At 54.2% G+C, this 121,896-nt stretch overlaps 5 protein-coding genes across 6 annotated transcripts; 4 read left to right on the top strand and 1 right to left on the bottom strand.

Moving 5' to 3' along the window:
• The first annotated feature begins 753 nt into the window (after window positions 1-753).
• Window positions 754-40,551, top strand: GRIN2D (glutamate ionotropic receptor NMDA type subunit 2D). The gene is made up of 14 exons (XM_059151961.1): window positions 754-891; window positions 1,723-2,011; window positions 5,198-5,688; window positions 9,063-9,682; window positions 13,891-14,005; window positions 14,335-14,546; window positions 14,802-14,970; window positions 15,434-15,587; window positions 18,059-18,184; window positions 18,380-18,609; window positions 20,580-20,740; window positions 37,389-37,576; window positions 37,793-38,025; window positions 38,204-40,551. The coding sequence occupies exons 3-14, from the start codon at window positions 5,224-5,226 to the stop codon at window positions 39,533-39,535; spliced, it is 4,005 nt and encodes a 1,334-aa protein (XP_059007944.1). The 5' UTR covers window positions 754-891; window positions 1,723-2,011; window positions 5,198-5,223; the 3' UTR covers window positions 39,536-40,551.
• Window positions 40,552-41,593: 1,042 nt separating this feature from the next.
• On the top strand, window positions 41,594-47,555 carry GRWD1 (glutamate rich WD repeat containing 1). 2 transcript variants are annotated; one of them, XM_059151963.1, is made up of 8 exons: window positions 41,594-41,826; window positions 42,026-42,143; window positions 42,232-42,388; window positions 44,316-44,529; window positions 44,668-44,810; window positions 44,981-45,178; window positions 45,955-46,003; window positions 46,523-46,743. In XM_059151963.1, exons 1-8 carry the CDS (start codon window positions 41,640-41,642, stop codon window positions 46,594-46,596), a joined length of 1,140 nt encoding a protein of 379 aa, XP_059007946.1. In that variant the 5' UTR covers window positions 41,594-41,639; the 3' UTR covers window positions 46,597-46,743. The 2 variants fall into 2 exon arrangements, with proteins under 2 accessions (XP_059007946.1, XP_059007945.1); XM_059151962.1 differs by lacking the exon at window positions 45,955-46,003 and having other exon boundaries at window positions 41,597-41,826; window positions 46,523-47,555.
• Window positions 47,556-47,694: 139 nt separating this feature from the next.
• Window positions 47,695-57,821, top strand: KCNJ14 (potassium inwardly rectifying channel subfamily J member 14). The gene is made up of 3 exons (XM_059151964.1): window positions 47,695-48,184; window positions 53,398-54,154; window positions 55,843-57,821. Exons 2-3 carry the CDS (start codon window positions 53,450-53,452, stop codon window positions 56,437-56,439), a joined length of 1,302 nt encoding a protein of 433 aa, XP_059007947.1. The 5' UTR covers window positions 47,695-48,184; window positions 53,398-53,449; the 3' UTR covers window positions 56,440-57,821.
• A 2,147-nt stretch (window positions 57,822-59,968) lies between these two features.
• On the top strand, window positions 59,969-67,807 carry CYTH2 (cytohesin 2). Its single transcript, XM_059152131.1, has 12 exons — window positions 59,969-60,181; window positions 61,008-61,155; window positions 61,244-61,310; window positions 62,267-62,385; window positions 63,430-63,510; window positions 64,029-64,141; window positions 64,227-64,375; window positions 64,830-64,941; window positions 66,763-66,839; window positions 67,126-67,197; window positions 67,296-67,450; window positions 67,531-67,807. Exons 1-12 carry the CDS (start codon window positions 60,163-60,165, stop codon window positions 67,616-67,618), a joined length of 1,200 nt encoding a protein of 399 aa, XP_059008114.1. The 5' UTR covers window positions 59,969-60,162; the 3' UTR covers window positions 67,619-67,807.
• A 3,839-nt stretch (window positions 67,808-71,646) lies between these two features.
• On the bottom strand, window positions 71,647-89,866 carry LMTK3 (lemur tyrosine kinase 3). The gene is made up of 15 exons (XM_059152130.1): window positions 89,522-89,866; window positions 88,479-88,612; window positions 88,074-88,224; window positions 87,488-87,564; window positions 86,896-87,014; window positions 83,377-83,464; window positions 82,888-83,036; window positions 82,398-82,482; window positions 82,196-82,317; window positions 81,885-82,034; window positions 78,936-81,460; window positions 75,990-76,405; window positions 74,648-74,783; window positions 74,274-74,411; window positions 71,647-72,159 (listed from the first exon to the last, which is right to left on the bottom strand). The coding sequence occupies exons 1-15, from the start codon at window positions 89,595-89,597 to the stop codon at window positions 72,143-72,145; spliced, it is 4,383 nt and encodes a 1,460-aa protein (XP_059008113.1). The 5' UTR covers window positions 89,598-89,866; the 3' UTR covers window positions 71,647-72,142.
• Between the last annotated feature and the right edge of the window lie 32,030 nt (window positions 89,867-121,896).

The raw sequence follows: 121,896 nt of genomic DNA, 5'->3' as shown, positions 1-121,896 counted from the left end.
AGCAGAAGTGGCATTGGTTTCCTCAGAGGCCTGGATGGATGGGCTGCCTGACGGTGACATCCATCAATCTCGGACTCGTGGGCCCCTGAAGTCGGCTTGTGCTGGGGGGTCGGGTTGTCTGAGTGCCCAATGGGGACCCGGCCTGGAGGAAGGGATCTGAGGGAGGAGGCACTGGGGGACTTTAGGGTTGGAGGGAGGAGGGGGCTGGGGACTTGAATAGCCAAATCTGAGAGAGGAGGGGGGCTGGGAGCCCAGACTCCTAGCTTCATGATGGAGACCTAGTTTGCAAGCCTGGCTTCTGGGGCAATAGAAGCCAAAAGATGGGTCCTAGCATGGCGGAGACGGAAGTCTGGGAATGGCCTCCTGCTTCTCAAGCCTCAAACTGGGGAGGGGGCAGAGGGCAGTAGCCCCTAGGCCCTGGAGTCCAGGACCAAAGCCACTGTGTCAATGCTGGGTTCTGAGTCCCTGCCTCCCTCCCCTCAACCGCCCCCCCACCCCGCCCCACTCAACACACACTTCCTCCCTTTTTATTTGCGACCCCTCATTCTCTTGTCCCAGGAGGAAGGCAGAAGCTGGGAGTTGGGGTTGGGGGCAGCCCCCTCCCCCAGCCCCGGCAGAAGGAGGGGTCCCCAGGGAGGCCAAGAGGGGGGCTGTGGGTCTCCCGGCAGGGGCGGACGGGGACTGAATGTTAATCGCATCCCGAGTGAGTGTGTGTGTGCGAGAACAGAGCGAGTGTGCGAGTCCCTCCCGCTCCAGCTCCTCCGAGCAGCGGCTGCTGCCGCCACCCTCCGCCCGCAGCCGCCCTCGGCCACCAGTGCCCAGCTGGGGGGTGTCGACCTGGGTGGGTCCGCCTGGCCCCCAGGGGTCTCTCGTGCGTCTGCCATCTGCCCGGTGAGGATCTGTGTGTCAGGGTGTCTGGGGCTGGGCTGGTGAAGGGGGGGTGTGTCTGTAAGGGCTGCGGCGGCTGACGGAGGGAGGGAGGGAGGGAAAAAGGGAGGGAGGGGTCTGTCTGTCTGTACCAATTCTGAGCCTCCTGCCTAGGTGTCGTGGGGCCCCCAGTTTCCTCCCCCCAGCCCCCCAAACCCGAATGGATGGTGTGTACCTGGACTCTGTGCCTCCTGCCTGCGTCCGGCTGGGCGTCTGGCGTCCCCAGCTGCCTGTGTCCTCCTGTCTGTCCGAACAGCCCCGGACGGCAGTGGCAGCCTGGCCCCCATTGGACCCCCTGTGTGTGTGTGTGTGTGTGTGTGTGTGTGTGTGTGTGTGTCTGTGTGTGTGTGTATGTCTCCCTCCTCAAGCTCCGGGGGTGTTGAGGGGGAATCCCAGGGAAGTGAGGCCGTGCGTGTATGCGTGTGTGTATGTGTGTGTTTCTGCCTGGGTTTGAGTGTGGGGGTGCTGAGGGGGGTCTGGAGGTGGCCAAGAGAGGAAGGGACAAGCACCCTCCCACCCCTCACACAAACGCACACACACCAGCTGCGGGCTTCAGAGGTGACCCAGACAGACAGACAGACACAGACGCTGGAAGGGGGGGCGCTGAGGGCACAAAGGGTGGGGGTGCGAATGAGCCAGGGAGAGGCGGGACCGGACACATGGACAGGGGGGAGGAGCCGGGGCTGAAGCGGCAGAGGGGGGCACCCCAGGTGGGCGGAGGGGGGATCCCCACGGGGTCGGGGCGGTGAGAGGACACCCCGACAGCCTCCGCAATGTCCGGGGCCCAACTTCCAGCGCAACATGTGTAGCCGCGTCCTCGCCTAGTTGGGGTGGCCGCAACCTTGGGGGACAGACAGGGCAGGACGGGACCGAAGACCAGGAGGGAGAGCCGGAGGAGCCGGGGACAGGCAGGAGGTCCCCACCGCCGCTGCTGCTGCTGCCGCCACCACTGCCGCTGCCGCCGCCCCGGGGCCTGGCCCCCCCAGCGGTTCCCTGAGCCCTCCGCCGAATCTTTGGGTCGCTGGACTCTGGGTTCCGGTCCTGCCCCCCCGCAATACCCCCCACAGAACAGGGTCATGAAAAGGTAAGACCGGGGTAGGGGATGCAGGGGTGGGTGGGAATGTGGACCCCCAGATCTAGGACAGGGAAAGTTGGCCAGGTCCTGGGGGGGGGGGGATGGCACGGAGCAGGGGTCTCTGGCCCTCCCCAGCTCCCTGGTCTCCTGGAGGCTCTCCTCCGCCTCCTCTCTTTCTCCCTCTCTGAGCCCCTTTTTCCTGGGTCTCTACTCCTCAGACCTCCTAACCCCCCATTTCTCGGACACTTTGCACCCTCTCCCTAGCACTGCATACCTGACACCCCATATCTGTCTCTGTCCCCTATCTCTCCATCCCATCTTCCCTCTGCATCCCCCTGCCCGCATCGGTCTCCCCCCTCGCTGGCCGGCCCTCTCCCTCTCTCCTCTCGCTCTCCCCTCCCTTCTCAGAGCTATGAGTCTGCTATTAATACCCCCGCCAAGGTCCTTGAGGGCATCCAGGCCCCAAGCACCCCTCACCCCAAGCTACCACCCTTTCCTCAAGGTTCTGGAATACCCTTCCAGCCTGGTCTGAGCACCAGGATTAGGGTGGGGAGAGAATGGTGTTGGAAGGTGGGGGGGACGGAATGCCGTCTGCAGCACGCTGGGAGGGGGGGGCGGGCTGTTGATCAAAGTGGCCTCTTGCCTCTTCTGTGATGGATTGAGGGGGTAGTGATGGAGACAGGGACACCCCAGGAATCTCTGGCACCCTCCTCCTTCTTAGCTGGGGGACAGCCTGTGCTGTGTACAGGACCTGAGTGGGATGACAGGAAGCTGGAGCTGGCGGGGAATGGGGGGGGGCTCCCAGGATGGTGGGACTGACGGAGTTTGAGGCAAAAACGGGGTTCTTAAGAGAGGAGAGGGCTATGGACCTGAACTTCTGGTTTCTGGGCATAGAGGAATCTGGGCACCCAGTTTAGGGGCTGTAGGGGGCCAAGAATTCTGGGTCCTGGGAAAAGACAGAGCAGAGCACCCAGACTCCCGGGTCCTGGGGGAGAAGGGTGCTGAGACTCATCTTGAGTCTTTATGGGAGAAGTTAAGAGAGAGCTTCTGTGTCTGAGGGAAGAGGAGGTTGGGGGCCCAGTCTCCTGAGTCTCCGACAGGCAGAGGATGAGGGGGTTCGGCTCTTGGGCCCCATGGGAATGGACCTGGGGACTGAGACAAGGTGGAGGTTGAGGACCTGGGCAATGTGATCCCTGAGGGCATAGGTTCTGGGAACTGGGCCTCCAGAATCCCCCAGTGGCTAGAGATGCCACTACTCAGACCCTAGAGGAGTGGGAGACTGCCCTCACCACGAGAGGACTCGGAACCAGCTTCCTAAGAAGGGTGGGGCTGGAGTTGCCTCCTGGGCCTCAGCGGGGAACAGGACCCTGGGGTCCCCAAGGACAGAGGCCAAGCAGGGGTGGGTCTGAGAGAGGCAGAGGAGGGTCTGAGGGATGAGAAGCAACGGGGAAGGGAGGAGAGAGTGAGTGTTAACCCCGCGGGGGCCAGGCCACAGCTGTGGGTTATTTTGGGGTGGGGGGGGGTCTATTCTGAGCACTGATTGAGCCAGCTGCTTGGGGAAGGGCAGAGGAGAGGAGGGGCCAGGGGAGCCAGGATTTGGGAGGGACGGGCACACTAGGAGTCCCCACCCCCATCCCTGGGGAGACCATGGCCCAGGATCCCTAGGAAGGCAGGTGTGTGGGGGAGGCAGGCAGTGAGCCCTGTAAGCAGGGGAAGGGGTGTGGGCCTTTCCCCCACCCTGTGGGGTAGAGGAGGCCTGCGCTACCATGGCAACCGGACAGGAGCCTGATTGACAGCCAAGAGAGAACTCTTCCCCCTCTGGACACTCACCCCCTCAGGAAGCCCCTAGTGCAGGCTCTAATGTCTCTCTGGGAACCAGGAGTCCAGGCCCCCAGTGCCCTCCTCCTTCAGACCCAGGAGCCAGGCATCTGGGCCCCCAGCCCGACCACCCCAGGCAGCTAGTATTCAACAGGGGACACAGGAAGAGATGCTGTATTTCCTCTAATTTACTAAATTGCTCTGGGCTGGGAGCCAGGGACCCCTGCCCCCCCCCCAGTTCTCCACAGCTGTGCCCCCCAACCCTGCAACCTCGTCTGGGCCGTGACTCTCTTTCCAGCTCTCATTGAGACTTGGGGGGGGGATAGGGACAGCATAGGGGGACAAAAAGAGGTTGGGGGTTGTGGTTGAGGTGGGGGGTAAGGTCCTGGGGGTGTTTTCTCTCCTTGGGATGCCCCGCTCATTTCTTTTTCTCTCTTCTTTCTCTCCCCCCACACACCTGACCCCTTTTCCCTTTCTCATTTTTTTCCCCTCACTTTTCTTCCTTTTATTTTTGATCCCTCCTGCCACCCGCCTTCCCGGCCTTCCTTTCATGTCTGTGCTGGGCACCTCCCTGGTGGGGGTCTTGATCTTTGCCTTGGTTCGCTATTTCTGTCTTCCTGTGTTTTCTGTCTGCTCTGCCTGCCTCCTCCCTCAATCTGTTCTGCCTGTTTCTCCATCTCTTGTGTGTCCGTGTCTCTCGGTGGCCGTGGGGTCCATCTCCGTCTTTCTGGGCTTCTTTCCATCTTCCTGTCTCTGTCCAACTTTCTCGCCTCTCTTATCTCTCCCACCTTTCTTGTCTATCTCTGCATCTCTCCTTGCCTCCCTATCATTCCCTCCCTATTTCTGTCACTCTGTCTTATCTCTCTCTGCCTCCACTTCTCCCTGTCTCTGTCACTCTGACCCTCTCTCTCCTTATTCCTGTCCATGTCTCTCTCTGACCATCTCTCTCTGGCTGTGTTCATCTCTCTTCGCATCTCCCTCGGTCTCTCTCTGCTCCGATTCTGATCCCATTTCTGTGGGTCTGTTACCCATCTGTCCTGTCTCATTATCCTCCCCATTCCTGCCTTGTCTATCTTCTTTCCCTATCTCTGTATCTTCTTTGTCCCCATTACCCACCTCCACTTTCCCTGTCTCGTATCTCTGGCTCTCCCTTTGCCTGTGTGTGTGTGTGTGTTTCTCTCTGTCTCTCCCTGTCTCTATTATCCCCACCTTTCCCTCTCCTCCCTATCTCTGCGTCTCTCCCTCTCTGTCTCTTCTTCTCCGTGTCTCTGTCTTGTCTCCTCTCTCTGTCTCCCCTTCTCTGTGTCTTCCTCCCATCTGTGTCCTTTTCCGCTACCGGGGTCTCCCCGGCTCGGCGCGCCCGCTCTCCCGTGTCAGAGGCCGCCCGGAGGGGCCCGCAGGCGATGCGCGGCGCCGGTGGCCCCCGCGGCCCTCGGGGCCCCACTAAGATGCTGCTGCTGCTGGCGCTGGCGTGCGCCAGCCCGTTCCCGGAGGAGGCGCCGGGACCGGGCGGGGCCGGCGGGCCTGGCGGGGGCCCCGGCGGGGCGCGGCCGCTTAACGTGGCGCTCGTGTTCTCGGGGCCCGCGTACGCGACCGAGGCGGCGCGCCTGGGCCCGGCAGTGGCGGCAGCCGTGCGCAGCCCTGGCCTGGACGTGCGACCGGTGGCGCTGGTGCTCAACGGCTCGGACCCGCGCAGCCTCGTGCTGCAGCTCTGCGACCTGCTGTCGGGGCTGCGCGTGCACGGCGTCGTGTTCGAGGACGACTCGCGCGCGCCCGCCGTCGCGCCCATCCTCGACTTCCTGTCGGCGCAGACCTCGCTGCCCATCGTGGCCGTGCACGGCGGCGCCGCGCTCGTGCTCACGCCCAAGGTGCGCGCGACCTGCGGGGGGGCGGGGCCAGCCGCGTGTTGGGGAGGCGGGGCCGACACGGAGGGGCCGCATCTGCGACGGAGTGGGGTCCGAGGGTAGAGTCCGGTCTAGGGGAGGGGCGGGGCTGACTGGGGGGCGTGGCCTATAGGGTGAGTGGACCCCGCAGGGGCACTGACCCAGGAGCAGGGTGAGAGACAGGCCTGTCCTGGGCAGAATATACGGAGAACTGAGGGTCTCCGGGAGGACCGAGTCAGGGGAGGGAATGGAATCTGGGGAAGAGGCGGGGTTAGGGCAGCGAGGGGTGGGGACTGGGAACAAAACGGGTTTGCCAGAGGGGGCCCGCTCTGAGGGAGGAGTGGGATCTGGGGATGAGCAAGGAAGGGGTCAGCTGGAAAGGAACGGGGTTCAGGAAGGGGTGGGGTCTACTGAGGAGGCAGGAGACAGGAAGGCAGGGAGAGGGCCAGGAAAGGGTACGCGGAGGTCAGGGTACTGAAGGACTTGGTCAACTGATTCGGCCAGCTGAGCAAGCAAGGGCTCTCGAAGTCTAGGTGGGAGGACGGAGCCATCCTGTGAAAGGAGGAGCGGGAGGAGAGGGGTCGCAGATGAGCTGGGGAAGGGCAGAACCATGCAGCCAGGAAGGGGGGGACGGCAGTCGGGCAAGGGGAGAGCTAGCTGGTGAGGCGGCACAGAGGGAGGCCAGGAAGATGGCAGGGCCTACGCTCAGGACGAAAGGGGCGAGATCTAGAGTGGGAAACAGTCCCAGGAGTGGGGTGGGCAGAAGCACAACCCCAGTCGTAAGGTGTGGAAAGCGAGAATCCAGAAGCTGGGCCTGGGAGGCTGAAGGCCCACCAGAAAGGCAGGCCCAGCCAATTAGAAGGCCAACCCAGGAGCCTGCAGGAGAGAGGGGCAGAGGCCGAAGCGGGTTGTGGCCTGGAAAGAGGCCTGCCACCCGAGGGCACGAGGAGTGTGTGTGGGGGGGACCAGCTGGAGCAGACTTCTGGTAGGAAAGGACCAAGCCTGGTTGCAGGTACTGAGAAGTAGAAGGGATAGGCTAGGAGAAGGGGCGGGGCCTGTTTGGGGGTGGAGCCAGTGTAACCGAATTGGTGCTAGGGTGAATGGGGCCATCTGAGTGGGTGGAGCCTAAGTCCCCACCAGTTCCCACGTGGAGGGCCAGTAGCTTCGTGACTAGGTCCCACTTACATCCTGGGACTTGCAGTTCTCTCCTGTCCAGGGCATTCTGGGAAGGGCCTCTGGCCAACTTTCTTCTTTAGACAGTTGCCCAGAGATTTGCAGGCAGATCACCTTCCACATGAACTGCTACTCCCTGATGCTGCCTTTATGGCCTACCCAGAGATGTGGTTCTCCTCCTCCACTGATGCTGAGAAGCGTGGAGCACTCTGTTCTGTCACCTGGGTACTGTGGCCCGCTCGGGTACGCGCGTTGTCTTTTGGGAAATGTAGTCCCTTCAGTATCTCAGGATGGGAGAAAGAGGGGTCCTCATAGGGCCATCGTGCTTCCATTGAATGCTGGAAATGTGGCATATCTCCGCTTGCCAAGGATGAGGTCCTCTCAGGATTCTCACTGCAGGCTGGGAGGCCTCATCCGCTCAGGACAACTGTCTCCTGTACGTAAAACCACAGGTACATGCCTAAGGAAAAAAGTTCACTATTTCTCACTGAGGGCTGACTCTGTGCAGGGGCTGTTTTAGCTCCACAGAAATATAGTTGTGAAAAGGTGGAGAAAAGATAGGATTCCTGGGCGCCTGGGTGGCTCAGTGGGTTAAGCCGCTGCCTTCGGCTCAGGTCATGATCTCAGGGTCCTGGGATCGAGTCCCGCATCGGGCTCTCTGCTCGGCAGGGAGCCTGCTTCCTCCTCTCCTCTCTCTGCCTGCCTCTCTGCCTACTTGTGATCTCTCTCTGTCAAATAAATAAATAAATAATCTTTAAAAAAAAAAAAAAAGATAGGATTCCTGCTCTCTTTGGAGCTTGCATTCTAATGGGGAGACAGAAAGCAAATAAGAGATTGTGAAATCCGTCCTGGCAGAAGGGTAGGATGGCAGTCAGGGATGGCCTCCCTGAGGAGGTGGCAAATGATCTCGACCTGAGGAATGAGAAGTGGCAGGTCCAGCATGAAGGAGCTGAGGGAGAGTGTCCCCGCGAGAAGCAACAGCTAAGGGCCAAGCCCTTGAAGCTGGAAGGAACTTGATGTGTTTGAGGAAGAACAGAGAGGTGGGGGTGGTGGTAGATGAGGTCAGAGAGGCAGCAAGGGCCAGTCCATGCAGGGCCTGTGGGCCAAAGTGAGGGCTTTGGCTTTGACTCTAAGGTAGGAGTATTGGAAGGTTTTCAACGAAGAAGAGATGGGATCCAACTAATATTTTGGAAAAGATGACTCTGGCTGCTGATGGAGAATGGACTGGAAGATGCAAAAAATGTTAGCAGTGGTCACGAAGCTGTTGCAGTTCTCTAAGCAAGATAGCAGTCAACGAGGGTTGTGATGGAGCAGTAGCGAAGAATGGGGTTGTGGTTTTTTGCTTTTGTTTTTTTAAGATTTTACTTATTTGTCAGAGAAAGAGAGACCACACAAGCAGGGGGAGCAGCAGAGGGAGACGCAGGCTTCCAGATAAGCAAAGAGCCTGGTGTGGGGCCCCCATCCCAGGATCCTGGGATCATGACCCAAGCCAAAGGCAATCGCTTAATCAACTGAGCCACCTAGGCATCCTGTGAATGGGGTTGTTTTGAACTGAGAGCTGAGAAGACTGGAAGATGGCCTGGATTAGGTGTGAGGGAAATGTAGTCTCTCTCAGTAGATGCTGGGGACTGTAGTTCCCTCCTTGGATGCTCCGTGTGTTCTAGGGTAATGTTCACTGCTGTGACAGATAAACCCCCACGTCTCCACCCAATGGAAGGTTGTTTCTCACGCATCTAAAATCCAAACAGGTGTTCCTGATTAGAGGTGGCTCTCTGCCAAAGAATGACCGAGGGGCTCATTCTCCTCCCTCTCATGGCTTTGTAATCCACATAGGACTTCAGAGTTCTCTCCTGGAGCCTCTGCATGTGTTCTCAGGGAAGAGAGTAAGGTGCACGGGGGGAGAGCTTTTCTGGATGAGTCTAGAACTCAGTCCCATAGCTAAACCTAACCCAGGTCTAGCTCTGTGCATCAGCAAGGAAAAGGGGAGGGGTTTGGTGAAGAGCTATGCAGTTGCCTTATTGAGACCTGTGACATACCCGTGGCCACTGGGAGCTAGGATGCCCTCATCAGTTGCTGGGAGATGAGGTCCATTTGAGAACTGGGAACTGAAGGCCCGCTCCTGGTTGTTGGGAGCTGGGGTCCCCCCCCCCCCAGGAAGCTTGACATCCTCCTCCTCCTCCCCGCAGGAGAAGGGCTCCACCTTCCTGCAGCTGGGCTCGTCCACAGAGCAGCAGCTCCAGGTCATCTTTGAGGTGCTGGAGGAGTACGACTGGACATCCTTTGTGGCGGTGACCACACGTGCCCCCGGCCACCGGGCCTTCCTGTCCTACATCGAGGTGCTGACTGATGGCAGCATGGTGGGCTGGGAGCACCGCGGGGCACTGACACTGGACCCGGGAGCAGGCGAGGCGGTGCTGGGTGCCCAACTCCGCAGCGTCAGCGCGCAGATCCGCCTCCTCTTCTGTGCCCGGGAGGAAGCCGAACCCGTGTTCCGGGCAGCGGAGGAGGCTGGCCTCACGGGGCCTGGCTACGTCTGGTTCATGGTGGGGCCCCAGCTGGCCGGAGGCGGAGGCTCAGGCGCCCCTGGAGAGCCCCCTCTTTTGCCAGGAGGAGCCCCACTGCCTGCCGGGCTGTTCGCCGTGCGCTCGGCTGGCTGGCGAGATGACCTGGCCCGGCGGGTGGCCGCTGGTGTGGCCGTAGTGGCCAGAGGTGCCCAGGCTCTGCTACGTGACTATGGGTTCCTGCCCGAGCTCGGCCATGACTGCCGTGCCCAGAACCGCACCCACCGAGGGGAGAGTCTGCATAGGTGAGTGGGGTTGGTGTGGGAGGGCTGTGGGAAGGTTCCAGAGCCTGACTACTCACTGGCTGAGCAGCCTCAAATGGGTCACATCCCCTCTCAGAGCCTCAGTTTACTTTTCTGTAAAACAGATACAGTTCGCTCTCCTGCTTGGGGTTAAATCAGGTAATTTGGAAAAAGCACCCAAGACACAGTGAGTGTATTGCCGTATTTCCTGATTTTAAGATGAATTTTTTTTCCAGTTTCATGTCTTTGAAATCAAGATATACTTTACAGTTGATGGCTTATAGCACCTTTTTCTTCCCTTGTGGTACAAAAAACTAGAGATGCACCCTATAGTTGATGACATCACGGGTATGATGATATTCCCTAGAGTATAAGCTGAATTCCAGCAACAAAATGACCAACAATCCATAGACCCAAAAGAGATAGAAGTTGTTCTTCCTCACTTAACAAACCGGAAATGAGGGGCCCCTGGCTGACTCAGTTGGTGGAGCGTGCAACTCTCCAACTCGGGGTTGTGAGTTCGTGTCCCATGGGGACACGGGGTATAGAGATCATTTTAAAAATATATATTTTATTTATTAGAGAGGGAGAAAGAGTACAAGGAGGGGGAGTGACAGAGGGAGAGGGAGAAGCAGACTCCCCGCTGAGCAGGACCCTGGGATCATGACCAGAACCCAAGGCAGAACGCTTAACCAACTGAGCCACCCAGGGCACCCCCTAAATCACTTAAAAATAAAATCTTCAAAAAAAAAAATTCCAGAAATGAGTGTTCCAGGTTATCAGGTGGCTCTGTTGCTCCATGTGATAGGTCAGGATCCGCCACCTTCTTGGTGCAGTCGAAGCAGGGTCAGCCGCACGTGTGAATTCTAGATAGTGAGAAAGGGGAAAAGAGAAAAAGTGGGGAGCAAGCAATTTCCTTCCGGGCAAGCGAGACAGTGGGGATGTCCTGGGGCGACCGGGGCTGCCTTATTGGTTGTTTACAGGCTCGTCACATGCAAATTATTTAGAAGTCGATTCTGATTGGCTAGCTGTGATTGCGGTGGAGGCGGAGGAGGTGCAATTGTCCTAGGGTTTTACTTGCATGGGGTCTGGACTAGAGGACCCGAGGTGTGGACTCTAGCTGGACAGGTGTGTGCCTGGCTTACACACTGTTGTTTTATTTTTTTTTTTAATATTTTATTTATTTATTTGACAGAGATCACAAGTAGGCAGAGAAGCAGGCAAAGAGAGAGGCAGAAGCAGGCTCCCCGCTGAGCAGAGAGCCCGATGCGGGGCTCGATTCCAGGATCCTGGGATCATGACCTGAGCCGAAAGCAGAGGCTTTAACCCACTGAGCCACCCAGGCGCCCCAACACACTATTGTTTTAGAATAGAACAGGGTTTGGTGCATCTTGGAAGGAGGTGGTGATGGGTGGAGAAGAAAGCCGGAGGGACGAGAATTGAGAATTGGTGACTTGGGGGACAGGATCCGGAGACAAGAGGGTGAGAAAAGCATCCCTCGTTCATAAATACTTACTGAGCACCCGCTAGGAACTAGGGATCATGCTGGGCTCTGGGAACACGAAGATGTATAAGACCATGGACTTCTCTTCAAAGAACACAGGGTCCTGTAGGGGTGGTAGACAGGGACGGGATAATGACAACACAGTGTGATGCTTGCTATCACAGAGGTGGCCCGGGCATTGTGGGAAAACCAGCGGGAATACTGTCTGCGCCAGGACATTTCGGGTTGCTGGAGGCAGATTCTCATTCAAGTTTCCTAAGGGAAAAGGGGGTTTATTGGGAAGATAAACATGCACAGAAACCCAGATGCCAGGAATTGAGGCCAAGCCTGGGGACCAGCTACCCTTTCATCTCTTTCTGATTGTCTCCCTCATACTCTCTCCACCTCCACCCCTCTCTGTCTGACCTGCCACTCCCAGAGGCTGTCCAGTTCTTCTCTTACCACTCACCGTTTACCCAGAATTTCTGCTCTCTCTGCTGATACTCATAATTTCAACCTATCCTGTCCACCACCCATTCCCCCCAGCACCCCAAATCTCACAGCCAATGTCTTCCCAAAAGACAGATTTCATCGGCCCCAATCAGCCTTCCAAACTAGGCTACTCTGTCACGGGTCAGCATATGGGGTCAGGGAGGTCCCCAAGAGGAGGAGACATCTAAGCAGACAGCTAAGAGACGAATGGCTCATTCATTCATTTATTGAATGAGTCCTTATCAGAGTCTGCTATGTGCCAAGCACTGCTTTGGGCACAAGGGTACATTGTGTTGAACAAAGTCCCTGTTCTGAGCCAACAATCTCACAGGGGAGACAAACAGTGAACAAACAGGATAAAGAAGAAATACCAGCAAGTGATGAAACAGGTAGAATGTGGTAAGAAATGCCCAGGGTGGGGTGCCTGGGTGGCTCAGTGGGTTAAAACCTCTGCCTTTGGTCCAGGTCATGGTTCCAGGGTCCTGGGATGGAGCCCCGCATCAGGCTCTCTGCTCAGCAGGGAGCCTGCTTCCCCCTCTCTTTCTGCCTGCCTCTCTGCCTACTTATGATTTCTGTCAAATAAATGAATAAAAATATAAAAAGAAAGAAAGAAAGAAAGAAAGAAAGAAAGAAAGAAAGAAATGCCCAGGGTGCAGGTCACCTGGGTGGTTCAGTGGGTTAAAGCCTCTGCCTTCAGCTAGGGTCATGATCCCAGGGTCCTGGGATCGAGCCCCACATTGGCTGTCTGCTTAGCAGGGAGCCTGCTTCCTCCTCAATCTCTCTCTGCCTACTTGTGATCTCTGTCTGTCAAATAAATAAATAAAATCTTTTAAAAAAAGAAAAAAAATGCCCAGGGTGCTAGGTTAGGTGAGGCTGTCTGGAAAGGTCTTTCTAAGCAGATGAAATTTGGAGGTAAGAAAAAAGAAACGGGCAAAGAAAAAGAGCCAGCCGTTGGAAGATCTGAATGACGAGACTGGAGGGGGGACAGCAGGTGCAGGGGTGCTCACTCGGGCTGGAACTGCCCATTTGGGAGCCTGAAACAAAGCCACTGTGCCTGGAGCTTAGCAAGTAAGGCGGGGATAGGGTCTGGAGAAACAAGTGAGGTCCATGTAGACCCAAGCTCATACAGGGCATTTTGGCCACAGTAAGGGGGTTGGATGTGATTCTAATTTGTGGTTAGAATGTGGTTAAAATTTCAGGCAGGAGGAACAGCATTGCACAAAGACCCAGCAGGGAGAAAAATTCAGGCATGTTGGTGGGACCGCAACAGCTCAGGGTGGATAAAGGGAAGAGAATTGGGGTTGAGGGTGATGAGGCTGGGGGTGGGGGCAGACAGGGCCAGGCCACAAGGGCCTCGAATGCCAGGTTGAGAGGCTGGACTCTGTTCAAGAGCACTGAGGATCCATGGTGGGTTATGAGCAGGAAAGGAGAGATGTCAGTTTCACATACATAAAGACCCCTGGGATCGGGGTGGTAGAGTGTGGAATCGACTGGAGGAGAGAGAATGGAGGTTGGGGGCTGGGCAGGAGGCTGGGGCAAGGGTCCAGGGGGTCTGTGGTAATGGAGAGGCGGGATGACATGGAGAGATCTTGGGGGCAGGAAGGTGGCACTTGGGGACTGAGTGTGGAGGCGAGCGAGGAAGTGAGGATGGCAGTTGAAGGTCCCATGCAGTGACTGGGGCGTAGGGACAAGCATTCACGGTACAAGTGCCATGCATTGTGAAGATCATCTGCAAGTCCAGAGGCCTCCTGGGGCTTCTCCCAGAGGAAGGGACACTTGAGCTGAATCTTGGAAGGCATCAGAATTAATCAGGGTGAAAAGGGACAGAAAAGCATTTTTCAGGCAGACAGCATAGCCCCTACAATGCTCAAGGGATAGGAAACCACTCGATATGTTTGGGGGGTAACTTTGCATTCAGAAAGGGCTTGGGGTGGAAGGAGTTTGAGGGGAGGCAGGGATCAGAGATGGGCCAGCACAGCCAGATGGGGCCAGAACACACAGGGTCTCTAAGAGGACCTCAAACTCAGGCTGAGGGTCTGCAACCCTGTTCAGGGAGTGCTGGGTATCAGGCAGAGACTCCTGAACAAAGAAGGGGGATGTTTGGGTGTTCAGAGTCTTGGGGGATAAATTCCAGCTAAGGGCCAGGGCTGGTCCAGAGAAAGGGGATTTTTCTCTGCCTTCAGCCCCTTAGGTCCAGTCCAGGTACCCACATGTCGCCTCCCTTCCTCCTGGGCAGGTATTTCATGAATATTACCTGGGATAACCGGGATTATTCCTTCAATGAGGATGGCTTCTTGGTGAACCCCTCTCTGGTGGTCATCTCCCTCACCAGAGATAGGACTTGGGAGGTGGTGAGTCCTTGCCCCAACCCCAGGCACGGGAGAGGCCTGGAGTCCCAGGCACTGATGGGGGGGATGTGGGGACACAGACCCCTTGGTCCGGACGGAGAGGAGGACTCTGGCCTCTGAGGGAGGAAGGAGGCCGGACTTCTAGGTCCTGGCAGAAGTAAGTGGGAGCCCGGACCTGTGGGTTTGAAGGGGAAGAGGGAGATGGGGCCTAGACTCCCAGATCTAAGGCAGAAGGAGCTGGGGCCTGGGGTTCTGAGGAAGGAGGGCCCCGATGGCCAGGACATGCTGCAAAGTCGCCGCCCTGGAGCCTGAACCCCCTTCTCTTGGCCAAGGTGGGCAGTTGGGAGCAGCAGACTCTCCGCCTCAAGTACCCGCTGTGGTCCCGCTATGGCCGCTTCCTGCAGCCGGTGGATGACACACAACACCTCACCGTGGCCACGCTGGAGGAGAGGCCCTTTGTCATTGTGGAGCCCGCCGACCCCATCAGTGGCACTTGCATCCGGGACTCTGTGCCTTGCAGGAGCCAGCTCAACCGCACCCACAGGTGACAGCCCGGGCTCCAGGGCTTGCAGCCCCGCAGTCCTGGCCCCCGCCCCCTCCTCCCTTGGAATTCAGAACCCACAGAGCCCTCTCATCCTGGGCAAGTCACGAAACTCCTTTGAGTCTCAGTTTCCCCAGAAAGCGCTAACCATAGTTTTAGCTGCTGTGTGTCTCTCCCGCCATACCCTCATCTCCTGGGAGAGTCTGAAGTGGGGCGGGGGGAATCCCCAGCATCCCCAAGCCTGCTCACTCCCCGCAGCCCTCCTCCGGACGCTCCCCGCCCGGAAAAGCGGTGCTGCAAGGGCTTTTGCATCGACATTCTGAAGCGGCTGGCGCAGACCATTGGCTTCAGCTACGACCTCTACCTGGTCACCAACGGCAAGCACGGAAAGAAGATCGACGGCGTCTGGAACGGAATGATCGGCGAGGTGGGGCGCCTGATGGGAGTGGGGGTGGGAAGGAGGCGAGCTGGGGGGGGCCACGGTGCCGGAGCTCTGTGGCTGGAGGGGCGTGGCCAGAGGGAGCAAAGCCGGGGCCTTGAGGAGCGGGGCCTCGGCTGGGGGCGGGGCAAGAAACTGTCGGCGGGTGGGGCGGGACTCGGAGGGTGGCCCTCTCAAACGAAGGGGGCGGGGCCGAGAGGACTGAGCCCAAATCCAAAGAGCGTGTTCTGGGAGCGGGACTGGGCTTGGGGCTACCTCTTCCCACCCCTGCTCTCCGCCTCTCACCTCCTCCTCTCCTGCCCCACTCTGCGCCCCCTTAGGCCACCCCGCCACCCTCCTAGCCCTCTCTGTCACCCTGTCACTGGTCACCTGGGGCTCGTCTTGCCCACCATCCGCCTCTATGCTCTTGACCCAGCCAGGTTCCTTCACCCCCTCCTCGCCCTCACCCCAGGTCTTCTACCAGCGTGCGGACATGGCCATCGGCTCCCTCACCATCAACGAGGAGCGGTCCGAGATCGTGGATTTTTCTGTGCCCTTCGTGGAGACGGGCATCAGCGTCATGGTGGCCCGCAGCAACGGCACTGTGTCCCCCTCCGCCTTCCTCGGTGAGCCCGGGGCCCTGGGACGGCAACACTGGGACACCTGTGTGCTCAGTTCCCATCCTGGTATTGCCTGTCCCCGTACCGTGACTGGTGAGGTGGTGTCGCTTCTGACCTTGGGTTTCCCAATCTGTAAAATGGGAGAAGCCATTTTACCACGATGCCAAGGGAACTGGAGCTTCAGGAACCTTCTCTCGCACATTCTCTTCAAGGCCCTGTACCTTGTATTCTTGTATTCATAATTTCGTGTTCTTTTCTTCTTCTTCTTCCCCTTCTTCTTCTTCTTCTTCCCCTTCTTCTTCTTCTTCTTCTTCTTCTTCTTCTTCTTCTTCTTCTTCTTCTTCTTCTTCTTCTTCTTCTTCTTTTTTCTTAAAGACAACCCTCCACATTGTACAAGCCTCAGGCCCCCACAACCCTCAAGTCTTCCCCTGTATATGAGATGAGGAAAAGGGATTAGCATGAGAGTGGCACATGGTAAATGCTCCAGTCACTTCTCAGCGTTTACTGAGCATCTATCATGGGCCAGGCTCTGAGCTGCCCCCACACACCCCTCTCCTCTAAGAGCTCTTGGCCTCGTGGGGAAGACAGAAAATAATCTCTTAAGGCGATACATGGACAAGATCACTTCAAGTGGTGATGACTATAATGAGAAATTAAGCCAGGGTGAGGAAGTGGAGAGGAATGGGGCTGGTGCTGCCTGGAGAGGGCCGGAAGGCCCCTTTGGAGATGGGATCTGAGAAACCGTTCCAGGCAGAGGGGCAAAGAACCCAATGCGGGACTGTGTGTGGAATATTTGGGAAATAGCCGGAAGTCTGTGTGACCAGAGGGGGCAGTGAGTGATTGTGAGGGGGTAGGAGGCAAGGGCTAAGAGGGAATTGGGGGACATGGGGGGAAAGTTCAGGGCCTTGGTGGCTCTGGTAGGAAAGTTGAGTTTTATTCTTAGGGCAATGGCCAAGGTTTTAACTGTAGATGGTGGGGGAGGGGGTTTATGGTCACATCTAGGCTTTTAAAATATCCCACTGCAGGCAGCAGGGGCAGGAGGCCCATGAGAAGGCAGAGGTCTGCGCAGAGAGGAGGTGGATGTGGGATAGGAAGATGATAGTGAGCGTGGGCGAGTAACCAGGCTTGGAGTGTGGGTAGGAAGCTGGCCCCTGATGGGTTGGTGGCTATGAGGTGGATGGGGCAGGGATCTCGCTGAACTTGGAGACAAGAGAAGGAAAAGTGCACATCAGGCCAAGGGCAGCTGTTCACGTCAGTTCCCTCTTGCTCTCTGAAGTCTGGGCAAAGCTCCTGGGAGTGACAACGCTGAGAGAAGGGACATCTCTTGCTTTACGTTTGGTTTCTGTCTGTTTCGCCAAGAGCATCTCTGTGGCCGTCCCTTGGCCAAGGTCTCTGCAGGGCACCCTGAGATGCACCACATGGGGCCCCTGCCTTCACCAGGGAAGTGACAAGGTCATTTTATGCCCCACCACGTTGCCCAGTAGAGGCAACAGGAGTGTCCCCAGATGCCTCAGTGACAGTCTGGGGTGGTGACCCTGCTGTGACGGGGGCAGTCCTGGCCACTTGCGTTTGGCCCAGGGAGGGCAGATCACCTGGTATGAATCTCAAGAAGTGGTGATTTGGGTTCATTGCCAGTGTGAGGAGGAGACACATGGGTGCAAGTGTGTCTGGTCGATGGGTCAGCGTGGCGGGGGTGGCAGGGACGGCGGAGACAAGGCAGAGAGGGTGAGGCTCATTCTGGAACCATGAGTTCTGGCCAGTTAAAGCACTGGGCTCTTGAGAGAGCAATCAGGCCAGAGAGGAGCTTGCTTTAGAGGGAGCTTGCAGAGAGGGGCTTGCTTGCCCCTGGAAGCAAGGCTGAGGGGCAGTGACTTTCATGGAGGCGCTGAGGTGCCACAGGAGGCTGTGAGCAGGGGAGAGGCCAGGTCACCTCTGGGTGCCGAAGGAGCACCCACGGCAGGAGCCCCTAGGGCTGCAGGGTGGGGTGGAGATGGGCCAGGAGAGAGGATGAGGCCTGAGCCTGTTGCCTGAAAGAATGGGGAGGAAAGGCCAAGGTAGGGGGCAAGGGTGGGGGGTATAGACTGTGGCTGCGGAGGGGTAAGGCGGGAGGGAGGGAGCGAGGCTGGCAAATGGGGGGTCGGACTGTGATGGGATGGAAGGATGGGGAGCCTGGGCATGGATGCTGGCCTCAGTGTGGGACATGGTGAGTGGCTGGGGAGGTGGGGGAGACTCAGGTCTGGGACTCAGGAAACATTTAGGATCTATCTACTGACCAAAACTACAGAAATGATTGAGTTGGCTTTCTTGAGAGAGACTGTCTCCCAGGCATTTGGATGTCCCTGAGGTGGGGAGACTGGGAAGGGGACAGAGAAGGACAAGATCCTGTCTGCGATGCACCTTGTTCATATGTCTTTGGTCCCCCCCACCTCCAGTCCTTTGCTTGGCCAAGCCATGACCCCATACCTCCTTGCCCCCAGAGCCCTACAGCCCTGCCGTGTGGGTAATGATGTTCGTCATGTGCCTCACTGTGGTCGCCGTCACCGTTTTCATCTTCGAGTACCTCAGTCCCGTCGGCTACAACCGCAGCTTGGCCACCGGCAAGCGTGAGTCCCCTTCCTCCATCACCTCCAAGTGCCCGGACCACAGATAGAACTACATTTCCCAACAGCCCCTGGGGTAGAGCAATGGCCTCTGGAGGCGCCAGAGGCCTTGGGAGCTGCTGGGAATCATAGTTCTTTCTGCTCCCTCATGGAGTAGAAGGGATTTCGGGTCCATATCGCCCTCCTGGCCCCCTGCAGGGCCTGGCGGCTCAACCTTCACCATTGGGAAATCCATCTGGCTGCTCTGGGCCCTGGTGTTCAATAACTCGGTGCCCGTGGAGAACCCCCGGGGGACCACCAGCAAAATCATGGTGTTGGTGTGGGCCTTCTTCGCCGTCATCTTCCTCGCCAGCTACACAGCCAACCTTGCCGCCTTCATGATCCAGGAGGAGTATGTGGACACCGTGTCTGGGCTCAGTGATCGAAAGGTGTGTGTGTTTGGGGGAGAGAGGGAGTTGGCTAGGGTTGGAGGTCAGGCTGAAATTTGGCACATGGGAGGTCCGAATTGGATTCCTGGGGGTCTTTTCCCAGGAAGAGTTCCAAAATGGTAGAAAAGAATGTTCTAGAAGAGAATGGTTATGTTTCACAATGGACTATTTAAATATTCGCAGGAGAAGAGAGTAACCCCAAATGTCCTGGGGGGGCAGTAGTGCCAAATGGAATATTCTAGATGAGTGCTTCTCTCGGAGTGTGATGAAGAGCTAATCTTTGAACTTTCTCCGGTAGAGATCAGTGCTTTTGTAAGATACAATAGAAACGAATTACGAGAAATGAAACATAAAATTGAAAACCAAGACATGCACAATTCAAACCCGAATTTTTATGTAGTTTCAACAGACATAAAATTATTCTGTCAAATTGTTCTAAATGCCCAGTGCCTGGCTGACTCAGTCGGTAGAACACGCAACTCTTGATCTCAGGGTCATAAGTTCGAGTCCCACATTAGGTGTAGAGTTTACTTTAAAAAGAAACAAATTTAAAAATCTTCTTTTTTTTTTTTTTTTTTTTTTTTTTTAAAGATTTTTATTTATTTATTTGACAGAGAGAAATCACAAGTAGTCGGAGAAGCAGGCAGAGAGAGAGAGAGGGAAGCAGGCTCTCTGCTGAGCAGAGAGCCCGATGCGGGACTCGATCCCAGGACCCTGAGATCATGACCTGAGCCGAAGGCAGCGGCTTAACCCACTGAGCCACCCAGGCGCCCCAAATTTAAAAATCTTCTTGAAAAAATTGCTCTAAGTGCTTATTCTCTTGATTTCTATACTTACCTCATTGCAGATCACGGTCTGTTCAGGTACTAGTGGTTTGCAGAGCACGGTTTGAGGTTGAAGTGGTTCACTGGATTATCATGACCTATTAGAAGGTTAAGAAATCAGTTCAGTGGATTGCAATAAGCATTTTTTATAGGATTTTATTAATTTATTTGTCAGAGAGAGAACACAAGCATGTCGAATGGCAGGCAGAGAAGCAGGTTCCCCGCTGAGCAGGGAGCCTGATACGGGGCTCGATCCAAGGGCCCTGGGATCATTACCTGAGCCGAAGGCAGACGCTTAACCAACTGAGCCACCTGAGCATCCCAACAAGCATTTTTTTTTGTTAATTACTTAGCAAAAATATGTCTGTACCTTTGTTTTAGTCATATACGCACTTGACACTGAGTCAGCACACACCATATGGCTATGTCTGTTGTTCAAAGAGTAAACTTTTGGGGCGCCTGGGTGGCTCAATCGGTTAGGCATCCAGCTTTTGATTTCAGCTCAGGTCATGATCTCAGAGTTGTAAGACTGACCCCTGCATTGGGCTCATGCTGAGCATGGAGTCTGTTTAGTATTCTCTCTTTCCCTCTGCCCCTACCCACCCCATCCCGGCGCTCACGCTTGCATGAGATCTCTCTCTTTCTCTTTAAAAAAAAAAAAAAAGTGTGCTATTTCTGAATGGATTTGTAAATAACAATTGCCTCCAGCTCCCCACCAGGCCAAACCCCACCCTTGGGACCTCCCATGATCCAGCAAGCTAAGGGTTAATGCCTGGCACATCAGAGGCCTCTGCAGCCCTTTTCAAACTCTGTAGCCAGTGCCTTTCCAAACTGGACTATGATCAGGCCATGCCAGTGTTAAATATTTCAGTATTCCTCCAGACTCTGTATGCATATATGTGTGCGTGCACGTGTGTGTGTGTGTGTGTGTGTGTGTGTGTGTGTGTGTGTACGTGTGGCTGGCTGCAGATGGATCTGCTGGGTGGGAGCAGAAGAGGGTCACGGTGAGCACGTTGGAGAAACACTTCTGGGCTGGGGTCCCTGCCAGTTGGCAGGTGTCCCCCAGAACAGAGCATCTGGGTCAAAGCTATTCTTGACCCAGATGGCCCCAGGGGGGCGCCCTAATAATTTCCCATTCTGCCCCAGTTCCAGCGGCCCCAGGAGCAGTACCCGCCCCTGAAGTTTGGGACCGTGCCCAACGGGTCCACGGAGAAGAACATTCGCAGCAACTACCCCGACATGCACAGCTATATGGTGCGCTACAATCAGCCCCGCGTAGAGGAAGCGCTCATTCAGCTCAAGGCAGGGTCAGCGCAGACTCGGGCTGGGGGGTGGGGGGCCGCCGGGGGCCCCAAGGATGCGGGCAGAGAGCCAGGGGCCGGGAGCCACTCATCAGCATCAGGTCAGCCAGGGGTGGTTCGGCCTGGAAGGCATGCCTAGGTCATTGAGGGTGGCAGTGAACGGCCCCCCCTTGCACAACCAGGGTCCTTGTGACACCTTCAGATGTCTGCAGAGACCCGGGACTTAGAGATTCCAGAACCGGATTGCCGGGGTTCAAATCCAGGCTCTATCTCTTCATGGCTGTGTGATCTTGGGCAAGTTACTCAACCGCTCTGAGCCTTCATTTCCTCCTCTGTAAAATGGGGATAAGAAAAGGACCCACCTCCTAAGGTTGTTGTAAGAATGATTATGGCTGTTATGATTGGGCTGTGTAATATATTATTTGGTAGCGGTAGTGCCAGCTCGCTGTGGACGCTTGCTGCTGAATTATTATTTTCATTATGATCATTAGATCTGAACCCACTGGAATGGATACTTGGATGAGGTTGTTTGGTTTTGTTTTCGAACTTCAGTTTCCTAAGTCATGAGGGTAAAATTAAGTTCAGACTCCAGAGTACCGACCAAGGTTACAACAAAGTTGATTACAGTGACTTTCTCCCTGCGCCTCTTTGATTTCATCATTCAACACGCTTCATTTATTTTCTTGGCCCCCTCGTCTATGCCAGGCAGGCTCCCTCCATTCAAGGGAGCTTAGGGTCTGGGGATGGGACATGAATAAGAAATGTACAAACGGAAGAATCAGGATGATCCAGAAAGTGATCATGAGCTAGGGTGTGACTAAACTGGGATATATTCACCAAGGTGTTCAGGGCGGGCCTCTCAGAGGAGGTGACTGGAGCAGAGCCCTGAGGGAGGTGAGGGCTAGCCTCATGGACTCACGGAGGCAGAGCCTTGCGGGCAGAGGAAACAGGGTGTGCCGATGGCACGAGGCAGGCGAGGGGTTACTGGAGGAACAGCAAGAAGGTCAACGTGGCTGAGGGGCCGGGAGGGGACGTTAGAGGGGAGATGAGAGTAGGGTACACGGGTGAGCCCTGAAGCTGAGATCAGGGTTGCATTTTCTTTGAAGGGCAGCAAGAAGCCATGAGGCAGGGAGATTTTAAGTAGGGAAGGGTGTGATCTGATTTCCATTCGCAAATGCCACCACCACCACCCCCGTCACGCCCCAGTGCAAGGTGGAGAGTGGATGGACAGACATCAGTGTGGTCCTTTGGATCACCTTCCCCATGTAGCTCACCCCTCAAGCAGCTCCTCCTTTTAGCACCTCTGTCTTGATTGGGATTGTTGAGCTGCAAGAAAAGAAACTCAGCCAACCGGGTGTAAGGAAGATGATTGGGTAAGCATCGCAATGCAGGGGCTAAGCATCGCGATGCAGAACTAGTAGCAGGAAAGAAATCTAGGCTTTGTGGGAATACCAGCTCTGTGCCAGGCACAGTTCCTGCACCAGATACCAATAGTCAATAAAAGAGGTAGGTCACCCGGATCCTTAGGACTGCTTAAACAGAGAGAGGTTTCTTTTCCTCTCTCAGTAAGAAGTCCGAGGCTGGCATGATAGCTCAAAGATACTATCAATGACCCAAACTCTTCCCATGTATTTGTTCTGCTAACCTTGGTGCCTAGACCTTCTAGCTCATTGTGCTTGCCTCATGGTCACAAGATGGCTGCTGCCCCGCCGTGGAGCCTATCTTGGTTGCAGGCAAGAAGGAGGAGAAAGAGGAAGAGAATGGATTTCCTCCTGGCAAGCCTTGCCTTTATACTGGGGCAAGTATGCCTTTCTGAGGAACTTGTGGCTGTTTCAGAGCGTGTGCCAGAGGGTCATTCCCAGTTTCAGAGGAAGCTGGGAAATTGGGTGTGTTGGCCTCCCAGGCTCTGTGGTAGACAGTGGCAGACGGAGAGGTTGCAAATGGAGATTGTGCCAGAGTCCCGGCCTTGTGGAATGTGTAACTGTGCCGCCAGACAGCCTCCCTCTTGCCTCTTTGCCTTCTCCAGGGCTCTACTTCCTCTCTCTGGACTTCTGGGGGGTCACAAGGTCTCTCGTCTCTGTCTCTCCCTGTGTCCTCTCTGTGTCCTCTTTCCCCGCGAGCCTCATTTCGGACACTGAGCCCCTTCTCATTAGTCACGTGTCCTTTCTTTCTGCCCCACTCCACCCCTGGCAGAGAACTGCTCTTTTCTCCTCTACCCTCCCCCTCAAAGCACCATGAACTGGAGGCATTTGGGGTAACAAGCTTTTCTTTTTCAACCAAGACTTTGGGCAGCCCGATGGCTAACGTTTGCAGAAGAGTACACACGGAGGCTCGCATACCTCATGTCCGACTATTGAAACTTTTATTGATCGTGCTAGCTGACCATTCATGAGGTTGGGTCCTCCTGCCTCGACAAATAGACCTTAACCAACAGAAAGGCTAAACAAGTTCAAGTTCGGGATTCTGCCTTCCAGGAGAGCACCTGACTCCTTGTCCTCCCACCTGAATCTGTCTGCTCGTCTCTCGCAGCTTCTCAAGGCCAAACGCATTCCTTGGCTCCTGGCCCTGGGTCCTTGAAACTCTTCTAGCATTGTCACAGCTTCTATTCTGACTGACCCTCCGCCCTTCCTCTTGAAAGGACCTTGTGACGACATTGGGTCCACCCGCATAACCCAGGCTAATCTCCCCATCCCAAGAGCCTTCATTTATTCACATCTGCAGAGTCTCTTTTCCAGTGTAAGATTACAAGTTCCAAGTATCAGGGTGTGGATACCTGTTTTTTTAATATTTTCAAATTTACTTATCTGAGAGAGAGAGAAAGAGAGTGTGCGCAAGCATGAGTGGGGGGGAGAGGCAAAGGGAGAGGGAGAAGCAGACTCTCCACTGAGCAGGGAGCCTGACCTGGGGCTCGATCCCAGGATCCTGGGATCATGACCTGAGCGGAAGGCAGATGCTTAACCAGCTGAGCCACCCAGGCGCCCCAGGGTGTGGATATCTTTGGGAGACCATCATTCTACCTACTCCAAGTTCCCAGAGCATAAATACCCAACAGAGATATAGATTCTGGGTGGGTACAACTCCTTGGCCCCAGGATTCCTCTGGAAAAGTTGGGTGGAGTGGGGATGCTCAGAAGCACAGAGTCTAGAATAGCAGTCCCTTGAGGGAGGTCTGAGATGGGTACTAAGTTTGGAGAATCCCAGGCAGAGGAGCTAGGACACAGAACAGGAAAAACTGTTTTTTAAATTGTGCATCCCATCCATCCATCCATCCATCCATCCTTTCATTTGTTCTCTAGAGCCCACCCATCCAGATCGTCCCATATAATGTTGGGGTGCTGGTGTCCCCCAAGCAATATTCTGGGGGTGTTTAACAGCACTGATTTTTAAAAAATTATTTTTATTAACATATAATGTATTATATGCCTCAGGGGTACAGGTCTGTGAATCATCAGGCTTACACACTTCACAGCACTCACCATAGCACATACCCTCCCCAGTGTCCATCACCCAATTACCCTATTGCTACCCTCCCACACCCCTGGCAACCCTTAGTTTGTTTTGTGATATTAAGAAGAGTCTCTTATGATTTGTCTCCCTCCCGATCCCATCTTGTTTCATTTTTTCCTTCCCTACCCACCACAGCCCCCCCGCCTCTCAAATTCCTCCTGAGAGATTATATAATAACTGTCTTTCTCTGATTGACTTATTTCACTCAGCATAATATTCTCTAGTTCCATCCACGTCATTGCAAATGGCAAGATTTCATTTCTTTTGATGGCTGCATAGTATTCCATTGTGTATATATACCGCATCTTTTTTATCCATTCATCTGTTGTTGGACATTTGGGGTCTTTCCATAGTTTGGCTACTGTGGACATTGCTGCTATAAACATTCGGGTGCACGTGGCCCTTTGGATCCCTACATTTGTATCTTTTTTTTTTTTATTATTATTTGACAGACAGAGATCACAAGTAGGCAGAGAGGCAGGCAGAGAGAAAGAGAGGAGGAAGCAGGCTCTCCGCGGAGCAGACAGCCTGATGTGGGGCTCGATCCCAGGACCCTGGGATCATGACCTGAGCCGAAGGCAGGGGCTTTAACCCACTGAGCTACCCAGGCGCCCCTACATTTGTATCTTTAGGGCAAATACCCAGTAGTGCGATTGCTGGGTCATAGGGTAGCTCTACTTTCAACTTTTTGAGGACCCTCCATACTGTTTTCCAGAGTGGCTGCCCCAGCTTGCCTTCCCACCAACAGGGTAAGAGGGTTCAGTTCCCCTTTCTCCGCATCCTTGCCAACATCTGTCATTTCCTGACTTGTTAATTTTAACCATTTTGACTGGTGTGAGGTGGTATCTCACTGTGGTTTTGATTTGTATTTCCCTGATGCCAAGTGATGTGGAGCACTTTTTCATGTGAGTGTTGGCCATCTGGATGTCTTCTTTGCAGAAGTGTCTGTTCATGTCCTCTGCCCATTTCTTGATTGGATTATTTGTTCTTTGGATGTTGAGTTTGGTAAGTTCTTTATAGATTTTGGACACTAGCCCTTTATCTGATATGTCATTTGCAAATATCTTCTCCCATTCTGTCGGTTGTCTTTTGGTTTTGTTGACTGTTTCCTTTGCTGTGCAAAAGCTTTTGATCTTGATGAAGTCCTACTAGTTCATTTTTGCCCTTGCTTCCCTTGCCTGTGGTGATGTTTCTAGGAAGAAGTTGCTGTGGCTGAGGTCAAAGAGTTTGCTGCCTGTGTTCTTCTCAAGGATTTTGATGGATTCCTGTCTTCCATTGATGTCTTTCATCCATTTTGAGTCTATTTTTGTGTGTGGTGTAAGGAAATGGTCCAGTTTCATTCTTCTGCATGTGGCTGTCCAATTTTCCCAACACCATTTGTTGAAGAGACTTTTTTCCATTCAACATTCTTTCCTGCTTTGTTGAAGATTAGTTGACCATAGAGTTGAGGGTCTATTTCTGGGCTCTCTATTCTGTTTCATTGATCTATGTGTCTGTTTTTGTGCCAGTACCATACTGTCTTGATGATTACAGCTTTGTAATAGAGCTTGAAGTCTGGAATTGTGATGCCGCCAACTTTGGCTTTCTTTTTCAACATTCCTCTGGCTATTCAGGATCTCTTCTGGTTCCATATAAATTTTAGGATTATTTGTCCCAATTTTTTGAAAAAAATTGATTGTATTTTGATAGGGATTGCATAAATGTGTAGATTGCTTTAGGTAGCATAGACACTATTTCTCAATATTTATTCTTCCAATCCATGAGTGTGGAACATTTTTCCATTTCTTTGTGTCTTCCTCAGTTTGTTTCATGAATACTTTGTAGTTTTCTGAGTACAGATTCTTTGCCTCTTTGGTTAGGTTTGTTCCTAGGTATCTTATGGTTTTGGGTGCAGTTGTAAATGGGATCAACTCCTTAATTTCCCTTTCTTCTGTCCTGCTGTTGGTGTATAGAAATGCAACTGATTTCTGTGGATTGATTTTATATCCTGACACTTTACTGAATTCCTATATGAGTTCTAGTCGTTTTGGAGTGGAGTCTTTTGGGTTTTCCACATAAAGTATCATATCATCTTCAAAGAGTGAGAGTTTGACTTCTTCTTTGCTGATTCGGATGCCTTTTATTTCTTTTTGTCGTCTGATTGCTGAGGCTAGGACTTCTAGTACTATGTTGAATAGCAGACAGCACTGATGGTTAAACCAGATGGTCCAGGGTTGGAATGGGAAGTACCCTTTACTTGCTGTGGGCCCTAGGCCAATCTGTTGAGCTTCTGAGCCTTAATTTTCGCCTTCATAATATGGCATCAACAATCCCAGCTGGTTATGAAGCAGCTCTGGGAAATAAAACATCAGGAACCAAGGTTCCTCCCTTGCTTCTCTGCCTCTTCCACTGGTTCCTGTCTTAGTCTATCTGCACGTTACCTTGGCCCCCAGCTTCCACGCAGCCTTTCAGCTCCAGGGTCCCCTGTGAGCCCTGGCACGCCTCAGTTCAATTTCACATCCTGGCTAGTGACATTGCAGTGGATCCAGCTGGGAGTCAGGTGTCTATTCTGGGGCCAATCAGGGGCAGTCAGGGCAGGGCCTGGTCACATGAGTTCTGGCTTGCCACACCCCTGCTCTGCTAGGGTTCTCAAAGATGAACTTTCCGGCACTTGTGAGCAAGCAGTCTTGGGATGCTCCTTCAGCTGCGAAGCCTGGTGGACCCCTTTGTACCCCTCCCCGGGCCTACCCCATCTGGAGGACACCCCCTTTCTCTGTGCCTGGCACCCTTCGCTTCACATTCCCAAGCCCTGGAACAAAATTTCCCTTCCCTCAAATGTCTTATAACCTCTCTTTAGTGGTTTTACTTGCATAGCACGACACTACCTTGGTGTTAAAAATAATAAGGCAAAGGGGCGCCTGGGAGTGGCTCAGTCAGTTAAGCGCCTGCCTTGGTCTCAGATCATGATCTCAGCATCCTGAGATTGAGTCCCATCTGGGGGAAAAAAAAAATCTCTGCTTAGCGGGGAGTCCGTTTCTCCCTCTCACTCTCCCTCTGTGCTATCCCTCTCTCAAATAAATAAAATATTTAAAAAAAATAATAATGAGGTAAAAAGAGAAGATTTCCCCACTTCCCCTCCTTATCCACTGTTCATGATTCCAGGAGTTTCCTCCAGCTTTTTTTTTTTCCCTAGAGCAGAGCTGGGGAGCCATATATGTAATTTAAAATTTTCTATTGGCCATACTCAAAAGAAACAGGTGATACTAATTTTAGTGAAATACTGTTTACCCCGATATCTCCAGTATATGACTACAATATGTGATATAAAAATTAATGATTTATTTTTTTATTTCATTTTTAAAAAAAATTTTATTTATTCATTTGACAGAGATCACAAGTAAGCAGAAAGAAAGGGAAGCAGGCTCCCTGCTGAGCAGAGAGCCAGATGTGGGGCTCAATCCCAGGACCCTGAGACCATGACCAGAGCCTAAGCAGAGGCTTTAACCCACTGAGCCACCCAGGCGCCCCTATTTATTTATTTTTATAATTTGAAGTATGTCCTACTCACAGCACATCTCAGTTTGGACTTGCCACATTCCAAGGGCTCATGGGCCACACCTGACTAGTGACTGACATTGTGGGAAGTGTCAACCCAGAACTCTTGTCTTTTTACCTTTTCATTTTTTTAAGTTCATTTATTTATTTCTTTGTAATCTTTACATACTACGTGGGACTCTAACCCACAACCCGGAGATCAAGAGTCCTGGGTTCTTCAGACTGAGCCAACCAGAGCCTCTTCTTAGCTTTCTTGTTCCTATTTCTTCCCTTCCTTCTTTTCCCGTCATTTCCTCCGTCGCATCCTCTTCCTCCTCCTCCCCTCCCCCTCTTCCCCTTCTTGTACTTGGACTTCTTCCCCTTCCTGATCTTCTTTGCTTGCCCCAGCCCCAGAGGTCATATAGGGGCTCCCCGCCTCCCCACCCCGCCAAGGATTGCTCTAACATTGGCTCCAAACTCCCCTCCAGAGAAGCTGCAAATTTCCTGTGCTTCTCAGACTCGCTCCGGCTTCAAGCTCCTCTTTGCCAGATCTAATTCGCTTTCTGGAGCATCTCACTGGCCCCGAGTGGGTCTTCCCAGCCCCAGAGCTATTAACCAAAATCAAAGCCCACCCCTTCCCTTAATCCCCGTAAAAGCCTCCACTAGCCTCAGACCTGAGTGTCCAGTGCTAGGTTTGGGATTGAGCCTGGGAAGCCGCTGTCCTCTGGAATGCAGTGTGGCTGTAAAGTTTTTTTAGTGGCCACATTAAAAGACGTAATAAGAAGCGGGTGAAATTAATCTTAGTAATGCATGTTACTTAACCCAGTGTATCCAAAATATTATTGGATCCAAAATAATACAGCATAAAAATGGTTGGGACCTTTTACATAATCCACCCCCCCACACACACCCCTCGGCTTCCCTTCCCTGCCCTTCCCTGCACGAAGCCGGTGGTGCATTTTACACCCAACACATCTCAGTTCAGACTCGTGGCGTTCAAGAGTGTGGAACAGCCACAAAGGCGTGTAGCTACGCTATTGGGCCGCCCCGTCTACATCCTGTAAATGCAAATTTTCCTAATGAACAATAGGAACAGCCCCCTGGGACTTTTTCGCTTCCGTGCTCACCCCCAGAGTATCCTCCCCAGGCAGCCAGCTGACTCATCTCTACCCCCTTGCCTCTTCTTCCCGTTGGGCCTCAGCCCCTCCCTCCAGGAAGGCCCCTGGGAATTCCAGATCTTCTCCCTTTGTTCCACAAAGCGGGGCAGCTTCCCCAAGCTCTGCCCATCCACCCCTACTCCCGGACAGGGACAAGCTCTTCCTTGGGAAGCCGAGGAACTGTCTTCTTGTAGTTCTAGAGCTACGTGTCACTTTCTCGGTCAATTTCCTCACCTTCAGAGAGCAAAAATTCAGACACTGTGTGTGTGTGGGGGGACCCCATGTCCCCGATCCACTTAGTTCCTGAGTTTTCGAGAGCAGCCCCATCTCAAAGAATGAATCCAAATCTCTCCTGCCCCTGACTTGAGAGAAGGATGGATATGCGTTTGTGTGTGTGTGTGTGTTTTGTTTTTGTTTTTGTTTTTCATCCAAAGGTCAGCCACAACCCCTGCCCTTAATAGCTAAAAATGGACTTGAGGCTTCATCTGTGTCATTTTTTGTTGTTGGGAGAGAACCTGCAAATCTTAAGTGTGAAGCTCATTGACTGTCTACATAACACGTGGCTGTTTTATATGACCAGATTAGGGTATGGACCATTTCCGGTTCCCCTCTGTCCCACCAGTCCGGCTTGTTTTGCCCCCACGCTCTACCAGGCTCGTTCATTCCTATATCCCACTGAGTATACCACTCTCTGAATACACCACAATTCGTCCATTCTACTGCTGGTGCACATCTGGATTGTTTCCAGAGTTTGGCCATTATGAATGCTCTACTGTGAACATTCTTGTACAAGTCTTTGGGGGATGTGCGCCATTCATTTTTCTTGGGTAAATCCCCCTGGGCAGAATGGCAGGATCACAGGGAGAGAGAGGCTTGGCTTCAAAAGATCCTGCCAGACATCCTCCAAAGTGGTCGTGCCAACTTACACGCCTACAGTGCAAAGTTCCCCTTGTCCCATATCCCTGCCAAGGCTCAGATCGTTCCTCTCTCTTTTCAATTTACTAGAGTGTTTATTATATATCCAGTTCTGCTCTAACTCATTTAATTAGTTCATTATTAGTTTTCTGGGGCTATTGTAAATTTGTTGCCTCATGGTTCTGGAAGCTAGAAGTCCTCTGGGTTCCTTCTCAGGGCAAGGGAAGGAACTTCCCTTGGCTTGTGGATGGGTCTCTTCTCCATTGTCTTCCATTTATGTGTCTCTTTGTCCAAATTACCCCTTTTTGAAAGGATACCTGTCTTACTAGATTAGGGGCCACTCTAATTACCTTAACTTGATTTCCTCTGTAAAGACCCTTTCTCCAACTGAGGTAGGACCTCAATGTTACAACTGTTGGGAGACCATAAGACCTTAGAGGTGAATATTATCATTCCCATTTTACAGATGAGGAAATTGAGGCACAGCCAGATCCCACAGGTACCGAGCAGCAGAGCTGGGATCTGAACCCTGGTCATCAGATTCTGAGCCCAGCCCCTCAACCACTACACTACATTGCCTCAGGTGGGCCGTGAAAATTCCAGAATTATCCTCTTTGTACCCCTTCCCAGCAGCCTCTTGGATTCACAAAGGATTCCTTGTGCTTCTCACTGTTACTTCTTGCTCTGATTTCTGCTTCTGCCGAATTCTTTTTCTCCCCAGTATTCCTTTTTACATTTTCCCCCCTAACTTTTAGTTCTATTTTTATCTGAGTTATACATCCACATAGTTTGGAAAGTCAAATACAAGATTTTTTTTTTAAACGAAAACCAACAGTCTTCCATCTGCCTACCCACCCCCCATTTTTCCCACCCCAGAGGAATCTGCTTTTACCTTATTTATTGTATCATCTTGCTGTTTGCTCCCCTGTCTCTAAATACCATGTTTGTGTGGCTACCTCTTGATTTTTCAATTTTAGGTATTTTCCATTCACTGCTTACTATGGAAGACACATACTCATACTCTTATTTAAATTACTCCAGCCTCCCACACTGTGATTCTGGCTAGATGAATATGCAGTGTTTACATGTTATGACTGTGTAAATGCTCCCACAGCTGCCACAAGTAGTAAACCGTGATTACTTTCCTCTCCCACACAATTCTTTGTTTTTCCTGGAGTTAATAATTGTCTTTTTTTTTTTTTTAAGTTGCTTAGTGGCTGAGTTTTCTTTGTTAATTCAAAATTCTCTGTTAACCAAACGAACCTCTTCTTCACATATTCATTCACATCACGTACTCCACTAATTTCATCATAGGGAAGAAGTTTCTCTCGTGGCCTCTGGCCTGCCCCATCTGCCACATAGCTACCATCTAGATCCCTTCACCTGCCCCCTGGTTTGGTTCTTGTCATATTCTAATTCTCACTCTTCCTGGGTTTTTCTCCCTTGTTCTTCTGAGCCTCCTGACAAAAAGCACATGGGGGTGGGGTGGGTAAAATTTTAGAGACACTGTGTATCTGAAAACATCTTTGGTCTTGATAGGCCTCCTGGATAGGTATAAAATTCTGGGCTGGAGATCATTTTCTTTAGAATTCTGAAGGCATCATTCCATTGTCTTGTAATTTCCAATATTACTGTTAAAATCCCAAAGTCATTCTGATCCATAAGCCTGTGTGTCACCCGCTTTTCTTTCCCTTGTCCTCACTAAGCTGACATTTCTCAGCAACAGCTTCATTTATTTTCATTAATGGATCTTTCAATTGTATTCTCATGACATTCATTCATTGATTTTTTTTTCAATTATGATTTCCCCCTTCCCTCCATTTCTCTCTGGAACTCTTTTTTTAAAGATTTTATTTATTTATTTACAGAAAGAGATCACAAGTAGGCAGAGAGGCAGGCAGAGAGAGGAGGGGGAAACAGGCTCCCTGCTGAGCAGAGACACACACCCCCACCCCACCCCCCATGCAGGGCTCAATCCCAGGACCCTGGGATCATGACCTGAGCCAAAGACTCAACCCACTGAGCCACCCAGGTGCCCCTCTCTCTGGAACTCTTATCCTTTCTTTCTGGAACTCTTATTAATTCGATATTGGGCTTCCTGAATTCTTCCTTTTATCCTCTCTTATTTTTCCATCTCTTTATCTTTCTGCCCTACTTCCTGAGAGTTTTTCTTAAGCTTACCTTCCACTCTTTTATTAAGCTTTTCATTTTTGCTAGTATATTTTCAATTTCTAAGAACTCTTTCTTTTTTTTAAGTTTATTTATTATTTTTAGTAATCTTTACACACAACACGGGACTCTAACTCACAACCCCGAGATCAAGAGTCACAAGTTCTTCCAACTGAACCAGCCAGGCACCTTGCTAAGAACTCACTTTATAATCTCTGAATTTTTTTTTAAAGATTTTATTTATTTATTTGACAGACAGAGACCATAAGTAGGCAGAGAGGCAGGGAGAGAGAGAGAGGAAGTAGGCTCCCGGCCGCGCAGAGAGCCTGATGCAGGGCTTGATCCCAGGACTCTGGGATCATGACCTGAGCCGAAGGCAGAGGCTTTAACCCACTGAGCCACCCAGGCACCCCAATAATCTCTGAATTTTTACAGTGTTTTATAAATTTTATAGTATTATTTGATAGTACTCTATGTTTTATGATATGCTGTTCAAAGTTGAATATCTTGTCTTGTTTCTCTGATGATATTGGTAGTTGTTGGGTTTTTGGCACTTTTTCCTCTCTGCATAATCTGTTTCCTCCAAGTCCCCTCTCCCTCCCATTTGTTGGTTTTGTTTCTGTCTTTTTTATTGAGACTTTACTGATGTGTAGGAATCCTTGGTAGTCTGTCCATATCTGGGAGTGGAAGTCCAAAACTCTAGAAATGGTGGGGATGTGATTACATGAGCAAAACTGTTCACTCAACGTCAAAGGAGGTAATCTGTCTGGACCATTTTTGTTGTGGAATTCCCAATGTCAGTATTTTCTTGTCTTTTATCTTAGTCATATATATACACACACGTACATATGAAATATATATATACATATATATACATGTACACACACGTACATATGAAATATTTCATATGTACGTGTGTGTACATGTATCATTCATTATATGTAATGTTTTTAATATAGAGAGGACCAAGGAAAACAAATACTGAATCATGATCTCCTTGACAAAATAACCCTCAATAATATAAAAGTTAAAAGACATTCATTCAGGGGTGCCTGGCTGGCTCAGTTGGAAGAACATGACGCTTGATCTCAGGGTCGTGAGTTTGAGTCCCATGTTAGGTGTAGATTACTTAAATAAATAAACTTAAAAAAAAAAAAAGACATTCATCTAGTAAGTATTAAGATCTTCTTGCACCAGGCACTGGGGGTAGAGTAGTGAACAAGTTGAAGTCCTTGCTTTCTTGGACCTTCTTTTCCAGTCTGGGAGACAGACACACATATGTTCCTAGAGTATCAGTCTCCAACAGCCCTCTCTGCAATGACAGAACTGTTCCAGATCCGGGCAGTCCAACGTGGTAGCCAGCAGTTCCTGATTGTTTGACATGTGGTTGGTGTGACGATGGAACTGAATTTTTAAATTTTTTTTGAATTTTTAAATTTTAATTAAAAATTCCAATTCACTTAGCTCTGTGTGGCTAGTGGTCACCACTATGGACAGCACTAGGAAATGCCATCCTTACAGAGGGGTAGGACGGAATTGGCAGTCACACATGGGTTTGGTGGCTCACATACCAGATGTGGTCTTCCCCTACTACAGGGGGCAAGCAAGGTCACAGGAAAAGAAAAGAAATATATCTCTTAAAAAGAAATACAGAAACATGGCTTCTCCTCCCAGCCAGTTTTGGAAGCCCATTTGGTGAGAGATGTTCAATTTCTCACTCATACAGGAAGGGCAAAAAAGGAAACTTCAAGTCCCCTTTCCATTTTTTTTTTTTTTTAATTTCTCTCGGATCACCTAAACTATGTGTGCCTACATATCTCTTCATGCATTCCTTATTGAAAGCACACACTATTCTCATCTTGCTTTTTTCCATGGAGAAAAAACCCTTGGCATCTTGTCCATATTAACTCTTGCCTCCCAGTTCCATGCCTGGCCCCCAGAATGCCCATCTTGAGCCAGCCTGAATTCATTCATCGGGCTGTACTTTATGAAACACCTGTCGTATGTCAGGTCCTGTGCTAGACCCTGTGGAAACAGCAGAAAACCAAACAGATAAGACCTGTTCCCTCATGGAATTTAAATTCCAGTGGGAGGAGATGGACAATAAACTTTTTTCTAAAATATTTTATTTATTTATTTGACAGACAGAGATCACAAGTAGGCAGAGAGGCAGGCAGAGAGCGGGGGGGTGGGGGGGGGGGCGGGGGGAGCAGGCTTCCTGCTGAGCAGAGAGCCCAATGCAATGCAGGGCTTGAGCCCAGGACCCTGGGATCATGACCCGAGCCCAAGGCAGAGGCTTTAACCCACTGAGCCACCCAGGTGCCCCTGGACAATAAACTTAATAATCAAGAACATATAATAGTTACAAGGGGGATACACGCTATGGACAAAAATACGGCCGGGGGAGTGAGTTTGGTAGAGCTGTGGAGGAGGCTATGGGTTGCAGTATTAAATAAGGTGCTCAGGAAGGTGTCTTTTTTTTTTTTTTTTAAAGATTTTATTTACTTATTCGACAGAGAGAGATCACAAGTAGGCAGAGAGAGAAAGGAGGAAACAGGCTTCCTGCCAAGGAGAGAGCCCGATGCGGGACTCGATCCCGGACCCTGGGATCATGACCTAAGCTGAAGGCAGAGGCTTTAACCCTCTGAGCCACCCAGGTGCCCCAGGAAAGTGTCTTTTAAGCAAACTCTTGAAGGAAGTGAGGGACAGAGCCAGGCAGCTCTCTGAAGAAGAATGTTCCAGCAGAGGGAACAGCCAGTGCAAAGGCCCTAAGGCAGGAGGGTGCTAGAGCCATCCAGGAACTGCGCGTGAAGGCCAGGGTGGTTGGAGCAGGGGGAGCAAGGAAGGCATGGGTGAGAGATGAGGGCAGAGGGGTAGGAGGGATCCAGGGGTGCTTGGTGCTGTGAGGCCTTGCAATGCGAGGTAACTCCAGTTACTGAGCGATACTGGGAGCCAAGGGAAGGTAGTGAGCTGAGGAGGGACCGGAAGCTGACTCAAAGGTTAAGATCCCGAACCTGAGTCTAAACAAGGCTGTGGAATGTGGCTGAGTCTCAGGCGAGGTTTAGTGACAACGGCAGGGAGTAGGGGATAGGGGGTAGGGCGTAAGGGAAGGGAGGCAGTTATTGTTTGCTGAGCAAAGCATCCCCTCTTCCTGAAAATCCCTCAAACCTCCCCGCCACTGGAAGCCTTGATTTCTGGCCCTCTCTGCCATGTCCCCGGGTGTCTCCCCACTAACGCCCCTCAAGGACCTCTGGACACCCTCCTTCCACTCCATCCTCGTGCTCAGTACCTCCATCCCTCCTCTTCCGATATTTACTTATTTATTTATTTCCAGATGTGAGCTGGGATCTCCCTGTTAGGAGCCATATAAAATTAATTCGAACACCATTCCCCAACCATGGGCTAGTAACTGGCCTCCCCAAGTTTCTGCTCCTTCTCCAGAGCCTCAAATTCTTTGCCCCACTCCCAATTTTTTGCTTCGGCCAGAGTCAGTTCATTGTGGGGAAATCTCTGAGTGTCCCCCATTCAGGGTCCGTGGACTAATTCTGTCCTTTTCCTTCCTTTCTCTGCAACCAGTCATGCTGTGTAAGTACAACAAGGCATTTATGGGATCGTGTGTGCTAGTGTGGACAGGGCTTTACTGAGGATTTGGAGTCCCAGAGGCATTTATGTCTGCAGATAGGCAAACGGCTCCAAAACTCCTTTGCCTTCCCCATGACCCAGCGTCCAGCCACATACCTTGATCTCTCTTGTTTTCCCTAGACCTGCGCTGTCTAGGACTATTTAAATTAATTCAAATTAAGTAAAATTTAAAGTTCTGTCCTTTGAGGGCGGCTGGGTGGCTCAGTCATCAAGCATCTGCCTTCAGCTCAGGTCATGATCTGGGGTCCTGGGATCGAGCCTGGGATTGGGCTCACTGCTCAGCGGGAAGCCTGCTTCTCCCTCTCCCACTCCCCCTGCTTGTGTTCCCTCTCTCGCTGTCTCTCTCTCTTTCTCTGTCAAACAAATAAATAAAATCTTTTTTTTTTTTTTAAAGATTTTATTTATTTATTTGACAGAGAGAAATCACAAGTAGATGGAGAGGCAGACAGAGAGAGAGAGGGAAGCAGGCTCTCCGCTGAGCAGAGAGCCCGATGCGGGACTCGATCCCAGGACTCTGAGATCATGACCTGAGCCGAAGGCAGCGGCTTAACCCACTGAGCCACCCAGGCGCCCAATAAATAAAATCTTAAAAAAAAAAAAAAAATCAAGTTCTGTCCCTTGGGCTTACTGGTCACCTTGCCATGGGGCTGGCGCCCCACCATGTTGGACAGCGCGAAAGGGCCATGCCTGTCATTATGGAACATTCTCTTGGACAATGCTGGGCAGGACAGGTCCCTTCCTCCAAGAACTGGCCTGGTGTCTGCAGTTGAGATGACCAAAACTATACCCCACTGTACCATTTAAAAAAAAAATTAATGTGGGGTTATGCTCTATGTGGGATTCTGGGACTCCTGTTTTCTTTTTTTCCCTCATGGATACACCCTGGTCATCTTCCTGTCAGATCTTGTCTCCTAGAATAGTTACCCAGGGTTCCCCACCGTGGATTGATTTATTCACTCATTCACGTATCCCACAAGTGTTTACAAGTACCCTGTTTGTGCCAGGAACCGGGCTGGGTCCAGCCAGGAGTGTGTCCCAGCCGATCCCACTCGAAGGGAGCTCACGGTCTAATGGGAGAGGCTGACAGGAATCAGATAATCACAGAAGCATGTGTGAAGGAAGTAACACGCACGGTGTATCCATCTGTGAGCGCTCCTTCCATCTCGCTGCTTGGCTTCGGCTTCCCATCAAGGTTGAGAAATGAGGGCCTAGTCGGAAAACCCAAGCAAAGTAAGACGCATGTCTGGGCCTGCATTTCCCATCTGAATGATGGAGATAACGAGTTTCCACCTCCCAGGAACGTTGAGAGGATCGAATGAGTTATTACGGTAGCTGGAACAGTATCTCGCACAATATAAGTGATCGTTAGCGTTATTGCTCTGTGTACGAGTCCCCTTTCCGAGCCCCAGTCCTCCCCTGTAAAACAGAAGCATTTGCAGACTCTTCTGCGGCTTGGGGTGGGGGGCGTTCCATGAAGAACGATCAGTCACAGCTAACATGTCTCCAGCACTTGCTTGGCACCAAGCACCCTCTTACCTTTGCAAGGACCAGGAAGGGAAGTGTTACCATTAACCGCACTTTACAGATTGAACCGAGGCACCAAGAGAGACAGTGACTTGCTCAAGAGTTCACCACCCATCAGGATTTGGAGCAGCTGGAGGTTAGGGGTGAGGGAGGGTTCTGGGCTAGGCCATGAGAGTGTCTGGGTGGGACTGACCCTGCCTTTTATGCACCCCCCACCCCCACCCCCAGGAAGCTGGATGCCTTCATCTATGATGCAGCAGTGCTCAACTACATGGCCCGCAAGGACGAAGGCTGCAAGCTCGTCACCATCGGCTCAGGCAAGGTCTTTGCCACAACCGGCTATGGCATCGCCCTGCACAAGGGCTCCCGCTGGAAGCGGCCCATCGATCTGGCACTGCTGCAGTTCCTAGGGGACGGTGTGTGGCAGCGGGCTGGGATGCCTTGGGGGTGGGGCATGGGGGACCAGAGTCCTGGGTCCTGGGCGAAGGAGGGGATGAGGATCAGGGCACCAGGGTCTGAGGGAAGAGGGGGCTGGGTGCCTAGACTCCTATAAGAGGATCCTCAGATGGTGCCCATGGAAGGTGACCTATGACAGCACTTCCCCACCTCCCCGCCCCATGCCTTTTCTCCAGATGAGATCGAGATGCTGGAGCGGCTGTGGCTCTCCGGGATCTGCCACAATGACAAAATTGAGGTGATGAGCAGTAAGCTAGACATCGACAACATGGCGGGTGTCTTCTACATGCTCCTGGTGGCCATGGGCCTCTCGCTGCTGGTCTTCGCCTGGGAGCACCTGGTGTACTGGCGCCTGCGGCACTGCCTGGGGCCCACCCACCGCATGGACTTCCTGCTGGCCTTCTCTAGGGTAGGGGGGTCAGAGGAGGCAAAAGGGCGGAGCTGGCGGGAGGCAGGTGGGCATGCCTACAAGTGCAAGAGTCCTGGGGCCTGGTGCGGGAGAGGTGGGAGGAGCGGTGGGAAGGCAGGGGCGGTAGGGGGTGCTGGGCATCCCGCGCTGACCCTGCCTTTCTCGCCGCCCCCCGCAGGGGATGTACAGCTGCTGCAGCGCGGAGGCCGCCCCGCCGCCGGCCAAGCCCCCGCCGCCGCCGCAGCCGCTGCCCAGTCCCGCGTACCCGCCGGCGCGGCCCGCACCTGGTCCCGCACCTTTCGTGCCCCGCGAGCGTGCGGCGGTGGACCGCTGGCGTCGCACCAAAGGTGCAGGGCCCCCGGGGGCCCCGGGCCTGGCCGACGGCTTCCACCGCTACTACGGCCCCATCGAGCCGCAGGGCCTGGGCGTGGGCGAGGCGCGCGCGGCACCCCGGGGCTCGGCCGGGCGCCCGCTGTCCCCGCCGGCCGCGCAGCCCCCGCAGAAGCCGCCGCCGTCCTACTTCGCCATCGTGCGCGACAAGGAGCCGGCCGAGCCCCCAGCCGGCCCCTTCCCCGGCTTCCCGTCGCCGCCCGCGCCCCCGGCCGCCGCCGCCGCCGCCGTCGGGCCGCCGCTCTGCCGGCTGGCCTACGAGGACGAGAGCCCACCGGCGCCCGCGCGCTGGCCGCGCTCCGACCCCGAGAGCCAGCCCCTGCTGGGGCCGGGCGCTGGCGGCGCTGGGGGTGCGGGGGGCGCGGCCGGCGGAGCCCAGGCAGCGCCTCCCCCGTGCCGCGCTGCGCCGCCCCCCTGCCCCTACCTGGACCTCGAGCCGTCGCCGTCTGACTCGGAGGACTCGGAGAGCCTGGGCGGCGCGTCGCTGGGCGGCTTGGAGCCCTGGTGGTTCGCCGACTTCCCCTACCCGTACGCGGAGCGCCTCGGGCCGCCGCCCGGCCGCTACTGGTCGGTTGACAAGCTTGGGGGCTGGCGCGCGGGCAGCTGGGACTACCTGCCCCCACGCAGCGGCCCAGCCGCCTGGCACTGCCGCCACTGCGCCAGCCTGGAGCTGCTGCCGCCGCCGCGCCATCTCAGCTGCTCGCACGACGGCCTGGACGGCGGCTGGTGGGCGCCGCCGCCCCCGCCCTGGGCCGCGGGACCCCCGCCCCGGCGCCGAGCCCGCTGCGGCTGTCCGCGGCCGCACCCTCACCGCCCGCGGGCCTCGCACCGCGCACCCGCAGCCGCCGCTCCGCACCACCACCGGCACCGGCGCGCCGCGGGGGGCTGGGACCTCCCGCCGCCGGCTCCCACCTCGCGCTCGCTGGAGGACCTCAGCTCGTGCCCCCGCGCCGCCCCCGCGCGCAGGCTCACCGGGCCCTCCCGCCACGCGCGCCGGTGCCCGCACGCTGCGCACTGGGGGCCGCCGCTGACCGCCGTGCCCCACCGGAGACACCGGGGCGGGGACCTGGGTACCCGCAGGGGCTCGGCGCACTTCTCCAGCCTCGAGTCCGAGGTATGACGCGGCCCCGGGGGCTCTAGCGCCCCCTCGGTCAGCGCAGGCCACGGCCCGAGGGGGCACGCGCAATGAAAAGGACCCGCGTGGGTTGGGAAGGAAAAAAACGGACCTGGCCGGACCCCGCCTGGAGCAGCGTCCTGCGCCCCCTCGCTTTGGGGGCACCACAAGCCGGAAAGGATTTGGTCCCCCCAAATCTCACCCAGCCTGAAAGGTGGGGGTCTCGGAGCCCACTGGAGTTTGTTTTTTTTTAAACCCGACAAGGGCTTTTTAACGTCACCAGATGGGGCGGGAGGTGGGGGGTCACGCCACGCCCGCGTCCCACCCCCACGCCCGGGGCCGTGGCCCCCTCATCACTGTGCAGCTCCCCGGCCCCAGCCACGCCTCCGGGGAAGCCCGTTTTTAACCTTTCATCCATTGGGACTCAAAACTGTGAGATGCGTTCGCCAAACTGTGACCCCAGACCTTGGCCCCGCCACACAGAAACCCCTGACCCCAGACTGTGACTTCCGACCCCTAAAATGGTCATCCGACCCCAGACTGTGACCCCCGACCCCAAACTGTGACCCGAATCCCAGACTGTACCCCGACCAGACTGTGACCCTTGACGTCAAGCCTTGACACACCCTCCTCCTCCCCGTAGCTTTTCCTTATTTTGACCTAGGACACTCCCAACGGAAGCCTCACCTCCCCTTGCCCTAGCGTTGATCCCAGCCAACGTGGGGCCAAAACTTCCCACCCTGTCGCACCTCACTCCCACCCCCCACGTGCCACCATCCACAGCCTCACCAAATCTAGCCCTTATTTGCGACCCTCCCATGATGACCCTGCAGACCCCCCCCCCCCCAAGCCTCCTCTTCCTAGATCTCCAGCCGGGTCTGGAGCTGGGTTGTGGAGGGGACGGTCTGGGAATCCACACCCACCACCAACCTCCCCTCCCACTCTCCTGTTACACATTGCAGTGTTTGGAATAAACCATGTTTTTATGCCTCCTCAGTCCCAAGTCTGAGCTCCGTGTTTGTCTCAGCTGCCCTCAAACTTCTCTGGAGGAAACAGAAACTAAGAAAAGTCCCACAGAGGAAGAGAGGGCAGAAGGAAAATTGTATTGAGAACAATGAACCTGGAGGGAGGTGGGAGACAAAGACCCAGAGGAAGCTGTGAGAAAAGATCCTAAGAAGAGAAGGAATGAGAAGGGGTGAGGGCGGACAGAGACCTAGAGAGAAGGAACAGCGAACTCAACAAAGATCCAGGATCAAAACATTTCAGGATTAAGTCTAGCGTCCCATTCCTATGGCTGCAAGCAACGCGGCTTGCTAGAGTCTTCACATCCTGTTCATGCAAGCGAGGGGAGAGTCTAGTATGTCCTAGCCAATCCATCTACCTTGAATGCCCTCAATCTCACCAATGAGAATCTATTTTAGCATTTCATTATGCCAATTAGCCAAACCTCCGGTGCTGATGAGCGATAAGGAGAGCCAAAGCACACGTAGTAGTGGTCTCCAGAGGGCTGACTTTCTGATTATCTCTGACCGTAGCTGCAATGTGAACGCCTGGTTAGGCTACTGCCTGCCCCAAGAGGGTAGACTCAACAGACTAACTTACACATATTATCCCGTCTACGCTAAAGGATTTTGAAGTGAATTAAAGCCGTCATAACAAGGAGGGGTAAGGAAACAGGCTTTACGGTCCTCAGGGAGCAAAAAAACAGTCCACTTGCCAGTAAGAACTCTTATTTGCATACATGAATAATGTAACGGAAAGGAAGCAATGAGTCAAAGGTGAAAGATGGAGTCGAAGCTCGGAACTCCTCCAGTAGGACAAAACTGGCCTCGTACAGAACTACAACTCCCAGGAGGCCTTGCCGCTGCTCTGCCGAATAGCGCCGCAAAGTCACGCGGAGGGTGTAGCTTCTCCGTAACCGCAGGCCTCGGTCGCTAGGCTTGGGACGCCGTTACCTTAGCTCTCCTTCACCCGGTCCCCACCGCCCTCTCAAACTGGGTGAGCTGGGAGGTTTCCAAGGCAACCGTGCCGCAAGGCGGAACTCCCAAGGAGGGAAACGCAACCCGGAAGTGACGTCCTTACCTCGCGCCCGTGGTGAGAGGGTTCGAAGATGGCGGCGCGCAAGGGTAGGCGGCGCACATGTGAAACCGGGGAACCCATGGAGGCCGAGTCCAGCGACGCAGGGACCGAAGGCCCGACCCAGGTGTACCTGCCGGGTCGCGGACCGCCGCTGCGAGAAGGAGAGGAGCTGGTCATGGACGAGGAGGCCTATGTGCTGTACCACCGAGCGCAGACTGGTAGGACTGAGCACCAGGACTTCTGGTTCCTGAGTTAGGAGGGGACCGGAATCCCGAGTTCTGAGCGAGGCTGGTACTGAGTGTTTAACTTACGAGGCACTCAGAGAGAAGACTGGGTTGTAAGATGGGTGAAAACATCACACACGAGGAGGTTGAGATCTCTGTCCCATCCTAATTTTCCAACTCCTTCTATCCACAGGAGCCCCCTGCCTCAGCTTCGACATAGTCCGCGATCACCTGGGAGACAACCGAACAGAGCTCCCTCTTACACTTTACCTGTGTGCTGGGACCCAGGCGGAGAGCGCCCAGAGCAATAGGTGAGTGAGACCTGAGGTTTTATCCAGCCCCCAGATCCCCCTCCCTCCTAAGGATCCGGGCATCCACTCACCCCACACTTTTCCCCAGACTGATGGTGCTTCGGATGCATAATCTGCATGGGACAAAGCCCCCACCGTCAGAGGGCAGCGATGAGGAGGAGGAAGATGAGGAGGATGAAGAAGAACGGAAACCTCAGCTGGAGCTGGCTATGGTGCCCCACTATGGTGGCATCAACCGGGTCCGGGTATGTACAGTCCCTGGCGCCTTCTCTACGTTCTCCTAAACCCCCTCCACCCCTAACCCTCTTGCCCATGCCTCTGGCTTTTAGAATAGTACCTGGCACACAGTTTGCATTTATTAGTTTGTGTCTCTCTTAGGTATCTTTGTCATTGTCACTGTGTGTTAGGAGCCGTAGGGCGCTGTTTTTTACTACGTTTCCTCTTCAGTAAAATGGTGAAAATTGCAAAACTTGCCTGATGAGCTGACAGGAGGCTGAAATGGAATAACATATGGTTATTTGAAGTGTCTAGAGACAGCATTTGGTTGTAGTATAGAAATGTGTGTTTTATTGTTATTGTTCAGGAACTGGCCTGCGCTGTAGGGTCACTTTGGTGCTGCTGAGTTATAGCCCCTTCAGAGCAGCTGATGTGTGAATGAAACTAGATGGTGTTTGAACAGCACTCGCGGCAGTGCATGGTCCACAGCTCTTCCTGTGTGTTCCCATTCAAGGCTTACCGTGTTTCAGCCAACGTTCTGTGCCCGGGAGATTTAACAGAGAGCAAAAGGTCTCTAGTATTCTGAAACTTAAGTGCTAGCAGGGAAGGGAACAAGAAGAAGCTGAGTAAATGCATCCAGAGGTGCCAGGTATTGTGGGGGAAAGTAAGGAAGGAAAGGGAAGTAGGATGTTCCTGGAGTGGATTTGCTCTTTTAAATAGTGTCGTCAGGGAAGTATTTATGGTAGGGTGCCATGTGAACGGAGACCCACAGGAAGTAAGGGAATGAGCCAAAGGAAACACAGCAGAGGAAACACAAGAGTAAAGGCCCTGGGACAAACATTACATGTTTGGAAGTTCAAGGGAAGGCAGGGAGACCAGTGCATTCACTAAAGCACATGGACGAAGGGGAGAGTGACAGCATATGGGGGATGGGAGTGGGTGGGTTGTATAGGGCTTACAGGCTGATGGAAGGACTTGGTTACTTGGGGAGAAAGTTTGAGCCATTGGAGGGTTTAGAGCAGAGGACAAATGGGATCTGACTTACGGGTTTTTGTTGTTGTTTTTGAGAGAGGGAAAGAGGGAGTCTTAAGCAGGCTCCACGCACAGCATGAAACCCTACACAGGGCTTGATCCCGACACCCTGAAAGCATGATCTGAGCCGAAATCAAGAGTCAGACACTCAACCGACTGAGCCACCCAGGCGCCCCAGGATCTGACTTGTGTTTTAAAGAGATTTCCTCTGACCACTGTATGGAGAACAGATGCAGGGAGGCAAGGGAGGACAGTCCTATGGGGAAGCCATAATTCAAGGGAAAGGAAGACACGGTAGCAGGAGTGGTGACATTAGAGGTTCTGAGGGGTTGAAAGTGGTGCATTTTGAATGTAGCCAGTAGCATGGGGTGGGTGTGGGGAGGAAAAGACAAGTCAGTGAGTCTAATAGTTTGGGGCCTGAGGCGGGGAGCCCCAGGAAGGAGGAGGTTGCCAGTGGTGACTAGGAGCTTGGCTTCGGTCATGTTTGAACAGTTGGTATGGTAGGAGGGATTACTGGAAACCTTGAGGCCACGTGGGATCTCCTAGTGAGCAGATGTTACAGGGCAGAGACACCCAAGGACAGAGGCCTGTGATCCACCAGCATTTAGAGGGTTACGGAGACCCGTGGTCTGAACCCTTTTCCAAGGGTTGGTGGAGTTACGGCCTCTCTTCCTGGGGCTCTAGGCATTTTCCGTCTCATATCACCGCCCCTACACAATGTGGGAAGTTGTCCCAGGTACCATGCTGGTCCTGCCGGCTAATTCCATCCCCGCAAAGGCTTCTGGGAGCCAGAGCCCCACCCCTGAAGTAGTGGGAGTTCTGAGGAACTGCAGTTCTGATTCTCAGGGGATGCTGGGAACTGTGCTCACCACCCTGAGCCTCCTGTCACTCTCCCCTCCCTCTCCCTTCTCTCTTCCCCTGCAGGTGTCGTGGCTGGGGGAGGAGCTGGTGGCTGGGATATGGTCAGAGAAGGGCCAGGTGGAGGTGTATGCGCTGCGGCGGCTCCTGCAGGTGGTGGATGACCCCCAGGCCTTGGCGACCTTCCTCCGGGACGAGCAGGCCCGTGTGAAGCCCATATTCGCCTTCTCTGGCCACATGGGCGAGGGCTTTGCACTTGACTGGTCCCCTCGTGTGTCTGGTAAGTCACTGGGGTGCCTACTCGGTCCCCGGAGGATGAGGGAGCAGGGTCCATAGGAAGGGTGGGGGCTGAGGGTGTGGGGAGAAGAGCCAGCCGGGGCCAGCTGGGCCCCGGCAGTTTCCTGAGTCCTGGTTCTAGGGCGCCTGCTGACCGGTGACTGTCAGAAGAACATCCACCTGTGGACGCCGACGGACGGCGGCTCCTGGCACGTGGACCAGCGGCCGTTTGTGGGCCACACACGCTCTGTGGAGGACCTGCAGTGGTCCCCAACTGAGGACACAGTGAGAGAGGCCTGAGGGGTCCCGACTCCTGGGTCTTGGGGCCGGGACGGAGACTGTGGCTACGTCCCAGTGAGGGGGACACTAGGAAAAGAGGGTAGCCCACTACTCGTCCCTGGTCTCCAGGGTGGGGAGGCAGGTACCCCGGGTCACACAGATGCTGCCTCGCCCAGGTGTTCGCCTCGTGCTCAGCTGATGCCTCCATTCGCATCTGGGACATCCGGGCCGCCCCCAGCAAGGCCTGCATGCTTACCGCCGCTGCTGCCCACAACGGGGATGTCAACGTCATCAGCTGGAGCCGCCGGGAACCCTTCCTGCTCAGCGGTGGGGATGACGGTGCCCTCAAGGTCTGGGACCTGCGGCAGTTCAAGGTACTTTCCCAGCCAGACATTTCCCTCACTGGAAGGGGGCCTACTCCCAGCAGCTGCTAGGATTTGCAGGTTTCCCTTGGGTTCTTGTCTTCCAGAGCTGGGAAGGCCTGTTGGGGGTGGTCTGGCCCTGTTGGGGTACAGATGTGGAAGCAGGCTTAGCGGGAGGAATGCTGTGATTGGTGTAGGGTTGCTTGTTCCGCCAGCCGGAGAGGGGACAGGAGACAACAGGCCGAGCAGCAGCCATGGCCCCCAACTCCATGCCCCCGCTCGTGAGCCGGGCAGCTGGAGGCTTCAGGCGCCTCTGAGCTGTAGCCTTTTGGTTAACGAGCTTTGTACAGTCAGCTGAGACTCGGAACCTGCATAGTTCATCATAGGAGAGGAAACAGGTGCAGGAAGGACAGGAGCAGAGGAGACATCACCATCGGGCCAAAAGTTGACTTCCCGGAGTCGGTGGCAGCTCTGGGCAGGAGGAATTGCAACTCTGGCGCCCCCCTGGCCGACGCCCCCACTAAGTACAGCTCTGTACCCTTCCCGGGAACCCCACGACGTAATCTTTTCTCCCCTCTGGTGTGGTGAGTTCCACAGCATCAGCTCTAAGGAAGCTTCTAGAAACGGGTTCCAGCCCCCAAGGCAGGTGTCGGGGCAGTTTCCATGGCGAAGTTGATTGGCCACTGGTACTTGGGAACCACGTGGCCAATCCAGAGAGACTCCAGCACCCAGCAGCACCTTCGCTTTAGTAAAAGTGCTGTTTTTCTTTTCCTCGGCTGCCCCTGGAGCCTGGGAGCTGTGCTTCTGCCCTCTTTAAGGCCTTCATAGAATCTGCAGGTTTGAGAATCACCACCACCCCTCCTTTTTTAAGATTTATTTATTTAGAGAGAGAATGTGCACGCATGAGCGGGGGTCAGGGCAGAGGGAGAGAATGTTGCAGAGCCCCACGTGGGGCTTGATCAAGGACCCTGAGATCATGACCTGAGCTGCAAGCAAGAGTCGGCGCTCAACTGGATGAGCCACCTGGGGCCCTGAGAACTGCTCCCTTTTATAGGAAGGGAAACTGAGGCACACCCTTAGTTTCAGAGGACCAGTGGTGGGGATTTTGTGACCTGGAGCTGGACAGGGCTTTTTTGCAGGTGAAACCACGGTTCTCAGCAGCCCCCTAGGACATTAGGCCCCGTATCACCCTTGCACTTGGCCTCCTGTCCCTTTCAGAGAACCTGGGCTTGTGTGGGTCCCAGGGGTTGTGCCCTAGGGGAACCCGACAGCCTAGGAGTGGTGAGGGCTCGGCCTGGGCCACCCCAGGGAGTCAGGCTGAGGTGCTCAGAGCCCCGCACTCTCTTCTTCCTATAGTCTGGCTCCCCGGTGGCCACCTTCAAGCAGCACGTGGCCCCCGTGACCTCAGTCGAGTGGCACCCCCAGGATAGTGGGGTTTTCGCGGCCTCAGGTGCGGACAATCAGATCACGCAGTGGGACCTGGCTGTGGAGCGTGACCCCGAGGCAGGCGAGGTGGAGAGCACTGACCCCGGGCTGGCAGGCCTCCCACAGCAGCTGCTGTTCGTGCACCAGGGCGAGACGGACCTGAAGGAGTTGCACTGGCACCCGCAGTGTCCCGGGCTCCTCGTCAGCACGGCGCTGTCGGGCTTCACTGTCTTCCGCACCATCAGCGTATGATGCGCCTGCTGCGGCGGCCCCAGGCCCTTCACTCGGCCGCCAAGGCCAGAACTGGGTCCGCGGGCAGGGGCAGGTCTGCCGACCCACCCTCCTCCAATCCAAGGACGTCAAGCGGGCCATTGGCTGCCGTGATGGATTCTGTGTGACGTCTTGTTCTTTGAAATGACTTCATTTCGTCCCACCACCCCTCTTGCCAAAGATTCTGGTTTAACCCATGACTGTAGAACTGCATGGTTCCGTCCAGGGAGCCTTCTGACCACAGGGCCCCGTTTGGTGCCGGGGGCCCTCATGCGGGAAGACTTGGTTTGGCCCAGACTGCCCTCCTCTTCTCCCCACCACCTGTGCAAGGACCTGCTGGCCTGTTTCCCAGGTGGACCTGGTGGGGGCCACTGTCATCGTGCATATTTTGTGAGCTCTGGCCCCTGGCTCGACCCTTTGACCTCTCCGTCCCAGGACCCAATTGTCGCCACCAGTCTCCCCGCAGGGAACTCGAGCACTTCGCCATGGGTGGGCCAAAGTGGTGAGCTGGGCTCCTCTGGCAGAATCTGGTTTTGCCCTTTGTCTTCCTGCCACACAGGGTTTGGTCCAGACTTCCTAGTGGGGGCTGTCGGGGGACAGGGGGTCTTCCTCACCTCTGTCCACCATGCAAGATGGGCTCCATGCGGGGAGGAATGCCAGGGGGCTCCTGAGGCAGTAAAGGACCGGAACAAGGCCTGACGTGTGTAGGACTCACTGGCGGGCTGCTTCCCTGTGCGGAGACGGGAGGAGGCAGTGGGAAGTGGGCCCCCAGATGTCCAGAGGCCTGTGTGTCTGGAGAGGCCCCTGGGAAGCCCCGCATCATGTGGTCCCTTGGCCCCATCGGGTGCTGTTGACATCCACCTGCCATAGATTTTATTCCATGTGGAACAGTCTGGGTCTCTGGAAGGGTGGCTCACCTGTGTCCCCCCAACTTTCGAAGGCTTCATTTTGGAACCAGGGAGTCCCCCCCCCATCTCTCTGTCGTTCCACTGCTGTCCCCTTTCTCTTTGTTCCCTCATCCGTGTCCCCATATCCCCGTGTCTCCCTGCCCCCCCCCCCCCCCCGTGTCTGCCACCGCATCTCCTCCAGCCTGCTTGGGCTACGGCCCAGCCGCCCTGCCTGGCCGTCCTCCCGGGCTCCCCCTCTGCGGCTCTGAGCTGGCCCCACCCCCTGCCCCCTCCCTCGGCTGGGCCTCTGATCCGCCTGTGGACACAGAGGTCGGGCGCCCAGCACAAGGCCCCAGGACACATCGCCGCCCCTTGGCACTCACAGAGGCCTCCCCACAGCCCTAGAGAAGGGCATGGGGGTGGGCTGCCCCACCAGGTATGTGTCTCCATACAGGGACCCTGGCCGGGGAGTGGGAGGGTCCTGGGCTGAAACCATCCCACCCCCCCACCCCCCAGTCCACGTTCCTCCTTGCACCTTCCTTGCCTGGACCCCTCTGCCCTACATCCCTCTCCTCGCTATTCCCCCGGGAAGGTCCTGCCTCACCAATTCCAGACCCAGAACAACCTCTTCCCCTGGTTGGGTGACCAGCTCTGACCCCGTCTCCATCTGGCTTCTGCCCCCTCATGCCTGTCATCAGGAGCCTCTCCCGCCCATCTCTGTCCACAGCTCCAGCCCTCCGGCTTCCCGTTTCCTGACACATCATCTTCCCTTCCCAATTGCTCCTAGTCTGCCTGTCTCTCCTGCCCTCTCCCGCCATGTCTCTGTCCCCTCCAGCTGTGGCTCCGATCTCTCTCTCTAGGTCTCTGATACCTCCCCAGGTTTCTCTACACCCTACCACCACCCAGTCTCTGTCCCCCTCCCTCTGAGCTTCTGTCCCCCTCCCTCTACAACCCATACCCTTTAGAGGGTTTTTCCCTCTTTTAGGCTCCCTCTCAGCACCTTTCCTGTCCCCTCTGAGCCTCTGGTTCCTCACACCCCAGCCCCCACTCTGGCAGTCTCTGCCCTCCAACCTGCTGCTCAGACTCTGTTGGTGGGTGGGGGAAAAGTGGGGGGAGGGCAACACCCGGGGTCTCCCGAAGTGTGAAAGTACTCCTTTTTTGGGGGTGGGGGGAGTTGGGGCCTGGGGGCGGAGCTTCTTGGCCTCAGATTAGACAGTGACTTTGACACCAAGTTGACACACCTTAAGCCCCATGTCTCCTTTATATGGAAACATTAAGCTGCTCTGGCAGGTCAGGGGGAGGATGGGGGAGGACTTGAGGCTCTGGATCCTTTCCCCTCCTGTCCTGCCTTCACGGGGCAGTGTGGGGGGAGGAGAGGGCAGGCTTGAACCTCTGTCCCATCCACCCTGTGTGAGCTGGGCCATGTGGGATGCAGACTGGCCCCCTGGAGGTGAAGGCCCCCATCGACTTTGTGAAATGGCCACAGCCACTTCTGCCTCACAGGGCTGAGGGGGGAATTTATGAGGCAGAGTCCTGCATTGGAAAGGCTCAGGACCCAAACCGGCACCCCACCCTCGGCACTGCATGGGTCTGGCCAGGTCGTGGAGCCCGCTCCCAACCTGTGAAGTGGGGTGGTGATCTTGACCTCCTGGTGTCCTGGACAGTTGAGGTGAGGTGAGTGGTGGGGTCTGGCAGAGTCCAGTGGGCGGGCTGCAGGCATCCCTGAGATCATGCAAGGTCAGGGACACGGTAGGTGCTCAGGGAGCAGGAGTGCTCCGATTAGGTTGTCCGTGGGTTGTCGCTCAGGCTTTGGCAGCTGAGAAACCTGGATGGGAGCCTGAGAAAAAGAAGGGACCTCAGGGCCTCAGTTTGCTTTACTGTGAAAAACAAAGCCCACCCACCGCCACATCCAAGGTTGTGGTTAGAGACCGGTGAGCAGGTAGGGGAGGACCCAGCCTGGCACGCAACTCCCCTACTGTGTCAGTGGTTGCTGATGGGACCAACGTGTAGTGGCGGCTTCTGGGCGGGAGAGGGCTGCAAACACGGAGCTCAGAGGTTGGATTCAAACCCGGCCCCTCCAGCATCAGCTTCACTTAACCCCTCTCGGGAAGAATGCTCTCCCATCTCCCAGGGTTGTTGAAGGTGAGAAAAGAGTCAAGGTGGGGGTATGTGGTTGATGCTCAGTACAGCCAGGCCCCGTCCACTCTGACCTCAGCTGCCACTTTGCATCCTCAGAGTCAACAGCCAGAGCCATCCAGGTGGTTATGGACAGCAGGTGCAGCTCTCCGTTGTTGGCGGGGGAGGGCAGTGCGGAACCCACTGGTGCCGGACTTGACATTGACTAACAGCTCTCTCAGTTTGAGCACTCCAGGCCCTGCCTAGGAGCTCATGGGGGTCCCAGAGTGTGACCCAGGGGCCACACATACATAGGCACTTGGTAAATACTGGTGGGACTGCCCCAAATCTAACCTAGCCACCTCCACAGCTGCTAGGGTGCAGGGTGACTAAGTCCCTGGGTCCCGGTCCCACAGTTTCCCTTCCTTCTCTACCCTGTGAGCAGTGGTGATTCAAATTCCCAGAGGAGGGAGCCAGGGCTCAGGCAGGGATGTGACTTGCCACCAGTCCCACGGTCAGGAAGCATCAGAGCTTGGATTCAAAAGCGCAGATTCTTTCTAGAGACCAGACTCCAGGAAAGGAAGCCAGTGGTCCCGGGGCATACGGTGCGTCATCCACTGAGCCAGGACCGGGGCCTTTGATCCAGATGACTGGGAGACCCTGACCTTGAAGAAGTCTGATTTTGCCCCATTTTATAGTTGAAAAAACTGCTTAGAAAGATTTGCCCAAGACCTGAGATGCAGGACAGAGCTTGGGTTGGCTCTTTTTTGGGTTTTTGTTTGGAATTTTTGTGACAGTTCATTGAAATACAAGTTCGAAAAGGGGGCTCCTGGCTCAGTGGAGTGTGCAGCTCTTGGTCTCAAGGTCATGAGTTTGAGCCCCGCAGTTGAGTGTAGAGATAATTTAAAATTTGAAGAAATACATATAATTCAGATAAAATACAATAAAATACAATAAAAATTCAGATAAAATACAATTCAGTGTACAATTCAGTGTTTTTTAGTATTTTCATGGAGTTGTACCACAGTTTTCGAACATTTTCATCACCCCAGCATGTCCTCTGGCTATCACTCCCCCACCCCAGCCCCATCTCCCCAGCCCCAGGGGAGCTCAATGTACAGACTTGCCCATCTGGACATATAAATGAAAGTATACACTATGTGGTGGGAGGGTCTTAACAGACGTTACACTCAACGCAGAGCCTGACACAGGGCTTACTCTCATGACCCTGAGATCAGACCTGAGCCAAAACCAAGAATCAAATGCTTCACCCACTTGAATTACCCAGGTTTCCCAACATGTGGTCTTCTGTATTCGGCTTCCTTAGCATGACGCTTTCAAGGTTCATCCATGTTGTGGTGTGTCAGCACATTTCCTAGCTGGGTAGTATATCACTGTGTGCATAGATCATGTTTCGCTATTCATTCATCAACTGATGGCTCCTCAGGTTGTGTCCATCTGCTGGCGATCTCAAATAACACTGTCAGGAAGATCTGTGAACAAGCGGTCTGTGCGGATGTTTGTTTTGTCCTGAGCAGACGCCCAACTCCTCTTCCCAAGTTTCATTGTGCTTTTGATTTGCGTTCCCCTGATGGCTGACCACGTGGAGCATCCCTTTAGATGCTTTATGTGCTTATCTTATTGGCTACCTGTAAATCCTTCTTAGACAAATGTCTTTTCAGGTCCTTTGCCTATTTTTTTTTTCAGAGATTGATTGATTGGTTGGTTTGAGAGAGAGAGACACAGAGAGCACAGGAGGGAGGGACAGAGGGAGAGGGAGTCTTAAGCAGACTCCGCACCGAGCATGGAGCCTAACACAGGGCTCAAACTCAGGACTTGAGATCACAACCTGAGCTGAGACCAACAGTTGGACGCTTGACTGACTGAGCCACCCAGGTGCCCCTCCTTTGCTTAGTTTTAAGTTGTGGTGTCTTTTTACTATTGAGTTGTAAGGGGTGTTTAAATATATTTTCTAAGATTTTTAAAACTTTGAGAGAGAGCAAGCACCAGTGGGGGGCAGAGGGAGACAGAGAAGCAGACTCTGCACTGAGCAGGGAGCCGGAGGTGGGACTTGATCCCAGGACCCTGAGATCATGACCTGAGCTGAAGGCAGGTTCGTAACTGACTGAGCCATCCAGGTGCCCCTGTTTAGATATTTTAGATGAAAGCTTCTTACATATATAATTTGCAATTGTTTTCTCCCATTGGTGGGTTGTCTTTTCACTTTCTTTTTTTTTTTTTCAAGATTTTTTATTTATTTATTTGACAGAGAGAGAAATCAGAAGTAGGCAGAGTGCAGGCAGAGAGAAAGGGGGAAGCAGGCACCCTGCTGAGCAGAGAGCCCAATGTGGGGCTCGATCCTAGGATCCTGGGATCATGACCTGAGCTGAAGGCAGAGGCTTAACCTACTGAGCCACCCAGGTGTCCATCTTTTCACTTTCTTGATAGTGTCCTTTGAAGCACAAGAGCTTTTATTTTTCTTTTAAAGATTTTATTTTTAAACCATCTCTATACCCACTGTGGGGCTTGAACTGACAACCCCAGGCTGGAGGGACTGAGCCAGCCATGGACCCCTCAGAAGTTCTTAATTTGGGGGCACCTGGGTAGCTCAGGGGGTTAAGCCTCTGCCTTTGGCTCAGGTCCTGGTCTCAGGGTCCTGGGATTGAGCCCTGCATCAAGCTCTCTGCTTGACGGGGAGCCTGCTTCCCCCCCCCCCTCTCTGCCTGCCCCTCTACTTATGAGCTCTCTGTTAAATAAATAAAATCGTTTTTTTTTAAAGTTCTTAATTTGGGGGACACCTGGATGGCTCAGTTGGTTGAGAGACTGCCTTCGGCTCAGGTCATGATCCAGGACTTCCAGGATCTCGTCCCGCCTCGGGCTCCCAGCTCCTTGGGGAGTCTGCTTCTCCCTCTGACCTTCTCCTCTCTCATGCTTTCTTACTCATTCTCCCTCAAATAAATAAAATCTTTTTAAAAAAATTCTTAATTTTGATCAAGTTCAAATTCATCCACCATTTTTCCTGTTGCTGCTTCTGCTTCCTGAACCCGTCTTTGAGCCATAGGTGATGGAGAGCCCCGGCCCCTCTCTCCAATGCGGATTCCATGTTGAGAAACAGTCACCACTCTGTGGACTCTGGATTGGTGACACTCAAATCCTTGTTTACTCAGCTCCAACCTTGGGCAAGTTAAACGTTTTGTACCTGTTTTCTCATCTATAAGATGGGTGTCAGACTCAACTATGTAAATTCATGTCAGGGGCTCCCAACAGTGTCTGGCGCAGTACGGATGTCTGCTCTCATTACTGTGGTGCTTGCTATCATATTGTCACAGCTATGACTTTGTTGCTGCTGTTCCCCTATTGTTGCAAGCATCCCCTATCATTGTCCTCGATGCTGAACTGTTCCGCCTTTCAGGGTGAGTAATGAGCCACCCATTTGCCAGATGAGGCCACCACGGCCCAGGGAGCACGCCTGGCCGAGGAGCCCACCCTTCCCGGCGCCCCCCTGACGTGGCTGCCCGCTTCTCCTTTCCACAGGTTCGGGGCGCCCGCCCCCCACTAGGACAAGTGGAGGGGGTGCCCCCGCCCAATGGGCCTGGCCAGGGCCCTGCGCCGCCTTAGCGGCGCCCGGGAGCCCAGGGAGGGCCGCGCCGGCGATGAGGAAGAAGAGGCCGGGCCGGGGCTGTGCCGCAACGGGTGGGCGCCGTCGCCGGTGGGGCGGCGCCGCGGGCGCTTCGTCAAGAAAGACGGGCACTGCAACGTGCGCTTCGTGAACCTGGGCGGCCAGGGCGCGCGCTACCTGAGCGACCTGTTCACCACGTGCGTGGACGTGCGCTGGCGCTGGATGTGCCTGCTCTTCTCCTGCTCCTTCCTCGCCTCCTGGCTGCTCTTCGGCCTGGCCTTCTGGCTCATAGCCTCGCTGCACGGCGACCTGGCCGCCCCGCCGCCGGCGGCTCCCTGCTTCTCGCAGGTGGCCAGCTTCCTGGCCGCCTTCCTCTTCGCGTTGGAGACGCAGACGTCCATCGGCTACGGCGTGCGCAGCGTCACCGAGGAGTGCCCGGCCGCCGTGGCCGCCGTGGTGCTGCAGTGCATCGCCGGCTGCGTGCTCGACGCCTTCGTCGTGGGCGCCGTCATGGCCAAGATGGCCAAGCCCAAGAAGCGCAACGAGACGCTCGTGTTCAGCGAGAACGCTGTCGTGGCGCTGCGCGACCGCCGCCTCTGCCTCATGTGGCGCGTCGGTAACCTCCGTCGCAGCCACCTGGTTGAGGCGCACGTGCGGGCCCAGCTGCTGCAGGTGGGAGCCGTAGGGGTGGAAGGGCCCGCCCTGGGGCTGGAAGAGGCCCGCCGCGGGGGGAGGGGGGTAGAATGGTGGGAGATGTAGGCCTGAGAGTGAGGTTGGAGGGGTGGTGTGCGGCTGGCCTGGCTGGCGCGTGGACTACAATTCCCAGCAGTCACGCGGGCAGGAAACCTCTCGTCTCCATTGTGGCCCAAGGCTCCTTCCTGGATCAGTTATAGGAGGTGGAAACCCAAGAGAGAGATCTGTGACCAGTGCTAACCGGAGACCTTGGCTTGAAACAGATCTTGAGACCTAAAGAGCTTCGTGTGGCTTGAGGATGGGCCCCCAATGGGGTTGTGGGATATCGAGACCTGTGGAGGCCACACCTGGCCTGTAAAGGCTCTGAACTACAATTCCCAGAAGCCTCTGTGGGCAGGGTACCCGTTAGGAAGGGACGGTCTGAGCCAATTATGTCGTTTTGTGGGTGGCTGTAAACCACAGCTCGGGTTTACACACATAGCCCACAGAGCAGTACCTACAGGGGTCTATGACTTGAGGCTAGGCCCATGGGATTGTGGGAGATGTAAGCCCAAAGATGGGGTGCAGGTCACACCTGCAGAAGAGCTGTGGAAGGCAGTTCTCAGTGGCCCAGCCGGCCTTACCAGCCTCCTGCTCAGGGGAGTACAGGGCTGAAAAACACCCTTGAATTGTACGGTATTGCTAAGACAGTCAAAACAACTGACCCCCATTGGCGCCTGGGGTAGCAGCTCCCTCTGGTACCCCGAAGAAGGCGCCTTAGTGTTTCTCTAGAATTGTGATGAAACCGCCCAAAGCCTGGGGCAGTAGTTGTCCTTGCCCAGGTAGAGACACTTAAGAACCCTGGGGTGAGGTTGGAGTTTGGTGAAAGGGAGGACAGGATGGTGGTGGGAGCTACAACTCCCAGCAGCATCTGGGGGCTCCTTCTGGATTCATGACTAAGATTCATGAATAGGAGAGATACTCTCTCTTCCGGGAGTCTGTGGGGCGCTGACACGGCTTGGGAGCTTGCCTGTGGAACCAGTGGGGGGTTGTAGGTGGAAAACTACCCATATCTGGCCTGGGGACTGCATTGTCCCCACCCCGCCATACACACACACACACACACACACACACACACACACACACACACACAGTGGGACAGAGAGTCTTGTAGTTGGGTTACCCCCAGGCTAGCCCCTGGGTAGCGCCCCAGGGGCTAGCCTGAGGCTGTGGTAGAATATGGAGTGTGGGACCTAGGTTGTCATGCTTATTTATCCCTCTGTGGCCATATATTGAAAACCATTTTTCTATCCCTCTCCTCCTCCTCCAATTGCTGCTTGCACATGACTCTTCCCTTCTGCTCTCTCTTTAACTTGTCTCTGCCTTGCTGATTTCTGCTACTCTGTGCCAATCATTCTGCTCCTCTTGCATCTCTATCCCCAAACCCTCTGAGTCTCTGTCCCTCACTCTTTACCTCTGGTTCTGTCCCCCCACTTTCTCTGGGCCTCCATCATCCTCTCTCTGGGCCTCCATTCCCCTCTCTCTGGGTCCGTGTTCTCACCCCACCACCCCTGCCTCTTTCTGCTCCCCCATCCTTGGCATCTCCATTCCATTCTCTCATCATGTCTGTCTCCATTCATCTCTGTGCTCCCTGTGGGCTGTCTTTGGACCCTCCCCTCTTGCTGCAGCCCCGTGTGACCCCAGAGGGCGAGTACATACCACTGGATCACCAGGACGTGGACGTGGGCTTTGACGGCGGCACCGATCGAATCTTCCTCGTGTCTCCCATCACCATCGTGCACGAGATTGACTCTGCCAGTCCTCTCTATGAACTAGGACGTGCCGAGCTGGCCCGGGCTGACTTTGAGCTGGTGGTCATTCTCGAGGGCATGGTTGAGGCCACGGCCATGACCACACAGTGTCGCTCCTCCTACCTCCCTGGTGAGCTGCTCTGGGGCCATCGTTTTGAGCCAGTCCTCTTCCAGCGCGGCTCCCAGTATGAGGTTGACTATCGCCACTTCCACCGCACTTACGAGGTCCCAGGGACACCGGTCTGCAGCGCCAAGGAGTTGGATGAACAGGCCGAACGGGCCTCCCACAGCCCCAAGTCCAGTTTCCCCGGCTCTCTGGCTGCGTTTTGTTATGAGAATGAACTTGCGCTGAGCTGCTGCCAGGAGGAAGAGGAGGAAGAGGAGGCCAAGGAGGGGGATGGGGTGGAGGCAGAAGATGGGACTGCCAGCCCCCAAGTACTAACACCAACCCCCGCACTGACCCTACCCCCGTGATGCCAGCTGGTGTCCCCCTATTTGTACCCCCTTCCCAGAAATAGCAAGATGGAGAGTTCAGGCCCTCTCCTGGGATGGGAGCAGGTGTTTCCCAAGACCAACAAGCCTGCTGGGTAAATTATTAGCTGGTGAAGTTCTGCCATGCGCAGTGGACCCACCACAGACATACTGGATCTTAATCTCTCTGCAGTCCATGCTCCTTCCTGAGACCCCTTTATCAGCCTGATTCCTGAGTCTCTCCAGAGCTTCAGGATCCAGAATTCCAGACCACCCAAGAGGCAAGGACTTGTGGTTCTAGATTCTTCTACGTGGCTGGGTTGGGTTATTGAGCAGGGTCAGGAATCAGTGGTATATACTGCCTCCAGGTACAGCAACGAGATTAAGAGTGTGTAGGTCTGGACTGACCTAAGATTCAAGGGACTGTTGCTTCTTGCCTCAGCTAACCAAGTAGCAAATCATTTTTTTTCCTAGACCACGTAAGGAGGGAAGGTTATGGAATTCCCCAAGAATTCAAGATGATCTTTAATAACCAATGACAAAGATTGTTGAAGGCAGGTCAAGAAAAGAACTTGTGGTTTCAGAAGGCCCAAGAGTTAAGATTCTGTGAATCTGGATTGGCCACAGAGGCAAGCACTGGTGGTTCTAGAACACGTTGATTAGAATGTTGAGCTACTGAGGAAGCTAAAGAGTCATGTTTCTAGAATGCACAAACAGTGTCTGTGGGTCTGGAAGCGCAACAGCGACAGCTTGGGAGTTCTTGATATTAGATAACTCCAGGCCACTAGCCGTAGAACATCAAACCAAGGGGTTTGGGTCCATGGGTCCAGGGGATAATCAGTGCTTCTTTATGACCCACAGTGGTTTTTTAAAAAAAGTGCCATTCTAGAATGTCCAAAGGAATCAGGATTCTGTGGCTCTAGATTGATCACAGAGTCAAGGAAGGAGAGGTGATGCTAGATGGCTGAGATTGGCCGGTTCCAGTTTGCCCAGTGGAGTTGAGAATCTCGATGATTCTTTGTGGTTCTGTAATGCCAAAAGGAATCAAGGCTCCAGGGATCCAGGGCTGTCCATTATTAAAACCTGGAAGGTCTAAGCAGCACCTAGAACTTGGCAGTTCTGGGAGGGGGACTCGGGACTTGATTGGCAGCATTTCTGGGCTGACCCAGAAAGGGAGGGCCCACACAAGACCCTGTGGGTAACAGGGCTGGTCGTTGGGCAAGGGAAAGAGAGGCCCAAGGCTGATGGGTCAATGATGCTCTGGAATCCTACACCTAGCAATGTGTGTCTATTTCTTAAAGATGTTACACATATGTGTATTATATATATAATATAAATACAGATATCTATCTATATTTTCCTGTGGTTCGTACAAAAGGGTTAGAAACTGAGTATGAGCTAATTGAAATGGAGTCCCTTATGAGGATCCAGGAAGCTTTGCTCTAAATCCCGACTCTGCAACAACTTGCTGTGTGGTTTTGGGCTAATCATTCCCCTCTTTCTTGCCTCAATCTCCCTATCTGTAAAAATGGAGCACTCAAACTTGAAGTTCTCCAAAGTCCCTTCCACCAGGATGATTCCTCACTTCATTGAAGGGGACAGCTGGAGGCAGGCGTGAGGGTCCTATACATTTCCCAGCTTTCCCTGGTGCTGGAAGGCATGGCCTTCCAGGGGTAACCAGGACAGGAGATGCTCTTGAAGGCCAGCTCTGAACTTGGATGTGTGAACAACACAGCAGGCAGGGGGTAGTGTGGGCTGTGGCTAAGGGCCCCAGTCCAGGTTAGGGGGCAGGGAAAGGAGAAGGTAGGTCTGAATGCCAGGAGAAAGTATGTGTTCAGGGGAGAATTGTGCCCCAGATTAAATCACTGGGGCCTCTGTTGGTGTGTCTGAGTGTCCTTCTGCGGATGGCTCATCACACCTGTCCTCCAGCCCACACCGTACTCCTATCTAATTAAGTGCCCAGCAGGCTGGGGGCCAAATGCAGAAGGAGCCAGTGCCAGGGAGGAGGACACATTCCCACCCGTGTCCCAGAACTGCGGGTAGGCACTGTCATTGCCCATTAGCTTGCCCGAAGGCTGCAGCAGCCCAGGTCCCCGGATCTGGCTTCTCCACCTCCCTTTATCCTTCAAAATCCCCCCTTAATAACCGGATGGGATTAATTAGCTAGCCGTTCTCCCAGAGCAGGTGTCTGGGTAGGGACGGGGGTAACTGGAAACACAGGCACGGAGAAGGATGTTAAATTGGGGGTGAAGGGACAGGAAAAGCATTCTGTTTGGAAGGAAAGAGAGTGGGGCAAAGCTGGCACAGCCTAGCTTTCCACTGGGGAGGACAAGGCCTGGGCCACTCATAAAGGTCAGGGAGAGATTAAGAGGCTCCGTGTCTAATCTGTCAGCTTAACCAGGTCCTGGCCCTGAACCAGGTCCTAGGCCCCACCTGCCTAGCCCAGGGACAGCAAATGAGGACAAGGCCCAGACACCACCTGAAACCCAGTTAGGGAACCCCCCAGGACAGGGATGCCCAGGTACGCTATCCTGGCCAGCTGCCTGCAACTGCTTTTTCTGCAAGGAATGGAAATCAGAGGCTGGGGTTGGGGAACGGGGAGGGGAGAGAAGGGCATCCTATATGGGGGGACTCCGAGGGGAGGGAAGAGTTTTAGAAGAGGGGGTACCTGAAGTGAGGGGAGTCACAGAGGAAGGAAAGGACTTTGAGAGTGAGGAAGGAACCAGAGAGGTGGAAGGACGTTGAGTAAAGGGAGTTGTTATGCGGGGGGGGGGGGGGGGGGGGGGAGATGCTAAATGGGGCGGGGGGTAGTTTGAGGGAGAGCGGAGGACCCTGAGAGGCAGAAGGCGCCAGGGAGGCGGAGCCTTCGCTGTATTTGGCCTTCCCCTAATGTCCCATTCTCCTTGACAGACACCCAATAGCGTGAGAAGAATAAGTCTTTTGTTTCACCACTCCCTAACTCTCAAGAGGCTGAAGTGGATGGGAAAGTCCTGAGAAGGGTTAAGGAAAGGATCTGGAGATCAGAGGGGCCAGTACCGGGAGGACAGAGGCCAAAAGACCGGCCAAAGCCGCTCCCAGTTGCCTGGCAACCGCTGCGGTCAAAAGCCTGCTTGGCCAGCCGAGGAGGTGTCGCTCCCGGAAACAGCCGACAGTTGTGGCGCCGCCCCCTGGCAACGAGACTAACAAAGTACCGCTCCCCAGCAACCTATGACTAGAGGCGGGGCTGGACTGAACTAGCAGCCTCCCAGTGCCCTGGAGCAGGCGCAATCCTCTCTGCTCGCGCATAGTCCCACCTCCATGCAACTCCTTTCCGAGCCTTCTCATTGGCGGGCACACCAGCCAAATGCCTTCTATTGTTTCGGAGGCGGGGCCCGGCTCCCTCGTCGCACTCCGATTGGCCCCACAGACCGTCTACCTCCAGCCGGACAGGGCTACGTCTGCTCCTTGTGTGCCTATTGGCCCTGGAGGACGATACTTCGGGGTCGGGGGCGGAGCAGACGAGAGGGCCCTCCGTGGATTGGACAGTGTCAAAACGAGGGGCGGTCCCTATTGGCGGGGCGGTTGGGAGGCGAAGGGAGAGTCTTTTCAGCGCTGAGGACTGGCGCTGAGGAGGCGGCGGTGGCTCCCGGGGCGTTTGAGCGGGCTCATCCGAGCCCGCGGGCCAACGCGGATCCAGGCCCGACCGGCGGGACCGCCCCGGACTCCCCGCGGGCCTTCCTAGCCGCCATGGAGGACGGTGTCTATGGTAGGTCAGGGAGGGGCGGGGCCGGCTGGGAGGGGATGGAGCGTTTCGACCCGAACGTTCCGCCGCGAACATCCCTCCCGGCGCGCGGCGCGCGGAGCCCTTCGGCCCTGTCGTCGACTAGCTTTTGTGGGGCGCGAGACGGGCTTCCGGCGGGGCCCGAGAGCAGGGCGTTCCAGGCCATTGTTTGGGCCGAGCCTGTTTCCGGTGGCAGCGGGAGGGGGCGGGATGGAGCGACGGAGGCGAGGCCGGGGCGGAACCATTCCCGCTGGAAAGGCTGGGCGAGCCCAGTGCCTGCTGGGAGCCGCGAGGGGGGCTTCTGGGGCGCTTGGGTGGGGAGGAATCTTGGGGACCGCAGCGATCCCGCTAAGGCGTGGGCGGGGGCCTTCGATGCCCCGCCCCCTGCCCCAACTCTTCCAAGCTGTCAGGCTTTGCCAGCCGTAGTTACTTTTCATGGACCCAGGAGTCCGGACACCCAAGCTCCCAGTTACCTCGCCAAGAATGGAGGCCGAAAACCAAGGCCCCAGCCCCCTTCCAAGTAATGGACCCAGCAGCTCGGGCTCCCAGCCCCCTTGTCCCTCAGACTTAAGAGTCCTGACCCCTAGCTCCCTCTCCTCCCCCAGAACTTAGAGTCTAGATCCACAGCCCTTCCTGCTCTGGGCTGAGGAATCTAGACCCACGCCACCCCCCAGCCTCTTCTTCCAGCAGACAGTGGAGGCCCTCCCCTCCAACCTAGTCCTGCCCGCCCCAGCCCTGTCCTCCCCCAGATTGCAAGAATCCTGGCTCCCAGTCCCCAGAACTGACCTCCAACCCCTGACCCTACCCTCAGAGCCCCCAGACCTGACTCCGGAGGAGCGGATGGAGCTGGAGAACATCCGGCGGCGGAAGCAGGAGCTGCTGGTGGAGATCCAGCGTCTGCGGGAGGAGCTCAGTGAAGCCATGAGCGAGGTGGAGGGTCTGGAGGCCAATGAGGGCAGGTGAGGGCTGCGTGGGGAACTTGGGGGTTATGGGGCCAGGCCAGGGCTGCCCCGGCATTGAGCCTCCCTCCCCTGCTCTCTCCTGCAGTAAGACCTTGCAGCGGAACCGGAAGATGGCGATGGGCAGGAAGAAGTTCAACATGGATCCCAAGAAGGTGCTTGGGCCACAGAGCTGGGATCTGTCAGGCAGACATCCAGGCAGGGAGCTCTGACAACTTTAGATTCCAGAAGCATGCTTAAGGTGGACAGATGGGGTCCTAATCCCCGGATTCAGATACTGGCTGTCCATTTGGTCTCTGACCACTCACCAGGCATTCCAGCCTCCTGACCTTTGCCCGTATGGTCTGTGTCCTCTGCGGGGGAGGCTCTCTTCCTATTTCTGGACCCTCTTATGGGGCCACCTAGAGTCTCATGAGGAGCTTCAACACTGAGAGGGAACATGAACGGTGACATGCGCAAGGCAGGGTTGACTAGGGCCACTTCAGAGAGAAGCCAGGCTGTGGACCCTCCCGGGGGAGCCTCGGAAAGTGAGGGAGGGCTTCCTGGAAGGAGAGGACAGTCAGGTCCAGTTTGAAGGTCAAGTCTGTGTTCACCAGGTGGAGAGCGATGTTTGTTTATCCGGTCGTTCCTGCTCTCTGACGCTGTCTCAGGTTTGCCCCTGTGCTGAGCAGCTCTGGAGCCCCAGAGTGGGCTTGACCTTTCCTTGGCCTCAGCGAGCCCCTAGACATGGATACCGCACTCCAGAGTCGATATAGCTTTCATGGCACAGACCGAGCCCCAGAAGGCCCTATCCAGCCTGCGGCTTGGTACTCACAGGCCTCGACGGGCAGCTGTAGTTTATCAGACATTCAACAAACTCCCTGGGCTCCTGTTCCTTGCTGGACCCTGCTCCTGGTGCGGGACTCAGCAGGCAGAGGCAGAGGGCGCAGTTAAGTGCAAAGGCTCTGAGGCGGGAGGGGTGGTGCTTAAGTACCTGGGTGAAGCCTGAAGACAGAACCTGGCCAAGTACTGTTGAGAGCGGGGGTGGGTGTGGATGCTGAGGTCCCTGGGGAGGCTGCGGTCCGGGGAGCTTTCTGGCTGTCGGGGCTGAGACCCGGCCCCCATCCACCAGGGGATCCAGTTCTTGGTGGAGAATGAACTTCTGCAGAACACACCCGAGGAGATTGCCCGCTTCCTGTACAAGGGCGAGGGCCTGAACAAGACAGCCATCGGGGACTACCTGGGGGAGAGGTGAGACCCCGCCCAGTTCCCACAGTCCCTTGCGCCCTGCTCCTGCCCTTCCCGCCCACTTCTCCCAAGGAGAGGCCCGGGTGGATCAGCCCTCTGACTGGATTGTGACAGAGCGGACCTCTGAAGGGGTTGGTGGGAGCCTGGGATCATCGAGGGGAACCTGGGGCTGCCTGTGACCATCTGGGGGGCATGGGAATCTCCTGCGGACCCCTGGAAAGTTGAGGCCCATCCATTTAGGTCTGGGACAGCGGAGAACAGCTGTGAGCATTGGGGGGTGGTGAGAATCCTGTAGACAGCTTCTAAGCGTGGTAACCACATAGACAGCTAGGGAGTATGGGGGTCCTCAGGGACACGGGGACCCATGGACGTCTGGGGCATGAGGATTGTCTATGGACATCAGGGGCGATCTGAACATCTGAGGTGCTTGGGACCAGCGGGATGTCTGGGTAGCGTAGGGATTGTGTGGACATCTGGAATGTGTGGAACCTTCTGGACATCTGGCTTGTATTAGGGCTCGCTGGTTGTCTGGGGATCATGGGGATTGTATGGCACCTGGAGATGTCTGGGGGACCCTCTGTGGACACCTGAGGTGCGTGGGGAGTGTTTCAGGAGCATCTAGTCTGTGTGGGGACTGTCTGGACATCGGGGGGAGGTGGGTAGCCCTCTGTAGATGTCCAGGGGCCATCCGGGGACAGCTGGTGTGGTGGGGACTGTTCTGTGGATAGCTGGGGTGCACGGGGACCATCTCTGGACATCTGCAGAAGGGCCATCAGAGAGATGATAGTGGGTGGAACATGTGTTTGCTGTGCTCCTCTCGACCACGAAGGTTCGCTAGACCGGTGGTGATTGTGTAGCAGATGGTCCTCCCAAGAGCGTGTTCTGAGTGTTCCTGTCCTGGTGCCAGGCCTGTGATGGGGCCAGGCTCAAATTTCCACCCGCCCCAGGGGCAGACACTCCGCCCCAGTGTTTGCTTCCTGTCCGCTCCTGCTCCAGCCTCCCCAGACTCTTTCCTGTGCATGACTCTATGTCTTTCTGCCCTCCCAGGGAAGAACTGAACCTGGCAGTGCTCCATGCCTTTGTGGACCTGCACGAGTTTACTGACCTCAATCTGGTGCAGGCCCTCAGGTGAGAGAGGGATGGGGTTGGGAGGGCAGGAATGTACCTATCAGGGCTCGCTCTTTACAACTGATGAACCCACTCAGAGTAAAAACAGAAACAAAGATCAAGGGATTGATTGTCTCACGTAACACAGAAGTCTGTGGTAGGGCCTCCTTCAGGCATAGCTATATCTAGGTGCTCAAGTGGTGTCAGAAGGTCCATTTTCTCTAGCTTTGGGTTGTCCTTGCCACTGTATTGGCATTGCTCTCTGTAGACTCACCTGTCACGTGGCAACAGAAGTCCCTGCAGACTTGTTTAGCAAACCTAGCAGAAAGAGGGGTTTTGGGATTTTTTGTTGTTGTTTTTTTCCTGTATAAATCCACCAAAAGTCCCTCGGCCAGTGCTCATGGGTCAGTGTGGAGCCATACCTGAGATAGCTGCTGAGGCCATAAGGCTGTTACTGGCTGCTTCCTGACATGGGGACAGAGAGCAGCGAGGGCCTTCTGCCAGACATGGCACCTATACCTGGCTCCTCTCTAATGCAGGCAGTTTCTCTGGAGCTTCCGCCTCCCCGGAGAGGCCCAGAAGATTGACCGGATGATGGAAGCCTTTGCCCAGCGATACTGCCTGTGCAACCCTGGGGTCTTCCAGTCCACAGGTGGGGGCCCGGCCTCGGGGGCTTTGGGAAGGAAGGGCCAGGGCCCCGCCTGCCTGTGTCCTCACCACCTGACTGTCTGCTGCAGACACATGCTATGTGCTGTCCTTCGCCGTGATCATGCTGAACACCAGTCTTCACAATCCCAACGTCCGGGACAAGCCGGGCCTGGAGCGCTTCGTGGCCATGAACCGGGGCATCAACGAGGGTGGGGACCTGCCCGAGGAGCTGCTCAGGGTCAGGCCCCCTTTTCCCCTCCCCACAGCCCCCCTACCCAGTGCTGTCCCCCTCCCTGCCGCAGGCCCTCCCCGTGGGTCTCCCGGTGCCCAAGCCGGCCAGTGCAGTCGTGCCAATGTGTCCCATTTCTTTTCTCTCTCTCTTTTCTGGGCCTCCCTCAGTCTTCATCTCTCTTGTTTCTCTTTCCCGTTTCTCTCTGGCCCTCGGGGTCTAAGTGTGTCTGATTCTCCATCTGTCTGTCTATCTTGAGAACTCTGCTGGCCACTGCTACTCTGTATCTCTTCTTCCTCTCCTGGGGCTCCCTCCATCCTTCTGCCTCCTCCCCGGACCACTCCTCCCCTGGTCCCATTGGTCTCATTGCCTCCCTGGCTGTTGGGGCCCCCCCAACCATGACCAGGTCACCCCGGGAGGGTCCCTTGGGCCTGGAGATGCTGACTGCATCCTCGCCCCTCAGAACCTCTACGACAGCATCCGAAACGAGCCCTTCAAGATTCCTGAGGATGACGGGAATGACCTGACCCACACCTTCTTCAACCCGGATCGGGAGGGCTGGCTCCTTAAGCTGGGTACGTCCCCTCCTGACCCCGCTGGCAGCCTCTGCAGGGGAAAGTGAGGAGTCCCAGGTTCTCGTTGCCATGCGCACCTGCTGTGTGATCTTAGGCAAACGATTTGACCTCTCTGAACCTCCAGTTGCCACATCTGCAAAACGGGGCCAAAAACAAGATGAGGTCGGTGTGCCGGGCCCGAGCTCAGGCATAGAGGAGGGCCCCCTAAATATTTGTGGGTACAGGGTAGGCGTTAGGGAGCACTGAATAATTGCCAGGCTCTGTGCTTATGAACACAGAGTCCCCGCGGGGGTGGAATGGGGTGGGGGTGGAGCCGATTCCCCCAGAAACACAGGGATCCAACAGATTCTAGATAAGTCAGCAGGGGTCAGGCAAGTGCCCCTTCTGTGGGGGTTATCTGAGGATTGGAGGGGTTCTCACCCTTGGGTTCACGGGACATTTCCCTGGGGAGCTTTTAAAACTCCGACGGCCAAGCCTTAGCCTCCTGGAGCTGGGATTTCTAGGGCGGGATGGGCTGTCAGTCATGCTGAAAGCTCCCCAGCCGCCTTCCAGGGCAGCCGAAGTTGAGAGCCACTGGCCTGGAGCCCTGCGTGGTAATGGTAGGCGCCGTGGGAGTGCTAGCCGCAGCTTCTGAGCCCCAAAGCAGCGGACAGCTGCTCCAGGGCCACGGCGCTGTCCCGGGGGCCAAGGCTTCCGGTGCCCAGGGAGAAGGCAGGGAAGCAGCAAGCAGGCCCCAGGAACTAGTTCTCTGCAGACCTTTCCGTCTGTAGGGATGCTTCCCATTTTCTGGAGTGGGGACATTGAGGCTCAGTCGCTGTCCAGCAGCAGCCACAGAGCTGGGGTGACCTCGGCACCAGATCTCCGACCCTGAGTATAGCTTTCTGTTCTTTGTGGACAGCGTCAGGGTCAGGGACAGGGAGAGAGGCATCTCCTCCTCCAGAGGCTGAGGGGGACCAGTGGTGGTGGTGGTGGGTGGTGGTTGCGGCCATGTTCACAAGGATGCTTAATGGTGGCCGTTGTTGCTGTCACGGTCAAGGAGCCCAAAAGCAGGTCATCTTGAAGCAGGAAGGTGTGGGCACAAGTGGGTCTGTGGGTTGGAGTCCAGAGAGGGCAAGAGGTGGCCCAGCCACCTTGGGCCAAGCAGCTGGGAGTGCAGGCAGGGTTTGTCCCCTCCCTTTGTGATAACTTGAGTGGGGGGAAGACCTCTTTACTGTGGCATTGGGGGGCCTTCCTGGCTGAGGACCTACCCCGAGGGGACGGGCTGGAGCCAGGCACTGATCTTCGGCCTCCCTGGGAGGGAGAGGGTCATGTCGATGTAACTGGTTTTCTTCCCTCTCTTCCCCCCTCCCTCCCTCCCTCTCTCCCTCCATCTCTGCGTGTTCCTCTCTGCTGTTTCCATCTCTGTCTCTGTTTCTGTCCCACCCCCTGTGCTTTCTGGCCCTTGCCCACCCCCCCGTTTCTGTGGCCTGCGGCTTCTGGGGGCACCCCATTCTTCTGCCTTCCCTTCTCGCCTGGTCCTGCCTGCTTTCTCGCTGTCTGCCCCAGGAGGTAGGTACGCTGCCCATCCTTGCTCCCTGACCTGACATCGGGGGAGGGGGCTCTCCCGGGCTGACTGACAGGGTTAGGAAGTGGGGTGGGCGAGATCCTGGGGCCCCAAAACCAGCCTGTCCCTGCTTGTCTGTCTTCCCACGCATTGCTTTGTTCTTAGCCCCGCCAGCCCCGCCTTCCCTGCGTCACTCTGCCTCTCGGTGCCCTCCCTGCCCTCCCAGAGGCCCTGTCCCCCTGTTGAGCCCAGGCCCCCTCCCACCCCTTCCCTTTCAGGGGGCCGGGTGAAGACGTGGAAGCGCCGCTGGTTCATCCTCACAGACAACTGCCTCTACTATTTTGAGTACACCACGGTGAGGGCAGGGCCTGGTGGAGGGGCTGGGGGCAGGGACTCCCGGGTCTGAGGGAGGAGGGCATTGAGGGTTTAGACTCCCAGATCTGAGGGAGCTGGGAGCTGGGAGGAGGGCGTTGAGGGTCTGGACTTCTGGGTCTGAGGGAGGAGGGCTGTATCAGTGCACTAGGGCTACTGGGACAAAGTACCACGAGTTGGTGGCTCAAACCACAGACATTGCTGGGGTTCCAGAGGAGGGGCTGGGCGAGGGCTGGGGAGTCTGAGTCCTGTGCTCCTTTTTCCTTCAGGACAAGGAACCCCGTGGAATTATCCCCCTGGAGAACCTGAGCATCCGAGAAGTAGATGACCCCCGAAAACCGGTAAGGCCCTCTCTGTACCCCAGCCTGCTGCGGTGGGGGTGGCCTCTGGTCCTGGGGCCACTCTTACCCACTGTTCTTCTGCTCTCGTGTCTCCCCAGAACTGCTTTGAGCTTTACATCCCCAACAACAAGGGGCAGCTCATCAAAGCCTGTAAAACTGAGGCGGACGGCCGGGTGGTTGAGGGGAACCACATGGTTTACCGGATCTCGGCCCCAACCCAGGAGGAGAAGGAGGAGTGGATCAAGTCCATCCAGTGAGCCAGGGCTCCAGGTCCTTGGGCAGTGGGCGGGGTCTGGCTGCTTGGCCCTCACCCTGCGAACCTCCCTTCTGCAGGGCCGCTGTGAGCGTGGACCCCTTCTATGAGATGCTGGCAGCAAGGAAGAAGCGGATTTCCGTCAAGAAGAAGCAGGAGCAGCCCTGACCCCCTGCCCCCCAACCCCGTTATTTATTACGGAGCTGCCCCACCCGGGTGGCCGGACCCCTGGGCCCCGGGGCTGTGGATCCTGGTTCTCCAATCCTGGTTCTCTGTTTGGAAAATTCACCACCTCTAGCTCCTCTCTCGTTGTTTGTAATTAACACACCATTGGTAATCTTATTAATTATTTAACCACTTGTGGCCTGGGACCCCTCCTTTCTCGGGGTTGACAGGGCGGAGGGCCTCAGCCTTGTAGCCCGCGGGGCTGCCTGTGCACCAGCGGGGCCGGGAGCACTGGTCTCTATTGGGGGTTGTCCGGGCCTGTGAGGGATGGATGCTGGGGATGCTGCAGCCCAGTAGGGGCCTCCCATGTCCGCCCCTTTGCCCCCACCCCCACCCCCCAAGCCTGCAGGAATAAAGGCTGGAATAAAGGGGAGGTGTCACGGGGCAGCCGGTGGTGTGGTTAGAATTGCATAGTATCGAGCTAGTGGGCGGGCAGAGGTCCTGGGGCAAGGCCTAGCCTTCGTTCCAGACACGCCTTGACAAGCCAAACCCAGGCGGGGGCCCCTCAGCCGGCTGGTGCTCCCAGAGGGGCCGCAGCTCTGAGCTGATGGGATTGTGAGCAGGCCAGTGCTTTGCAAGCAAGAACTAGAGAGTGGGTCGAGCTGTGGGGGGGACCTGCTCCAGGAGCACGTTGGGCAGAGGAGCCCAGAAAAGAGCCCAAGAGCTGTCCCCTGGGGCTGGGCAAGAGGCAGCTGGTGTCAGAGGAGGGCTAGGTGGGAGTGGTTGGTGGGGGTGGAGAACTGGGGGGCCAACGAGCGCGGTTCTCAACCAGCAGCTGGGAACAGCTCTGGGAACCCGTGGTACTGCTCCTGTCCTGGGAATCAGCCTCGGAAATGGGAGGTCTTTTCCTTGAGAGCAAATACTTGAGGGATGGGATACCCCTGAACCCCAGGGCCAGGCCTGTTCCTCCTGGCCATTTAGCTTGGGATACACTTGGCATCCCCAAAGAACAAAGGCACAGAGATGGGGGGGTGGTGGCAAGACGGGAGACCCCCTCGTCACTCTCCCACACCCAAATCTGCTGTGGAGGCTTGAGTGCGAGAAACCCCGACATTGGGCAGGCCCTGGGACCAGACTGCATTAGGTTGAAACAGGCCTGCCGCTGCAGGTTGTGTGTGTTTTGGATTGGGGGGGGGCAGTTGCATTTCCTCCCTCCCCCAAGCTGTCTTCAAAGGGTGGAAGCACTAATTGAGTGCTCCTGGTGAAGTGGAAATCCTGGCTCTGCCCTTGGCCACAGGCATTGACCTGCTCCACGCGCACTAGCAACACTGCTGTCCTCGAAGGTGGGCTCCTCTCCCTGCAGGAGCCTTGGACTACAATTCCCAGCAAGCTGTGCAGGGCTGGCTGTCCCCACCAGTGGGAGAGCCAGTCTGGAGGCCTTCTGGGAGTTGCAGTTTCCTAAGGCTCCAGTGAGGGGGGTGGGGTGGGGTGTTCCTTACTTAGCCCAGTTTCCTACACTTGTGTGCTGGTTGGGCAAAGAGGCCCTTGGGCACTTTAACTCCCAGGCTCGGATGGGAAGTGGAGTTCCCAAATGAGAATATGGGATTCCCAACTCCAAACATTCCAGGGAAGTGGGAGTCATCAGCTCAAGGAGAAAGGAGGTCTCTGGATACACACAGGGTCCCACCACTACCTCATCCTATCCTGCCCGCCTCCGGGGAGTAAACCCATAGGTCCTGAATGTCCACTAGCAGGGAGAGTAGTCGGCTCGCAGAGGTACCCTGGAAGGGCATTGCAGGCACAGGGAACAGTATGAGCAGAGGCAGGAAAAGGTACGGTGTGTTGGAGTTAACGGACAGCAGGCTTGTATGGTATGATGGAGGGAAGTTAGTAAGAGAGGGGAGTCAAAGGGGATGCACAAGCCTGATCATTTGGAGCCCGATCCACCATGGGAGGGACTTTGGATGTATTTTTAGTTGATGGAAACCATCCAAGGGTGTGAAGAAGGCAAATGACGTATTTGGATTGAGCCTGTAGGAAGGGCCTCTGGCTGCTGCAAGAGAAGAATTTGGAAAGGAGTGGGGGCAGCTACAGGCAGGATAGGACGCAGTGCAGTTTTACCCTGGGGCTGAGGTCATGGAGAGAAGTGGACCTGGGAAGGGGCACCCACAGGATTTGCTGAGTGCCAGACCAACTCTGGAATTCTGGCTCGAGCAACGAGTGAAAATGCCATTGATCGAGATGGTTGGAGAGGGAATTGTGGGGCTGGGGAGTAGGGATTGGTGGCTCTGGTTTGGCCAACTTTAGCTGCAATTGCCTGTGGGACATTCAAACCAGACTCGTCACCTCAAAATCGTCCTTCAGTTTTGCCCCAAATCCATCTCCTTCCCAGAGACTGAGGATTCTAGCTGCCGGCTCCCACCTCTCCCAGGACCCCAAATCCCCAGCCCCTTTGTTACAGGTTGAATCATATCAGCCTGAGATCAGTATGTTGAAGTCCTAAACCCCAGTACCTCAGAACGTGGTCTTATTTAGAAATCAGATCATTGCGGATAAAATCTGGTAAGATGGATGAGGTCATTAATATAGGCACTAATCCAATATGGCTAGTGTCCTTATACAAAGAGAAAATTTGGACCCACAGAGACACACGCATGGGGGAGGGAGAAAACATGTGAAGGTAAAGGCAGAATTGGGGTGAGGCTTTTACACATTACGGAGCAAAGATGGCTGGCGACCACTAGAAGTGAGGCCAGTCCTGGAACAGTTTCTCCCTCACAGCCTCACAAGGAACAGATCCTGCAGACATCTTGATCTTGGATTCTAGCCTCCAGAACAGAGATGCTGTCAGTGAACTAGTAATATAGTCCTCCTCCCTCAGACCCAGGAGTCTTGCCCCAGCCCCTCCTCCCTCAGACCCAGTAGTCCTCACCTCCAGCCCCGGACTCCTTCAGACCCAAGAGTCCTGGCCCCAAGCCCCTCTTCCCTCAGACCCAGGAGTCCTGGCCCCCTGCTCTTCCTCCCTTAGACTCCAGAGTCCTGGCCCTCACCACCCTACCAGTCCTGGCTCCATCAGCACACACCCTGGTCAGGTGTGTCCACAGATCAGCTGAAGCACAGCCCGGTCTTCCCACAGTGCCTCTGAGAAAGACGCAAGAGTCTAATCCTCACTCTCCCTTTCTCCATCCCTGGGACTTAACAAGTGACCCTAATGCCTTCATCCCCTTAACTCCTAAGCCAGGAGTCTGCAGCACCCATGCTGGGTCCCCACTTCTGGTCCCTTCCCTCCCTTGCTCTCACCCAAAGTGAGTCCTGCAAACATGCAAATGAACTTGGGACCAAAGGGATGGGGCGATAGGTTGAAGGCAGGAGATCAGAAACAGAGGAGAGAGACAGGAGGCAGAATCAGTCAGGAGCCCCAGAGAAACAGAAAAAAGAAACGGGGACAAAGAGACAAGGCAGAAAGACACAGGCTTCAGGGAGGCACAGAGGAGACACATCCAGATGCAGAAACACAAAGAAATAGTAGAATTAGGAAGAGGGCCACAGAACTCAGGCCAAGTGGGATGAGAATGTCCTGGCAGGCGGACGCTCACAAGCAGACACAGGTAAACTGAGGTACAGGCACTGTGGGGCAGGGAGGTAGTGGCCTCAGTGGAGGCACAGGGCAGCTCTGTTCTGAGGTGTGGGGGATGTGGCCAGGAGCCACGTGGGTGCTGACCCGTCATTCCTGAGCACCCCGTCCGCAGCTCTGGCCCTCGCAGGGCCTCTGGCCACCTCCACAGCCGCCTTGGGCAAACAGGGCTCTTCCGACCGCCCTGGCCTCTCCCTGCCAACTCTTAGCGCAGGTCAGTGCCGCCAGCAACAGACGCAGCCGGGAGCCAGAGAAGCAGAGCCTCGGCCTCCCCCTGCACAGCGCTTCCACCTTCCCAAGCCTCCATGTTCCCATCTGTGAAGTGGGCGGCAGGCGGCTGATGGCGAAGTCTTCGGGACCCTCCCCTCTTTGCCCCGAAACACACGCAGGCCCTGCATTCCTCCAAAAAGTTGTTTTTGTCTTTTTTAAATAATGTGAAAATGCCACGCGAAGGTTTGAACTAGAGGCCCCTCCAGGGGCCAGGCTGGGGCGGGCAGGGGAGACGCGAGATGGGGGTCCAGGTCCCCGAAGCCTGCAGCCCCTCTCTGGGGCCAGGAGTGGGTGAGGAGGGGGCCTCCGCTGTGCCGAGGGGCTCCAGGCCCGAAAGAGTTCAGTTCAGTTCCGAGAAAGGCGGCTCTTCAGGGAGGGGTGAGGGGCTTTCCTGCCTCATTTGGCACCGAGGGGGTCGGGGGGCTCAGGGGAGCCGTCTGGGGGGCTAAGGGGTGGGGGGCCAGGGCCTCCCGTTTGGCACATGGTGGGGGAGGGGGAGGGCCCAGCCTCAGGAGCCTCCCCAGAGGCGGTGTCTGTGGTGGTGGCAGTGGCTCCGTCGTCCACAGAGGATTCTACTCTCAACCCCTCTTCTGGGGGTGCAGGGGGGTGGGGTCGTCGGGGAGTCAGTTCTCCACGGGGCCTGAGGACAGAGGAAATGATTTACTGGGCAGACAGGCTCGCAGCTTCTGTCTCTCTTGGAGTGAAAGCAAAGCCCTCACCAGGACACACAGGGTCCCCCACATGACCTGCCCTATCCCGTTTCTGTCCTCACCCACCCCATCCCCCTCACCCTGTCCCCTCCATGGCCACACTGGCTTCCTTGCTGTTTCTCCTGGGCTCCAGGGCCTACCCCAGGGCCTTTGCATGGTAGGGTCCAGTAGACAAGGGGTAAGTGGGCAGAGCCCCACCAAGCATAGAAGTCCATACAGAAGGGGGCCCAGCCTGCAACCCCCGCCAGGGTCTTGGGAGACAGAAAGGTCAGCAGCCTCCCTGCCCCGCCGTAGCAGAAGCATCGGCCGAGTGAAGGGATTTGGGCTTTTGCACAGTTGGACCCTCCCTTGCCTCTCCTAGTGATTAAAGGTGAAGTCATCCTGGCACTCTAGTCCCCCGCTGCTCTCAGCCCTGACTCACCACTTGGCCGTGTCTCATGCCCTGGACCCACCCCACTCTGTCCTCACGGGGGCCTCAGAGAAGACCTCTGAGAGGAAGTGACATTTGAGGTGAAATCTGACGATGGAGCCAAGTGAAGAGTGTGCCCTTGGCCCTGTCCTTCCTGCCCCGAATCCCAACTTACTCTCCTCTCCTTCCTGGACGCTGGTGCCAGCCTCCTGTCCAGCCTCCGGTTGGATCCCTCACATGGCCCCAGAGGGGTCTTCCTGCACCAGCAGCTACTGCTGCCCTTCCCCTAATCACAGCTGGCCCATGGCTCCCTAGTGCCTCCTGGACAAAGTCCCTCTTTTCAGCCCACCCTTAAGCCCTACAGGGTCCGCCCTCTCCCCCTACCCTCCATTCCCCCCACTCCCTAAGTAGCCCGCAGATGCATCCGCTTGCCTTCTGTTCCCTGAACTGGCCAAGTTCTCTCTTGCCTCAGGCCCTTGGGCAAGCTGTTCCATCTGCTAGCGTGCTGTCGCCTCCTTCCCCTTCACCTAGTTCATGACGGCCAGCCCCTCGAGTACTTGATGCAGTGGCATGGCCAAACTGACGAAGCCCTTTTCCTTTGTCAGCTGCTTCTCCAGCAGCCCTGAGTTTGCACTTATTTCCCATGACAGTGTGGGGGTCAGTGTCTGTGGGTGGGGTAGGGTGTTGTGGGGCTCATGGACCTTGCTCAGCACGGAATCACGCATGCCCAGCCCAGCACCCGCACTTAAGCAATGCTCAATGGGTATCTACTTCGTTAAGCGCAGTGAGAGCTACCAGAGACCACCGCGCATGCGCATGACCAGTCTGTGGGGCTGTGTGTGTGTAGGATGAAACTATGCAATCCCCTCAATAATTTTGGGTTAGATCCTGGGATCATCCCCATTCTACAGATGGGGACACTGAGGCACAAAGAGGGAAAGTGACTTGCTCTAGGTCACCGAGTCGAGGACAGGCAGGGCCAACAACTGGATTCGGGCACAATTTGGGGGAGCAGGAATGCTCCTACTTTCCACCTTCTCAGCCCTATTCTCGGGAACATGTGCGTCTGCTCAGGCCAGCGCAATTTCTGCATCCAGGGGTATTCTCTAGAGCGGCAGCAGGGGGCAGCAGAGAGCCCAAGTCGCCGTAGGAGTCTCCCGGCTCAGATGTGCAAGCACAAAATAGGGCCTCTGTAAGGGCCTTTTACTGTTAGTAGTAATGCCGTTGTTGTTATTGCTATGGACTTCCTGACCATGTTCTCTCTGCTCCAGTTCAGCTAACTAGCTCTGGGCACACTGGTTTTCTCTCCCTTTGTCGGCCTTTGATCAGCCTGTGCCCCCAAACAGACGTGGGATCAGGATCTGACAAGTGCCAGGCAAGAGACTGGGCAAAGATGAGCCAGACTCTGAGGGGATCCTTACAGAAGGGGAAACTGAGGCTCAGGGAAGGGGCGTGACTGCCCTGGTCTATCCGTTGGATAGACCTGGTCTGAGCTGGTTCCAAGAGTTGGGTGGGGGTTGACTGAGAGAAGAAGGGGGGGAGAGACTGAGGAGAAAGAGACAGGTAAATTCAGGGATGGGGACAGAGAAAGAGAGGCAGAAGTGGGGGCAGGCCCGAGGGTCTGAAGCACTGTACCTGCGGGCCGGGCGTCGGGGGCCCGGGCGGGGGGCCCCGGGGTCTCCAGCGCAGGCGAGACGGAGAAGCGGGAGAAGCACAGGGGGGGGCCTGGAGGGGGGAGGAGGGGGAAATCCTCCGCCCATTCGAAACTGCCTCCTAGTGGCGGGAAGGGGGTGTTGAGAAAGAAGAGGAGAGGACGCGGTCAGACCCTCCAGGCACTTCTGGAGCCGCTCACCTTCAGCTCCAGCTGTCCAACCCCGCCCCTCCACAGGCACCTGTCTCCAGCAATCTACACGGTGGACAGCGCCCCAACTCTGGCCCGCCTCCAGACCCCGCCCCAGCTCCGCCCATTCAAGACCAGCCCCACCTCCAGGACCCGCCCCGCCCCTTACCAAAGCCGCTGTCGTTGCTGGGAAACCCATCTCCGGGGGTGGCGGGGTGGGGAGGCGTCGGGGGCGCTGGGGGCGTTGACGGGTCCGTGTCCCCCTCGGGGGGGCCCTGGACGCTCAGCTCGTTGGTTGGCGTCTCCTGTGCAGGTGGATTAGGGGGCGAACCGTCACATGCCACCCAACAAGCAACAAAGCCCGCTAACACTTCTGGGGCTTCAGGTACCCCAATTTACAATCGCAGCCTCTGACGAGGTGGCTGGAGGCCCTGATCTGCCTTCGAAACCTCAGGTCAGCCTTAACCCCACCCCGGCCCGAGGCTCCTCCCCTGGAGTCCCGCCCACGGCTAAGCCCCTCCACCGCAGGAATTCTCTCCTTGCTCCTTAACGCGACGCTTTCGTGGGAGCCCCCTAACCCAATACCATCTCCATAAGTCCCGCCTTGTCTCCATGACCCCTAACTCCTTTCGATATCTCGGCCACAGGCGTTCAAGTTCGGGGCGCAGAACTACCTACTCTTCTGGTCCTCCAAACCCTTCTACCATCCTGCGCATCCCGACCTCCCCCGAGGCCCTGAGCCCCGTACTCGGAAGTGGCCCGGCTCCAGCCCGCCAGACCCTGCCTTTGCTTCAGTGGCCCAGGACCCTGTTCATGACTCTCATCTCGGGACTTCATCCCAGTGTGCCCCGCTCCAGGTTGACCGAGATCCATCCACACCCATCTCGGCCCCAATCCACAAGCATCATCCCGCCTTTCCTGTTTCTTTTCAGCACGATGCTCTCAGTCTTAGTTACTCTTAACACAATGCTCAACCCATCTCTCTAAGCCCCACCGCAGTTTCTTAGCTCTGTCTACCTCTGAACCCGCTCCTGCACTTTCTATCTTAACACTACAAGCCGTTTCTCTTATGCCCTACCTGCAGCCTCGCCAGGGCCCGCCCCTCGTGGGTAAAATCCGTTTCATCCCGAGCCGGCCCCTTAGCCTCTACCACAAGAGCGCAGGTCGACAGAACCCGCCCCAAACTTCACTTGGCCCCGCCCCCGCCGTCTAGACCACGCCCCAATCTCCTCAGCACTTTCTCCCTAGCCTCTCCGGACTCCTCCCCGACCACCAGGTATCTCCTCACCGTCCTTCCAGACCCATTTTCACCCTCCAGCCCCCCCAACCGTCCAGCGTCCTCCCCACAGGACGCACCCTACCCCTCACTCCATGCCCCGGCCCATTCCCCAGACACCGCCCCCACACCCAAGGTCTCCAAGACCTGCCCTGATTCCCCAGCTCCGCCCTCGGCCAGCTGGCCCCTCCCCGCCCCGCCCCCGCGCCCCGCCCCCCCGCCCCCGGCAGCGCACCTGGTCGAAGAGGTAGACGGTCACGTCCCCGTGGAAGGAGACCATCTTGCGCTTCCTCTCCAGCTCGCTGTCCTCGGGCTCGTCGGCCCCGCGCGGAGACTTGAGCAGCCCCCGCAACGGGCGGGCCGCGTCCGCGTCGGCGCTGCTCACCACGACGGGCACCGGGGCTGCCCGTGCCCTCCCGGGGCCCCGCGGCCCCGCCGCCGCGCCCGCTGCCACCGCCTCCTCTTCCTCCTCCTCGTCCTCGTCCTCGTCCTCCCCGTCCTCCTCCGCCGGCCCCGGCGACCCCGCCCCGCCGGCCTCCCCGCCAGCCGCCCCGGCGTCCGCGCCCTCCCACGGGGGTCGCCGCGGGCCCGGCCCCGGGAACGGCGTGAGCGTGAGCGGCGGCAGCGCCAGAGAGAGCCGTGAGAGCTTGGCTGCGAGGGGAGAGACCCGGTGAGCCTCTGCTCCCGGGGAAACTGAGGCATGCCCTCCTGCCCTGCTGTGTATCCTCGGGTAGTATCGGGCCCCAGTATGGGCCTCAGTTTCCCCTCTTGTGAAGCAAAGGGCTGCTCTGGGGCCTTTCTCCACGCAGAGTAGGAGAGATCTTCCCCCTACTCCAGGGGTTAACCCCTCTCCATGACTCCCCCAGAGTCCGCATCACAAAGCCCCCACTTCTCTCTGCGGCCCAAGGCCCTAGTGCCCTGGCCCCGCTGATTTCTTAGGGCTCTGTTCCTCACCTCACCCAGCGAGCCACTTGGGCCACCTCCCTATTGCTCCCACCTCTGAGCCTTTGCACAGGCTGTTCCTTCTGCCCAGAAGCTCCTTTTCTGGTTCAAGTCCTATTCAACCCCTAGCTCTGGTCTGGGCTTTCAAGCCTTCAGAGTTCTCCCCAAAGGTCAGGCAAGGCCACCAGCTCTGCACCCCCATAGCATCAAGCTGCTCCTTCCAAGCAGATGAGCTCAGTGTGTAGCTGTATTTCTGTGGTCATGTGATTCATGTTTGCCTTGCCACAGAACGGACTTGACTCGGGCTCGTTCTGGCTGCATCCCCAAGCACTCAGAAGTACTCAGGCAATATTTGTGGGATTAATGAATGAATGTTCTGTGCTATGTGATGTTGACCAAGGTACTTTCCCTCTCTGGTCCTCAACTGCCAGACAAAACTGGAGTGTCTAATCATCTCAAGGTTTCTTTTCCCCCACTTCTAAGACTCCCTGATCTCGGCCTGCTAAAAAGAAGGTAAGGACTCCAGGTCCCTGGAGGAGGAAACCTGGCTTCAAATCCCAAGCCTACTTGCTCACTTTTTTCCCCCTGGGCAAGGAAATCCACCTCTCTGAGTCTCTGTCCCCTCACCAGGAAATTAACAGGGGCCACTCATTCCTCCATTAGTGCACCAGTAAATGTGGGACAGGCCCTGTGGGGGCAAGGGTGGGGATGACAAGAGGGTCAAGGCAGAGCAGGGAAAAAGACTGGGTGTGGATGGGGTCGCTCTCCTCCCTTCGTTCATTCCATCCCAGCTTCACTGGCCTCTTGCTTTTCCCCAAGCATGCCAAGTTAGTGCCCATCTAGGTGCCCCCCACCCAAAACACCCTTCCCCCAATGACCACCCAGCTTACTTCCTTCACATCTGCTCAAAAGTCACCTCCTTGAGGCCTTCCTTGACCATCCATCTCAGGGCGATGGGTTTGGGGGCTGTGAGGGAGCTCTCAAGGAGCTCTCAGGAAGGACAAGGTGATAGCCTTTGGAAATCAGGAAGGCTTCCCAGGGAAGGGGAAATTTGAGTGGGGTCTTGAAGGATAAGTAGGAGGTCATGCACTTTTTTTTTTTTTTTTTTTTTTTTAAGCAGGCTATTCCCAGCATCTTCCCACCCAGCAACACCCTCCCGGTGCCCCCCTCCTCCCACAATCCTCTGAAGCATCTTAGCTGCTCATCCCTTGATATTTTCCTGCTGTCTGGAGCCCTTCCTGACACAGCTGGTCACAAATTCCCCACAACAATCTCAAGGAAGGGATAGTGTTCTAATACCGTGGGCTCAAAGGAAGGAAAGTTCTGTGCCCAGCCCCCTTCTGGACCTTTCCCTCAGAGGATACCCTTTCCCTCATGGGGGGCTGTGAGATTACCAATATAAACCAGTGGCCATTTAGAACTTTCATATCACTACGTAAGGAAATCAGGCCTCTGGGTGATTTGGGTAGAGCCACAGCCCCTATGCCCACCACTCAAGAGGGGCCATTCATCTTTCTCTTAAATCAATCCCCCTCTGCAACAAAAAACACTTTCTGTGTTCCTACCAAAACTCAGTTTCCAGAAAAGACATTTCTAGTTTTCAGGTCACCCATAGCATGGGGTAGGGGGGCGCTGGGTGTAGGGCAGGGCAGAGTCTGAAATTCCCTGGGCCCTGGCTTTGGGTAGCTTGGGCCTGGCACAAAGAGAAGGTAAGCATGAATTGGCTTCAACCATTAAAACACGCAGAACTTCGGTTAAAAAGGGAAAAGCAGCCATGTGGCAATGCCAGGTGGGCATTGCTGGCTGGAGGTGGAAAGCGGCCGCATCTCCTTCAACTCCTCACCCCCTCTCTCCTGGATGGCTTCCTTCATTTCCCAATACTGTCTGGCCCCATGGGCATCTGAGTTTGAGACCCCCAAGTCTAATGGAATTGCAAAGGGTCTTCGGAAGTCCTAATATTTTGAAGCCACTCAGCCCTATTAGGAAGATGAGTTATCCTCATCATCTGTCTTTGGAGGGAAACTGAGGTACACAGAAGTAAGTAAGGTCATTTGTCCCGGGCCACAGAGCCCAGATCTGAGCCCAGGTGGGGAGGATCCAGGACCGGCTCTCATTATGGTCAGCCTGACCTGTCTGCTCCCTGGCAACCCGAGATCCTCAGCTCAGCCATGTCCCTCGGAAGGAGCCAGGCCTCGACCCCCCAACCTCGCTCCCCTGCTCCCAGCAGCCTCCTCCTCACCTTTGATCTGCTCGCTGTTCCCCTGAGGAGGTCCCAAGTCCAAGAACAGTCGTGGCATCTCGGGGCCCTTCCTCTCGGGTTTGGGGGGGTCCCCGTCTGTGCTGGGTGCTGTGTCTCCGCCGGCCCTGCTGTCTGGGGCCCCGGGCTCTGCCTCGGAGGAGGCCACCTCCGGCCTGGCCCTCTGCGGCGCTGGCTCCGGCCTCCTCGGCTGTGCTTCCGACGGCGGCAGCGGCGGCGGCGGCTGTGGCCTCGTGCTGTCTACCCATCCGGCCTTTGCGTCCACGCCGCTTCCGAGGCCGCCGCCGGGGGCCATCCCCGTGCCCACTGGGGCTCGGCCCCCACTCCCGAGGTCCAGCCTCCCAACCCCGGGGGCTCTCGGTGCCCCCCCAGTCTCGGGGGCTCTCCTCTCGGTCCCGGGTTCCAGCACCCCGCTCCTGGGGGCTGGGCCAGTGGGGCCAGGGGCTGTCTCCCCGCCGTTCCGGGACAAGGCCACTGCGCTGGGCTCGAGGGCTCTCTCCAGCGAGGTCTCTGGGGCTGGCACCCCACTCTCGGGCACCTTCTCCCAGAGCCCTGGGGCTCTCCGAGGCCCAGTCTCTGGCAACCTCTCCATGTTCCTGGGGAGTCTCAGGCCCCCATTCTCTGACACCTTCTCCTCGATCTTTGAGGGTGTCAGTCCCCCATTCGCCAGCACTTTCTCTTCTCTCTCGGGGGACCTCAGCTCCCCATTCTCCAATACTTTCTCCTCCCTCCTTGGGGGTGTCACCTCCCCATTCTCCAGCACTTTCTCCAGCACTTTCTCTTCTCTCTCTGGGGTCCCTGGGCCCCCATTCTCTGCCACCTTCTCCTCGATGCCCAGGGCTCTCTGGCCCCCGTTCTCCAACACTGTCACCCCGTTCATGGGGAGGCTCGGGTCCTCGTTCAGGCTTGGGGCTTTCTTCCCGCTGCCCAGGACTGTGGGGTCCCTGCTCGGGCCCTGGGCTTTCTCTCTGTTCCCGGGGCCTCTCCCCACCTTCCTGGGTCCCGTCTCTCGGGGGTTTGCCCCCTTCTCCCCCAGGAGGTTCCTTGTCACGTCCTCCCGCAGGGACATCAGCAGCTGCTCGGTGCTCACTTGAACTACGAAGGTCGGCTTCTCCCGGGTCCCCGGCAGTGGGTGGGGACCCGGGTCTGGGGGTGGCCGGGGCGCTCCTGGGTCGGGGGGCTCGGGGGGAGCCCGTGGTCGAGGGACCCCTTCCTCCTCGGCTCCCCCCCCGCCTGGGAAGGCTCCCTCGGGGGAAAAAGGGGTCTCGGTCTCGTAGCCGCTGTCCCCCGGCTTGGGGCCCGGAGACGACAGGCCTGAGCCGGGACTGGCCACGGCTGAGGGAGGGTCGGGGGACACAGCTGGGTCCGCGGGGACCCGGGGAGGTGGCGGCGGGGGGGGGGGAGCGGGAGGTGGCCCCCGCCCGGGGTACTGGGGCGCCGCCGCCCCCATAAGGGGGTCCAGAAACTCGGGGGGGGCCGAGGTGGGGGGGGCCAGGGGCAGGTCGGCTAGGGAGCCCCGCTCTGCCCGCAGGGACGAGTCGTCCTCTGGGGGATGGGGACAGCCAAGAGCGGGGTGGCCCCCCCAGCCAGCAACGGCTTCCCCCCGCTCCAGGGGCAGGCAGGAGCAGGCCCCCTCTCGGCTGCATAGGGGACAGGGTAGGGGGCCCCGGCGGCTGGGGCCAGCCCCAAGGCTGCTGCTGTCTTCCCCCGGGGAGCTGCCCTCCTCCTCCTCCTCCTCCTCTTCTGCCCACGGGGCGGTACCCCGCTCCCCCAGCACCTCGGCAGGGTCTCCCGCCAGGGTCTCCCCGGCACCTCGGCCCTCGGGGTCCCAGCCGCTCAGGAGGAAGCTGCCTGATGCCGAGGACTGGGCCGGGAAGGGCCGAGCTGCAGGGAAGAGAGGGGAGGCCCAGGTCTCGGACACCAGCTGGGGGACCTCGGAAGGGGCCTGGGAGGCCTGAGGGGCAGGCACTCCTGGGTCCAGAGGGTCCCAGTCATTGGGAAAGAGGGGCTCGGGCGGGGAGCCATGCTCCTCGAGGCGGATGTAGTACTCGCTGCTCACCGAGGGGCTGCGGGCGCTGATGACCGGCAGGACGCTGGGCGTGGACAGCGCCTCATAGAAAGGGTTGGAGGGGTTGGCATGGGGGGCCGGGGGCGCGGATGCCGGCTGCCAAGGAGGTGCCCCCCCACCGCGGCCAGCCCCCCGCCGCGCCTTCTCCCACAGGCACTCAAGGTTGAGGCCACGGCTGCTCTCAGTGACCGTGAGCACATCGTCAGGGTCGGCCCCGGGGAAGCCATCCAGGAGGGGGAATGGGGAGGAAAGGGTCCCCGGGCGGGGTGCACTGTGCTGCGGGGGCCAGGGCCAGGGGAAGGGACCGTCTCGGGGTGGGGGGGGTGGGGGCGGGGGTCGTGGGGGACGCTCAGAGAGCAGGTAGGTGAGCTGCAGCTGAAGATCAGAGGCCGAGGGGCGCTGGGCAGGTGGCCGCCAGCAGGACTGCAGGATATCATACCTGGGGGAGGGGGAGGCACAGGTGAGTAAGGTAGAGTTGAAGGTGTGTGGAGGGGGCAGGGAGAGACCCAGGGCATGTGTAGGACAGATGGGGTGGTGGAGGAGGGGTCCTGGGGGGGGACAGACAGTAAGGCAGATGTAAAGAAATGATAGCTAGGCGGCCTCCTTCTCTGGGCTGTGAGTTCTGGAATCAGAGACAAGCAAGCGGCAGGGGTGTTTCAGCAGTGGAGAAACTAGGGTTCAAGTACCAGTCTTGCCTCAGGATTGCCCCTTTCAAGGGGCAGATACCTCCAAGCAGAAAACAGGGGTGGGGCATAGCGAGTGCTGAGTGAGGCTGGGGGTGATGTGCCGAGAGGTGAGAGGCTCTGGGACATCCTGGGGTGAGCTGGGAGGGTCAGGGGTTGGGGGTAAGGCCCTGCCCTCACCAGTAGTCTGCATAAGGCAACTTGAGCCTCGGCTGGGCCAGCTTGACGTGCTGCTGGCGGACCACGAAGGCGAGGACCTCCTCGTCTGACAGGTGTCGGTAGGGCTGTGCCCCAAACTCAAAGAGTTCCCACAGGGTCACCCCCAGGGACCTGCGGGGAGCAGAGGGCATAGAGAGGTCAGAGCCTGGCCCTGCCCCGCCTGGGGGCCTCCCCTCCGGCCTCCGTTTCCACAGCCACAGGACCCGTGACCCTTCCCCCTTCCTCGCCGCCCTAGGCTGCACGCGGGCACCGGGGCAGGAGGACCCTCTCACCAGATGTTGCTCTCGCGGCTCTGGTCCACCACCATGAAGGTCCCATGCAGCTCCCCAAGGAGCTCAGGCGCCGCCCAGCGCAGCGGGATCCACAGGCGCTCGGGGGTCAGGTAGTAGTCCTCCTGGGGGGCGGGCCGGAGCCGGGTCAGGCGGGTCGGGGGGCCTTCCCCCGCCCCCCGCCCTGACGGAGGGCAGCCCCCACCTTGTAGTTGCTGTGGGCTAGCCCATAGTCTCCGATGCGCACGGTGAGGTCAGAGGTCAGCAGGCAGTTGCGCAGGGCCAGGTCGCTGGGGGCGGGGCAAGGACGTGAAGCTAGACGGGGGACAGCCTGAGACCGACTGCCCGCCTCGCCTGCACAGCGCCCACCTTGTAGGCTCCGCCCCTTCTCCCTTCCTTGCTTTTCTCCTCCCCTGCCCCGCCTCTCCATGCATCTTCCTCTCCTGACTCCTCCCCTCCCCTCTGGCTCCTCCCCCTCTCCCCTAAGACTCCTCCTCTCCTGATTCCACTCCCCTCTCCTGATTCCTCCCGCTCCTCTTCCGACCCCTCCCCTCCAGGTTCTTCCCCTCCTGACTCGCTTTCTCCCGTAGTTGAGCCCCTTCCTTGCGGCTCTGCCTCCCACCCTCATAGCCTCGCCTGCCTCCTTTAAGTAGTACCCCACACACACTCTTCCCCGTGGACCCCCCGGCAGCCACCTGTGCACGTAGTTGTGGGAGTGGAGATGTGCCAGCCCGCGGGCGATCTCCAGGCCCATCCTCTGCAGTGTCCGCAGGTCTCGAGGGGGCAGCTCAGGGGACAGGCCCTCAGGGGGTCTCTGGGCCCGGAGGTAACGTTTCAGGTCCCCCTGGGAGGGAGGACAGGATGGGGTCAGTACGACCCCCCCCCCCTTCCAGGGATCCACTCATCCCGCCTATCCGAGGTGAGGATGGGGGGGCGGCCTCTGCACGCAGGGGGCAGTCCCTCTGAGCCTGTTTCCCCTGAGGCTTAAAAGGGCACAACAAGAGAACCCACCTCGCATGCTAGTTGACTGCGCCAACCGAGCGAGCGCTCTTCCACAGTGAGCGCTCAGGAAACGTTAGCGCACGTCGCGCGTGTTTTTGCCAAAGATTCCCAGGCCCCCAGGCTTGCTGGCAGCCCTCAACCCGTCCAGCCCGCCACCCCGCCCTCCCTCCGCAGACCCTCACCAGTTGACAGAATTCCATAATCAGCAGAAAGGGCAGTGTCTCCACACAGACGCCCAGGCACTGGAGGACGTTGGGGTGCTGCAGGCTCCTGGGGTCAGGGTGGGGAGGCGGCAGGGTCAGGGCACAGCCGCCACCGTCCCACCGCAGACCCCTGTCTCGCCCCAGCCTCCCCGCAACACCAAAATGTTGCTCCACCTCCCGGCTCCCGGCCACACCCCCACACTCACGCTCCCTCAACACACAGCTTCCTACCCCGGGTCCCCATCTCAGGACCACCCCACTCCTCCCCAGTTCCCAGGCCAGACCCCCAGGTGCCTCCTTGCCCTCCTGCGTCTTCACCTCACCCCCCACCCCCCCACCCCCGCACACACCCCCTCCCCCAAGCCTGGCTGGAGCTTCTTCATCTCCTGGCCTCTCTTCTCAGCTTCCTCCCTGCCTCCGGTCTGTCTCTGACATGCCATTCGCTGCACAAAGCCCTCCGTGGCTCCCGATCACCCGAGGACGGAGCAAGTCTTGATCCTGGGTGTGTCCTGCCCTTCCTCAGCATCACTTGTCCCCACCACGCCCCACGCATCTCCCCAAACACACAGGCACCCACTGAGACCGCAGGCCTTTGCGGTTCTGCTTCCACTCAGCAGTCCTCCCCCTCCCTCAGTCCTCGGCTTCAACATCATTTCCCCAAGAAACGTCACCGCCCTCAAGCCCCCTCTTTTAGCCTCACACTGTGGGTAAGAGTCAGGCTGGGGGGCAAGGGGAGGGTTGAATCCTGAGTCCACTTTTTTTTTTTTTTTTAAGTCATCTCTACCCCAAACGTGGGACTTGAACTCATGACCCCGAGATCAAGAGTCGCATGCTCTGGGGCACCTGGGTGACTCAGTGGGTTAAGCGACCCACCCTTGATTTCAGCCCAGGTGGAGATCTCAGGGTGGTGGGATGGAGCCCTGCATCAGGGCTGAGCGTGGAGCCTGCTTGGTATACTCTGTCCCTCTCACTCTGCCCTTCTCTGCTTATATGCTCTCTCTCTCTCTAATAAATAAATCTTAAGGAAAAAAAAAAAATAGAGTCAGATGCTCCACCCACTGAGCCGGCCGGGCGCCCCCTGTGTCCATCTTTGGCAGGTGTGTAACCCCAGAGAAATAACTTCACCTCTTCCTGCCTCAGTTTTCCTCAGCTGTAAAATGGGCACAGCTGTAGTAACTCCCTCAAACAGTAGTGAAGAGGAATTTCATGAGACCAGGGAGAAGCTGCCACACAGTGGACGATCCTTGCTATTATTACGGCTTTTCCGTTCCCATGTTAACACACTGTTTGATTCTCATATCGCCCCACATTTTCCTGCCTTCCCACCTTTGCAGCTGCTCTTCCCTCTGCCTGGAACATGCTTCCCACCAGGCCTGCGCCACCGATCCCTCCCAGTCAACCCCGCCTCCCCCAGGATCCTCCAGAGCTTTCCTCCTGGCACTTGTCAGTCTCTGACATTTTCTTCTTAAAATTTCCTTCTTCATTTGTCCATTGCAGATTTCCTCCACTAGGGGGGGAGCCCTGCTAGGACGAGAATTTGGGGACTTTCTGTGTAGGTGGCTGTGTCCCCAGTGCCTAGACGGTGGGGGCGGGGTGGGGAGGTGCAATGAAAATGGGCCCAGTGAAGGCTTTTGTCCTGATTCCCAGCCTGGGGGTCTGGAGAAAGGTGAAAACATGCCCGGCTTTCAGGGTATAGTGAGAAATTTTCCCACTCCGGTCGGGCCAGGGGCAGGGGCCACTGGTGTGCGGTGGGGCTGGTGCCCAGCCTCACCGCCCGAGTTCCAACCTTCTCCACCTGGGAGGACTGTGCCTCGCACTCCTGCCTGGTCACGAGAACAAAGTGGTCATAAATTGCTCGGTGTGTCCTGGGGACTTGAGGGACAGCTGGAGCTCTGAAGGTGGGATTTAGGTTGGCAGATATGGAGGAAGGCTTGGACCCCTACTAGTCTGAGCCCAGGCTGGCCACTTCTGCTATCGGATACTCTTCTGTCACCCCGGTGGGCAGGATGGTGTTTCCCATTGAATCCAGAGGAAATAGAGGCTCAGAGAAGTAAAGCGATTGGCCCAAGGTCACACAGCTGGTAACAGTGGTTTTGTGGGGACTTGGTCCCAGGTTGCTGGCTCTCTGAGTAAGCATCTACACAGGGTGGAAGGACGCCCCCCATTCCGAGCTGCCAGTGTCATCCTGCGCTCTCCACCAGAACCTTCTGCGAAGGTGGAAATGTTCTAGATCTGAGCTGTCGCACATGGGAGCCACTGGCCATATGTGGCTACTAAGCCCTTGCGATGTGCTGCGTGTAGCTAAGGAAATGAATTTTTCATTTGATTTCATTTTATTTAACATAAATTTAAATAGCCATATGTGGCTAGTGTTTGCCAGCACGGGTCTAGGGAGAGGCAGGCAAACAAGCCAGCCAATGAAATACGTGTTAGGAAGAAAATGAACGAATTGGTGTGATGGAACAGCCAAGGGCCCTCCTTACATGTGTGTGTGTGTGTGTGTGTGTGTGCGCGTGTGTGTAAGGGCAGGCCTTTCTGACCAGGACCTGAGGAGGGGAAAGGAGCCCACTATCTGAAGCTGGGGGTGAGTGAGCCAGGAATGATATCCTAGTCAGAGGGAACAGTAAGGACAAAGGTCCTGAGGCAGGAAAGAGACTGTTATGGGAAAGGATCAGTGAAGAGGCCAGGATGGCTGGGCCAAGGGGCCCAGGGGCAGGAAGGGAGTAGGGGCAGACCTTGCAGGGTGTGTGGGCTGTACAGAGGCATGGGACTTTGTTCTGCAGGCAATAGGGAGCCATGGGAGATTGAAGAGCATGAGGGTGGTAAAGTCCGGTGTCTGTATGGCTCAGGGTATGCCTCACTTTTACAACTGTTTGAAAAAGGTTCTCCGATGGGGCAATTACTACCTCACGAGACATTTATGCAGCAAATGTTCATCTAGTTCTTATCTAGAAGTCCTTAGAGTGGAGGGGAAACCAAGCAGGGAAGGGACAGGGTCCTGCCTTCCCAGACCTAAGAGTCCAGTAGGGGTGGGAGGTGAGGTGTGGAAGCTCCTCAGGGCCATTTTGGGTCCATGATGCTTTCCTCACCCACAAGCAGGGACCTGAAGCCGGGAACAACCCCTATGTACCCAGTGCTTAACACAAAATCTCACATCCTCTCAGCTGCCCTCTACATGAGGACGTTTGGGCTTCTCAGACTCACTACCTAGATGAAGATTCTGAGGTTCAGAGTGGAGAAGGGCAGCCCTCTAGCTCACCTTCCGTGCCCTCCCCTCACCCTCATCATCCTGCCCCTCCTTTAATATATCCCTGACTCTGCCCCAAGGAGGAAGCCGAGGCTCAGAGAAGCAAATGCTGTCCATCAAGTCTCACAACCAGGAAGAAGTAGACCCAGGATTCAAACCTGGTTTGACCGCACGCGAGACTCCTCCCACTCCCTAACGGCACCTCCCTGAGAAGCAAACCCGGAGCTTGGGGCCGCCAGAGTCCCCGGTACCTGTAGGGCTGTGCCTCCGAGATGAATTTGCGCTGCTCCAGGGGCCCAGCACTGGCTCGGAGCTCCTTCACCACAACCTGGGCTGGGGTGTAGTCAGAGAAAATCTCTCCCAGGATCACCTGGCCAAGGGAGACCAGGGAGTCAGTGCCTGCATGTGCCCCAGGCCCAGCCCCGGGACCATCTCCACCCCGCGGCATGGCTCCAGCTTCCCCCTTCTATCCGACTTCTCCCTTCAGATCCCACCGCCCTTGTCCCCCAACAACAGATGCAGAGTGAGACTCACGGGCCCAGAGTCCGATGGATGCAGGGACGGATGGAAGGATGGACAGACGGACGCGTGGAGAGCCAGGTGGCGAGGCAGAGTGGTCAATGGAGTGAGGAGGGAGGCGCTGACTGACAGGTGTGGGGGGATGGAGCAGGTGGGAGCAGGTGAGAGGTGGACAGAGACGAGGACGCTGGGTGGGCTGAGGGGCAGGGAACAGATGAGAAGTGGTGGGAGCAGGGCGTGGGGGGGTGGGGGAATGGACACAGAAGAGGAGCACAGCCCTGGATCATATGGACCCCCCTCCCTCCCACCCCCAGCCCCACTCACCTTCCCAAACCAGCCACTCCCAATCTCTTGTAAGTAGCTGAGGTGCTGGCGGCTAAGGCCCAGGGGGGTGGTCATGTCTGGGGAGTGGGGAGGGGGCAAAAAGGGGAGGCCCCTTAGCCTCTCTCCCCTCCCAAGTGCCACCATCACCACCCCCTTCCAATTCAGTGAGGACTGGGGTCAAAGCCGATACCAGTCTTTTTTCATTGGCTGCCCCAACATTCCCTGATGGATCTCAGCCTCCTTATTGGCTGCCCGCAAGTTCCCGGCATCCAATCCATCCCTCCCTTTAGCGTTTCAAGATCCTGTGACTTGACTTCAACCTGCCATTGGCTGCCTTTGAGACTGAGATCTACGCTGATCTCACCACCGATTGCCCCACAAGAATCCCCAAATCTGGCTTTGGATGAAGCAATAGCTTCTACCAAGATGCTCTCTGACTCCCTATAGGCCGCTTCCAAGATTCTGCGGCTCCCACCTCTGTCTTTCCCCTTGGCTGCGGGGGACCTCAGCTCCCTGGCCCCTGAGGAAGACTCTCGGGACTTGCCCCCTGTCCCGTGGGACCATCCTAGTCAAGGTGTGGAAGTACCTGAGTGAGAAGGCTGCGGGGCAGGCATCGGCAGGGAGACCTCAGCCAGCGGGAGAATGTAGACATCAGGCAGCGACTGTGAGGAGGAGGTCTCCTCCGCGGGGGGAGTGTACTCCCCAGAGCAATCCTCCCCTTCAGGGTTCTCAAACTCCTGGGGCCGGGAGAGGTAAGGGGTGGGAGAACACAAGGCTGAGACACGCCATCACCCTTCTCGATTGTGTGTTTCCCCGTCTTTCTGATAACTGTCCCCCGATTGATCATGCCAGCACTCCGGATTGGCCAGAACTTCAGGCCAGAAGGTGCTCTCAGACTTACTGCCTCTCTCCCCCACCAGCCACCTGGGCTCGGGGGGCAAAGGCCTTGCGGGAGTCTTCCTCCCCACTAGAACCCCCGCATGCACCTCACCTTGAAGCCGACATCACCCCGTTTGCAACACAAACAGGTGAGGAGTAGAAAGATGAAGGCCAGCAGGCCGGAGCAGGAAATGAGGACCACGGCGTAGGGAGGAGCCAGAGGGGCCCGGCCCAGGGCGAATCCATCTGTGGGCACAGGGCTGGGTTGGGGTCCCGGCTTCAAGCCCTAAGCTCCCAGAATCCTTGCCCCTCCCATCCTGTCCAGGATTGACTACAGTTCCCATAATGCTCTGCAACCAGGGACTCCTTGACAGAGGAGCCGGATGGCCTCCAGCATTGTGGGAGTTGTAGTTTAAGGCCCTCTCAGGTGGTTGTGTTGGGGGTGGGGTCCCTCCTCTCGCCCCAATCTGGGACCCCCCCCATCACCCCACCGCAGGCCTGGATGAATTCCAGTGAGGACTGAGGGAAGGAGGTGTCATAGTGGAGCCTGGAGCTCTCAGATTTTAAAATACACTCCAACGGACAGTCTCGTTACCCCCTATTTGGGCAAGAGGATGAGCCCCCCAGCTGCAGGCGGGGAGAAGAGTCTTTGCCCCGCGCTGGAATCCCCTCGTTACGGGGGTTGAGGCCTGTCTCTTTTAGGGCCTCGGGGAGCACACATGTCCTCTGTCCCCAGCCCAAGCCCCTGTGAAGGGAAACTCCGCAAGCTCTGGGTCTCCCCCAAAAGCTAGAGGCAGCCTCCTATGCTGTGTCCCCCTTAGAAATAGTATTCCTTCCCTCTGCCCCCAATTCTCCCAGAGGCCCCGTCCTTCCCGGCTCCCTGCACACACCTGCACACACATATGCGTGTGTGCACACACACATGTTGCCCAAACGGACCCCCTCCCCACCCAGCCCCCAGCCTTCCTCCCACAGGCCCTGCTGACAGCCGCACCGTCCCCGCGGCTCTCCAGGCCCCGGCTTGGCTGCGGGGAGACGCGCACGCAGGTGATGGAGCCGGGGCGCCGCGGACAGACCCCCGGGCAGGCCCGGGGTGGGGGTGGGGGCTGCCGGACAGCCGGATGGCCGGACAGCTGGATGGCCGGACAGACTCACCGGGGTGGGCCGGAGATGCCAGGCAGCCGGAGGCGGAGACGGCCGCGAGGAGGATGAAGGCGCCGGGGCCAGGCATCTTGTCGAGGATGGAAGGGAGGTGGAGGTGGTGGCGGCTGGGGAGGAGGGGGGGGGCGGGCCCTCAGCCCCCAGCCATGGGGACCCGCGCGACCCTGGCCTCCCCCCGGCCCAGGAGAGGGGCAGGAGACGCAGGACAGGGGGAGGGAGGGGCTGCTTACTGGCTCAGGTACCCCCCTCCCCCTCTTTGAAGGGACAGACAGATGAAGGGATGGAGAGGCGGACAGAGGAGAGGAGCTGGGGAGCCAGGGTTGCTGGGGTGGGGGGGAGAGGGTAGGATGGGGGGGAGAATGAGGGCCCCGCCCCCGAGGGCAGCCAGGATTGGGGGAGCAGAGAGCCTGTCAGAGGAAGGGTGGGAGGAGGGAGGATGGAGGGAGGATGGAGCGTCGTCATGGCAACTGGCTCCCCAGTAGCATTGGCTGCCAGGAGGGAGGGGAGGAGGAGAGACAGACAGGGACCAGCAGACCCTTGTGGGGGGCGCAGGGCCCACAGCGCCTGGCCCGGACACTGCTGTGACACACTACCAGCATGGACACGTGTGCTCCACGCCGAGACGCAGATGTCGGGGAGGCGCACATAGCCCACACACGCCTGACACACATCGCAGAGACCCTCATAGACAAGCACATCGCATACAAAGGTGGACAGCCATCGGCAGACGGGGACACGTACACGTCACACACAAAGACGCAGGGACGACGGGCTGCACTGGGTACGCACCGGCCAGCAGGCCCCCGGCACAGATGCACCCCATCACACAAGAACAGAAAAGCATCACAAAGACCCACACATGCCACAAAGTCAAGCCCCAAATCCACAGACACCTACACCACAGACAAAGATCCAGCAGACCCCATGGGGGACTTGCCAAGGCACACAGTCACAACATGTAGACCTTCCACAAATGGGCAACAAAGAACACCCATCAATACCAACCTCACATACACGGACACACAGACACATCACACACATACACACAGGCATCACTTTCACAGATACACACACAGACACACACACATGACATACACTCAACACAGATAGATACACATACCATGAATACATGAAGACACACAGCAGATCAAGAAGAGACATGTATCACAAACATGACAACACACACAACACACACATATTCACAGGTACCTAAAAGATACACAAACCCACGCTTGACTTCCCTGAACACACAGACCCATATCCCATACCCAGATACGCGTGGATAGCCACAACTCACACGTGCATAGAGACACAACACATTCAAAGAATTACACATACATACAAAGCTACACAAATCATATACAAAAATACACACAGATACATTTCTAAACATAGTCATAGGGATTATACATAAACACACACACCTCAGATACGTAGACGCAAATATACACATATCACATACTTAAACACATGGACAGACACATTACAAATACACACACGTTACACACAAGGTCACAAAGACACATTGCCCATTATTTGCACACATCACATACCTAAATACACAGGGGAACACATACCGAGATGCGGACACACACTACACTTACAGAAACGCGCACATCACAAATATCCACATTTCCTAAGAGGTTACACGGCATGACATAGCCATCGACGCCTCCTTCATACAAGATACATAATCATAGTTTATTTTATTGATTTATTCTTCTGACCATTCACTCTACGTCGGGCAGCGTTCTCAGCGCTTTACACAACAGCGCTCTGAGACGGGTACTTTGATCAGCCCCATAGTACAGATGAGGAAACTGAGTCAGGGCGAAGTGCGGTCGCCTGCCCCAGACGGGCAGGGGCGGATCTGGGAACTGGAACCCTGTGCGACAGGCACACAGACAAAACAGACAACGACGCACACGTCACGTGCCAGGCCGCGGCCGTCGGGGGGTTCACACCCCAGCCCACAGCACGCCGAGCTGCAGACACACCGGAAGCACGATCTCCCACCCTGCGCGCGGACGTCCCCGCCGGCCGTGAGCACCTGCGCTGCGTCCCTCCCGCGTGAGGCTGGGCGGGAGCTGCGCAGCTCAGACGCAGTCCCGCGGCGCTGTGCTGCGGCGACCCGGGCCCCCCTCCCCTGCGCGCCCGCCCCGCCTCCGCCCCCCAGCGGAGGAGAGGGTGTCCAAGACCCCCCACCCGCAGGGACGCAGCGGGAACGCGCGGCTCACGCAGCCAGCGACGCGCAGCCCGCCCCATAGGGTGTGTGTGGGGGGGGGTCCCGGGGAGGGAGAAGGGGCGCCTCTTGGGGTCTCACTTGGGGAAACTGAGGCAGGTTCATCGCGAGGAGGAGTGGGGGTTAGAGGGCGCCGGGACCATGCCTGGTAGGTGAACTGACTAGGATGCGGGTAGAGAGAACGAAACTGGTGGCCGGGGAGGGAGCCCTGAAGATGCAATTAACTGCCCGTGTGGCTGAAGGGCACAGAACCTGGCGAGCGCAGAGGCTTACGGGAAGTGTAGTCCCAGCCCTGAGACTTGTGGGGAACGTAGTTCTGGTTCAGCCAGAAGGGCGGCTCGGGTTCATCGCCTGCGGGAGAGCAAGCAGTAGCAGGTGCCGTTGGCTGGCTGCCGGGGTTTTTGGAAAACAGTGTGGACAGAATTGTTGAGTCCTAGAGAACAGCACAGATGGGGTTGCAGTCCTAACCCTGTCCCTGGCTCACTCTTCATTTATTGACTCCGCAAACATTTATCCAGTGCCCGTTATGTACTGAGCCAGGCCCTATGCCAGAATTTGGACTTGCAGCAAGGAATGAGTCAAACCCCTTCCCGGCCCTTCAGAGGCGGGGTCGTCACAGGGGCTTACGGAAGGTCCTCTGCTGGAGTTTGTCAAACGGTGAGCTGTGAGCCATTACTGAGGTGTGACAGCAAGCTTGGGGCTTGTGACCAAAGTTTTGTTGGGAAATAAAATAGAATAAGCTGGAACATAGCAGAGTGCCTGACCGCGTGGAGGAAATATCCACGCAGGGAACGTGGATTTCTCACGGTCCCTTGTCTGAAGCCCTGGGGCCAGGTGTGTTCTGGATGTGGGAAATAAAGCCGTTGAATATATTCTGTATATTCTCAACAGCCCCGTGTGTCTGGGGTAGACACTGCTATCATTTTAATATTTCGGCACTGAAATCTGTGGACAACCCCGATAACGGGGCGAAATAAATTTAAGATTTTTAAATTTTAGGTCAAATTCTGCCTCCAAACTGATGATCAAACTTTCTGGCTTGGGAGCTTTATTGATTTCAAAACCATCGGTGGGTTAACGGTGCTCAAAATGTGGTTCAGGGTCCCCTGGGGGTCCCTGAGACCCTGTCAGGGAATCCGAGAGGTTAAAATTCTTTTTTTCCCCTTCTTTTTTATTATTTTTTTTTAAAAAGATTTTATTTATTTGACAGAGAGAGATCACAAGTAGGCAGAGAAATAGAGGAGGAAGCAGGCTCCCCGCTGAGCAGAGAGCCCGATACGGGACTCGATCCCAGGACCCTGAGATCATGACCCGAGCCGAAGGCAGCGGCTTAACCCACTGAGCCACCCAGGCGCCCCTCCCCTTCTTTTAAAAAAAAAAAAAAAAGTTTATTTATTTATTTATTTATTTATTTATTTATTTATAATCTCTGCATCCAACATGGGACTCAAACTCATGACTTTACGATCGAGGGTCATGTGCTCTACCAATCAGAGCCAGCCAGGCACCCCCCAAATTTTTTTCATACTAACATTGACACATTACCTGCCTTTCACACTCATTCTCTCCTGAGTGTAAACTGGAGTTTCAGAAGCCACACGGGGTGCGCTATTGTGAGTAAACACAAGCAGGTACAAGGAACAAATTTTCTGTGAACCAGACGTTACAGATTGAGCTGCAAAATGGTAAAAACAATGCCACTCTTCTCACTAGTTTCTATTAGTATTTTTTTTTAAAGATTTTATTTAGGGCGCCTGGGTGGCTCAGTCGGTTAAGCATCTGCCTTCAGCTCAGGTGATGATCCCAAGGTCCTGGGATCGAGTCCCACATCCATTGGGCTCCCTGCTCAGCAGGGAGTCTGCATCTCCCTCTGCCTGCTGCTCCCCCTGCTTATGTTCTCTCCTTGTCCCTGACAAATAAATAAAATCTTTTTTTTAATGAAGTATTTTTAAAAGATTTTATTTATTTATTTGACAGAAAGAGATCACAAGTAGGCAGAGAGGCAGGCAGAGAGAGAGGAGAAGGTAGGCTCTCCGAGGAGCAGAGAGCCCGATGCGGGGCTCAATCCCAGGACTCTGGGATCATGACCTGAGCTGAAGGCAGAGGCCTTAACCCACTGAGCCACCCAGGCACCCCAATAAAATCTTTTTTAAAAAAGATTTTATTTATGTAATTGAGAGAGCAGGGGAGGGAGAGAGAACACGGAAGGAGAGGGAGGGGGAGAAGCAGACTCCCCACTGAGCAGAGACACCTTCCCCCCATGTGGGGCTCAATCCCAGGACCCTGAGATCATGACCTGAGCTGAAGGTAGATGCCCTAATTTTTGTTATTATTTTTAAAAAATTTTAAAGTTTTATTTAAGTAATCTCTACCCCCAATGTGGACTCAAACTCACAACCCTGAGATCAAGAGTCTCATGCTCTCCTGAGTCAGCCAGGCATCCCCTCACTCATTTTTTTTGTTTGTTTGTTTGGAAAACGTGTTTGTATTAACATAGGTTTATATGTTAACTGCAATGGGTTCATTATTGTTAATTATTTATTTATTTATTAGCAGTAGGAGGGTGGTTTTTTTTTAAGATTTTATTTATTTATTCATGAGAGACAGAGAGAGAGAGGCAGAGGCAGGGGGAGAAGCAGGCTCCCAGAGAAACAGAGAGCCTGATGCAGGACTCGATCCCAGGACCCTAGGATCATGACCTGAGCTAAAGACAGACACTTGACCAACTGAGCCACTGAGGTGCCCCTATTATTGTTATTTTAAAATGTGATAATAAACATTGCAAACATTAATCAATTTTAATATCTAATGTGATAAATATCTATAGATATAACCTCCCTAAATAATAGCCTTTTGGGGTCCTTCATAATTTTAAGGGTGTGAAGGTTTGAGAGCTGCTGCTTTGTGTCTATATGTATGTCCCAGTCACAAGAAAATCATCCATCCACCCATTCATTCATTCACTGTGTCATAGTAAAAACTGAAATACTGTCAAGAGAAAGTGACATGAGGGGGCGCCTGGGTGGCTCAGTGGGTTAAGCCGCTGCCTTCGGCTCAGGTCATGATCTCAGGGTCCTGGGATCGAGTCCCGCATCGGGCTCTCTGCTCAGCAGAGAGCCTGCTTCCCTCTCTCTCTCTCTGCCTGCTTCTCCGACTACTTGTGATTTCTCTCTGTCAAATAAATAAATAAAATCTTTAAAAAAAAAAAAAAAAAAAAAAAAAAAAAGAGAAAGTGACATGAAACTGAGACCCCATGGGAGTCAGCCAGAGAAAAGGAGAGGGAAGAGTGTGTTTGGGCAGAGGGAACTGCACATGCAAAGAAGACAGTAGGAGGTGGTTGTTGAGAGGCTGAAGTGAGAATAGTTTAGTTTGCCCTCTTCGTGGACCAGGCACGATGCTCGCCCAGCTTCATGGAAAACCAACTCCGGTGAAGGTAGCCACTGGGCAAACAGTCACCCAGACATGCAACTTTAAACCCTGGCCAAAGCTTAGAGGGAGAGGATAGGAGTGTGACTTAGGCTGGAGAGGAGTTAGGGGAGGCTTTTCTAGGAAGATGACAGTAAAGCTCTGATCTGAGAAGGGAAGGAAAGAGTTGGGAAGAGAGAGGTGCCTGGGGTCTCAGCCGCTTAAGCCGCTTCAGCTCGGTCCTGCCGCTAGGTCATGATCTCTGGGGTCCTGGGATCGAGCCCCACACCCAGCTCCCTGCTCAGCGGGAGTCTACTTCTCCCTCTCCCTCTGCCCCTCCCCACCGCTCATGCTCTCTCACTTTCAAATAAATAAATAAAATCTTTAAAAAAAAAATGAGTTGGGAAGAGAACAGGGCAACGCATACTGGGACTGGGCATCGGGAAGTGAATAGGAGGCGGGCGCGGCTGGGTCTGAATGTGTAAAGTGGGGACACTAGTGACGTCAGAGAGGAGAGCAGGAGCCGCCCCCCCGCCCCCCCCCCCCCCCCCCCCCGGTCAGAGGGTGAGGACTTGGGGGTTTACTCTCAGCCAATGAGGAGTTGCAGAAGAGGCCTGAGCTGAGGACGGACAGGACCCGACCTCGGGGCTAACAGGCGCCCTCTGCCGGTCGTGTGAGGAAAGACAGGGTGGAAACCGGGAACCCAGGGTTGGGGGCCACGTCCAAGTGCAGGCAGCTCCAGGACGCTGCTGGCAGCGCGAGTGGAGAGGACCAGGTGGCTTCAGGACAAACTCAGGCGTCAGCGAGGATGTGGAGAAATCGGAGCCCTCACCCACGCCGGGTGGAAACTGCGGTCGCTTTAGAAGACGGTCTCAAGGCTCCTCATCCGTTAAACACGGCATTCCTCTGGGGCCCTGCAATGCCGCTGCGAGGTGTCTACCCACGCGGAGTGAAAACACGCGGTCACAAAGCACCTGCGCATGGGAATTCCCAGAGGCACGATTTGGAGCAGCCCCAGTGCCCATCAGACAAAGCCCGGTAGATCCAGAAAATGGAACGTCATTCAGCCACCAAAGGGAGGCAATTCCTGATGGACACTGCAGCTCCAATGGATACCGACCAGTCTGTGCTGAGCGAAAGAAGTCAGCCACCAATGGCCACACCTTGTAGGATTCCATTTATAGGAAATGTCCAGAATAGGCAAATCGGAGAGTAAGTTAGTTGTTGCCTTGGGAAGGGAGGAGCTAAGGATTTCTCAGTGGGGATGGCGAACATGAGCTCAAATGGATGGTGGGATGGTTTCACAACCCTGTGAATGTAGGAAGGACCACTGACTTGGACAACTTAAGGGGGCGGGCCAGTTGCGTGGTCTAAGCTGTCGAAAACTGTTTGGGCAGGTGGCTGGACCAACCTGGGTGCTGGTTTGGGCGCAGGGCCTGAGGGAGAAGAAGTGTCTAGATTGATCACCAGGGTGGCTTGGACAACTGGATAGACCAAGTGGCCTTCTGCCAACATCATTTGTACAAAGCAATTTGCACAATTCCTGGTTAGCAGAAAATGTTCCAGAAATGTCAATAATTCTTGCTGCAACTGTGGTGACCCTGTTGAAGCTTGAATCCAGCCTGTCCCTCCTCTGCTCAGAACCCTTCCATGGCTCCCACTCACTCAGAGTCAAAGCAAAGTCTTCACAGTGGCCCTCCAGGCCCTGAAGATTGTCCCAACTACCTTCATTCTCTCTGAACCTCAGCACCTACTCTCTCTGGCCCCTCTCCTCACGTGCTCTGGCCAGATGAACTTCCAGATTCCTCCCCTATTCTAAGCTCAGTCCTACCACAGGGCCTTTGCACTGGCTGTTCCTTCTTCCTTGATACCCATTGCTCTCCTCCTTCACTTTCAATTTATGCTCAAATGTCACCTCCTCAGTGAAGCCCTCCCTGATCACCTTACTAATAACTGCACCCCACCCTCTTTCCTCTCCCTAACCATGTGACATGCTAGATCTTTATTTCTTTGCATTGGTTATTGTCATCTCTCCCACTAGACCCCCATGAGGGCAGGGGACCTGTCTCTCCGGTTCCCTGCTGTTTTCCCAGTGCCTGCGAGAGTTTCTGACACAATAAATACTTGCTGAATGAAGAAAAGAATTCAGGGCCATTTCCTGTTGACACATTTGCTGCTGGATTAAAGCCATGGCCCCTACCCAGCCACTCTCGAGAGAGTCACCCACTTGGCGCCAAGCCAGGGCCGCTGAAAGAGAAGCTTTAGGAAAGGGTGGTATTTGGGCTCAGCTGTAACCGGAGCGGGGCGAGGCTGAGGACGGAGGTGGGAAGTGGAGAAGGGAGGACATTCCAGCCCGGGAGGATGGAGTGCACAAAGGTCTGGAGGTGTGAGACAGGCTGGAACATTTAGGAGACTTCCCCCCGTCCCACCCACTGCCTCCCCCAGCTCAGTGGCTCACACCCAAAACCTCACAGTCATTGTCAAATCCTGCCTTTTTCTCACACCCCCACACCCGATCCGTCAGCTGGCTCTGCTTTCAGAATAGTCTCAGAGCCTGACCACCTCTCACCACCTCTGCTCCCACCATCACAGTTTGCTCGGACCATTGCAGTATCATCTCCAGGGGCCTCCCTCCCTTGGCCCCCCACACATGCACACACAGTGTCTTCTCGCCACGACATCCAGGAAAGCCTGCTAACACCTAAGTCAGCTCCCATTCCCCCTCTGCTCCCAACTGTCCTGCAGCTCCCATCCCACGCAGAGCAAAAGCCTTTGGCTCTTACCCATGACCCATGAGGCCCTAAATGGTCTGCCTCTCAATATTTCTCTGCCCTCCTGTCTGGTCCTCCCGCCCTTCCCCTCCCTCACCCACCTCCAGCTACACAGGCCTCATTCCTGTTCCTTGAATCACACAGTGTAAATAAGAAACTACCCCCAGGGCCTTTGCACTGGCTCTTTTTCTCTAGGGAATGCCCTTTCCCTAGATCTCCACCTGGCTGACCTCCTTGCTTCAGTCAGGGCTCTCTGCCCACATGTGATCTTTCCAGAGAGGGCTTCCCTGGTCACCAAAGCTGCAGCCCCCAATTCTTCGAAGGCCCCCACCTTCGCGGGGCCCTGAGACCAGTTTTTCATTGTGTTTAGCTCTCCCTGGTATCACACTGCCCGTTTGTTTACGGAGCCCATTAGGACAGGATCGGTTTACCTTGTTCCCAGCTCTCTCCCTAGTGCCTGTGCACAGGAGATGCTCAGAAATTGTGTGTGGGAGGGGCGCCTGGGTGGCTTAATGGGTTAAGCCTCTGCCTTCAGCTCAGGTCCTAATCTCAGGGTCCTGGGATTGAGCTCCAGGCTGGGCTCTCTGCTCAGCAGGGAGCCTGCTTCTTCCTCTCTCTCTCTGCCTGCCCCTCTGCCTATTTGTGATCTCTCTCTCTGTCAAATAAATAAGATCTTATTTAAAAAAAGAAGAAATTGTGTGTCTAGTGATTGAAGGGGTGAGCCTGCAGTGACAGGGTAGAAGGACCTAAGCAGGGGGCAGGGGTGAGGTGCCCAGAAGGTCTGGTCTGCTGAGCCAAGTTGCCTAGCATCTCTGGGGCCAGGAGGGGCCCTTGCCCAGGATGACCAGGATCAGGGCGTAGAGCTGCTTCCTCGTTTTTAGAATCAGGGGGCCACAGGGGTGTGAGGGGCTCAGCAAGGGATATTCCATGAGCCACTGCGCTGCCTCAAACCTAATTTAGTCCCTTTCCTCATTCATTCATTCATTCATTCAGTAACTACATGCCTCCATCCCAGCGGGCAGAGGCAGAGGGAGAAGCAGGCTCCCTGCTGAGCGGGGATTTCCCTGATGTGGGACTTGATCCCAGGGCCCTGGGATCATGACCTGAGCTGAAGGCAGATGCTCAACCTACTGAGCCACCCAGGGCCCCCCTTCACTTCATTTTCATTGAGGTGTAGTTTGCATAGGGTCACACTCACAATCGCAGGAGTGCAGCTAGATGGGTGTTAACAAATCCATACAGTTCTGTAAGCACGGCCCAAAGAAGATCTAGAACATCCCTGTTCTACAGAAAGTCTCCTTGAACCTCACGTGAGTGGGGACTGCCAGTTGGTATCTTTAGAGTCTGCACCCGTTTCCACAGAACGATTTGGAAGTGCATCCCTGTTGTTGGCTTTGTTCCTTCCTTACTGCTGCGGTGTATGCCATTATAGAGACGGACCACGGTCTGTCCATCCGCCTTCTATTGGATCTTTTTCAGTTCAGGACAAGGGTGAACGAGCTATGTGCAGGTCTCAACGTGGATCTCGGTTGTAAGGACACTTGGGTAAATACCTAGGAGTGGGATGGTGGGGTCAGAAAGTGGGGGTATGTTTAGCTTGATAAGAAAAGCAACAGCTTGAGTGTTTAATACCACACTGAACACTCACCAGGCCACAGATGTTGTCCTAACAGGTCTCAGAGACAGATATCGTTATCAGCCCATTTTACAGAAGAGAAAACAGAGGCTCTGAGAGCTCATGGTCCTGGCCCATGGCCATAAACACTTAGGAAGAGACAGGGCTGGGGCTTGACCTAGGGCATGAAGGCGGTGTGCCCAAGGGCTATGCCAGCAAGTCCAGATCTGCTGGCTGGATTTTTCTAGCAAGAGAGAGAGATATTTGTGTAGGTCTGACTATAGAATCTGAAGCAATACTTCCACTCTGTCCAGATCCTCTCTGTCTATAGTGTATTTGTCTTTGATCATCATTAAAGTAAAAGCCCCCCAAATTGGAAGCTTCCTCAATGCTCCTTGATAGGAAGTGGCTTCATAAAAGGGGGGCATCTGTTCTATGAAATATTATACAACTGTTTAAAAAGTGAGAAGGAAGGGGGCGCCTGGGTGGCTCATTGGGTTAAAGCCTCTGCTTTCGGCTCAGGTCATGATCCCAGGGTTCTGGGATTGAGCCCCGCATTGGGCTCTCTGCTCAGCTGGGAGCCTGCTTCCTCCTCTCTTTCTGCCTGCCTCTCTGCCTACTTGTGATCTCTGTCTGTCAAATAAATAAATAAAATCTTAAAAAAAAAAAAAATGAGAAGGAAGGTCCCCTGGGTGGCTCTGTCAGTTAGGCATCCAACTCTTAGTTTCAGGTAAGGTCATGATCTCATGGGTCATGGGATCAAGCCCTGCTTCATCGCATCCCATGCTCAGAGGGGAATCTGCTTGAAGATTCTTTCCCTCTGCCCCCTCCCCCTAATCTCACATGCACCCTCTCTCTCAAATAAATGAAGGAACTTTTAAAAAAATTAAAAATGGGAAGGAGTCTTGGACTGATAGAGAAAGAGTTTTAGGATGTATTGTCAACTGAAAAACCCAAGTTACAGAACACTGAGTGCAGTGCAATGCTATTTACAAAAGAAAAAAAGTAGAAAGCAACAGTAATCCAAAGCTACTTTTTGAGGCACATACATATACATGCTCAGACGAAAGGTATTCAAGGATACAAAACAAACTTGTAAAACAAATTTGGGGGTGGGCATGAAACGTGCAGTCTGGATCATTTGAATTTTGTCTTCTGTTTTAGTGTAAGTAACCCACTTAGGTTTTCTCCAGCTTTATTGAGGTATAACTGATATACAAAAACTTCACATAATGTGTACAATTTGATGACGTTAAACATACGTATACACTCGTGTTACCATCACCACAGTCTAGGTAATAATACCATCACCTCCAAGAGTTTCCTGTGTCCTCTTGTGTGTGTGGTTTGTCTTTGTTGATTTTTGCTTTTATTTATTTATTTTTAAGATTTTATTTATTTGACAGACAGAGATCACAATTAGGCAGAGACAGAGGAGGAAGCAGGCTCCCTGCTGAGCAGAGAGCCCAATGAGGGGCTCAATCCCAGGACCCTGGGATCATGACCTGAGCTGAAGGCAGAGGCCTTAACCCACTGAGCCACCCAGGCACCCCTTTGCTTTTATTTTTTGTTTTTCAGGTAAGGATACTTAAGAAAGAGCTACAATCTTTTCAAAGTCTTTTTAAAAATTTTTAAAAATTTTTTAATTAACTTAAAATGTTTTATTAGCCCCAGGGGTACAGGTCTGTGAATCACTAGGTTTACACACTTCACAGCACTCACCATAGCACATTCTTTTCAAAGTTTTAAGTACACAATACCATATTGTTAACTTTAGACACTATGTTGTGCAATAGATCTCTGGAACATTTTTTTTTTAAGATTTCATTTATTTATTTGACAGAGAGAGATCGCGAGTAGGCAGAGAGGCAAGCAAAGAGAGAGGGGAAAGCAGACTCCCATGAGCAGGGATCCCCATGTGGAACTTGATCCCCAGACCCCAGGATCATGACCTGAGCCAAAGGCCAAAGGCATTTGACCTGAGCCACCCGGTGTCCCGAGATGATGAAGTTTTAGGGACAGAAACATCCAGTGACCTTCAGGACAATAACTTGTGAGATTGTCTTTCTACTTGAAACATAATTATTTCAGTGTATTGATTTAAAACAATTGACATCTAACTTTACGGAATGGGCACCCTTCATCAATAATAAATAGTTGTGGGGCATCTGCGTGGCTCTGTCGGTTAAGTGAGTGGGATCAGATCATGATCCTGGGGTCCTGGGATCGAGTCCTGTGTCAGGCTCATTGCTTAGCAGGAAGCCTGCTTCTTCCTCAGCCTGCCTCTCTCTCTCTCTCTCTGACAAATAAAGATTTAAAAATCTTTAATAAAATAAAGTAAAATAAAATATGATTACCAGGTATGAGAAGTCATGGGCATGATTACCTTGGCAGGAGCACCACAGGGCACAAGAGGCAAGGTTTTCCTGTTTTGTTCCAATCAGGGTGCTGGATAACTGGTGTGTCGCTTAGAATTAATTCATCCTGCTTTCCACTACTGAACTGTGTTCTTTTTTATATGTGCATTGTAATCTAATTAAAATTTTAAAAGAAAAGTTATTGTTGCCAGGGAAGCAAATAATCAGATAAGACAACTAGTGTCTCAGGCTTTTTAGGAACAAAATTGCCTGGTGAGGGGAAGCCTGGGCTGTCCCACTTAAGCTGTGTGGCTTTGGGCGAGTTGCTTAACCTCTCTGAACCTCAAATTGTATCTGTGAAGTGAAGGTAATAACTACGTACCTGGCAAAATTGCCCAAGATAACGAGGGCAGGACATTTAGTAGAATCACTGTCACAGGGCAGATGGTCAATACACAGTACTACCACTGTTTTTGCCATAGATAGGATAAAGCATAAAGAAAAAGAAAATGCTGAGCTTGGGGCAGGGAAGGGAAAAAAGACTAGAAGATGCTGAACCTCAATACTGATAAAATGGGCAAAGAATGGGAACAGAGAAGTCACAGGCAGAACTACAATGGATTACACACTCGTGAGAACACATTTCTTTTTTAAGATTTTATTTATTTATTTGACAGACAGACACAATGAGAGAGGGAACATAAGCAGGGGGAGTGGGAGAGGAAGAAGCACACTCCTCGCTGAGCAGGGAACCCAATACAGGGCTCGATCCCAGGACCCTGAGATCATGACCTGAGCTAAAAGCAGATGCTTAACTACTGAGCCTCCCAGGTACCCCTACATTGATTTTCATTATGAGCTCTCTTAATGGAATGTATCGCTCTCTGAGATAACCTTGTTCAATGATTTATTAGTTGGCTGCCCATCACCCTTCCTACATCCTCTAGAATATGAGTCTCTTTTGTTCCCCTGAGCCTAGACATGTAACAGGTGCTCAATAACTATTTTTTGATTTATTGAGTGGATATATAATATATTTATTTATTTATATAAATGAAAATGAGAGTGAACTGTTCACTTATGCATTAGCAAAGGGCTCATAAAATAATGACACTCAATGATAACAAAAATGCAGGGACACAAATCCTGCCAGACTGAGCTTATTATGAACACACAGAGATTATTTTAACCTTTCTAGAAACTGACTTGGCACTCTTTGCCAGTATTCCATTCCTGGGACTAGGTTCTAGGAAAATAACATAAGATCTGCACAAAAGTTTATGCATGATGATTTTCCCTATTGCATTATTTGTAAGTTTTTTTTAAAACCCACAGAATTGGATATAACAAATATTTATACTAATAGACTTTATAGGGGTGCCTGGGTGGCTCAGCAGGTTAAGCCTCTGCCTTAGGCTTGGGTCATGATCTCAGGGTCCTGGGATCAAGCCCCACATGGGGCTCTCTGCTCAGGCTCAGGGAACCTGCTTCTTCCTCTCTCTCTGCCTGCCTCTCTGCCTACGTGTGCTCTCTGTCAAATGAATAAATTTTTAAAAAACTTTATAGGTTCTGTAGCATTATGGAATATCATGCAATTGTTGTAAATGAAATGGGAAAATGTTTTTATGTTTTACGGTCTATTAGGTAAAAGTAAGCAGGATTCAGAAGTGCTGTGTAATGTGTTCTCAGCAAGAAACAGAAGGAAAATGATCCATAATTTTTAAATTACTGGACAACTCAATAGCAAATAATGGCAGAATCGCCAACGGTTTCTGTTTTTGTTTTTTGCTTATCTGTATCTCCAAACTCTTTACAAAAATATGGATGCAATTGCTTTGTTTGTTTATTTGTTTGTTTTGTTTTGTTTGTTTGTGAGTGCAAAGAAAGAGAATTCTCTTCAGAACGAGTGTTCACTTCCTCTGGGCAGTCATGGATTCTGTCTGGAGATGGGTGGAAACAAATCCAAAAATGCAGAACCAGTGCTGGACACAGACGTAATTACCCCAGTGAGATCCTGGAAATGAACCAAACGGCCAACAGCAGGGAACTGGGGAATAAATGAGAATCTATCCCTAGACTCTGAAGCAGGCATTAGAAATCATGTTTATGAAGAGCCTGAAACCACAGCAAATGCTTATTATGTTTAAAATAATGTGTAAAACCATAAGAGACTCTTAATCTCACAAAACGAACTGAGGGTTGCTGGGGGGTGGGGGATAGGGAGAGGGTGGTTGGGTGACAGACACTGGGGAGGGTATGTGCTATGGTGAGTGCTGTGAAGTGTGTAAACCTGGCAATTCACAGACCTGTACCCCTGCGCCAAATAATATATTATATGTTAATAAAAATAATTAATATAAAATAAAATAATGTGTAAAACAGTAAGATATAAAATGACATATGCAGTATTATCCTCTCCTAGGGAGGATTATATATATATGTATGTATATATATACTATTTATGTATATATTGTACATAGTATATATATACACACATATGCACCATAGAAGGGACATATAAAGTGTGCATTATATATGTATATAGATAAAATATAAATTTTATCTATATATAGGAAATTGGAGACAAAAAGAGGGTGCTAACAACACAGTTTTACAAAAATAAAACCTGGAAATAAATGGGTCTCAGTGTTACTTGTTATTTCTTTTTTTTTTTTAATTTTATTTATTTATTTGAAAGCGAGAGAGCAAAGCAGGGGGAGGGGTGGAGAGAGAAGCAGTCTCCCTGCTGAACAGAGAGCCCAATACGATCCCAGGACCCTGAGATCATGACCTGAGCTGAAGGCAGAAGCTTAACCCGCTGAGCCACGCAGGCAACCCTCCCACCCCATGCAGGTTTTTATCCCCATGTATTTCCCACATGTATGAACCTTTATAAATACGTACTTCTGCAGATCTTTTCCCACCTAAACCTTGCACATCATACTGTATGAATTGTACTGTAACTTGCCTTTGTCAGTTAACATGCTTCCAAGGGCTGATTGTCCCTCCCACCTGCTTGTGGTTTGAAACACATGGTATACCATATTCATGAAGTCCTGGCTTATTTAATTATTGTCTTCCTGATACCATTTGGGTCGTTCCCAATTCTTTTTTTTTTTTTTTTTAAGATTTTATTTATTTATTTGACAGAGAGAGATCTCAGGTAGGCAGAAAGAGAGGAAGGGAAGCAGGCCCCCTGTCAAGCAGAAAGCCCAACGCGGGGCTCGATCCCAGGACCCTGGGATCATGACCCGAGCCGAAGGCAGAGGCTTTAACCCACTGAACCACCCGTTCCCAATTCTTTTGCCATGATAAAAAACATGGCCATGACTCTCTTCCTCTTTTCCTCCTTCATGATTGTCAGCTGTTCCATCCTGAGCCTGTGTTTTCATGAACATGAATATCAGGGGTGATTTCCAAGAATGCCACTTGCTCCCCAGTTCCTGGAAGTCAAGTTGGGACACCCCTAGTCTCATGGACTAAATGTCCATAACCCCCTCTGGGGACCCCCTCTCCAGGTGTTAAGGGCGACCTGGTCTTGTCTCAGTATTCCCAACCACAGGTTTGAAGAGGGGGATAAAGTTCCCCCCACATCCTGCCAGTGACTATTCTGTAAGAGACTCTGCACAGTCTTGGGAATCTGAAACAAGACTGGGGCTGTGTCTCTTTAGGTTCCAGGACCACAGCCCCTTGACCTTAGTGCAGAGAGAGGAGCCCTAGCTGAGGGGACAGGGCCCCTGATGCTAGAGGCTGGAAGCATCCCAATTAACCTTGGTCTGCTCCAATCCAGGCATTTTCCCATCGCTGGTTCCCTATTTCTCATTCAACCCTGAAATAGACCAACTGTGTTAGTTTCCCACGGTTGCTGCAACACATCATCACAGACTAAGTGATTTCAAGCAGCTTACATTTCTTCTCTTAGAGTTCTGGAGGCCGGAAGTCTGAAGTGAGTCTTCTGGTGTTAAATTGAGGTGGACGGGTTCCCACTGGAGCCTCCAGGGAAGAATCCATTGTTTCCTTGCCTCTTGTGCCTTCTAGGGTAACTCTGTGTCTGTCTGCACGACACCATCTCCTCCTTTTCTGAGTGTGTATCAAATCTCCCCTGTGCTTCCCTCTTACAGGGACCATTGTGATCAAGTTGGACTCCCCTGGTTATTCCAGGATCATTTCTCCATCTCAAGATCCTTAATTTAATCACACCCGCAGAATCACGTTTGCTACGTGAGATCACGCATTTACAAGCATATTAATCACTTTAACATTTTTCTGCATCTTATGTTGACATTTAGGGGTTAGAGGTCCAGGGAAAACAGCCCCTCCCCCACCCAGGCTCTCTGACCCTTAAAGATAACAAGGTGCTTACTAGCACACCTTTCAGATGCAAACTGACCCATCCTGAACCCATAGTCCCCAGATACCCTCTTTAGTCAACCTTCACACTAACCCACTATTTCCCCTGCTTTAAGTCACCCAGGACCAGATACCAGGCGACTAGAGACTGCCCCTATATCCCAAAGCCCACCAGAATTATAGGAAGTAGCCAATCCTAAACCCTTCAACCCAGCCCTGCATAATTCCTGGTAAAGGCTTTGGCTTGGGATTCCTGCTGCACCTGCTTCTGTCTCCTGAACAAACCCCGTGCTTCCCCCCAGGTGTTTGCCTAGAACCTTATCCTGAAGTGTAACATGTGTGCATACCCCCTCCCCTGGCACTACCACCTCCCCCAAATTAACCACCATGAAAAATGGCCATGAACTGGAGGAGCCATTTAAACATGGAACCTGGGGTGCCTGGTTCAGTCAGTTAACCAGTCAGTTAACTTAACTGGTTCAGTCAGTTAAGCGGCCTTGTTTGGGCTTCGGGTGATGGGATCGAACCCCTGTCAGGCTCACATGCTGGGAGTGGAGTCTGCTTCAGAGTGGAGTCTACTTAAGAATCTGTCTCTCTCTACCCCCATCCCCCTCCCAAAAGAGTGGGAGGGGCTAGGGCAGAGAAATGAACTGTGGAGCGGAGGGCCCAAACTCTTGGGACAGGCCAAAATGGCTTGTCTTACAAGCAATTGTTGTGTAGTAAATAGGATGCGGGAATCTTGATCTTCAGAATGTTGGTTGCAGACTTTTGGAGACAGAATAGTTAAGGAGAGCATACTAGGAGTAGCTACGTTTATTGATACAAAAAAGCGACTGAGCCTGTTAGGACCAATTGAATTTTTTTTTAAGTTTTTTAAAAAAGATTTTATTTATTTATTTGTCAGAGAGAGAGAGAGCGAGTGAGAGCGAGCACAGGCAGACAGAGTGGCAGGCAGAGTCAGAGGGAGAAGCAGGCTCCCTGCGGAGCAAGGAGCCCGATGCAGGACTTGATCCCAAGATGCTGGGATCATGACCTGAGCTGAAGGCAACTGCTTAACCAACTTAGCCACCCAGGCGTCCCTGAAATTTTTCTTTTTAAGATTTTGTTTATTTATTTGAGAGAGTGAGCGAGCACAGGCAAAGGGAGCAGCAGGCGGAGGGAGAAGCAGGCTCCCTGCTGAGCAGGGAGCCCAACACTCAGTCCCAGGACCCCGGGATCATGACCTGAGCTGATTTATCGACTGAGCCATCCAGGCGCCCCCTAAATGACAATTCTTTGATCCTAAAGAAACACTCTATTTGCCTCTCACCATAGCTCTTTATTTTCAGCTCCAACCTGACTTCCAATACCATGAGTTGGTTTTGCTCCTTCTAGAACATTCTATACATGGAATCACACAGTGTGCACTCTTTGACGCCAAGCTCGCTCCGCTCAGCATCATTTAGGAAATCCCACACTGTTGTCGTCACATGAGTGCTGAAGTGTTTTAAAGCAAACCCCAGACAGCAGGACGTCTCACCCCACAATATTTGGTGTGTGTCCCTAAAACATAAGGACAGCTTCCCCCTACACACACACACACACACACACACAACCACAATACAGGAGAGTAATTCCTTAACAATGAGTCCTTCATATTCAGGTGTCCCCACTGGTCTCTTGAGCTGGTTTGTTTGAACTAGGATCCTTAGGGGCACCTGGCTGTCATAGTCTGTGGAGCGTGCAACTCTCGATCTCAGGGTTGTGAGTTCAAGCCTCATGTTGGGTATAGAGATTTCTGGAAGGAAGGAAGGAAGGAAGGAAGGGGAGGGGAGGGAAGGGAAGGAAGAAAGAAGAAGAGAAGAGGAAAGGAAAGAAATAAATGAACCAGGATCCTAGCTAAGGGTCCCGTGTTTTGTCGAGTTATTAGATCTCTTCAGTTTCTTCTCCACTGGGCAGTCCTGTTGTGAGACTGAGCTAGCTATAAGAAACATATACTTGGTCTTCATCTCATTTCCTGCACAAGAACTTCTAAAGCCCAGGGATCAGTGAAAGCACCCACATCGTGGGAGGGTGGCATACCTCACAGCACAGAACTTCTTACACTCTGGATCTCCTCCTCCTCGCCCCATACTCCTCTTCATTTGGCTGTTCATCTGGATCCTTCATAAAATCCTTTGTGATGGACTGATAAAGATAAGAAAAGGGTTTCCCTGCATTCTGTGAGCTGCCATAGTGAATTCTCGAATTCTCAAACCTAAGGAGGCACTGGAGGGAAACTTCCGTGGATAGCTGGTAGGTCAAAAGTGTAGGTGGACAAACCCTAAACCCAGCAGGAGAAGAGAAATCATAAAGATCAGAGCAGAAATCAATGAAATAGAAACCAAAAAACAATAGAACAAATCAACGAAATTAGGAGCTGGTTCTTTGAAAGAATTAATAAGATTGATAAACCCCTGGCCCGACTTATCAAAAAGAAAAGAGAAAGGACCCAAATAAATAAAATCATGAATGAAAGAGGAGAGATCACAACTAACACCAAAGAAATTCAAACTATTATAAGAACATACTATGAGCAACTCTATGAGCAACTCTACGCCAATAAATTTGACAATCTGGAAGAAATGGATGCATTCCTAGAAACATATAAACTACCACAACTGAACCAGGAAGAAATAGAAAGCCTGAACAGACCCATAACCAGTAAGGAGATTGAAACAGTCATTAAAAATCTCCAAACAGGGGCGCCTGGGTGGCTCAGTGGGTTAAGCCTCTGCCTTCGGCTCAGGTCATGATCCCAGGGGCCTGGGATCGAGTCCCACATTGGGCTCTCTGCTCAGCAGGGAGCCTGCTTCTCCTCATCTCTCTCTCTGTCTGTCTCTCTGCCTATTTGTGATCTCTCTCTGTGTCAAATAAATAAATAAAATCTAAAAAAAAAAAAATCTCCAAACAAACAAAAGCCCAGGGCCAGACAGCTTCCCGGGGGAATTCTACCAAACATTTAAAGAAGAACTAATTCCTATTCTCCTGAAGCTCTATTACAAAGCTGTCCTCATCAAGACAGCATAGTACTGGACAAAAACAGACACATAGATCAATGAAACAGAATAGAGAGCCCAGAAATAGACCCTCAACTCTATGGTCAACTAATCTTTGACAAAGCAGGAAAGAATGTCCAATGGAAAAATGACAGCCTCTTCAATAAATGGTGTTGGGAAAATTGGACAGCCACATGCAGAAAAATGAAATTGGACTATTTCCTTACACCACACATGAAAATAGACTTAAAATGGATGAGGTACCTCAATGTGAGAAAGGAATCCATCAAAATCCTTGAGGAGAACACAGGCAGCAACCTCTTCGACCTCAACCGCAGCAACATCTTCCTAGGAACATCGCCAAAGGCAAGGGAAGCAAGAGCAAAAATGAACTATTGGGATTTCATCAAGATCAAAAAGCTTTTGTACAGCAAAGGAAACAGTTAACAAAACCAAAAGACAACTGACAGAATGGAGAAGATATTTGCAAACGACATATCAGATAAAGGGCTAGTGTCAAAAATCTATAAAGAACTTAGCAAACTCAACACCCAAAGAACAAATAATTCAATCAAGAAATGGGCAGAAGACATGAACAGACACTTCTGCAAAGAAGACATCCAGATGGCCCACAGACACATGAAAAAGTGCTCCACATCACTCGGCATCGGGGAAATACAAATCAAAACCACAATGAGATATCACCTCACACCAGTCAGATGGCTAAAATTAACAAGTCAGGAAATGGCAGATGCTGGGGAGGATGCAGAGAAAGGGGAACCCTCCTACACTGTGGGTGGGAATGCAAGCTGGTGCAACCACTCTGGAAAACAACATGGAGGTTCCTCAAAATGTTGAAAATAGAACTACCCTATGACCCAGCAATTGCACTACTGGGTATTTACCCTAAAGATACAAACGTAGTGATCCAAAGGGGCATGTGCACCCGAATGTTTATAGCAGCAATGTCTACAATAGCCAAACTATGGAAAGAACCTAGATGTCCATCAACAGATGAATGGATAAAGAAGATGTGGTATATATACACAATGGAATACTATGCAGCCACCAAAATAAATGAAATCTTGTCATTTGTGATGACGTGGATGGAACTAGAGGGTATCATGCTTAGCGAAATAAGTCAATCGGAGAAAGACAACTATCATATGATCTCCCTGATACGAGGAAGTGGAGATGCAACATGGGGGGTTAAGGGGGTAGGAGAAGAATAAATGAAACAAGATGGGATTGGGAGGGAGACAAACCATAAATGACTCTTAATCTCACAAAACAAACTGAGGGTTGCTGGGGGGAGGGGGGTTGGGAGAAGAGGGGTGGGGTTATGGACATTGGGGAGGGTATGTGCTTTGGTGAGTGCTGTGAAGTGTGTAAACCTAGCGATTCACAGACCTGTACCCCTGGGGATAAAAATATATTATATGTTTATAAAAATAAAAAATTTAAAAAAAAGTATAGGTGGACAAAACTGCGACCCGGGACTGGGATCTGAAGTGGTGGCCAGTCTTGAGGGACCGAGAGCCCTTCATCTGTGGGGTCTGTGGTGAGTGCGGGTAGTGAGGGTCAGAATTGAATTGAAGTGTTGGACTCCCAGCTGGGGTCCAGAGAGATGGGGAATTTGTTGGTTCAGGGTGGGGGACGGGGAGGTGGGGATAGCCTATACTTCTGGTCTCAGCGTGCTGTGAAGAGAGAAAACCCTCTCTCCCCCATTTTATTTTTTTATTTGTTTTTAAAGATTTTGGTTTTTTAAGTAACCTCTACACGCCATGTTGGGTTCGAACCCACAACCCCAAGACTGAGAGTCACGGGCTCTCCCACCTCAGCCAGCCAGCCAGGTGCCCCTCACCTGCACTTTAATATAAAATATTTCAAACATGCAGAACAATCCAAAGGATTAGACACTGAATACCCCACACTCGGCCCTTAGAGTCAGTGTAGACAGTTTCACTCTGCTTTACAGCCTTTCTGTTCACCCATTTTTTAAAATTGAAATACAACTGACAGGTAACATTGCGTAAGCTCAAGGTGTACCTGTGTGTCAATCTGCTACATTTTTCTGTTGCAATATGATTACCCCTAGAGCATTAGCTAACACCTCTATCACGTCACATTATTATCATTTCTTTTTTGTGGTAGGAACAATAGAGATTTAGTTTCTTAGCAACTTTGAAGTTTATGACACAGTGTTGCTGTCTATAATCACTGTGCTTGGTGCTGGATATCCAGGACTGACTTATCTATCCGTCACAAGTTTGTGTCCATCTTATTTTTATAAGTCAAGTTTCTCGTGGTGTCACTTACTTACCTACAGTCATACAATTTCAATATGGTAGAACTCATCCCCTTAGAGTAACTGACTCTATTTTATTTTATTTTTAAGATTTTATTTATTTATTTGACAGAGAGAGAGAGAAAGACAGCGAAACAGAGAACACAAGCAGGGAGAGCAGGAGAGGGAAAAAGCAGGCTTCCTGCCAAGCAGGGAGCCCAATGTGGGGCTCAAACCCAGGACCCTGAGATCATGACCTGAGCTGAAGGCAGATGCTTAATGACTGAGCCACCCAGGCCCCCCTGGCTCAATTTTGAAAGTACAAAGCTCAATGAGTAGGTTTTCATTGACTTACGGCTTTACTGAGGTCATTAATATACAATAAACTGTACACGTTCGAAAGTACACAGTCTGGCAAGTTTTGACCTCTGTGTACCCCTACGAGGTCATGGCCACAGTCAAGACAGTAAACACATCTGTCACCCCAAAAGTTTCCTGGGTTCCTTTGTAATTCCTCCTTCCTACCCTTTCCAACCGAATCGCTGTCCCCAACCTCCCACCCACCTGCTTTCTGTCACTGTAGATCAGTCTGCGTTTTCTAGACTTTTATATAAATGGAATCATATGGAAGGTTCTATTTTTTGTCTGGCTGCTTTGGCTCAGCAGGATTATTTTGAGGTTTGTCCAACATTGTTGCGTGTGTCAGTTCATTCCTTCTCCCCGTGGAGCAGTAGTCCCCGGTCTGGATGGGCCGATCTCCTGACCCATTTGCTTGTTGATAGATGTTTATGTTCTTCCCGATTTTGGTTATAATGAAATAGCTGTGGACGTCCAGGTCCAAGTCTTGGGACTGGGATGGACGCGTGCTTTCACTTCTCTTGGGTAAATTCCAGGACTGTGATGGAGGGTCACACCAGTCGATGTTTGCCTTGTGAAGAGACAACAAACTGTTTTCCAATGTAGCTGTGTCGTTTTATACCCCTCCGGCCATATAGAAGAACTCCCATTGGTTCCACATTCTTTTTTTTTTTTTTTAAGATTTTATTTATTTATTTGACAGAGCTCACAAGTAGGCAGAGAGGCAGGCAGAGAGAGAGAGAGAGAAGCAGACTCCCTGCTGAGCAGAGAGCCCCATGTGGTACTCAATCCCAGGACCCTGAGATCATGACCTGAGCCGAAAGCAGAGGCTTTAACCCACTGAGCCGCCCAGACGCCCCATGGCTCCACATTCTTGCCAGCACGTGGCCTTTCTATTTTTTTTAAATTTTTTTTTTAAAGATTTTATTTTGGGAGGTGCCTGGGTGGCTCAGTCATTAAGCATCTGCTTTCAGCTCTGGTCATGATCCAGGGTCCTGGGATCAAGCTCTGCATCGGGCTCCCTGCTCGGCAGAAAGCCTGCTTCTCCCTCTCCCATTCCCCCTGCTTGAGTTCCCTTTCTTGCTGTGTCTCCCTCTGCCAAATAAATAAATAAACAAAATATTTTTTAAAAATCTTTATTTTTGAGTAATCTCCACACCTAACATGGGGTTCAAACCCATGACCCCCAGATCAAGAGTTGCAGTCTCTGCCAACTGGACCAGCCAGGCACCCCTAGTGGGTATATAATATTCTGACACCAATACCAATTCCGACGGATGGATTTTTTTTTTTCCCCACACCAAGCAATTCTCCAACTCTAGCTGGGAGCCCTATAATTCAATTCGGACACTGTCTCCCTGGAGACACCATCAGAACCCACAGGTGAAGGGCTCTGTCCTCCAAGACCGCCCTTCCCCCAGTTTTGGATGCCAATGACCCCGGCTGTCACCTTCTATTAGCTGATGCAAAGTTCTAATGACTCTTAGGTTGGATGAATTTGCTGGAGCAGCTCACAGAACCCCGAGAAACATTTTACTTCCCAGATCCCGAGTTTATTATAAAAAGCTATAACTCAGGAGCAGCAAATGGAAGAGATGCATAGGGGCAGATGAAGCGACCATGCTCTCTCCAAGCTGAACTCTATTCCCCATCTTCATGGGTTCACCAACTTTCAGCTTTTTACAGAGGTTTCATTATATAGGTGTGATTGATTAACTCATTGGCCGCTGGTGATTAATTCCACCCTCAGCCTCTTTCTCCTCCCCAGAGGTGAGGGGGTAGGTTAGAGGTTCCTCTCATCTCCAGGCAACCATCCACATCCTTAGGTCTTTTCCAAAAGTCACTTCATTAACATATTCTCAGGTGTGGTTGAAACTCCTTCATGCTGCTGTTGCTTGGGAAATGCCAAGGGTTTTAGGAGCTTTGTGCCAGGAACAGGGACCAAATATATTTTTCTTTTTCTTTTTTAAGTAAAAAATTTTTTAGGAATCTCTGTACCCATTGTGGGGCTCGAACTCACACTCTGAGATCAAGAGTCACATGCTCTTCTAACTGAGCCAGACGAGTGCCCCATATATATTTCTTATTATAAACCACAACATCACGGTATGCATCTAATCTTTTGACTGATTGATTTTACTTCTTAAAATATTTTATTTACTTTATTGGAGAGAGCGAGAAAGGACGCACAGAAGGAGACCAAAAGGGAGAGGGAGCAGAGTCCCTGCTGAGCAAGGACCCTGAGATCCAGACCCGAGCCTTAGAGCAGTCGCTTAATAAACCGAGCCGCCCAGGCGCCCTTAATCTTTTGATTCATTTAAGAAGTGAGTTGCAGAAATCAGCACATTTCACCCCACCCTTCCACAACTGTGTCATTCACTCGAGTTCAGCTTTGTTCACAGTTGTAGCTGTTTAAATGGGATGCAATGTACATGGTGTGAAATGCAAAAATCTTAATTCAGGGAGCTTTGAGAAATGGGTAACTTGGGCGGTCCTTCCCTTTTGCTGCTCCTGATCTGAGGAGCTGAGGAGCCTGGTCTGTTGTTCTAGATGGAATGCCCCACCTTCTGGGTTCATCTCTCTCTGAGGAGTCCCTTCGCTCAGACCACCCACCTGCCTCCAGGTTCCCTCAAAGCTGGAAGGTGTCTCCAGCAGGTCTTCTCACCACTGACATCTGGGGCCAGATGACTCTGAAGTGGGGCCCCCTTGTGTGCTACAAGGTGTTGAACCTCATCTTGGCCTCTACCCACTATTCCCAGGAGCATCTCCTACTCCCCAGGCGGAGTCCTGGGCGGTGAGGTGAGTGGACACAATCCCTCTTCCAGGGACCGTCAACCAACCAGAGAGACAGGCTGTTACTCTTGGGCCCCTGGAGTTTCTGACTTCTTTGACCTAGGGACTGGCTTTTAAAAGCCTCCCAAAGAGATTTGGATGGGCAGCCAGGATGAGATCTGGTGACTCCCAGACTACTGTTAATTAAGCATTTATTGTGGGCCAGGCGATGTGCAAAACTTTTTTTCCGTGAGGGGCATCTGGCTCGTTCAGTCGGTGGAGCGAGTGACCCTCGATCTCAGGATGATGAGTTCGAGTCCCGCACTGGGGATAGAGATGACTTTAAAAGTAATGAAATAAGTTTAAGGATTTTATTCATTTATTTATTTATTTGACACACACAGAGAGAGAGAGCGCACAAGCAGAGGGAGCAGCAGGTGGAGGGAGAGGGAAAAGCAGACTCCCCACTGAGCTGGAAACTCCAACCTGGGGCTTGATCCCAGGATCCAGAGATCATGACCTAAGCAGAAGGCAGACGAGTCCTGTCTCGTGCTTTAATAAAACCACCTTTTTGCACCAAAGACTTCTCAAGAATTCTTTCTGGGGGAGCCTGGATGGCTCAGTTAGTTAAGCATTTGTCTTCAGCTCAGGTCATAATCCCAGAGTCCTGGGATCGATTCCTGCATCTGGCTCCCTGCTCAGCTGGAAACCTGCTTCTCCCTCTCCCTCTGCCTGTTGCTCCCCCTGCTTTGTGTTCTCCCCCCAGCCCATCAAATAAATAAATAAAATCTTTTAAAGAAAATAATTTTTTCTTGGCTGTTGGCTTTGAACCCTAATGTTCTTTCCTACATCACTTACTCAATAAATGCTACGTTAAGTGTTTCACAAATACAACAGAACTGAATATGGATCTTGGTATGACTAAAGCATCCCTGGTTGTGTTTGTGTATTGTGCAATGCGGGTCAGTTTCCCTGAGCTGGGAGAGAGTCTGTGGAGTCAGAGGAAGAGTCCCAGGTCCCAGAGGGAAACTGGGATTGCCCCCAGCTCTTACCATCCTTCCATTCTGCCCCTTGACAGGCAGGGTCCCACCTCCAACTTTTGTTCCTGCAGACGGTCTGCCCTTCCCCCCCTCACCCCTTCCAGCATTTGCTCAGACGTCACCACCTCTGGTTAAAATTGCCATTCAGGGCACCTGACCTGCTCAGTCAGTGGAGTGTCCGATCTTCATCCCAGGGTCCTGAGCCCCACGTTGGGTGTGGAAGTTACATTTAAAACATAAAACAAAAAACTGCAATTCAACTCCAGACCCACTCCCGGTCTCCTAGTGCCCTGACCGCCCACTGAAAACAGTCCCTTGTCCATGTTCCAGCAACTTCACCTGACTTAAGTTTTTCCCTAGTGCTTGTTGCTCTGGGCTGTTGATGTGATTTTTAGCTGCTTGTTATCTTTCTTGTCTAGGACAGTAGTTTCCCATTGCTGCTGGAGCAAATTCCCACAGACGTGGTCGTTTAACACAACACAAATTTATCAGAAGTCCAAAGTGGCTCTTATGGGGTTAAAAAGCCTACCGTGCCCTAGGCTGGGTCTCTTCTGGAAGCTGCAGAGGACACTCCATTTCTGGGCCTTTTCCAGCCTCTAGAGGCTGCCTCCTGCCCCGCTCGGCCACTGCCCCTTCCTGCCTCTCTCAAACCAGCTGCCGAACATCTGTCTAGACCGTCCAGGCTCCCTCTTTGACTTTCTAGGACCCTTGTGATGACACTGACCCCACTCTAGAAACCCAGGGGCATCTCCCCATCTCAAGACCCTTGACTTGATCGCCTCTCCAAAGCCCCTTTTGCCGTGCCAGGTCCCGGGTCTGTTCTGGGATCACCGGGGCCCAGGGTCATGACTGAGCTCCCGCCTCACACTCTCAGCCTCCGTCCGCCGCTGCATCCTCAGTGCCTGGCACAGCTCTTGGCCCACAATAGGCGCTCTTGTAGGAACTCTGTAGGAGTTGCCGAGTGAACGAATGGAACACCGGAGCAGGAAGGACAGGGGAGAAGTTTGGTAGAGCAGGTTTGGGGGGACCCGGGGCCAAAGAGGAAGTGCCATCCCCAGAAGGATGTGGAGGTGACGCCCCTGGCCCAAGGCGGGAGGATGATGGAAGGAGCAGGGATGAGCAGGACAGGTCGGTCTGGCGGGAGGATGAAGCATCACTCGGTCCATCCTGTTCTCCTGCCTGAGCCCGCCTCCCACCCACCTACTCACTGCCCTGCCCTCGGGCTGGGCCCAGGTCTTCTAGGAGCCACTGCAGGGGGCGGGGGCGGGGGGGGGGAGGGGGGCTGTCACAGGGAGGCCTGACTGGCACAGCGGGTTTGGCGGGTCCCGGCATCTTGGCAGAGGAGAGCCCTGGGGACAGGCAAGGATGCTGCTGGGAGCACCTGGGAGGCCTGGAAGACGCAGGTGCCTGTGGACCCAGGGATCCCATATCCAACACCCCCAGCCGGGAAGCCTCGCCGGGTTCTGCCTCAGGGCCAGGGACCAGGAAGCTAAGCTCCCTATGCCCGACCCCCTCCCAGAGCCAGGGTTCCAGGCTCCCAAGTCTTGGGCTCTCCCACGTTGTCATCACCCGGCTTGACCTCCGGGAATCCCGGCACTCTGTACACCTGTGCCCCTCTTCTTTTGTGATCTGGTGAAGACCCGGCTTCTCAGGTCCGCCGCCAGTGTCCCTCCTCAGTCTCTGGCCCGAATAAGGGTCCCCAGCCGTGCAGTCCCCCCCCCCCCAACCCGACCCCCATCCAGGGGACCAGGCGTGGCCGCCTCCTCCTCCCAGCAGCCCCAGCCCCGCCCCAGGAACAGGGTGGGCGGGGCGCCCGGGTGAGTGTGCAGGTGGGGCCCGGCCCCGCAGTATCGGCCCTGGGGCGGGCTCCTCCACTGGGATGGAGTAATCGGGGTGGGGAGCCGAGAACGAGGTTTCTGCAACGCTGCACAGCCCGAGATGGACCCACTGATTAGAGGGGAAAGCTGGCGGGAGGGATAGGCTGCCTTTGAGGAGTCAGCCGCCCTCCTCCCTTCCCGTCCAGCTTGACGTCTTCTTTCGCCCTCTCCAAGGGGTCCCCCAGAGCCTTGACGACAAGGGCATCCCTCGCCTGTGGCCTACCCCTAACGTAGGTCGCGGTGTCTTGGTGTCCCAGTTTCGTGTCTGTCTAGGTCATGGGAGTCCCGGCCTCCAGCCCCGCCTCCCTCATCCGACCGAGGAATTCCTGGCCCCCAGCCCCCTCCTCCCTGAGACCCAGAAGCCAGAACCCCCAGCTTCTGTACTACTCCCCAATCTAATTCAGATGGATTCTTTATTCCCGACTCCAGGATTTGGGAGCCCTGCCCCCCAGCCTCCGCCCTCCTGGGAACCCAGCCTCTAAGCCGCCAGAGCTGGCCTGGTCCTGGCTCTCCCAGAATTCCCGGCAATTACTAGCTTTTAATGGAAAGGTCAGGCTCTGGAGGTGACAATGGCCCGGATTCTGTGGAAACATGACATCATGACCCAGTGACCTCCCTTTGCCCACATCTGAGCTCCCAGAACAAAATGGCATAGCTTGGGGCTTCCCAGGGCCCCAGTGGGGGCCTGGGGAATACCAAGGAATTGGTTTGGGGGGGCCCAGAACAGGGGAACACATGTGAGACCTTCCCTGACATCTGAGGGCAGAGGGGCTCCTCTCCTGGTCAGTCATGTACAGTGGTGACATCTTCATCTTCATGGGGGGCTTACTGGCCAGCCTAGCCCACCTTTACCTAGCACTGATTCTTGCTACCCTTAACCCCCCCCAGGGACAGGTCTGAGCTCCCACCCTAGGGCCCCAAAATGTCCCCTTTATCCCCAGAGTCTCCCTCCTTGGACAAAGAACATCCCTTCCAGGTGCCTCTCCAGCGTCCGGGTCTTTGTCCCCACCGGACCCTGCGCTTGGGAGCTTTAGGCTTCTCACCTGGAGAGGTTCCCCTCCTGGGGCATCCTTGGCCCTGGAAAGCCATCCCTGACCTCCCACAGGGGCCCAGGACCTGCAGGCAGGATACCAACCAGACTGCATTTGCCCCAGGCCAGCAGACCCAAGCCCACCACTATGCAACCACCCATGTTATTTTCAACCTTCCAGCAGCCACATTAAAAAAGAGAGAGAGAGAGAGAGACATTGATAAGATTAATTTGAGGAATGCATTTTACTTAATCCAGTATGTCTAAAAGACCATCATTTCCACGTGTAATCAATATAAAAACTACTCGGGAGATATTTTACATGCTTGAACTCAATGGCATTGCTCAGTTCCAAGGGTTAAGTTGGAATGTAATCCTTTTTTTTTTTTTTTAAAGATTTTATTTATTTATTTGACAGACAGGGATCACAAGTAGGCAGAGAGAGAGGAAGAGAAGCAGGCTCCCTGCCGAGCAGAGAGCCGTGGGGCTCAATCCCAGAACCCCGGGATCATGACCTGAGCCAAAGGCAGAGGTTTTAACCCACTGAGCCACCCAGGTGCCAAGTCAGAATGTCATCTTACCAAAGCATTACTGTTGCATTTATGAGGAAAGTATTCGGTGCTGTTTCTGTTTTTAAAGTTACATGTAAATTAATTAAAATTAAAATATAACTGGAAATGTTCACTTCCCGGGTCACGTGAGCCACGTTTCTAGAGCCCAGTGGCCACATGTGGATGATGGGTCCTGTGTTGAGAGGGCAGCTCTAAGCCGTGTTTACTCACTGTCTTGTTTATGGATGCAACACCAAGTCCTGCAGAGGAGGCCTCTCCAGAGAGTTGGAGGGATGAAGGATGGGTGGTTGAGGGATGGATGATGGATGGATGGAGGGATGATGGATAGAAGGTTGAAGGATGGATGGTGAATGGATGGAGGGAGGAATGATGGATGGATGGTTGGAGGATGGATAGATGGATGGATGTTTGGGGGGTGGGTAGATGAATGGATGGAGGGATGATGGATAATCAATCCCTGCTCCTCCCAGGGAGCACCAGCGGACACCAGCTTTTCCACTTTCTTCTCCACCCACCCCCCCACACCTCCAAATCTCTTTACTGTCCCTCAAATACCTACCTCATGTCCCTGTTGATGGGGTCAGTGATTCCCATTATTGTCCCTCCCCTCCTGTCATTGGGTAAGAAGCCACCCTGTCTTCTGTTTCCCCTTGCCACCTCCTCAGTAGTCTAGGCCCATACAACCTGGTCTTGCCTCTCCCCATCCTTACCCGCATCTTCTGAAGAGATCCAACTAATTCTCTAGGCACCACCATCGGCCAGCTGCTCATTCCCCTCACCCTGTGATAATTCACTCACTCCATCCACAGCCTTTACTCAGGAACCCCTAAGTCCCAGCAACTTTTCCAGGCACTTCCCTTGGGCTACAAGAGGGGACAAACATATAATAAGCCTTGTCTTCATGGGACTGACAGTCTGATGAGGAGATAGACAGTCAGCAAGACCAAGAAGTAAAACATTTAAGATGTCAAAAAGGTAATGAGTGAAAAGGTTGGAGAACTTGGTAGGCAAGTTCAGGAAGGAGAAGAAGGGCCGGGTACAGTGAAGGGAGGCTCCAAAGCATGCAGCTTTCTGGGGAAGTGTACACCAGACAGAGGAATGGCAGTGCAAAGGCCCTGAGGTGCAAACATTTCTATGTCTCTGGGTTACTTTATCTAAATGGTCTCTTGTCCAATCAGGTACAGCCACCAGGTCCTCCTTCTCCCTTCAACATTGTCCTCCTTCAACTCTCCCTGGGTCTTCCTAGATGTCCTTGTCCCCCAAGGCAATCCCCCTTCCCAAGTTTCTTTCCCAGTCTCCCTCGAAGGTTTGAGTGTTCTGGTCCCCCTAGACAGTCCCTCTCCTCTGGAAATTGAGGTTGGCACAGGTGGGTTTCTCCTCTGGTTCTGACAGTGCTGTGGGGGGACCTAGGACAGGGTTCAGGGGAGGTTCCCATGGGAGGGATAAGACAGGGTTGTCACCTCCTCAGAGCCGGAAACAAAGTCATTAAGGCAGAAGAAAGGCAGGGCAGCCTAGCCCAGAGGGCCAGGAAAGGTGTCCCAGCTCAGTGCTCCTACTTCCCTGACATCAGAGAAGTCCATCATCCCCAGGCAGGGAGAGCGAGCCCTCTTGATTTCCCCCACTCCCTTCGAGGGAGCCCCCTGCCCAGATGGGCACATCAAGGCTAATTCTGAAAGTAGCCAAGGTAAGATTCCAACTCATCTATTGGGAGTGGGGCTGGGGGCAGCTCCTCACACCGCAGCACCTCAGCCGTGGGCCTTTGGGCAGATGAACCAAGGGGGTGCGTTGTCCTGGAATGTTTGTCTTCTGCCTGCCATTGGAGTGAAAGTGGGCAACGCTGTGCAACCTTGGGCAGCTCATCCCACCTCTCTGAGTTGCCTTTGTGCATCTGTTAGTGAGTCTCGTGTGCCCTATCCCTCCTGTGTGCAACAACACGGGGCAGGCAATAATTGGTCAGGAAATCTAATTTAATTTAATTTAATTTTACTTTATTAAAGATTGTATTTATTTATTTGACAGAGAGAGAGAAACAGTGACGGCAGCAACAAAGCAGGGGGATGGCAGAGGGAAAGCTGGCTTCCCACCAAGCAGTGAATCCAACGTGGGGCTGGATCCCAGGACACTGGGATTACGACCTGAGCCAAAGGCAAACACCTAATAACTGAGTCACCCAGGCGCCCCTTTTATTTTATTTTTTAAAATATTTTCTTTATTTGAGAGAGAGAGCGGCAGAAGGAGAGGGAGTGGGAGAAGTAGGCTCTCCACATTCTCCTTCACAAGGAACCTAATGCGGATTCAATCCCTTGGTCCTTTGGTCCTTCAATCAAGGACCCTTGGATTGTGAGCTGAGCCAAAGGCAGACACTTAACTGAGCCACCCAGGTGCCCCTTGGAAATCTAATTTTAAATGGCAACCATTTTGTATTTATTCAACCAACCAAATTTTCTCTGGCACATACTAGAGAAATGACAGAAAACATTCTGGGAAGACTCCACCGAACTGTTGATGGTGATTCTCTCCATGGGTAGAAGGAGGCTTACGGAGGTCCTTATTTTCTACCTGGTCGTGACTGTTCGGACATTTGCTTTCGTTTCTTCCATTTTTTTTTTTTTAAACAAAGTACATATAGGCCTTCTGTTATATAAAAATAAGTCATAAGAACATTGGACTTTGTGGC

This window comes from Mustela lutreola, chromosome 16 (assembly GCF_030435805.1).
Source record: "Mustela lutreola isolate mMusLut2 chromosome 16, mMusLut2.pri, whole genome shotgun sequence".
Lineage (NCBI taxonomy): Eukaryota > Metazoa > Chordata > Mammalia > Carnivora > Mustelidae > Mustela > Mustela lutreola.
This window is presented reverse-complemented; position numbering and strand designations above follow the sequence as displayed.

What these genes read in the sequence shown, in the direction of transcription:
- GRIN2D (XM_059151961.1), top strand. Translation starts at nt 5,224, where the DNA reads ATGCGCGGCGCCGGTGGCCCCCGCGGCCCTCGGGGCCCCACTAAGATG. An exon ending in CAGCTCAACCGCACCCACAG is followed by an intron (nt 14,547 to 14,801) that starts GTGACAGCCCGG and finishes CACTCCCCGCAG; the next exon opens with CCCTCCTCCGGACGCTCCCC. An exon ending in GGAACGGAATGATCGGCGAG is followed by an intron (nt 14,971 to 15,433) that starts GTGGGGCGCCTG and finishes CCCTCACCCCAG; the next exon opens with GTCTTCTACCAGCGTGCGGA.
- GRWD1 (XM_059151962.1), top strand. Translation starts at nt 41,640, where the DNA reads ATGGCGGCGCGCAAGGGTAGGCGGCGCACATGTGAAACCGGGGAACCC. An exon ending in GTGGCATCAACCGGGTCCGG is followed by an intron (nt 42,389 to 44,315) that starts GTATGTACAGTC and finishes CTTCCCCTGCAG; the next exon opens with GTGTCGTGGCTGGGGGAGGA. An exon ending in GGGACCTGCGGCAGTTCAAG is followed by an intron (nt 45,179 to 46,522) that starts GTACTTTCCCAG and finishes TTCTTCCTATAG; the next exon opens with TCTGGCTCCCCGGTGGCCAC.
- KCNJ14 (XM_059151964.1), top strand. Translation starts at nt 53,450, where the DNA reads ATGGGCCTGGCCAGGGCCCTGCGCCGCCTTAGCGGCGCCCGGGAGCCC. An exon ending in TGCGGGCCCAGCTGCTGCAG is followed by an intron (nt 54,155 to 55,842) that starts GTGGGAGCCGTA and finishes CTCTTGCTGCAG; the next exon opens with CCCCGTGTGACCCCAGAGGG.
- CYTH2 (XM_059152131.1), top strand. An exon ending in CTGGAGGCCAATGAGGGCAG is followed by an intron (nt 61,156 to 61,243) that starts GTGAGGGCTGCG and finishes TCTCTCCTGCAG; the next exon opens with TAAGACCTTGCAGCGGAACC. An exon ending in GGGGACTACCTGGGGGAGAG is followed by an intron (nt 62,386 to 63,429) that starts GTGAGACCCCGC and finishes CTGCCCTCCCAG; the next exon opens with GGAAGAACTGAACCTGGCAG.
- LMTK3 (XM_059152130.1), bottom strand. Translation starts at nt 89,597, where the DNA reads ATGCCTGGCCCCGGCGCCTTCATCCTCCTCGCGGCCGTCTCCGCCTCC. An exon ending in TAGCCCACAGCAACTACAAG is followed by an intron (nt 82,318 to 82,397) that starts GTGGGGGCTGCC and finishes CCCGCCCCCCAG; the next exon opens with GAGGACTACTACCTGACCCC. An exon ending in GAACAGCGAGCAGATCAAAG is followed by an intron (nt 76,406 to 78,935) that starts GTGAGGAGGAGG and finishes CTCCCCTCGCAG; the next exon opens with CCAAGCTCTCACGGCTCTCT.